Source organism: Phocoena sinus, chromosome 16 (genome assembly GCF_008692025.1).
Source record: "Phocoena sinus isolate mPhoSin1 chromosome 16, mPhoSin1.pri, whole genome shotgun sequence".
Lineage (NCBI taxonomy): Eukaryota > Metazoa > Chordata > Mammalia > Artiodactyla > Phocoenidae > Phocoena > Phocoena sinus.
Window position 1 is genome coordinate 68,733,250 of NC_045778.1, and position 116,099 is coordinate 68,849,348.

At 36.9% G+C, this 116,099-nt stretch overlaps 2 protein-coding genes across 4 annotated transcripts; one reads left to right on the forward strand and one right to left on the reverse strand.

Annotated features, from left to right (window-relative positions):
• Positions 1 to 24,664: 24,664 nt before the first annotated feature.
• Positions 24,665 to 45,661, reverse strand: DCLRE1A (DNA cross-link repair 1A). 2 transcript variants are annotated; one of them, XM_032608045.1, is made up of 10 exons: positions 45,415 to 45,661; positions 43,771 to 44,893; positions 40,170 to 41,864; positions 38,582 to 38,715; positions 37,334 to 37,452; positions 34,318 to 34,458; positions 32,431 to 32,576; positions 31,499 to 31,653; positions 26,277 to 26,418; positions 24,665 to 25,264 (listed from the first exon to the last, which is right to left on the reverse strand). In XM_032608045.1, exons 2-10 carry the CDS (start codon positions 44,234 to 44,236, stop codon positions 25,104 to 25,106), a joined length of 3,159 nt encoding a protein of 1,052 aa, XP_032463936.1. In that variant the 5' UTR covers positions 44,237 to 44,893; positions 45,415 to 45,661; the 3' UTR covers positions 24,665 to 25,103. The 2 variants fall into 2 exon arrangements, with proteins under 2 accessions (XP_032463936.1, XP_032463937.1); XM_032608046.1 differs by lacking the exon at positions 45,415 to 45,661 and adding an exon at positions 45,228 to 45,295.
• On the forward strand, positions 45,656 to 104,753 carry NHLRC2 (NHL repeat containing 2). 2 transcript variants are annotated; one of them, XM_032608047.1, is made up of 11 exons: positions 45,656 to 46,087; positions 48,992 to 49,144; positions 61,397 to 61,852; positions 64,310 to 64,431; positions 79,557 to 79,686; positions 93,492 to 93,591; positions 96,750 to 96,981; positions 97,552 to 97,674; positions 98,589 to 98,798; positions 99,801 to 100,020; positions 104,337 to 104,753. In XM_032608047.1, exons 1-11 carry the CDS (start codon positions 45,910 to 45,912, stop codon positions 104,591 to 104,593), a joined length of 2,181 nt encoding a protein of 726 aa, XP_032463938.1. In that variant the 5' UTR covers positions 45,656 to 45,909; the 3' UTR covers positions 104,594 to 104,753. The 2 variants fall into 2 exon arrangements, with proteins under 2 accessions (XP_032463938.1, XP_032463940.1); XM_032608049.1 differs by lacking the exon at positions 61,397 to 61,852 and having other exon boundaries at positions 45,873 to 46,087.
• The last annotated feature ends 11,346 nt before the right edge of the window (positions 104,754 to 116,099 follow it).

A 116,099-nucleotide genomic window follows, 5' to 3' on the forward strand; every position in this document is an offset into this window, starting at 1 on the left:
GGCCATATTTATTGGAAATCAGTGAAATTTTCAGAATCATCTTGTTAAGTAATGGTTTGTATTCCATTACATAATTTTTTTTTCCATAAAACTTGCCCTTGAGGCTAACACTGGCAATTCTCCCCCATCAGACTGAGAAAATACTCCTTAACAAGACTGTGAATTTTTTGTGTGTTTAAAAAGTTTTTTAAGCTAAGGGAAGGCCTAAAGGCCAAAAGATATCAGGTGAGTTTTTTTTGGTTGGTTTGGTTTTGGGTTTTGTTCTTTTTCCAGAAAGCTCATGCAGTTAAAGAAAAAATGCCACAGCTGTAGTTTCCCAAATGCTAGGAAGTCCAGCCGGTCAAAGTGTCAAGGCCTCACAGGTATAGGTGATGATAGATTCTGACATTCTGTCCTGACAAGATATAAAGCCTCCCAGAAATAATGAGGATCTAAAGGATAAATATGCCATGTTTTCCTTTGGGCTATTTGAGATTGGGATTGACTAGGGTGTGGAAATTCTTCCCGACCTGCAGGCCTATGGAATACTTCCTGGGAATACAGGATAAACATTTATTTATTCTAATAGATGTTCTTTGGATCATCTGTTAAATTCACTTCCAAGAAAATCAAATCCCTTTTCCAATTCATTTGTAATTTGTGAAAATATATAAGATCTGTACATGATGTGGTGTGTGTGTGTGTGTGTGTGTGTGTGTGTGTGTGTGTGTGTGTGTGTAAAGCTTGTATTAATTTCTCTTTCTGAAATTTTCAGTTTTCCTCATGACTGGACAGAAATTCAATCTCAAATAAATTGTGTTTTCAATCTGCCTGCTTATAATACTAAGAAAGCCTCTGACTTAGTCTAACATGGACTCACGTGACAAAGGAATGCTAAGCTTACAGGAACATTAATATGAAATGCAAGCCACCTCTTTCTGAATTATACATTTTTCATAACTCATTTTATTTTTAGTATTCATTTATATCATAGCTTATAATATGAAATGCAGTAAAAAAAATAAAGCTAACTTATTTTAGGCTGGATTCCTGTTTAGTCATGAGGAAAATCCTGAAAGTTTGCAGAGAAAATAATTGATTTCAATTTTTTTTAATCCATAAAAATTACCTAGAGCTGCAATGAGTTGTACCAGCGCTAAGAAATAAATTGGGGTACTGGTCTAGATATGAAAAAATCGAATGCATATTTTTCACAGTTATATTAACCTTCCTATTAACTGTACTAGGGAGATTTAATTGATTTAGCTCAGTGTTTCTCAGTCTTGGCTACAATTTAGAATTCTCTGGTGAGCTTTTGAAAATATACCAATGCATGAGCCCCTCCCCAGACCAAATTGAATCAGAATCTCTAGGGGTGAGACTTGGGCATCAGTACTCTTGAAAACATCCCATGTTGTTCTAATAAGCAGCTGAAGTTGAGGATCACTGATTTACAGAGAATCTGACCCTAGAAACATGAATGATCACATGGTCTATGGTCTAGAAGATGCCATTGCAGATCCACTACCAGCAGGTAGCAGTAGAGGGAAATAAAAAACCAGGCCAGACGCCAGCCCTGGTTAAGAAGCCTGGCCAATGTGTTACCAAACCCAGGTCCGGCTACTCGCCGCTCGAAAGCCAGTTCTCGAGAGACAAGTGTTGGTAGGAAAGGAAAGTTGCTTTATTTCGGAGGCCGGCAACTCAGGGGGTGGGGAGAGGGCGGACGCCTGTCCAAAGGCCCACTCCCCCCTCCCCCGACAATCAGGGGGCAAGAGCTTTTATAGACAGAAGGAGGGGGCTACATGCAGAAACAATACAGTCAGCTCTGACAGTTATCTTGAAATTGGTCATTGGTGGTCTGACCAGTGTCATCTCGATTGTTTCGGGCATAGTTAATCTTCAGTTCCAGGGTCAGTTTGTTTCCATTTCTTAAAGGCCAATTCTTAGAATTGTGGCAGCTTGTGTCATGGCTACAGTCTTGTCATCATGTAGTTCACTTCTTCCACCTGGTGGGGCTTTCAGTATCTATAAGACAGCTCACAGGATATGGCTCAGAATATTATCTATAGCCCTTAAGGAGGACCTAAAGGTCCTTGACTATGCTTAATGACTAAACTATTATTATTTGGTGTCCTTTGACTGTTTTCCTCTGTTTCTGCATTTCTCACTTGTCTGATTAAACTTATTCTTTGGCTAAAGTTTTTCCACGGACAAAAGGCGGGCTGAGGACATGGTGGGGCAAGGACCATATAGGGTCCTACTCTGCTTCAAATGTACATTGGGCACCAAAAGGAATCTTTAAAGACTGGAGGACTTCTTAAAAATTATTCTCAAGTTTGTGTTTTTTGACTTTTTCTGAAACTTATCTTTGGGTCTGATATTTGGGAAGTTCAACACATTAAACCAAGGCAAGATATATGAAAGCCTGGAAAATGGAATGGGAAGGAAAAGAAATCACAGATTAAAAGATGTTTCTTTCTCAAGGACTTCTTTGCTTCCAAAAAATGCAGTTATTGAGAGAAATATCTGTATCTATCTATGTCTGTATTTATGTTCTAAACATTCAAGACTTTGGAAAGAACCATGGAATCTAAAATTAAAGGTGAAGGAATCTTGACGCCATGGCAGTGTAATCTTGAGCAAATTAATCTCTATGACCCCCAGTTTCCTCATTTGAAAAATATGGCTTAGATGGAAAAACAATTGAAATGCAAACCACGTACCAAATTTTCAAATGTGCAACTGCTAATAATTATTTTCTTTAAAGTTGGCTTTTGGGTATATTGGAATTTCAAGGTCAATCCCTCAGCTACCATTTTTTGAGTGTCTCCCACATACAGAGCCCTATACTAGGGGCTTTGATCTAATGAAGGTCCTGACTCGTTACCAAGAATGGTTAAGGATACTCATCACAAAAGTAGCCATTGTTCTAAATACTTGTACATGCCTTGACTTTTTCTTAGTCTCAAACTAGCTAATAAGGAGTTAATAGTTCAATTAAAGTTACTTAAATGTGACTAAAATAGGACATTCTCTTCTCAGCAACTGGAAAGAGCGCTGGCTTCTGGAGAATAGCCGAGTTTTAAAATGTTTATATCCCCATGTCCTCCTGCCCCAAAAGGCTTAATAAAGATTCTGGTTGGAATTAAATTTACAATATGGTGACTAGACATTTCATTTTTACTGAGATGCAGTCTAATCCCCTTAGAGTATTGCATTTCATCTATGTAAATATCTACAATTCGCAGATGCCTGTCCCTACTCCAATAAATTGCAAAAGACTGTTGATGATATTTGGCCTCCCAAGAGCTCACAGATTTTTTTTACAAACTGTATCCAGTATTATTTTCAAGCTCTGCAATCAGGATTGTGAGTCTCGGCAGTCAGCCGCTTGGGCATTTCATAACACATAGCCTTGGACTGATAACTTGACTCTTGTTTGAAAGCCTTAACCCCTCAACTGCACTGTAGTTACTGAAGGGCAGGTACCAGGACTTCTGTTTCCTGTCTGTCCTTACAGTCTCCTATATGTCTCATTCACAGCAGAGAGTCAAAGATTCTCCATAATACAGAAAGTACTGGAATTGGATGGAGTATGGGAGGCCATTTGATCTAAGTCTTATCTTCAGAGTAAGGTTGAAAGACTCCAGAAAGTCAAAAGACATGCCCATGGTAACTCAGTAGCAAAATGAGAACTTGAACCTAGCACTCCTAACCCCCAGATTCACTGGATGAATTGGTAAGAAGCATTAAACATCTCATAGAAGATCTGATGGTTTGAAAGTCTGCCAGGAAAAAAAAGGAATAAAAAGTGTGGCGTCATTCTATTCCCCCAGCTCCCTCCAGGTTCCCTAAGATGGAATGACACTAGGTTACCAGTCTGAGTAGCACACATGAAAGCAGAAGTAGTGGCATTTGCAGGGATATAAGGATGTGGAACAAAAGTGGGAGGGGTCTTCTATTCCAACCTACCTCCAGGAACTTTCCCAGCTTGTGCAGACCTGGTTCTTGAAAGAGAACAAACTGATAACCAGAGCTCTAAGTAAGGACTTTTAGGACATCTGCGTATATTGGTCTGGAGTTGGATAAGTGAGATGAGTGAGACAGGGATTTGTAAATAATAAAACACTAGACAAGCAAAAAGGAGATTATTTTCTATCATTTATTTTAATCCAAAAAAGGCATGGCTTTCATTTGTACTTTCAAAATTTGGAGTCAGAAGAAAACAGTACCAAGAATGGTACAAAAGTCAATCTCATGCTCAACATCACTAATCATTAGAGAAATGCAAGTCAACACTACAATGAGGTATCACCTCACACCAGTCAGAATGGCCGTCATCAAAAAATCTACAAACGATAAATGCTGGAGAGGGTGTGGAGAAAAGGGAACCCTCTTGCACTGTTGGTGGGAATGTAAATTGATACAGCCACTATGGAGAACAGTATGGAGGTTCCTTAAAAAACTAAAAATAGAACTACCATATGACCCAGCAAGCCCACTACTGGGCATATACCCTGAGAAAACCATAATTCAAAAAGAGTCATGTACCACAATGTTCACTGCAGCTCTATTTACAATAGCCAGGACATGGAAACAACCTAAGTGTCCATCGACAGATGACTGGATAAAGAAGATGTGGCATATATATATACATATGTATATATGTATATATATATATATATATATATATATATAAAATACGGAATATTACTCAGCCATAAAAAGAAACAAAATCGAGTTATTTGTAGTGAGGTGGATGGACCTGGAGTCTGTCATACAGAGTGAAGTAAGTCAGAAAGAGTAAAACAAATACCATTTGCTAACACACATATATATGGAATCTAAAAACAAAAATGGTTCTGAAGAACCTAGGGTCAGGACAGGAATAAAGACACAGATGTAGAGAATGGACTTGAGGACACGGGGAGTGGGAAGGGTAAGCTGGGACGAAGTGAGAGAGTGGCATGGACATATATACACTACCAAACGGAAAATAGCTATTGGGAACCAGCCACATAGCACAGGGAGATCAGCTCGGTGCTTTGTGACCACCTAGAGGGGTGGGACAGGGAGGGTGGGAGGGAGACGCAAGAGGGAGGACATATGGGTATATATGTATATGTATAGCTAATTCACTTTGTTATAAAGCAGAAACTAACACACCATTGTAAAGCAATTATACTCCAATAAAGATGTTTAAAAAAACAAAAAAAAAAACAACAAAATTCAATCTCAGCTTTTACAGTGCAGAATGGCCATATTTGTTCCCTTCATCACAGAAAAGCCCCAATTACTACAAGTGAAGTTCTCTCACTATTTTCTCATTCTAAGGTACCTAGAAAGTACATATCTTTTATTGGATTCAAATCCACACATGCTAAATATTTCAAAGGCTGACAAAACACAAGAACAGAAGGACAGCTTTTTGAGTAATCCTCCTGTAATGTAATGATTTTAGGCATTCCAGCACTTGAAGTTTACAAAGTTAAATGTCAGTTTCAGCTCTGTTACTTGATTCATGACAAGAAATCAATGACACAGTTACAATTCAGCTAATAAAAAGCTACTATACTTAGAAACCCCAGTTTTTTCCAATGGACTTTTTGTTTAACAGCCCCTCCCAACTTCCCCTTCTCCTCTATAAAAGTTTCCTCTCTTTTGTTTTACTAGACTTGCATGTGGTTCACCATAATTGCATGTCCTGAACTGCAATTCTTTGCTGCTCCCGAATAAACTTGTGTTGCTGATAAAATAACTAGCTGTTTTATTGTTTGACGTTAATAATAGTCAGTAGGTAAGCAGTATTTGTCAAAACCTATAAGGATTGTATAAAAAAGAAAAACTCCCTAATTTAGCAACATAAACCTTTATAAATACATAAAAAGCAGAACTGTTTTCTATCCAATTCATCGTTCCACAAAATGTTCATTTAATCCACTCAGTGGATTACTGACCTACAAAAAACTTTAATTATTGATTGTTTTCTTCTTGGAATGTTCCATTCTTCAATCCCATTGTTTATTTAAAATGATCCTATTTTTGATAGAGTTAATTTGGTTTAAGTTTAAGTACATATAAGAATTTCTTTCTTCTACTCCTATCCATGAAAAAAAAAAGTTTAAAAGATGGGTCATTACAGAATACAAAATGGAAAGCATAGGGGCTTTTTTGGTTGGTGTTTGTTTGCTCGTGTCTTGAGTTATTCTCAGATACCAGGTTTTCAGGTGTACCTGATGTTTTATCTGACACCATGAGGTGGGTTGTCTTTCTACCCTTCTGTGGGTCATTTCTGATTATCTTCTGGAAGCCCCTGCACATTGAGTCCCCAGGAGAGAAAACCCAGAAACATGGGCTTGCATTTTGGGGATAAGCCAGCTACCTGGCCAGGCACTAGATCTCAATGTTTTTCCACCTCAAATTCATAGTACTATTCAAAGTCAGCTGCATTTCCTGGACCCACAACATGCAAACTGTGGGTAATGAGCTGTTGTGTCCACCACGAGGCAGGGAAGAATGCCTCCATCATGGAGAGGAGGCAGCCTGTGCTAGAAATTCACTGCAGTGAAGTCTGCTGAGAGATCCCTAACAAAGCCACTTCCTCATTCAAGCTTTGCTTTCAGGTGTGTCATCTTTTTCCTTGTATATAGTACTTATATTCTTAAGCCACCAGTAGATGAGCTTCCTAATTTATTTCCTTTTTGTGACTCAGGGTGCTGGTATCTTTCATGGTATCTGACTATGTATCATAGCAATGAAGCAACTGTTTTCTCTTTCAGTGTTTGTACACACACTTTTCTTTGATGTTTCAGGATGCTTAGAACTAAGCAACGCCTACATTTCTTGGCTAATGACGCAAGTGCTACAATACTGTTAAATTTTATCCTTTACAGGGAGAAAAACGGAGCTCTGAGGCCTATGGATTAAAGCAGTGATTCACGAATTTTGGGGGGCCTTAAGAATAATCTGCGTCCTTCCTCCTTAAATACAAAGGAAAAAAAACCCTGCAGATTGTAAATCCCCAGATTCCCCCTCCACCCATTGGAGATACTGATTGAGGTCCAGGAATTTGTCTTTTTTTTTTTTTTTTTAAACTAGGGCCCCAGGTAATCCTGAGAAATGCCCACAGATCATACTCTGAGAAACCCTGGAATGAAGGAGAGCTGTTTTAGCTATACTCACCCCTTTATTAAGCTGTCGTCCGAGCGATCTCTAAGCTCAGAAGGAAACCCATGAGGAGTTAGAAAGTCCTTCTGTGAGTGAACTGAACAGTCCACAGTGGGAGGTTTCTGGATACCTGGGAAGAGATAAAGGCAAATGCTTTGTTACAAAAAATGGTCTCATTTCATCATCTGGTTGCCACCTTCTTCTCCTTCCTGCTGTCCCCCTCCCCCCTCATCCTGCTTTTCCTCCTCCCTCTCCTCTTCTAGGCACTGTATTCTTTTCTCCTTTCACTATCCAACCTCCTTTTCCACCAGCTGTTGCAAAGTCTGTCAGGTGACTATTTTTAAGAAGACAGAGTAGGTAGAAAGTATCATCTGCTAGCAGAACTTACAGGTGAGACTCAGAACTTCTGAAGAGCTGAGAGGCTGCTCTCTGCAGTCTTGGCATAATTACCTTCCTTATTTTTAGGAATAAAACTGGGAATAAATTACCTTTCTTATTTTTAGGACAAATCTGATAGGTGTGTATAAAGTGGTGACGAAATTCAGTAGCACCCAGTTGCTCAGATCCTAGCAGGGGAGCATTCCTCCCCCATCCCTCTCCACACAAACACTCCCATTACCAGGAGCAGGCAAACATAGAACACAGATTCACCATATCCCACCAGATTCAGAGCCATCACACACAGGCGCTAAGACTCCGCCAGAATGAAAACCTCCAGGAGCCGATTACCAAGGTTAGTCACCAGGGTGACACAGTCTAAGAAGGAGCAGGGCTTTTGAAGTAGCCGTTGGGGAATGCAAGGGTAGCAAGGCTAATTTAAGAGGTGGCTAACACAGACAAAGCTATTTACAAGCAAGGACTTTCATTCTTTTATCGGTGAGGCAAACCAGCCGCCCTGTTAGTCGTGACACTGTAATCCGACCCCTAAAATGACAGTCGGTTAACAACATCCTCTCTCACCAAAGCCAAGAAACGGTGAAAAACTTGTCTCCAGGGACCCCTTTAGGGATAAACAGAGGGTAGTGCTTATTATCTTTTGATCCTTTAGCTGTTAGGAGGATAGGTGTTGCCAAAATGGGTGAACAATGACCAGTGGAGATTGAATCTGGTGTGTTTGTATCCATCTTACTTGTGGTTGAAAAGCTGGCTCTGGAGACTAATTGAGAGAAAAAGAGAAAGAGAGAGAGAAAGAATGGAACTTTAAAAAGCCACTCCTTTTTCCAAAAGCAAAATAGCTTGTCCTCTTGTGCTCCCACTAGGGGCCAGGCCTCTATCTTGCCTTATGGGAATTAAGCTATTTTCCATCTGAGAATCTGGCTATCTTAAGCCTATGGAGGGTATCCTGAGTATATGGAAGGGAATGGGATGCAAAATTCCCTCCTATGAGTAGGAAATGAATGAGCAGTTCTTTTTTTTTTTTTTTTGGTACGCGGGCCTCTCACTGCTGTGGCCTCTCCCGTTGCGGAGCACAGGCTCCGGACGTGCAGGCTCGGCGGCCATGGCTCACGGGCCCAGCCGCTCTGCGGCATGTGGGATCTTCCTGGACCGGGGCACGAACCCGTGTCCCCTGCATCGGCAGGCGGACTCTCAACCACTGTGCCACCAGGGAAGTCCAAATGAGCAGTTCTTACTCAGGGTCACTCAACTTCTATTCTCCCCAAAGCCACCCCAAACCTTCAAATATATCCTTCTTGTTGATGCCTCTTGGATCATCAATTTATTCTAAGTTCAGGGGAAGAGCAGATACTGCAGTATATTATTAACCAACAAAATCACCAGAGAGGTTGCATAGATCTGCCAGAACCTGTTAATGTACTGCACCACTAGGCTGAATCCGGACACTGCAGCTCTAAACTATGTCATTATTTGGCAATTGATGTAATATATAGGTCTTACCAACTGCTTGTATAACACCTTGTTTATCAAAATGAATAATCTGCATTTGTGGATTTGTTCTGCTCCTGTGTGCTCACTATCTCCTGAGAATGCAGAAGAATGAATGTGCTCTGCTTACTCATTCTTTCATTCACTTACTGACGGGCAGGTCTATTGCTATTGGCTCCTCGTCCTAGTTTAGAGTTAATACAACCGTTTTAGTTAATACCACTATAAGGGATCAATTCTTCCATTACTTTACCTTCAAGGTCCCAAATCTAAACTGAAGGAAGTTCTGCTATCTATATATTTATATATATGTATAGATATGTATATATATATAAATATACACATACATATATATTTAAATTAAATAATAAAATTAATTGATTTAAAACATTTTCTCATCTAACATATTTTAATATTATAGAATATATATGTTGTGATAAGTAGCTTGACCAAAACCATCATGTCCAAGTCCTGGAAAAGCATGAAACACTCTGAACAAAATAGCAACTGAGCTAACAGACTCATAGAATTATATAGCCATGACCTAGAGATCTATCAGCCCTCTCATTCTAGTGGAGGAAACAGACCTCATTTCAGTAATTCAGGGAAGTGAATTCATCTGCCCAAGGTCAGAAATTAGTGGCAGAATCAGGCCTAAATTATAGTCTCTGGACACTAAGCCAAAATGTTTCATTACGACACCTCTCGTGTCAGCAATATCTCTTCTCAGAGAGTCATAAATTAATTACAAGTTGTATGATGATGATACCAATGGCCTTTTTGCAGAGCTAACACCTGACTCCTTTGAGCATCATGTAATGATGTTAGTGTTCCCAGCTCATCTGGCTAATTTCACCATGTTTAATTGGAGCTAGAAAAATTTCCTTCTTCCTTTGGTTGGTGGCCGTTCCAACCAAAAAGTTTTCATCATCAAAGAGCCACGGGGAGTGAGGGTGCTTTACACATTCATGTTCATCTCTAAAAGGTACTCAAGACCTGCCATCCATCACTTTATCTGCTCCTGTTTGGGCTGCTGTGGTAGGGACCACCATTGCTGTCATGGCTTTATCTACAGGGTTTTCCAAGTGTGACGTCTAATCTCATTTCATACTCTCCCCACAAACTCCTGTCTGTATCAGTGACTGCCTGAGGTTTCTCATTCATTCAGAAAATTATTGAATAGTTTCTCAGGCCTGTATTTGCTATTGAAATTTATAGCACATATGTGGTGCCTGCCACTGAGAAGGTGCTGAGTAGTACTGGAGTAAATGTTTTGATGACAAAACAGGTGGCATACAATTAGAGACATTTTGTTTGAATACAGTACAAGCTACCGCATAATATTCTTATGTAATTTGCCAAATCACTTATTGCTTACAAGAATTATTATAAAGAGAAAATCATGAAATACAAGACAAGAAAGAGAGATTTCATGTTAAGGAGAAGCAAGAAGCATGGCTGGTTAATTACAAAGGAAAAGTAATAATATTATGGAGGTGTGCTAAAAGAGAAATAATGTCTTGAGGGAAAAAAGAAAAAGGTGGGGGAATGCTGTATTCAGGAAATATCCATGTGGGAATTCCCTGATGGTCCAGTGGTTTAGGACCCCTCACTTTCACCACAAGGGGCACAGGTTCGATCCCTGGTCAGAGAACTAAGATCCCATATGCCGCCTGATGAGACCAAAAAAAAAAGAAAAATATTCATGTGCTGAGAGTATCCTTAGTCAAGAAAATTTGGAAAAATACACAATCCAATTGTCAATCAAAAATATGACAGCAGCATAATTTGTACAGTTACAAAACCTATTATCTTTTTCTGGATCTTGAGTGTGTGTGTGTGTGTGTGTGTGTGTGTGTGCATGTGTGTGTGTATATCGTTATTCTAGGAAAGGTGAAAAAGACACATAGGAACCGTGGATGTAATCATAGAGCAGGAAGAGCCAAGCGTTCGGAGGACTGGTTTTGTAGGGCCACATTCTGACCAGCACAAAGTGCTGTCAGCTCACTGATAGTGCACTGATTACAAATGTGACCAAGTGGAAAAACCTTCCTGCTGCCAAATTAGTCACTGGAAACTTGATAAGAAAGCGACAATGTAGTAGTGGTTACAAGTTCAGAGAAGCATTAAAATTAAAAGGGGAAAACCCTAAAAAGGAGGAAAAGGTGGTAGCTCACTCCGTCAGTCTCCTTAATACAATAAAATGGTCCCCAGTCCCTATTACCTCATATATTCTAAGCTCCCCAAGTGATCATCACTCATGACCTCTTTGTTCTAAATACTACGGGCATTTTTCAGAACTGATCTTAATGTTCTATTGGCAGCATTCCTCATTTAATGCTGGTGACTCTCAAACCTATTTCTAGCCAAGATCTTCTAGCACTGGAGATCCAAATGTTCCCCAACTGCCTTTATGTCAACAGGCAACAGGAATCTGTAAGCCAACAAGTTCAAGCTACTCACTGGTCTCCCTCTCTCCACGCTGCCCCTCATGTCATTGCCCAGCGAACAGCCCATCAGTCACCCAGGTAACCTAGTCAGACTTCTGAACTCACCCTTGATTCTTTCCTCTTCTTTAGATCACAAATATTCACTGTGTCCACATGTACCAGCAACTGTTCTAGGTTGGAGGTCTAGGTTCCAGGATGGAGTAGTAAAAACCGTCCTTGACCTCACAGAGCTTATAGCTGTGAACATGCCCCACTCTCACCAATCCTGCTAACACTGTCCTGTTGTTCTTGAGGCAGCCCTCCTCTCTCTAACCCAGCCGCTGCTTTCCCACTTTAGGAATCCATCATTTCTTGCCTTGATTACGTCAACTGCTTCCTGAATCGTTTCTCTGATTCTAGGCTTGGCTTTCCAAACCATTTCCACAATTCAGGGAGAGGAAACTGCCTGAAACCAATCTTATCACGCCATCCCTGCTTAACACATTCCAGTGGCTCCTTACCGCTCTTAGATTAGGGTAAAACTCCTCAAGAAATGGCGCATTAAGTGGCCTGTAGGACACCTAGGAAGGAAGGTAACATGGTGTCTCTTCAAACCTAAAGTCTTTAAATATTCATTCGACATTGTTAATCAGGAAAAAGCTGATTCTATTAATAAAACCTGAATATCCATTTATATCTAAAGTTAGGAATTTGCCATATGCATTGACTATAACCTACCATCTTTTTTATGCATATATGCTTCATATATATACAAAAATGGATCCTGCTCTACATATTGATGTGTTATGTAACCTACTCTTTTTTTTTTTTTTTTTTTTTTTTTTGCGGTACGCGGGCCTCTCGCTGTTGTGGCCTCTCCCGTTGTGGAGCACAGGCTCCGGACACACAGGCTCAGTGGCCATGGCTCACGGGCCCAGCCGCTCCGCGGCACGTGGGATCTTCCCGGACCGGGGCACGAACCCGTGTCCCCTGCATCGGCAGGCGGACTCTCAACCACTGCGCCACCAGGGAAGCCCAATAACCTACTCTTTTTATTTTCATATTTCCATGTCATTAAACATTTTTCTACCCCTGTGATGACCACACAGTGTTTTATTGATTTGTTTATTTTTAAATTTGATCTTTCCCAAAGTGATAAATGCACGTTAAAAAATCAAATAGTATTAAAGCGTTTATAATAAAAAAACAATAGCACCCTGTGCCAACGGTCTCCCCTCCAGCTCTGGTCCCCAGAAGCGGCCATTTAAGAATATTTTAGCTAATTTAGCTAATATTTTTACTAATTGATCTCTATATTTCCAAATAATATGGGTATGACACTTTGTATTGATTGATCTATTTTGTCTTTTGACTTGCAGTGTGATGGAGTCAATAATTCAACTAATACCTTTTACTCACTACTATGTGCCAGACACTGTTCCAGGCAATGAGCAAAACAGACAAGATTATTACGTTGTGAAACTTGATTCTAGGAGAAAGCCAATTAAAAAGCAAAGAACTAAATACGACAATTTAATATACTACTATGTGCTATAAAGAAAGTAAAACAGAGTAAGAATGACTTCAGGTAAGAAGTAAACAGAGTAAGAGTAAGAATGACTTCAGGTCAAGAAATGTTCCTCCGAAATGACATTCGAGTTGAGCCTGTATTGTGAAGATCTAGAACAAGAACGGTATTAATTAGGATAAGGGTCAGGTGCATGAAACAGACCCTATAACAATGGCCTAAACAAGTGACTTTGTTTTCTTTTTCTTTTTTTTCCCTTATGTAATAGCCTGAGGGTAGGCCAGCCAGTGGTCCAGTCTCCTTCTATTTTCTTGTTCCTCATCTGTAAGGTCCAAGATATCTTCACTACATTCATGTTTCACAGAACAAGATGGAAAAAAAGAGAAGGGTGCATCTCTTCTTTATAAGGGCACAACTCAGAAATTTCCCATGTCTTATGCTCACATACTTTTGGCCAGAACTTAGTCACATAGTCACAGCTAGCTGCAAGAGAAACTTGAAATGTGTTTTCTATTCTGGACAGCCATGTGCTGAGCTAAAATTCTATTCCTGTGGGAGAAAAGAATGGGTAACAGGGACCAACTTATTCTCTGACAAAAGAACATTTTACACACAGGAAAGATCAAGGGCAAAGGCTCTGAGGAGAGCAAGACCTTGACTTGTTTAAAGAAGAGAAAGAAGGCCAGTGTCACTGAATGATGGTTCAAGAGGGGAGGGTGGGAGGCTATGGGTTCAGGGAAGCAGACAGGGACCAGACCATGTGGGAATCTTAAACCATGATAAGGAATTTCACTTTTACTCTAATTGCATTCGGAACCCACGGGAGACTTTGCAGCAGGGAACTGATTTAACCATTCTCTCTCACATCTTCCCCTTTTCCATTCCTTATTAGCATTACATCACTGACTTTGATTAAACCATTATCACTGTTAACATCAGTGTTAATTTTGCTCATTGCAGAACCAAGTAGTTTAACTGAAGTTCATTTTCCTTTCTTGTGTAGCTTTTGGTTTGCCTCATGTTAATAGTATCATTTGTTTTTCACTTACATAATTATACACATATGCACACAATTACACAGCTTCAATTCATTCCAGAGTCTCTATCATACCATCTGTCAGCTAGTCTGTCCAGTTGATCTTTTTCTGTCTTCCAGAAATTTCTTGTTTAATCTCTCAACCACTGATGGAATTATTCTTGTGAATCTATTTCTTTTTAATACCTTTACTACCATGTTAATGAATTTTTGGGAAGGAGAGGAGAAAAATAAGCATGGTCTATCTACCAATTTAATTGAAATTCCATTAATATTAATTCCATTAATATTTTAGCTTAAGAATTCTCTCCTTTTACAATAACTTTTAACAAATATACATTGAAAAGAAGACTCCCCTTTTGATACTTTTGTGAGATGTGGAAGATTCAAAAGGCTTCCAGAATGTCTCTGTCAAGTTGTTGCTTTGAATGTGTCTGAATGCCAGGAGGGGATGCTCAGGCCACACTCATCTTTCAACTCCCAACTTGGACGCTATCTCTGCCCACACCATCCTATTTCCCCTATAATGTATTCAATATTATGACTCCCTATTTACTTTGTATATTCCACAAGCCCTGTAAACGCAGGTATCTCTGTATTTTTGGTTGTTTTCGAAATGTTCTGTTTATTGCCTGAATTCTTTTTGTGGACACTTAAATGTTTCTTGGCTGTATGGATGCTGCCCACCTAGTCCTTCAGTGGAACCTTTCTCACAAGCATCTTTGATTTTTTTTAGATACAACAGCCACTCTGAGCTTTTACCTTTTATGAGTATCCCAATTGTACTCATGTTTAAAATTCATTTTAAATGCTACCTGGTCCCCCTAAGGAATCAAGCCCCTTCCTCTGCCCAGCAGAGTGTCTTACAGATAATTAGTACCCAGTAAATGTTTCCTGAATTAATGAACTAAGTCATTCAATGAGGATTTAAATGAACGTTTCCATGCTATGTATTAAAAAAATTTTCAAGCTTCTACCATTAAATATTGAGCAGCTGGAAAGGCCAGCATTGTTAATGTTAAGCACGATTCCTAGCCTAGACACAGACGTGTAGCAAAAGGATATGTAACATTTTCCTTAATTGTTTATTTGGCACAGCAAGGGTAATGTAACCAAACCCATCTGTTTCCTCTTGTCCAGGGATTTCAAATGGTGACAAAAAGAACTTTATGCTGACCTTCTCACGACTCCTGACTTAACTCACCTGTTCTTCGTCAGACACTTGTTAAAAATTTTAATACATATGAATAAATTACTAGGACACAACCTGGGGTAAGTAAAAAGTTCTTATATAAACGTCAACAGCTTAGAAACAAAAAGATAAGTTTCTTGGCTGATTATTCTCATGACGTGAATAGCTGAACTGTTTAAAACACAGTGCTTTATTATGTACTTAAAAGAACCTGGATGTTAACCAGGAATTATATAATTAGAGGATTTAAGACTAAACAGGACCCAAATAAGTTCTTTATCTCATTATCGAGCCTTCACAAAAGATCTTAAATAGCATGCTGCAATTTTATTTTATTTTATTTTATTTATTTTGTGGTACGCGGGCCTCTCACTGTTGTGGCCTCTCCTGTTGCGGAGCATAGGCTCTGGACGCGCAGGCTCAGCGGCCATGGCTCACGGGCCCAGCTGCTCCGCGGCACGTGGGATCCTCCCGGACCGGGGCACGAACCCGTGTCCCCTGCATCGGCAGGCGGACTCTCAACCACTGTGCCACCAGGGAAGCCCTTATTTTATTTATTTTTTTTAACATCTTTATTGCAGCATAATTGCTTTACAATGGTGTGTTAGTTTCCGCTTTATAACAAAGTGAATCAGCTATACATATACCTATATCTCCATATCTCCTCCCCCTTACGTCTGTCTCCCTCCTGTCCTCCCTGTCCCACCCCTCTAGGTGGTCACAAAGCACCAAGCTGATCTCCTTGTGCTATGTGGCTGCTTCCCACTAGCTAGCTATTTTACATTTGGTAGTGTATACCTGTCCATGCCACTCTCTCACTTCGTCCCAGCTTACCCTTCCCCCTCCCCATATCCTCAAGTCCATTCTCTACGTCTGCGTCTTTATTCCTGTCCTGCCCCTAGGTTCTTCAGGACCTTTTTTTTCTCTTTAGATTCCATATATGTGTTAGCATACAGTATTTGTTTTTCTCTTTCTGACTTACTTCACTCTGTATGACAGACTCTAGGCTCCATCCACCTCACTACAAATAACTCAATTTCGTTTCTTTTTATGGCTGAGTAATATTCCATAGTACATATGTGCCACATCTTCTTTATCCATTCATCTGTTGATGGACACTTAGGTTGCTTCCAAGTCCTGGCTATTGTAAATAGAGCTGCAGTGAACATTTTGGTACATGACTCTTTTTGAATTATGGTTTTCTCAGGGTATATGCCCAGTAGTGGGATTGCTGTGTCGTATGGTAATTCTATTTGTAGTTTTTTAAGGAACCTCCACACTGTTCTCCATAGTAGCTGTCTCAATTTACATTCCCACCAACAGTGCAGGAGGGTTCCCTTTTCTCCACACCCTCTCCAGCATTTATTGTTTCTAGATTTTTTGATGATGGCTATTCTGACTGGTGTGAGGTGATACTTCATTGTAGTTTTGATTTGCATTTCTCTAATGATAAGTGATGTTGAGCATCCTTTCATGTGTTTGTAGGAAATCTGTATATTTTCTTTGGAGAAATGTCTATTTAGGTCTTCTGCCCATTTTTGGATTGGTTTGTTTGCTTTTTTAATATTGAGCTGCATGAGCTGCTTGTAAATTTTGGAGATTAATCCTTTGTCAGTTGCTTCATTTGCAAATATTTTCTCCCATTCTGAGGGTTGTCTTTTCATCTTATGGTTTCCTTTGCTGTGCAAAAGCTTTGAAGTTTCATTAGGTCCCGTTTGTTTATTTTTGTTTTTATTTCCATTCCTCTAGGAGGTGGGTCAAAAACGATCTTGCTGTGATTTATGTCATAGAATGTTCTGCCTATGTTTTCCTCTGAGTCTTATAGTGTCTGGCCTTACATATAGGTCTTTAATCCATTTTGAGTTTATTTTTGTGTATGGTGTTAGGGAGTGTTCTAATTTCATTCTTTTACATGTAGCTGTCCAGTTTTCCCAGCACCACTTATTGAAGAAGCTGTCTTTTCTCCATTGCATATTCTTGCCTCCTTTATCAATGGTAAGGTGACCATATATGTGTGGTTTTATCTCTGGGCTTTCTATCCTGTTCCATTGATCTATATTTCTGTTTTTATGCCAGTACCATGCTGTCTTGATTACTGTAGCTTTGTAGTATAGTCTGAAGTCCTGGAGCCTGATTCCTCCAGCTCCGTTTTTCTTTCTCAAGATTGCTTTGGCTATTTGGGGTCTTTTGTGTTTCCGTACAAATTGTGAAATTTTTTGTTCTAGTTCTGTGAAAAATGCCATTGGTAGTTTGATAGCGATTGCATTGAATCTGTAGATTGCTTTCGGTAGTATAGTCATTTTCACAATGTTGATTCTTCCAATGCAAGAACATGGTATATCTCTCCATCTGTTTGTATCATCTTTAATTTCTTTCATCAGTGTCTTATAATTTTCTGCATACGGGTCTTTTGTCTCCTTACGTAGGTTTATTCCTAGGTATTTTATTCTTTTTGCTGCAGTGGTAAATGGGAGTGTTTCCTTAATTTCTCTTTCAGATTTTTCACCATTAGTGTATAGGAATGCAAGAGATTTCTGTGCATTAATTTTGTATCCTGCTATTTTACCAAATTCATTGATTAGCTCTAGTAGTTTTCTGGTAGCATCTTTAGGATTCTCTATGTATAGTATCATGTCATCTGCAAACAGTGACAGCTTTACTTCTTTTCCGATTTGGATTCCTTTTCTTTTTCTTCTCTGATTGCTGTGGCTAAAACTTCCAAAACTATGTTGAATAGTAGTAGTGAGAGTGGACAACCTTGTCTTGTTCCTGATCTTAGAGGAAATGGTTTCAGTTTTCCACCATTGAGAATGATGTTGGCTGTGGGTTTGTCATATATGGCCTTTATTATGTTGAGGTAAGTTCCCTCTATGCCTACTTTCTGGAGGGTTTTTATCATAAATGGATGTTGAATTTTGTCAAAAGCTTTTTCTGCATCTATTGAGATGATCATATGGTTTTTCTCCTTCAGTTTGTTAATATGGTGTATCACATTGATTGATTTGTGTATATTGAAGAATCCTTGCATTCCTGGGATAAACCCCACTTGATCATGGTGTGTGATCCTTTTAATGTGCTGTTGGATTCTGTTTGCTAGTATTTTGTTGAGGATTTTTGCATCTATGTTCATCAGTGAAATTGGCCTGTAGTTTTCTTTCTTTGTGACATCCTTGTCTGGTTTTGGTATCAGGGTGATGGTGGCCTCTTAGAATGAGTTTGGGAGTGTTCCTCCCTCTGCTATATTTTGGAAGAGTTTGAGAAGGATAGGTGTTAGCTCTTCTCTAAATGTTTGACAGAATTCGCCTGTGAAGCCATCTGGTCCTGGCCTTTTTTGTTAGAAGATGTTTAATCACAGTTTCAATTTCAGTGCTTGTGATTGGTCTGTTTATATTTTCTATTTCTTCCTGGTTCATTCTCAGAAGGTTGTGCTTTTCTTAGAATTTGTCCATTTCTTCCAGGTGTCCATTTTATTGGCATATAGTTGCTTGTAGTAATCTCTCATGATACTTTGTATTTCCACAGTGTCAGTTGTTCATGCTGCAATTTTAACGTTTAAAAACCGGATAAAGATTTACATTTATATATTCACATCAACACTGTTGACCATTTTTATAAATTGCATTGATTATTCAAGTCAGCTGCTGTTATCGACCGTAATATTTTAAAACTTCCTATCTGAAGTCTTCCTTTCCAACTTATAATTATGAAGATCATTTTGCTTCCTTTCTGCAATCTGAGGCACTAAATCTGTGTTACCTGCATTGCATATAACCACTTCATATCTGCAATGCTGTTATGCATTTAAATTTATCTTATTATTGATAATTCAAATAATTCTCATCAGACCAAAATTATACACCTGTCATTATTAATCATCTTCTAGCAAATCAAGGCCACAATCTATAAAAACTGACTGTTTTACTTAGGCTTAAGTAATACATTTTAGAACAATCATTTAATTGAGCTTTCTGTACAGTGCAATCTTTCAAGACAGAGTTAGTGGAAAAATGCTCAACATCATTAGTCATTAGGGAAATGCAAATAAAAACCACAACCAGATACCACTTCATATCCAACAGGATGGTTGTAATCAAAAAGGCAGATAATAACAAGTGTTGGTGAGGATGTGGACAGGTTGGAATCCTCATACATTGCTGGTGAAAATGTAAAATGGTGAAGCACTTTGGAAAACAATTTGGAGTTCCTCATAAAGTTTAAACCGAGTTGCCATATGACCCGGCAATTCCACTTCTAGGTACATACCCAAGAGAAATGAAAATATATGTTCACATAAAAATTTGTACAAAATGTTAACAGCAGTATTATCCACAAGAGCCAAAAAGTGGATAACCCACATATCCACTAGCTGATGAATGGACAAAGTGGGTATTTTCAAACACTGGAATATTATTTAGCCATAAAAAAGGAATGGAATACTTACATTGATACATGCTACAATATGGATGAACCTTGAAAACATTGTCAAAAAAGCCAATAACAAAAGACCATGTACTAGATTCCATTTAAATGAAATGTCCAGAATAGGTAAATCTATAGGGACAGGAAGATTTGTTGTTGCCCAGGACGAGGGGGTGGGTGGTAGTCAGCTGGGTGGGGGGGAGGAGAGGAGATGCCTGGGGAGTAACTACTAATGAGCATAGTATTTCTTTGGGGGTGATAAAAATAATCTAAAACTGATTGTGGCGATGGTTGCACAACTCCATAAGTGTACCAAAACCCAACGAATTGCACACTTTAAATAGGTAAGTGATGTGGTGGTATGTGAATTATAACTCAATTAAAGCTATTTAAAAAAAAAAAAGAAAACCAAAACATAACAAAACAGAGTTTAGCACTCTTTCCATGGATAAAAGACACTAATAAAAAAACCTGACTGATTTAGCAAAACAAGAGTATTTGGCCTTTATTCCCCTTCCAGACACTGTTGCTTTTGGTTCACTTACAATTTTATCTGCTTATCCCACGTGATACCTAATCAGAGCTCAGAGCCTCAGCAGGAAGTCCACAACAGTTCTTTCAAACAAACTTAAAAAAAAAAAAAACAGTTTAATAACATTATCTAATAGTGTATTAAAGCATTGCTTTGAGCATTGCTTTATGATCTTAAGCTCCTTGCTTTCCATTTTGAAACAGCAGAAGGGCTTATACAGGTTAATGTAATTTGTCTTTACGAAATTTCCTCTTTCATTGAAAAAAAGTCTATCATATTTAGGACAAATAGTGTTCTTAGGTGTTTTAAATCCCTATGTAATCTACAATAGCTTTAAACCACAAAATGTAGTCCCAAACAGAACAGCAGCACTTATATAAACCAAGTTTGATCTAAATTAAATGAACTTCTTAAAGACCAGTTCAATTGATCACTCATGAATTGTTTACATGCGGTTTTGTTTCTTAACTAGTTTCACGTGTATCCTATTTCATCAACTAGCTCATACAACTCCAACCTACCCCAAACTTTCCTTTCTCAAGATCTAAAACCACACTAATTTATCTCTTAACTATCTTACATATATTAGCTTTTTTCCAGCCCCCTATGGAAATGCTAAGCTCCTCAAAGGCAAGGATTTTGTGTTAAATGTCAACACCTCGGATATTCCATAATTATCGCGTTTCTCAAGGTTCAAGGCTTAGCCCAGTTCTCCTGTCAAGCTGTGTATATTCATATATGTATAAGTGTGTATATATCAATATCTCTCACTTTTACTTCATTTCCAACACATAGGTATATGTTGGCTGCCCCCAGATCTTCAAAAACTCTCAATATTCTTCAGAATAACCTCTAAGCTCCTTAGTACGGTTATCAGAGGTGTGTGCCATCTTCCTCCACCCATTCCTTCTAGTCTGAGCTCCACACGCCAACGCACGAATTGCTCAAAGCTCCTCTTGAACAATTTACACTGTCACAGCTCCAGGACTTGGCTGTCTCTTAGATTTCTCTCCAGTCTATGAAAGGTCTGTTAACCCTTAGATTTCTCTCCAGCCTATGAAAGGTCTGTTAACTCTTAGATTTCTCTCCAGCCTATGAAAGGTCTGTTAATGTTTTAAGGACTGTGTAAAAAGGCATCTTCTCTATGGACTCTCCCTTATCAGAATTAATTTCTCCCTTTGAAGTGTTTGGTATTATACCACTTGTCACGGTGCCTAGGGACATGTCTTTCGCTCCTAATACTACTTTTCTGACATTTGAGACTATTTTATTTATGTGTGAATCCCTGAACAAAGAACATGTTTATACCCCCTTCACCTTATGCAGAATAATCAGTCAATAAATCCTTGTTAGATTGAATTACTCTTAATTTCCACACAACACCAAGAATAGTGTGGGGCACACAGCAGTTACTCAGCAGATAGAATAAGTTCTAAGAGAGAGGATTCAAATACTCAGTGACTGATTTTAGTGACAATTAAACTAAAGTGATAGATCTTGACAAAAAATAAAACTTTATTCTCTAAATTGTTCCTACACTGAAGTCATGGACATTTTAATATACCCGAACAATCAACTGAGTAGTTTCAATACATTTTTATTTTTAGTGGTTCTTCTGGAATCACACTATTTTCACCTGAGGAAAACATGTAAAAGAATTTTGGAAGTCAGATTCTTAGAACATAGATGGATTTTTCACTGTTTATTCAAGATTCATTCAAGCATTTACCATCTGTTAGAACTGTCTCTGAACCAGACCACATACTGAAAAAGGTACTAGATCATAAGATGAGTAAGATATGAGCCCTGCCCTGAAAGTGTTTACAATACCCCAGCGGAAGGATCTCAAAGGAATCTGGGTTTTGGTGCTGGTATAATTAGCTCTATATCGATGAATCTGGAAATTCTTGAAAATGTACTCTCCTAAATTCAGATTACAATATTTATGTTTCAATGTATATTAAAAACAAAGCTCTAACGATATTCTATTTAGAAAACCACTTTGGATTCACCAAAATAGCAAAGAAACATAATTAGGTGCTACGAATCAGGACCTGGAACTAGGCTGAGGCAAGAGAGATTTCCTAGAATAGCGTTTAAGGAGACACTCACTCTCAGGGTCATGCAAGCGCAGGGTCAGCCTTAAAAAGGATTTTTACCTTTTGCCTCTTTAAATTTTACATTCTAGGCATCTCTCCTGCCTCACCCTAGTTCTGGCCTGGCTATGACTGTTTAAGAAAAGAATAATTTTGTGTTATACTTGGTGTTGTATAATTGGTCCACTCCATAACAAGTGTTTCATAAGATATTTCTGGCTTACCAAAAATAGAACAGTGAAATCATGGGGGATTGAGTTCCTAAGCAAAGCGAGTATGCCTACTTTCTGGAGAAGGGGTAGATACTAAGGGAAAGTTAAAATATAATTAGCATACAAAATGATTACCAAGTTAAAAGCTTCCAACTATTCAGATTAGAAGGAATTCTCATACCTAGACCATTCTATTAACTATAACCATTAGCTTATGATTTTGCTGATTTCAGATAACTTCTTATTTGGAATTTTTCTAAGATCAATACCAAATGAACTGAATGAACAGCAATAAAACAACCAGAAAAGTTACAAGGCAATATCAATAGTCTTTCAAGACAGATAATTTTGGGTATTAGTACTTGGAGTTCCCTAGTCTAGTATAGATAGTTATTCAGGACCAAATAAGGAAATTCTAAATGCATTTGGTTCACAAGAATATAACTCAATAACTGAAGAAAGCAATAATTTAGTTTTTCTGAAAACCAGTTTCATATTTAGGTACATTAATAAATACAGGGTAAATGATAAATAACTTAGAAATAAAAGGCATTGACATCAAGTGGAAAAGGTTTTCCTATTAAATCAATGTCATGAGAACTTGAAAACATCCTGTCAAGTGTCGGTGCATCTGGTAATTCAGTGTTTAGATAAGAGTGTAAAGGAGCTTTCTGAAAAGTTCCGAATACATGTAATGTATAGTAAAGCATTTTCCCCTTTGTTGGCTTAATTCTATTTCTTCTTATCTACACATGGTAAGGATGTTCAAGAGCTGCCATCCATTTATTTTGGGTTGATGGTAGATTTTTTTCTTCTTTTGTTTTGCTTTAAAATTGAACATTTTTACCTACCAAAGTGTTAGGTCATTGGAACTAAGAATTTCACATACAGTTCTCAACAGAGCCTTGAAAAGTTCAGTTGTTGCGACTCATTTGTAAAATAAATCCCATATTTGGGATGGTCCCTAAATGAGGGTTTGCATATTCTGCAATAATAACAGCAAAACAAATCATTTCCAAGCTGCCATAATGGTGCTAATTGTGTAGAAAGATGTTTTTGTGTTCGAAAATAAGACGGCTGAGGCTGCTTTTAAATAACATGCCTGGATTTCCAAAGCAAAACATTCAAAATCATGAAAAATCTTTTTACCAATGAAAAATGACAATTCTAGGAAAAAACTATTACTCAAAAAAAAAAAAAAAAGACCTTAAATGACTTGGCTATCTCCTCTATGTTAAAAATATCTGTATTTGTAGACTACATGCAATTTTTCTAGTTATAACTCTTAATTAATGATTTATAAAAAGTTTAAAACACCAAGCCCAAAGAAGTCAAAATATTTTAAATATGTAATTGAAATCAACTCAGAACATAGTTACACTGGATTTATTACTACTGGGCCCCAAATGCTTTTCCTTCCCTAAACATGATTCCCTACTAACACCACCATAACAAAGCAAAATCCAAGTTTATGAAAATAAAGTTCATGGAGAGTACTATTCTTCTGGTGACCGAAATCATCACAGAAAATAATTTTCCATTAAAACATTAAGGAATCCCTAAATTAATTTCATTAGAGGCAATAGAAGAATACACATATATACACATGCATACTTTCATTATGCTAGCCATTTTCTTATTTAAACCCCATAAAACCATTTTTAACATGTATTGCCCCAAATTTTCATTTTGGATCAGTTAATCTCTGTTGGAGAGATCAAGACTCATAAATAAATTATATAATCTCCTTTAAAAAAAAAATTGCGGGTTTCCCTGGTGGCGCAGTGGTTAAGGGTCCGCCTGCTGATGCAGGGGACGCGGGTTCGTGCCCCGGTCCGGGAAGATCCCACATGCCGCAGAGCGGCTGGGCCCATGAGCCTTGGCCGCTGAGCCTGCGTGCCCAGAGCCTGTGCTCCGCAACTGGAGAGGCCACAACAGTGAGAGGCCCGTGTACCACAAAAACAAAAACAAACAAACAAAGAATTGCAATCTAAACTTTTACTTATCTGATGTCTTGAGTAAACAATTCAGATAAACATTATTCATGCAAACTTTTCTCCATCATTTACTGGGTAGTTTTCTAGTCTCTTTGAGTCATCTTTTTCAGAGTCAAATTTTGACTTACTGTCACTGAAATTTTATGATTGCATAAATGTCAGTTATAAATCCTAAAAACCAAACGACACTATGGCAAATTTAAGATCAATTTTTTATTTAAGTATACATATCATAGAAAAGCTTTATCTCATAAAAATATGCCCCATATTAAATAATTTTAAAGATACGTAATTACTTACATATAATGCTTTCAACCTAGTTTATTATCATGAATCCTTTGGTCCCCAAACCTGCCTATGTTTACGCTCCTACTGTTGGATGTGGAATACAACAGCCCCACAGGGAGGGGCAAGAAACAAGGGTACTAGGCAGACCAGTCTCAATTATCACTGATGATGCTGAGCGGCCCTGCACTGTGAACACGTTATTCAAACGTAAATGAGAAAATAAGCTGTATGAGTGACCTTCATGAGGTTTTTCACATAAAGTGAAATACCATATCACTGAAGATTTAACTACTAACAAGCTGGGCCGAAGTTACTTAACTACTTCTGAGTCCTCTGAGGTAACATCAATATCCAGCTTCCAACTTCCACTCTTCAAAATATTTCTCCATTGTGCGCCTGGATCTCAAGGTGCCAACATTCACGGTAGGTATGATTTTCTGCGGCTTCAGCCATTGAACAAAACGTTTCATCTCTAGGTAGCTGCTGTGTTCACTATAAGGAATCCCTGCAACACGAAAGACAGTGCCTACTAAAAATCAAACTAATAAAGAAAACTGCACAAGCCCAAAATAAAATAAAAGAGAAAAGGAAAGCATTCCAGAGTATTTTTGCCAAAAATTCCTTGGTGCTTTTTTTCTGATAACAAAATCTGCTAGTATCTTTTACAAATAATAAATATTAAAATGATACAAAAACTTTTGAACATTAAAAAATTCTATTACTTTGCTATGTAGACACTTAATAATATGCATTTCTACAGATTCTTATTTATAAGTAGGCTTTTCTTTTTAAACAATTCTTCCCTTTAAGCACTTTGCCCAGCTATTGATTTCAGGAAAATTCTGGAAGAAATATGAGTAAAATTTAAAGAGTAACCAGCAGAAGACTCTTGATTTCCACAGCAAGTAAGCAGATTCCATCCCCAAGCTTTGTACACATAAAAAGGAAAAAAAAAAAATTAAGTACTAAAAATCTCTTCATCTTCTTTACTGAAGATCAAATACCTCAGAGAAAGAGGGAGAAAGGGTCCTGTTTTGAGTAAACTAGGATCCAAAAATGTTTCCATCAGCCATTATTGTAATAAGCCAATCTCTGAGGACAGTGGTAAACATCCTCCAAAGATGAAAAAATTAAAGCCAAGTCTGTATCTCTTGCTGTCATCACATCTAATCCACTGTCTTCCTGTTCTCGGTGTCGCAGCGTCATTTAAACTTCCAGGACACGATGGCACTACCCACCCCTCCTTTCAAGTAGTTCTACGATCTCCCCTACATGTCACTGATCACACATATAGACTGATCTGTATTAGTCAATGTCTATTTACTACAGTCATACTCCTTTATATGCACTTACAACATACTAAAGATACAGGTGTAGAGCATGAGGAATGATTTGAACCTGTTAAATTATTACAGACTCTTTGGTGCCTCTTTTTCCTTGGATCTTAGTTTTACTGCTTTTAAAAAAAAAGTAAGGTAATTACAAACATTAAGAGTAAAAAAACTGAATAATTATACCATATATTGAAATGTTCCCTTTGGTCTGGGGAATAATACCCGCCATACTAGTTAACTTGTTAGAATGCGTCCATCCTGTAGGTCGAAAAGCCAAAATCTGATCATATTTCCCACCACACTTCTTCAAATGATTCTGTAAACCCTGTTAAATAAAAACAGGATATTTATTTAATGGTCAGTGAAGATGGTTTATATGGAATAAAACAGAATGATTAAAATGTTACATTGGCACAGTCACCGAGTTTTCACTTGGTGAACATTAACTTGGAAAACCTAGTGCTGTGCTCCCCCAAAAAATAAAATCACCGAAAAAAAAATCTTTTCCCCTTTACTTACCTAAGTTAAACAAGTTTAAGTACAGTCTGAGAAAAATAAGATGAGGCAACTTTAAAGATAAGTAATCATGTGTTTTAAAATTACAATTCAGATAGCTACCCAAAACAAACAAAACAAACACCTCTCCAAACCCTACAATTATTAGGATATTAGAGATACTAGCATCTAATACTATCCTTATGAGAGATACTGATATTAACACTGGTAAACATCAATCCAAACATATCCTCATACATATACACCAGTAGAGGTCTGACAGATGGATAAAATATGGAAATAACTTTATAATGGCATTATACTCAACTCAGACGTACATTTTAAGATGCATAGTATCTAGTGTTCCCTTTTCAAGTGTTTACTCCTTTTCACCCTTTATGCATGAACTAGAATAATTTCAAATCTTTTCACAGTGCTATGATCAGAAGTAATATGCTAATAAGTCTTGAGGTCAACATTAGTGAGGTCATCATTAGTGAGGACATTAGGTAAGATTCTCAGAAAATCAATGACAAAGGTTCAACCTTTGCAAGATAAGAGAAATCCAGATAAATATAACAATGACAAGAGGGATACAAAAAAACTCTAATACTTTTCGGGCTAAAGATTCAACCCAGAGTGTCAAAGGCTTAGTGTAAATTTATAATAAAATTTTAATTTTATTTAAAATAATAAAAAACCTAAAGTGTATATAGTATCATCTTGGATTTCTAGAAGTCTTCTTTAACCATACATACTCTACTGAATTTTTAAAAGATGCTGGTAGGAAGTTCTGAAGAAATGATAAAGACAAATTCACTCATCCATCTATTCATTCGTTCAATAAATATCTGTTCCAGTATTAACACCAGGTGCTGATGTCAGAGTGGTGAGACACAGCCTTCACCTTTTGGAAGTTTACAGCCTAAGGGGAAGGCATCAATAAACACCACCTTCTGAGTCTTTTTTTTTTTTTTTTTTAATGGAAACCATCTGCCCTTTCCTAACTTTTTAAGACTCTCATCATCTATTATACCATCAGCACCTAGGAACTTACAGATTGATCTCTTCAGAAAGGACTCATTTTTTAGTATAAATTTCTAGAAATGGAAATAGTTGAGGATTTACCCTCTTTTCCATTATTATCCAAGTGGATGAAGAGTGCCAATTTCTCTGAATCTCAGCACAGGAATATTACCTTTTTTAAAAGTACACCAATTTGGTAGAAGACAAACACATCATTTTTTTTTTAATTTTTCTTTTTGATTACTATTTAAAGGTTGAACAGTTTACTGTGTCTATCAGACATTAAGATTTCACTTGACAAATTAATAATAACGCTTTGATTTCTCTTTTGCATCAAATAATGATCTTTTATTAATTTGTATACCTACCATTAAACAGTCATATTTCTTACCAACTACTACCCCCCCAAAAAAAGTTTAAGTTATATAGCTATATAACTAAGTTTTCATTACCATATCCCTGGCCCTGCAAATTTTCAGATTTTTGTCTTACTTAGTCTAAGATCTATTGTAATACTATTTGCTTAATTACTAATCCCTCTCTCTTCCTGTCCTCACAAAGAAAAGGAAATAATAGGAAACAGGTTTAGGAGCAATTAAACACATAATATCATAAACTGAGAGTCCAGCTATCAATGCAGGTCATCAAACGTATCCATTCTTATTTGCCTCTGTTAAAACACTCGGGAGAACCCACTCAGAAGTAATTTCATGCTTTTCATGAGACAAATTAGAGTTACCATGAAAACATCATTAATTCGTGCCACAAACAAAAACATAGGATATTATCATATAAGCCAAACACACAGAGGACTGCTGACAGCCACTGGTCTTTCATTAACCACAACTGCAGAACTACTATCATGAGGAATTTTATTATCATTTAGTCAACATAACGTCCCTGATCTATGACTTGTCTCTCTGTTTACTGGTAACCAGTTTGTGATTAAAATGCATTCAGTAGATGCCCCTAAAGTTATTTTTTCAGTATGCAAATAATCATCTATAACATTACTGTCATAATGTTTTACCACATCCCATGAATCAGGTTTAAATCAGAGGTGATAGTAAACTATATACTTACGTATATGAACTTGGGATGTTGAACTAGGTAGCACGAATGGTTTCATTTATAGGGTTTCTAAGTCTTTCAAGCCTGCCTTAGAAACCCTGACAATTGTATCAGGTTTACATTTTCACAAAAAAGTCATTAGCTCTGATACAATAAAACTATTTTTGGCTGGTAAGAAAAACTGGCTTTAAGTACTAACTAAAATATAGTCTTACGGTAACTGGCAGCTTCTGCTCCGTCTGTGTTCTGAAGATATGAAATTGTAAAAAATGTCATCAATATCTGGCCACTTGCATGGAGGAAGGGGAAGGGCTACTAAACAATACCAACAACTTATGACAAATAATGGACGTAATACAGGCAATGATTTCAGATATTCTTTTGTTTTTTGTCTTCAAAGCAGGTAACTGCCAGGTTTTTGGGTGTTTTTTAAGCATACAGTTCAGTGGTTGTTGGTATAGCCACCAAGTTGTATGACCATCACCACTATCTAATTCTAGAACATTTCACCACCCCTCCATAACACCGTACCCATTAGCAGTCACTCCCCATTCCCTCTCCCTGAAGCCCTGGAAACCACTAACCTACTGACTTCTTCAGATTTACCTATTCTGGATGTTTCACATAAATGGAATCACACAATATGTGGCCTTTTGTGTCTGGCTTCTTTCACTTGGCAGGGTCTCAATGCTCATTCATATAGTAGCATGTAGCAGTAATTCGTTCCTTTTTACAGCTGAAGAATATTTCTATTTTATGTATATATAACATTTTGTTTATCCATCCATCATTTGATGGACATCTGAGTTGTTTCCAGGTTTTTTGCTATTATGTATAATGCTGCTGTGAACATTTGTGTAGAAGTGGACACATGTTTTCAATTCTCCTAGGCATATACCTAGGACTGGAATCGCTGGTCATATAGTCACTCCATGTTAACAAACTGCTTTCTAAAGCAGCTGCACCACTTAAAAATCTCATTAGCAAGGCATGAGGGTTCCAGTTTCTCCATATCCTCACCAACAACTGGCACTGTCTTTCTTAGCACACTCCTTGTGAGTGTAAAGTGGTGTCTCACTGTGGTTTTGATCTGCAGTTCCCTGATGGCTAACAGTGTTGATCCTCTTTTTATGTGCTCCTTGGCCATCTGCACACCTTCTCATTCATTCCGTAGCCCTCTGCTGTCACTGGCTTTCTCCAACATCATTTCACTGAAACAGTTCCTGTGCAGGTCATTTTTTCCTTATATGACCTCTCCACAGCATATGGCACTTTTAAACACTATTCTTGAAAAGGTCTAGTCCCTTCATTTCCATAATATTCTGACTTCCCCACCCCTTTTGTCCCCCTAAATGGATAATTTGTCCAAATGAAACTAAGTTAGCAGGAAATAAGGCTGTATTGCATGAAGTAATCTTTATAAAAATTATAAAAATATGCTATACTCTCCGCAGGATATCAGTGTTCATTTTATAATTAACTAACATCCTCATTAGCCTCCATTAAACTGGATGTCTCTCAAATTTAACATATGTTTGCAAAGCTGGCTTAAACACCAGTGGACAACACTATGACCTGATTATCCTAGACATTTTTATGAATTATATACTCATGAAAATAGGCCATAAAATTTTTACCATAATCTCATGAAAAGAGTAGTTACACCAGTGAGAATTTCCTTACTCAAGGGATAGAACTAAAATCCTAATTTTCTTTACACAATGTGTTATTATTTATAAGACAGATACAGTAATCAACACCTAAGCTATTTCAAAAAGCTCCATAAAAGCTATTTCATAAACATTATAGCAAAATTAAAAACATATTTTTTGGTGTACATTATGTTCTGAATTACTTTTTTTTTTTTTAAGAAGATGTTGGGGGTAGGAGTTTATTAATTAATTTATTTATTTTTGCTGTGTTGGGTCTTCGTTTCTGTGTGAGAGCTTTCTCTAGTTGTGGCAAGTGGGGGCCACTCTTCATCGTGGTGCGTGGGCCTCTCACTATCACGGCCTCTCTTGTTGCAGAACACAGGCTCCAGACGTGCAGGCTCAGTAGTTGTGGCTCACGGGCCTAGTTGCTCCGTGGCATGTGGGATCCTCCCAGACCGGGGCTCGGACCCGTGTTCCCTGCATTAGCAGGCAGATTCTCAACCACTGCGCCACCAGGGAAGCCCTGAATTACTTTTAATACATAGGTTTGATGTATTCCATTGCAAGGTGTCAAAACGTTAGTAAATGGAACGAATCTTAGAATCTGAATAAATCTGACAAATGAGCCCCCATAAATCACAGGGAGGTCATGTCATATGTATCTTAATTTATATCTCAGAACCAGCACTAGAATTTTCTCTTTCACTTCTACTGTTTCATTTAATCCTCACAAGTATATTTTCAACGTATACTAATGTTATAGTGGCTTAATATTATACAGAATAGACCTGAAGAAAAGTAAGAACTCCCTAGAATTCTCCACTCATTTCCCTACTCATCCAGGAAGAATGGAGAACAATCTCAGAATGTTTGAATGACCAGAGAGCTGCACACTTTTCTATTTTTGTTTCTTCCTTTATGACAGTTCTCTAGTTCTCAAACTCCTGGTGGGCATATGAGTTACTCTGTACAGCTGCACACACACACAAACTTAAAACATTTAAAATTCCACTTAAAAGATTTTCTAGGGCAAAGTTTACTTTGACTCCACTGTAACTGAATTCCTCTACGTTAAATGCAAGTAAAATGGGATTCTAGTTTACAATCATCAGATTGCCTTTTCTAGTTCATCCTAAGAAGACATGTCTCTTGAATGCTTACCTTAAAATTAATTTGCATCATTGGGAGAAGGTGAACCAGCGAATTGCACATGTCTGTAGTGATGAGGGAATTAATTTCTGGTATATTGAAGCACTGCAGTGTATTATATTTTTCTTTGGACATGCCCACTTTTGAACCTAAAACATCAGCAATGGCTAAAGGAAAAGTTTAAAAAGAGTAAAATTACAGCTCATGAAAAAAAATAAAATTACAACTCAACTTTAAAATAAGAATTTACCAAATTAAAAGAAATTCAAAACATTCACACTTTTGCCATAATATCTCAAAAAGGCTGAACAGGTTTGTCAGTTAACTATGTGGAATAAATTGTGAGAAAGCCAAGAATCTATTTTTAAAGATCTAGTATTTAAAAATTGCATAAGATATATGGAAAGAGTTAGAGGGAGGGAAAAAACAAAATTTGGAGGAGTTAAAACCTTAGCTTTATCATTTCACGTCTTAATGTTTGACATTATGGGACCACAGTTAAGAAGAAACGGAAGTACTTTGCAAAATAGTACAATACTATGTAGACAAACTACAGTTACATATCCAAAAATCATTTAGGAACAAAAACTAAAACTGGTCTCTAAAATAATTAATTGATGGTTATCATCAAAGAATGCAGTGAAAGACCTATGCACTAGTCATCTTTCAAAGTTTACTAAAATACTAATGTAGCATGGACTTTTGCTCTATAAACATTTTGTAGATATGAAGGCTACCGTAAACATACTTATCAAATGTTTCCATTAAGTTCAGGCTTTCAAAATTTAAATGAATCAAACTCTATCAAAGAGTTTCAACCTCAAAGGTAATATTGAACTGTTTCAGGAAATAAATATCAACTGAAAGAACAGAGCCTGAAAGGGCTTTATGCAGAAAGAATCTGATCTTTAGAATACAGTAAATTAGCTACAGCTACCACCCACCTAGGAAGACTTTCTCTTTTCCAATAGCATAAGTGCCACAGACAACAAGAGCACATGGGTTTAGAGTTACAGTCTCAAAGGCAGTGTTGATGGCAAACTGGATAACCTCTTGCTGAGATGGAAAAGAGTATTCTGGGCTGCAATATCTGTAATATGGAAATATGGTACTTATTAAAAGAACAACAAGAAAGTCATAGCATTAAGTTGGATGCTATTTTAGAAAACAAGCTTTAGCAAAATTACATACAACAGCAGTATAGTACATTAACGCCACCGCAGTTATCTCACCAGTGCCTGTGGTTAAAATATTTGTTACCAGCTATTGATTATTTATGATGGAACTATACATTTCAATATACCTTTTTAATTATATTTCTTTTATAACCCTCAAATAAAGAAACTGCATTTTTTTTCCTTCAAGAATATTTCTAGGTAGCTCTTTTAGCTATGAATTATAAGCCTTAATATCTTTTTTTTTAACCCCAATCCCTATCAAAGGAAATATGATTTATAGAGATTATCTTTTAGGACTAGAGAATTCTGATTTAGTTTTTAAAATTACATATATATATATATATATATATTTTTTTTTTTTTTTTTTTGCGGTACGCGGGCCTCTCACTGCTGTGGCCTCTTCTGCTGTGGAGCACAGGCTCCGGACGCGCAGGCTCGGCGGCCACAGCTCACGGGCCCAGCCGCTCCGCAGCATGTGGGATCTTCCCGGACTGGGGCACAAACCCATGTCCCCTACATTGGCAGGCGGACTCTCAACCACTGCACCACCAGGGAAGCCCAAAAAATATATATATATTTTAAGATAATGAAACTGAACATGAATTTGGTGAAGTAGCATTAAATCAAACAGTTAATATTCATCTGGTTGTTATTTTCTTTTAGGAGATATAGGAATATATATAGTATTATGGGACTACAGCAGATCCAGTTGGGTCTACTTCAATACAATGAAAAATTGTATTGAAAAATTAACACTAATGAAAAATTAACACTATTAGTTATAGATATTTGAGATGAAAATTAAGCACTTTTTCACGAAAAATCTCATAAAGTATACACATTAAAGAAATATTTTTCCAATTTTCAAAATTGTTTTTGCTGTTCAGCCATAATTCTTATTATTAAGAAAAGACTGAGTCCTTTCTCCTATAAATACTCACAAAGAAATCCAGAATTGTATGTAGAATTAAGTAACAAAGTTTAAAAAAAATTATTTTCTTAGTTCACCTAGTATTTAGGTGAATGGAAGAATTAACTATAGTATTAGAAAACTGGTTGTGGAAAGACCATCTCTTACTAAGATATGCCATCCAAACTCACTTCTTCTTAAAACAGGTTGAAATGGTTAACATAATTTCTGACCAATTGATGAGGTATTTTAATATATAAAAGAAGATAATAGCTTATACCATTATGTAGCACTTAGGAATTCAAGGTTGCCACTTATAGATTACCTTTTGGAGAAAGGAACAAAGTAAGTTTGAATATTCAGACAGAATCTCATTCTCTGTTTTTTTCTTCACAATCATGCTTAATAGTTACACAGACACTTTGAAAGGATAACTTTAAAGGGCGTTTTCCTAAAGTTTGCTCCCAAATTTTTCATCCTTGTTTCAGTAACAAGGTTTTTACATAAACCATATTTTCAAAAGGATATTACAAAAAAAATTGAGCTGGAGTCAGTTAAGCCATGCAATCCAAAATTTGTTCTTAAGTATATATTTTTTCAAATAGCATCCACCTAATACTTAAAATGATAATTGACAGTAAGCCATCATTTTGATTACCTAAGCAAAAGTTCAAATTATTCATAACATGCAGGGCAAATGCTGTTGGTGGAAAAAAGAAGTACACAAACAAAGTTTCTCTTACGTTGTATCTAAGTAAAGCGTGTGGACTTTCTGGCCTGCAAGAAGAGAACGTTCCATGGTGGGATCTGCTCTGAAGTCTCCAGTGTGTAGTATGACATAACCATTAGGAAGATAAAAAAGGATCATGACAGCACCTGGACAGCTGAACACAAACATTTCAAAGGAATATTCTTAATACAGGCAAAGCATCTAAAGAAAGAGTGTTCATTTCAATATCAACAAGTTAATATACTTTATTAGCTGACCACAATGACATAGCATCGCACTACAAAGGTATGTAGCATTTTCACTTAAGGAAGTTTATGTCACACACACAAAAAAAATGGTGTGCAGGAAAGGGTTAATTCAGCAGGCCAGTGTTGTGCAAACTCCACAGGTCCCCAAGAAAGGCCTGTCCTTAGGAATAGTCATTGGCTGGCCCCTGGGAGATAAGTTTAGAGTCCTTGAAATATTCTGCCTGCTAAGATTGTTTTGTATGCCTGACACATTGGGCCATGTGTTACTAGTTTGATAAGATATTTTATGTTAACAGTGTGATCTATGGTGAATATCTGTCTTTGCTCTAGGGGACTGGCGTCTAAGTACCCCAGGTCAATCAGCATGGGCGTTGCATGTGTACATGATTGACCCTCAATAAAACCCCTGGATACCAAGGTTCAACTGAGCTTCCCTGGTTGGCCACACCTCCTATGTGTTGTTACACACTGTTGCTGGGAGAATTAAGCACATCTGTGCCACTCCACTAGAAGAGGACACCTTGAAAATTGCACCTGGTTTCTCCTGGATTTGCCTCCATTTTCCCTTTGCTGATTTTAATCTGTATCCATTCACTGTGATAAGCTGTAACCACAAATAAAACAGCTTTTCTGTGTCCTGTGAGTCCATCTGGTGAACCATTGAGCCTCAAGGTGGTCTCGGGGACCCCTGACACAATAGGGTTTGGAAATTACTGCCGAAACACAGAGAATTTTCATTTTAAATTCTAGGAAAACACAGGAAATAATTACAATTGTAATTAAAAACTTCCCCTTATCTCCCTGACTCCCAAATTCAGGCCCTGATGACTTCACTAGAGATTTTCCACTAAACTCTTAGGGAAGAAATAATAATAATTACTACATGACACCTTTTAGAAAATAGAGGAAGGAATATTTCATGAGACCAGTATTACTCTGATATCAAAATAAGACAAAAGTGTAGTTAAAAAAAAAACCCTATAGACCAATATACTTTTTAAAACAGGCACAAAATTCCTTAACAAAATAGTAGCATATCAAATCCAGCTATATATTTTGAAAAAGGGTAATACATGAAGACCAAGTGGGGTTTATCTCAGTAATGCAAGGCTGGTTTAAGTCCATCTTTGTCATTTACCCCATTAACATTATAGAGGACAAAAGTTGTATTATCACCTCAACAGATGCCAAAGAAACATTTGACAAAGTTCAACACCCATTCACGATTACAAACTCCCAGCAGAATAGGAATAGAAGGGATTTTCCTCAACCTGATAAAAGGCATCTATGAAAACCCTACTGCAAACATCATACTTAACGGAGAAAGACTGAAAGCGTTCCCCTTAAGATCGAGAACACGGCAATATGTCTGCTTACATCACTCCTATTCAACACTGTATTGAAGGCATAATCCCGTACAATAAATAAGAGAAAAAATATCATTCTAAATGTAAAGAAGTAAAACGAAAGCATCTTTATTTGTGGATGACATACGTAGAAAATTTTCAAGAATCTACAAAAAACCTACAACAACTAATGAGCAAGCTTAGCAAGGTCTCAGGATACAAGATCAATAAACGAAAATCAGTTGTCCAACAAGAAGTGAATGGAAAAAATAATTGTATTGTGTCCACACAATAGACAGTATTCGGTAAGTAAAAGGAACACACAACAGCATGAATGAATCTCAAAAACATGAGGAGTGACAGAAGCCAGATACAAAACAGAAGATACTATATGATTTCATTTAGATGAATCCCTAGTAAAGACAAATCTAATCCATAGTCATAGAAAACACATCAATGGTTTCCTGGGTCAGAGTCGGGGTTCGGGATTGACTGGGTAGGAACACAAGGAAAACTTTTGTGGTGGGGAATATTTTCCATATTTTTATTGTGGTGGGAATTACATGGGTGTTTATTTTTGTCAAAATTCAGCAAAGATTTAAAATGGGTCCATTTTATTTATGTAAATTGTCCCTCAATAAAGTTGACCAAAAAAAAAAAAAATCAGAACCTGAGTTATCATAATTGGTGATTAAATAAATAAGCAGCAGCGAAGTTAGCAGACAAAAACTTATAGGCAACCTGAAAAAATAACAAGCCTGGATTTTAGGAAACCTAGGTTTAGTCTTAATTTTAATTCTCTAGGCATCTATGATCTCTAAGGTACATAAGGCTAACATTCTATGGAAATTACAAAGATGCATAGCTGACTGACAGTTACATTTTGGCAATGTGAATCCTGACAGTACTTTACATTTAAAAAAATGAGGGAAAAAGAAAACCAATTTCCAAGAAAAAAATCTTCCAAGACTTTAGTATCAAAAACCTAAAGAATTTCTTAAAGGAAAAAAAAAAAAACCTCTAGAATCTGAATGGAGTACCAGCTGTTAATTTGTACCAGCTGTTAATTTATGTAAGTGATATTAAAGAAAATGGCAAAAGGTTATCTCTTAAAGAACAGCAGCAATATGTTAAAAGATTAAAAAAAATAAGATGGAGTCTCATGTAAAGCATAGTAATTTAAACTGCATTAAAAAATGGGTTAGAGAACACTTAGAGAACTCTCTATGTTTAATTTTTGATCCTGTAATTGGGTACATTTTTTTTAAAAAGGAGAAACACACTTTACTTAACTGTTTCTTATCTTACTTAACTAAGACATTTATGAAATATCAAGCATAATAGTTCCAATAAAAAGTTCTTAAATAACCATGCAATGTGTTTTCCTTTTGAATATTTAAAAATAGGGTATTACTAAGGTAACTTTAATACTTACTGATTGGCATCTAGCAGAACAACCTTGACACCATTCACTATACATTCAGTGTCTGTTGGCAATGGATGGATGTATTGTTCTTGCACGTGAAGTTTGCTCTTCAACAGATTGCCAGTTATCTGCAAAACAGGATGTGCTTATTGCTGATACATTAAAACATTAAATATGTCTTTTATTTCGTATCTAGTTTAGAACCCAAACATCTTAATAATCTCCTGGTTCTCCCACTTATACTCGTGTAAACCCTCCAGAATGCCAGGAAGAACTTTCTAAAATGACTGTGTCACAGCTCTGCTTAAACATGGTCACTGATTCTCCCTCACCTGTAAAAAGTCCATCATCCCCATCACGTCATACAAAACCCTTCATGATCTGGCTCCTACCCATTTCTGTGGATTTATCTCCTGTTATTCCCTATCTTGTCTTTACTGATTCTGAATTATCTGAAGTTCCTGGAATGGGCATACTTCTTAGGTGTCTGTGCCTTTACACAAACTCTTCTCTACCTGGAAGGCTCTCTCCTCTTTCCTCTACCTTGCTCTGAAATGAGACAGACCTGCGTTCAAATTCTGGCTCTGCCATTACTAGCTCTGTGACTTGGGGCATGCCACTTAACCTCTCCAAACCTCAGTTGCTTCATTAATAAAAAGAAGATAATTCAAGAATGCTTGAGGATAAAATCAAATTCTAGCCAAAGCCCTTAGTAGTACACATTTAAAATGCTCACCTTTTAATAATTATTTCAAGATATCTCTTTCACCGTGAAACTTTTTCTAACTTTAGCCTAGGATACAGTAAAGCCCCGCTTCTCCCTACTTTTAGGCATTCTGTTCACTTTTCTATTACAATACAGATCCCATTGCGGTACTGTTTGTGAATGTGTAGCCTGAAAGCTCCCTGAAGTTAGGTATTTTGCCTTGACTGTCTTTTTAGGCATTCAGTAAATATTTACTGAATGAAACTTACATGTTTCAGTACATCATGTAAATATTTTCACAATGCTGAATGTTTTCACAAAAAACAATATCAATATTTATTGTTTCCACATAACAAAGCATAATTTTAAAAATCTATTGTAACTATTGACAATAACTCATTTACTTTTAGAATCTCAATGTGGAGTCTGTTTTTTCATATATTTTCTAGAAGAATGATAGATCTTACAATCTTAATTGCCTTTTTTTTAACCAGACTGGTTAGAAATTTGCTGCATTCTACAAATTCAGGATTTAGAATACTAAAACTTACCTCACTACAATAAACAGGAAACGTGAAGTTTTTAGACAATCCAGCATAATGATCAGAATGAAAATGTGTGAGAAAATAGGCCGTGCAACCTTCAACCAATCCATACCGAAAGGCATCGACTGTAAAGCCAGTTCCTACAATGAAAACACCAACACAGCTGCTTGAGCGATAGCTAACTAAGTAAAAGCAACCCAATTTGCTTATATAGCAAACCCTCTGACACCTTTACATCTCATTTCCAACTTAACTTTACATTTTAATTTAAAAATCTACACCACATAAATTCAGCAAAAGGTGATACTAGAGACGAAAATGAGTCTTATAAGTTTCCATTAAATATCCCAGTATAGGCTTTTTAATGAATAACTGTACAAAAAAAATTAAAAATACTAAGCTACAAATGAGTTACCTTTTTGTTTTGCTGAATGTTTTCACAATACTTACTGGGCACCTAAAATCCTTTACTTCTGCGAAACAGCAAAAGGAGAATGCTACCTTTCTTTTAAAACATGAATTCTCAATGGGGGTGATATTGGTATGCTCCTAAGGGGCAAAAATGGTTGATGACCCAAATAATCTAATGGCCCTCCAAAGGGCCACAGTACAATAACACAGAAACAGGGTATCTGTAGTATTTGAATTTCATTGTGGGAGGTGGGGAGGAGGAAGGGAAACAAACAAACAAACAAAAAGCCTAAACAGGCTCCTTAGAGGAGCAATAATGAAAAAAAAAATAAAAAACATTGAGCTGTTCTGAAATTTGTTCATGAGAAAAAACAAGTGCGCTGGCTGTGATATGCAGGTAAATAAACATACCTCCACAATTCTACGGAGGCCTATCCACACATGGCCCACTAATTCTGGGCTCACTTAAAATACAGAAGATTAATCAAAATAATTATTAAAAACAGAACTGGTACTATGATGTACATAAATGCTTTTCTTTACATAAATATTTTGAACAAATTATACTGAATAGATTTAGAATATCAAAAAAGCATATTAAAAATTTTTCTGAAACCAAGTATATTTGGGCAGTTTTATATTCTTTTCAGAAGGGTACCTGTTTTCTTCAATAATAAAATTCATTTTACAACACATTTTTCTACTAACTCATCTATGAAGACATGAGAAATTATAAGAACATGAAAAGACTGAGAAACTAAGTTATGATATGGTTTAAAAATGTTTAGCATTTATTATGACCTGTATAACCTGTGACATTTTCCTTCTTCGAAGCTATTTAGTACTTGCATTTTTCTTAAGTGCTTAGAGACTGTTATTATGGTTACTTACAGAGAGCCTTTCCTCCTTCTGTGTTAAGCTGATCTATATGAATCTTTGTCAGATCTGTAATATCTATCTAAATAGTATAGTACCTTATATATAAAATATGTTTAATAAAAGTTTGCTGAATTGAATGGAGTAAAAAAGATTAAATAGGAAAAAAGTCTGTTACAGGTCAATGAGGTATAAAAAGTAAACACACAAAAAAATTGTTTCACACACACATAACATGGGCAATGAACATGTAATACAAAAAAGTTGCATCTTCGTAGATATAGTAAGCCTTGATATGTCAACTTACCAGGTATTTTCTTATAGAATGGACATGTCCTTTTCCTTAATTCTGCTGCATTCGATGACTCTGGGATTTTCGTGTTCCCTCTCTGCAGCCTGCCATGAGCTGATTTTACGAAGACTCTGTCTTTACTTAACTTGACTGTTCCAGGTTCTGTCTTGTTACGGTGACCTGAACTCTTCTGATGTACTCCTTCCTGCAATGAATCTGACTTTTTAAGTCTCTTTCTTTGATGCTGTGACCTCTTACGAGAAAGTTCCACAGAGGGCTGACTCTCACTTAAATTATTTGCTTCTAATTCTAAATCACTTAAAGATTTTTCTGTTTTCCTCTTGCGCTGCCGGGACCTCTTTCCATTAGGACTTACAACTGTATTTAAGTTCATCCCTTCTAATGCACTTTCCACCAGCAATTTCTCTTCTTTTCTTTTGGGCGGTAGTCCAAAATACACACCTATATCCATTTGCTTCATTACCTTAGTAGAACGTTGTGATGCATTACACTTAGGGCCAGGTAGCAATATTTTCAAAGACTTAGCAGCAGTAGGTGTACTAGAAAATACCGCTGTATTTAAAGCTGTAACTTTACTGTCCAGCATACCATCTAATGCCTTTCTGCAGAAACATGCTGAGTTCGTATTGTGCTTAGCATTGAAATTCTTACTTGATAATTCTCTAGTTTTACTTTGGGTTGGTTGGAAAGAATGACACCCTCCTCCCTGGCTTTCAAAAGGTTTTGACATTTTACTCTTAAGTAAGGGAAGAGAAATTTGACTGTAAACAGCTGATTCTTCAATTACCTGTTTCTCTTTATTTGATTGAGATGAGTGAAATTCTGGCTCATCAGGTTTTGCTTTAGTGGCTTGGTAACTAGGAGAAGTAAACCGCTCTGCTAATGCAGGTGGAAACAATATAAAATCATCAGTATATGCTGGATCATCACGTAAAATAATACTCTTATTTTGGAAAGTAAGTTGAGACGAATCATTTAGAGTGTTGCATTTATACGATTTTTCATCGTATTTATCCTGAGTTAAGAAGCTATCCACTTCGGGGCAGCTCTCCTCCTGGTCCTTCAGTAAAGGGTCATGGAGTTTTTTAGACAAAGTGGAGCTATTTTCATCTTCTAAGCTGCCATCTTTAGAGCTTTCTGTAAAAAATAGTTCCTGTTGTGAATCATCCAGCTTTTCATCTGTATCATAAGTTTCTTCATCACTTTGAAGTGGAGAATAGGAGATTTCACAGTTGCTAAAGTCATTTTCTGGCAATGTCAAATTTATGTGTTCTGGGCTGTTTTGACTGTCTAATTCTTCAGCAAGAGGCAAACCAAATCCTACCAGTTTGTCATTATTAACAAGCTCTGTAAATTGTGGGACTTGTTGGGAAGTTTGGATATTTGTCGAAGAGGAAACCTTTTTATCAGTTTCAGTTGGAGACTGAGATTTTCTTAGACATTGTGTCACTAACAAGGGATCAGTTGAAACATTTTTTTTAAAGTTATTTGTTTGTTTCTGATATGAAGACCATCTTTCCTTAAGGCTACAAAGAAAGCCTGAATTAGTCTCACCGAAACTCCCACCTGACTCATGGGATGGATCGCTGAAAGGACTATTACTAGCCCTGCTTTGAGCTAGCAGGTGATGAGTGTATCTCTTGTAATGAGAAGGAATTGTTGAGGAACACTGAAGAGCATCAGGACACTCTGAAAATTTTAATAAAGAAAAAATTATTACCAGATCAAAGCACAGACTAAGCTTTGACAGTATTAGCACTATAAATTAACATGTAAGTGGAAAGTCATCAGTCCAACTTTGAGGCCTTAGGACAATAGCTATCATTATATAAACAAAAAATCACACAATATCAGTAATCCAGTATGGTTTTGCAAGGTGCTAGTTATTATTTTTAAATCAATATATTCTTTTAAATTTCTTTTCAAATACTCTTCCCCCCCCCAGCAAAATCTAAGACTAACACCTTTTTCTCCCCACTAAAAACTTTCACAAATATGAGCTCCTCCAAAATGCATGTCATGCTTGCACTAGGTATTTCTGAAGCAGGTGCTACAAATTGATCCCATCAGTTTCACTCCGTCACTATTGCTCAAGCAATAAAGAGTAGAGAAGGCTGGTATGTCTCTCACAGACTAAAAGTTCTACCTCAATTTTTGTCTTATCAGGTAACACATACGTATGACAGTTGCAGTACCAAATTAGGTTCCGTTATTTAATATTCACACTGTATATAAAACAGTAATAGCAATCTTAATTACAGCTGTTCATACCCTAAACATTTTAGGTTCTGTTCTAAGATTTGAAATTCAGTTTGATAAACTGGTTAATAATAAGGCTTTAATAATCTGGAAACTATTCCCTGTCATACCTTTATGACTGAGAAACAGTCTGTAAAGCGTCTTGGCATACCCCACCCCTTGTATGTTCATTTTCAGGCCCATCAAAAAATGATCCACCCCCACAAAAAGAAGATGTCACATTAAACTGGAGACTTCATTGCTTAAAAATTAAGTTAAAACCACCTCATAAAAGTATATGTTATAGAATAAAATTCAATTCAAGAAGAATCCACCTGAGATTATCCGTTCAAAGGAGTTTAATCAGTGAAAAAACCAAGAGAAAAACTCTTTGAGGTGGCTTCACCTATAAGATATTTCACCCTGACTGCTCACCATGGGATTCCAGCTGCCATTTCTGACTTTCAAGCCACTGAAAAACAAATTACTAGCATTTGATGAGGCTTTCTCGGTTGTATAAGGCTAGTGCCAATTTTTTTTAAGTTATTTTGCATCTTCATGCAGTACTTTAAAATGAGAACTAGAAGTTAATAATAAAACGTATTCTGAATCATAGTTAACACGAAAGCCATACTGAATATTATTTTGATTCCTTGAGATTTAAAAATTTATGTATGGTATATATAACTTTTAAATAATCAAATCATCAATAACCATCCATTCTCCATATACTACAAGTAGGATTTTCTACATATTAAACATGATATTTATTATATAGTTTAAATGATAACAGAAACAGTATTACTTCAGTTCTCATTTGGCACAATTTTATTTATTAGAATCTTAATAACCAAACACTCCTTCCTAGTTCTTCTTTCTGTCCATTAGCACGATGACCCCAACACAGCCGTATTTAGAAGGCTGGACTACATTCATGATTCTCTAAAAGTCTGTTTCATAAAAGATAACAAAATGGGCAAGTTGTTTAGCTTTTAAGAACCCTCATCTATCAGATGTCAATACCACCTACCTTATGCAGGTGAAAATATCTACCATAATATGTGCTCAATTAACATTTATGAAAAATCACAGATTTTTAGGGACTCATGAAATAGTAAAATGCATTTATATTGTTTTCAAGTTTGCAACTTGAATTGACTGTTATCTTTTTACCCTTCACAAGAAGCGTAACAATGCATTACCTTGTTTCCTTCTGCGGTTAAGTCATTTATACTTTGAGTATCTCATCTCATTTTTGGTTTACTGCTTACCTGGCTTGTTTCACTGGACTGATATGTCTGGCCTAACGCAGGTCTTTTTGACTATTTAGAGTCCACTATCTTTTTTGGAATCTTACCTGTTTCGGAGACTGGTATGGAATCCAAACACTCAAAAACATGCCATCGAGGTGTCTGACCTAGCAAGGAGGAAAAAGGCATCTGGCAGTTTGGACAGTACCCATCATAAACCGGTCGTATCTTTGGAGACACGTGTTTGTTTTTGTGAGTCCTACAGTGCTTTCCTGGAGTGGCCTCCCTGTCTTGACACTGCTGAACACCGTCTCCACAACTAGAGTTCTGACTGGAAGCGACAGAAGTCTGACTGTCTGTTTCTCCAAGGCACGTTTCGGGGGCCTTAACCTTCTTTTTACCTTCTACAGTTCTTTTTCTATTTCTGTTTCGTTTTGACTGGTATTGTCCATCTGTTGCTTTCTCAACAGATTTTGGAATATTCTCAGAGCAATTATTTGGATGTACTGGTTTGGGTTTTCTTTTGGATTTGTATTCCCAGATGTCTTGTTCCAGAAAAGCATCCTCTAACATGGCAAAATGATTTTGATCATTAAAGAAGCACTAATCTTAAGTAAATTGAGGGTCTATGTCTTGTTTCAAAATTTTTTAATGGAATTATTTTGCTCAGGAAAAAGAAGTAACAGAAAACCCACCAACTTGATGGGAATCTAAAGCTCTGATAATGATTATATTGGCAAACTACAAACCTTATACATGAGAACACCTGCTGTTTCATTTATAGCACAATAAAATTAACATCTGAGTTTTCCATTGTGTGTATTTCGTTCAGGTATCTTGGCTTTTTCCAGGACTTGATTCATAAAAAGTAGTATCAGTAATACTTTGAACACTAAACCCCAATGGGAAGTATAGGTTTAACAGTTTAATCTTAGAAGGAGCTTCGTAAAATTGTTATAAAGCTCCTGTCAGCTCTCTTTCAACTGGACAATTGTCCAAATAATTCACAAACCCAACCACAGTCCCTGGGCAACTGGCTCAGCAGGTGTTGCAAACACTTAATGGCTACTTCAGTTTGCTAGTAACACTAGTCACACCATAATCAAATGTGTGTGATTGGCAAAAAAAAAAAAAAACAAAAACGCGCCCTTATCCGTGACTGGTGGATATTCGACAACTTCAGTTTCCTGGGTCAATCCAGTATCTTCCTCCAGCGGTAATGAACAAACACTGCACAATGAACAAACAAAATTCAAGTATGTGAAGTTGTGCTTGCACTGAGGCCACCCACACTGCTATCTCCAGACCCCAGAGGTGGTCTGCCTGAAGGTGATCAGCTCTCTCTCCCGCAGCCTCAAAACCAAGCTTCACCTGCCTGATGCCTCCCACCGGCTCGACCGCCTCTTTGGGCATTAAAGGCTGCAAGGCCAGCAGAGTAGGCCCTCATCCCCTCCAGGGAAGGGAGCGAGGGAGCTGCCAGCCCAGCTCGCTCCACAAAAGCCACCAGTGCTCTCCACTTCTGAAGACAGAGGCCGGGCCCTCAGGGATCCCCGCGGTCGCCCACCTGCCACCCTCGCGCCTCGGGAGTAGCTCCAGCTGCGTCCGCTCCCATCGTGCCCCCTCCCCCTGCTTGGCTGACAATCTATTCGCACCCGCACTTTCAGCACTGCAGGGTAACAAAATGCTGCGTTTGCATATAAGCCAAGGCCATGGGCTAGTCGCTCACAACTTTAAAAAGCCTACTCCTTTACCTTTAGTGCCGTGGCGGAACAGCTTCGCGCTCCCAATGCTGTGTCGAATCGGCTGATCCTGGTCTAAACGTGAGACTTTAAAAAGAAAAAGAGTTAGGGCCCTTTTAAATCCTACGGATTTATTTTGTTTTGTTTTAGTTCTAAAACCTGCTAATTTCCAAAGTGAAGGGTGGGGAATTGTTCTCTTGGAGCTTCTAGAACGCTGGCCCAGAAGCCTTTTCCATGTTGAATCTGGCGCTCTGAATGTCCAGGCTCAGCTGCGGCGAGAAGATTTAGAAGGGGCGGGGTAGGTTGGGACGGTAGTTTAATTACGTGCCTGGGAATTGCGTCAATTTGTACTTTAGCATTTGAAAAAAGTGCTGTGAACGTGGAGTGGCGCTGGTGGAGAGTGAAGCGAATGTGCGGTTTTGAAACCAGAAGACCGTAAGTTCCTCTCCCTCCAAACGAGACCGTCCCGCGGGCTCTGCGGCCGCCCCTGGACCGTCCGGAGAGAACATGGCGGCGCCCGGAGCCCGGAGCTGCAGCCTCTCGGGCCTGCTCCCGGCTCAGACCTCGCTGGAGTACGCTCTGCTCGACGCCGTCACCCAGGAGGAGAAGGACAGCCTGGTCTACCAGTATCTGCAGAAGGTGGACGGCTGGGAGCAGGACTTGTCAGTGCCCGAGTTTCCGGAAGGTGAGGGGCTGGCTTCGGGGTGGGGACCCCTCCCGGAACCTCCCCTTCCTCGGGGACGGCGCCCTCCCCTGAAGCGGTGGGCGAGGCGTGGTTCTGCGGCCGCGCCGGGCAGAGGCGCTTCGCCCAGCCGAGCCTCTGTCCCCAGGCGGCGGCGGCGGCGGCGGAGGAGGAGGACCGGGGGTTTGTGGAGGGCGGGCACATGTATCTTTGTCTCTGTTTCCTCCCTATCTGCCCGGGCCGTGTGTTAACTCAATAGACTTTCCCTGACTGTTTCGTGACCCCTGTTGACAGTGATTCCAGTGTCCGTGCCCATTCAGTCTGGTTGCCCAGCATCGTCATCATCTTTGTGCATCATCCTAGCTTCCATTTATTGATCACTTCTTATGGGCCACACACAGCCCTAAACACAAGGGTATTATCTTATTTGATCCTCTCTGCGAACCATTTGAGGTGCTCTTCTTAGCCCTATTTTCTAGTTGGGAAACTGAGGCCCGGGGACAGGGAGGTTAAGTCGTCTGCCGAGGGCCTCACAACTGAGAACGGCTAGAGTTGGATTATACAGACACCCCTCCCCCCCCGTACTGCATCGGCTGGTTTCTTAACTGTGTCACACTCCTCCGTTCAAAGTCGTGAACCTTGTAATTTTAATAAATCTGAATCAATTATGGCCAGTTTCCAGGTTTGAATCCTGGCTCTGAATGTTTGGAGCACGACGGAACTGATAGTCCCAGCAGTGCTGTTGGTGAAGCTCATCTTGCTATGATAAATGAAACCGAACTTTACCTTCTTTGGTTGGGACTGGCATTGTTTTGACTGGTGGTGTTGGCGTGCCTCCTGGCATGACACTGAAACCACATGTATAGTTAATTGGTTCGATGCGGCAGGGTTCAGTATCTCATGGGAGGTCTATTGGAACCTTGCCTCTGACGACAGCCTCGTCTTTCGAAGCCTTTTGCTCTCGCCTTCATACGTGCTTACTTTATCTGTTATTAATCCTATACTGGACTTGAATTATTGTGGAATTCTATCAAAAGAATTGGGTGCATTAGTGCTTATTCCATCAAAGAAACTTTAAAAGTTTATATACATGAATGTGTATTTTTTTTTAAAAGTCTGTAAGAAGTTAGTTATATATCGTACCCTGTCGTAAAACGGGCATGCTAGCAGCTAGGATTTGGGCCAGTGTTTTTATTTTCTTGTTTGTATCTACGATGAGTGTATTTCATTACTATAAGATTTGATCTTTGTGACTCATACATAATACAACAAAATATTCAGGTTTCATATTTGACACAAATTTTCTGCTGGACCTGATTATTGAGAACAGAATACTAGATGTGAGTTTTTTCTTGGTTTCTTTATCAGTTATTGTAATCAGGAAGTCATAAACATAACTCAAAAACACTGTGCTTTGTTAATTTCTTCAAAGAAACATGTTTTATGAGAAGCTGTGTGGTATAATGGATGGATTCAGACAGATCCAGAATTAAATCCCAGTTATTTCATTTGTCAGTTGCATGATTTTAAGCAAGTTAGTTGACTTTGCCAAGGCTTACTTTTCTCACTTATAAAATGGAAGCAATTATTTACCTTTCAGGTTTATTATGCAGACTATATAGTATATCTAAAGGTCTTACTTCATAAGGTAGCTCAGTAAATGTCATTGTTAGCAGCTTTTAAAGTTATATTCATTGTTATTATTGTTATTATAAAGTGAATTATTAAGTCTGGTAAGCACCTAGCACAATAAGTGACATGTAATTATACTTTCCCTGCCTCTCCAATCTAAGTCACTTGACTATTTACAGAAAATAAATTTGAGACAAATTCATAAATATTTTAAAATTAGGATTTGAAATATACATAATTAGTTTGAAGTTTTATAGGGTCACTTGATCTGGCATACTATTAAAACTTTATCAAAATGGATATTTAAGACCTCACTGTACCCTAAACCTCACTAGGTGTGACTAATTGGCAGAAATATTAGTTTGATTTGCAGACTTTTTTTTTTAGAATTTTAATTGAGTAACTTCAGTTGCTGTTATTAGTTGTTAGCTGTTATTATTCATTTGTTCCATCCAGCTTTGGCTTTCAGTTTGTATAAAATATTTCCAAATACCTGCTTCAAGTTATAATTAATACTTTTAGTATCTGCATTTATTTACTTATAAGCAACAAACTCATTATCTTTGTTTCCTTAAATTGGTTAAACAGAGATGCTGTACTTTTAATCTACTTTTGTGTAACAAAATTTTTCTTCATAGTGCATAGTTAAAATTGTAAATCATGGTCAAGTAATTATAAATTCTAATTTACACAAGCACAGATTAATGAGATTCCTTTTTTCTTTGGAGGGAAGGGAACATGCTCTTCTTCAATATTAATGTTGCTTCCATGAAATCTATAATAATAGCAGTGTGTTTTGCTTAACTTTGCATTTAAAATATTTTGTATTTAAGGTCTCATTCAAATCCAGAGCATTTCAGCTCTTTTATGAAATTGGCTTAGGTATTTTGTATGTTTATCCTTATATTTTAACACTGTTTTTTGATATTTATTCTTAAGGTTGACCTTCATTCTCAGTAGCCCATTTGTACCTAATATGTACTTAAGTCCTTTTAATATTTGATATTTCCTCTTATTTTTACCTAAATATGTTAATCTTACTTCCTTTCACACACAGACTAATCTACCATTTCTGAAAGAATTTAGTAGCTTTTTCTTACTATATTTGCAGACTGTCTCATAGTAGTAGCTTTCCCATCTTCTTCCTCCCCACTCCCTTCCTGCCCTGCCAGTCCCTTCCTTAGAAATAATAATTGTTCACATTTTAATAGAAAGTTTTAAGTAAATTATCTTGATCATTTCCTTTAATCGTTTTTTATTTTGTGTAAATTTCAGGACTAGAATGGCTGAACACAGAAGAATCTATTTCTGTCTACAAGGATCTGTGTGGAAAAGTGGTCGTCCTTGATTTCTTCACCTACTGCTGCATAAACTGTATTCACCTGTTGCCTGATCTTCATGCATTAGAGCACACATACTCTGATAAAGGTATCTGCCCTTTAATTGGTTTCTAACAGTCTGTCCTGGCATAGTCACTGGAAGAGTAGCTGACTCATTTTGCTCATAGGAGAATGAAACATTTGGCAAGACTTCAATGATTCTAAAGTAATTTCTAATCTATGAATTAAGGACTCCATGTACCTTTTCGTGAAGAGTTAAGCTTAGTGATAATGGTTTGCCTTCCTAAAGAACCAGCATTTAGTCTGTGGTCTTTTCTTTAAAGATAGGACATAGTTTACTTTTTTCATGATCAAGTATTTTAAAAAGGTCATTTTATATACGTGGACTTACCTAAATTTGTTCTATGAAGAAAAGAAAAAATGAAATGTGTGACTAATTTTATATTCTTGCTGTGATAAAAAGGTTTAAAGTTCTTATTAGGAAATATGAATAAGCTTCCTTTAATTTCAAATGACATAAACTACTACCTGTGCTAATATTTTGGAAGGCAAAATATTATAACAGATACTTTTTCTTTGACCCTGCTTTATTTAAAAACTATTTATAAAGGTTAATGTTTTCCAAAGCACACCAGGAAATCCTTTTTTATGGTATTACAAATTCTGAAAATGTAAGAGGTTATACTTAGTATTTTCTTTAGAACTTTGACATTTTTTCAGATTTTTTTCTTGTTTACTTCTTTCTAAAAAGAGAGCATATGGGATAAATGAAACTAATTAAAGGTTCCATTTAATTAGGCTTAAATTAATTGAAGCTGTCCTCTTGGCAGTGACTAAAAAGAAGAGGGGGTTACTGATCTTGTGAGAGTAAAGATGAGAATAGAGTATACATGTACAAAAATGAAGGATTTCTTGAAACTTAGTTTAAAAAAAGGAGTGTTGGATATAACCTTCAGTGCAGGTGAAACTTCAGATGCTTTTAAATTGTAACAGACTGTATCTTGGAATTGCCTATCGATGAGATTTACCAAGAACTCAAATATTCCCAATAGCTAAACCATGTTTTCAAAAATTCATCTATATTTAAGAAACATGAGTATTTCATTATCTCCTAGGTTTTGGATACTTGTGTGTCTTGTTCAAGTCCATGTAATAAATACATTTATTGAGTATTATGTGCAGGGTACTCTAACTGCTGGGGAAATATGTAACAAAGTTGAATTAAGGCATTATGGAACATGGGGAAAGGACTAACTCACTTTGCCTAGAAGCTTTGGAAAATATTTCTCAAGAGAAGGAGACAATTAAGCTGGAACTTGAAAAATGAGCAGGAGTGCAGCTGAAAATGAAAATGGGGCAGGAGGGACACTCCTGGCTGAGGAAGTGACAGGTAAACAAGGAGGGAAGCACAGAAGAGTAGGTTTGGAGAGTGGTAAATAGTTTAGTGTCGCAAGGTTATAGGGGCCCCTGGGAAGAGTTAAAGGGGAGGAAGGCAGATTAGGTTCAGACTTGCATTACGAAGGGCTTTGTATAACGTTCTTAATAGTTAATGGACTTTTTCATCCACTGAAAGTACAGAGATGTTTAAGGTTGTTTTTGATTTACTTGTTTAAGAGGAGGATGACAGTACGATTTGTGTTTCAGAATGGCACTTACAGACTGGGTTAAAAATCCCAAAGTTAACCATTTCCTACTTAAGATCACCCCTAATGGACTGTTTAACTTAATTGGTTAACCCCATACCTGAAGCAAATTCAGTGGCTTCTTAGAATGGATCCTTAACAATCTCTTTACCAGTTTACTGAAAATATTTTTATAACACATTGTGACAAAAAATGATAACTATTTTTATATATAAATACACTTCTGAAAAGTAAGATACTTTGTAAGTGGTTTCAACATGGTAATTTCAAAGAAACATTACTTCATTATTATGCTGCTGTATGAAAATGCTGGTAACTTAGAAATAAAAGATTTTTGTATTGCTTAGAAGATAAGTTCAGTTCATATTCACAAAAGCAGGCATACCTAGAGATTATCATATGAAAGTTCAGTAGGCTGTCACTAAATTTGCTTTCTTGCTGCTGTCTTTTTTATTTTTATTGGAGTATAGTTGATTTACAGTGTTGTGTTAGTTTCAGGTGTACAGCAAAGTGAATGAGTTATATATATGTATATATCCATTCTTTTTCAGATTCTTTTCTCATATAGGTTATTACAGAATATTGAGTAGAGTTCCCTGTGCTATGCAGTAGTTCCTTGTTAGTTATCTATTTTATGTATAGTAGTATGTATATGTTAATTCCAATCTCCTAATTTATCATGATGCCGTGTCTTACTTCATTACTATCTGATGTTTCTGAATTTATCTTCAGCAATGCTGTTTATGTTCTTGAAGAGACATTAAGCAGACTGTTTTTATTCCATGAAATATTCAGTTCATTTTATCAGTAAGCTGGAAATGCTCAGCTGAGTGAGGAAGTGCATTTTAATTCAAAAACACTCTGAAAGAAGCCCACTTTAATACTCAGCCTCCTTCCTCTGTAAACAGCTTTTAAAGTCTAGTGTGTAATGGTGACCAGTATCACTTTCACAATAGCGTAAAAGAAATTATAAATGCCAAAGATCTAAAGCAAAAGTAAAAAGATACTTAATAGTAATGAATGGTTCTGGTTTCTCCTTGAGGGTTTCTAATTTCTTTTACCTGTTTATGCTGGATGCATTAATGATATATAATACCCAAATTTAGCACAATGGCTATCATCTAAGGAAAAGCACTTGTTTTTGTTTTTGTTTTTTGCTGTATGCGGGCCTCTCACTGTTGTGGCCCCTCCTGTTGCGGAGCACAGGCTCCGGACGCGCAGGCTCAGAGGCCATGGCTCACGGGCCCAGCCGCTCCGCGGCATGTGGGATCTTCCCGGACCGGGGCACGAACCCGTGTCTCCTGCATAGGCAGGCGGACTCTCAACCGCCGCTCCACCAGAGAAGCCCTGAAAAGCACTTGTTTTATAAGAAAACATCTAGTAGGAAAACTTGGCATATTTTAAAATGTGTTTGCTAGGTGAATGTTAATATAATTAAATCAGACTTTAAAAACCTAAATGCCATAACACTGCTGAGTAAACGCTGGTGTTCTCGTTATGTGGTATATGCTGTTTTTCACTTTATTAAAAAGTAGAAGAATGTATTTCTAATTTATAGGGAAACTAAACCTTTTAATGGGTCAATATACAGTTTTACTCTGTGTCAGAGTTCCCAAAACCACCCCCAGGTCAATAATTCTTTAGGAGGACTCACAGGGTTCAGCATGTAGCTGTACTCATGGCTATAATTTATTACAACAAAAGGACAAAAAGCAGAATCAGCCAAGGGAAAAAACGCCTGGGGCTGAATCCAGGGGAGACCAGGAGCAAGCCGAATCCTCTCTTGGTGGAGTCGCCTAAGAGGTGCTTAATTTCCCCCAGCAAAGAGTTGTTACAGCGAGTTTGGATGTTGCCAACCAGGGAAGCTCACTAGAGACAGCACCCAGCACTTTAGGCCTTGTGAGCTACTCTCATCAGTTCTGGGAATGATGGGAACGCTTCCCAAATACAGGCAAAGACCAGCACTGTAAGCAGGTCTTTGAAAGAATAGTAGTGGGGCCTGTTATGTTAACTCTTTTTTGTACACACTTCACACTTTCTTTCTGCAGCACCCCATATACTGATTATTCTTTGTTCTTAAATAAAGTATGATGAAAATATTGGCTGATTTATGGCAAACTTTCAGAGTGTTTAATGTAAACACAGGGAAATGTCAGTTTTTGAAATTAAAAAAAAATTCACATATGCTTCTGGTCTCTGCTTTAATTTAGTGTTTGGGTGATTTTGATTTTTTTTTTTTTTTTTTTTTGTGGTACGCGGGCCCCTCCCTGTTGTGGCCTCTCCCGTTGCGGAGCACAGGCTCCGGACGCACAGGCTCAGCGGCCATGGCTCATGGGCCCAGCCCCTCCGCGGCATGTGGGATCTTCCCGGACCGGGGCACGAACCCATGTCCCCTGCATCGGCGGGCGGACTCTCAACCACTGCATCACCAGGGAAGCCCCCGATTTTTTTTACTTCATGTTTCCATCTCTCCACATCCTTCTTCCCTTCCCTCCCCTCGGGGTGTTCTAGCCTCCGTGACCTGCCTTCATCTTTTCTTGCCTAGTAAAGTCGTGCTCGTCTTTTAGATCTCTAAATGCCTCAACTTACAGGTTTTGTAACGTCTAAAACTCCTTAAATATTTTTAGTTTTTGCATTGAACTAAGTTATTATACTGCCTGTGATTAAACTATACTGTTTGCTATATACTATATATAAATATGTTATATACTACTATGCATAATTGTATTTATATGTCTACACGTTTCTGAAAAATAAGACCTTTGTAGTTAGTTCCCTGACTAGGGATCGAACCCATGCTCCCTGCAGTGGAAACACGGAGTCCTAACCCCTGGACTGCCAGGGAATTCCCTGAAGTTTCTTAAATGATTTAAAGAAGTTATTTTATTACTAATATTTTAGAAGCAGCTGTTCTTTTTATTTGGTTTTACCTTTTCTCTTTCCCTTTCTTTTTCCCCTCCCTCTGGTCTCTCTCTCTTCCTTTTCTTCTTTCCATGTTTTATTTTAAATGTAGTAGTTTTGATCCATGTGTTGGCAAAAGATCCATAAAGGGAAGACTCTTTTACATCTTGTTTTTTATTCTGTATGATTAATAGAACAAGCAAAATATTTTAAGAAAAATTTCTGTACACTTTAAGGTTGTTGACACTGAAAACATGAGATGCATAGATATTTGGCAGTTGTCCTTGTATGTAGATCAATATAGATATTATATTTAGACAATGTGATGTGGTCTATATATTGTACAAATATGTTTCTTCAGTATTTATGTCCTGTCCATTCATTTCCTATTATGTATGAGACACTATGCTGGTAAATAATAAAATAGTGTATGATCCCTAAATAATTAATAGGAATTACAGTCTAACAAGGGGAAAACATACAATCAAATAACCACACAAATATTTTTATAATTTCTGATTAGTGCTAAGAAGGAAAATTACAGGACTTCCCTGGTGGCGCAGTGGTTGAGAGTCCGCCTGCCAATGCAGGGGACACGGGTTCGTGCCCCGGTTCGGGAAGATCCCACATGCCGCAGAGCGGCTGGGCCCGTGAGCCATGGCCGCTGAGCCTGCGTGTCCGGAGCCTGTGCTCCACAACGGGAGAAGCCACAGCAGTGAGAGGCCCGCGTACCGCAAAAAAAAAGAAAAAAAAAAGAAGAAGGAAAATTACAGACTGCTATGAAAACGAATAATGAGGTTTACTCCAATCTGGAAGAATTAAAGAAAGCTTTTTTAAGAGTAAAAATTGAGCTGAGATCTAAAAGACAGGTACGACTTTGCTAGGTGAGAAGGTTCCAGGCAGAGAGACACTATGTGTCAAGGCTTTAAAGCAAGAGGAATAATGATATTCTGGACGAACTAAGAAAGTCCTGGTCGCTACAGTACCCTGAGGGAGGGGAAGAAGAGTGGAAAAAGATGCTGGAGACGTGAGATGTGGTTTTTGCATGTGGTTTTCCATTGGGAGAGCCTAGGAAAGATTTTCTGCCAGAGGGTGATGTGATCAGATTTGTGTTTTTTAAAGATCAGTTCATCTCCTGGGTGGGCAGCTAATTAGTGGACAAGAAATGGATTGGTGACAAGGCTATCATGCTCCCTGTGAGATATGATAATAGCTTAGCCCGTTATAGATGTTAAGATCAATAGGACTCAGTCATGGATTAACTATGGGTGATGAGAGAGGGCTGGTTGGTTATTACAGAGATATCCTAGGTAGGTTTCTGGCTTGTATAATTGGAAAGACGGTGGTGCCATTTGGTGACAGGAAACGCTGTAGAAAGGACGTTTAGAGGGAAAGTTCGTGAGTTTAGTTTGAAGTATCTTTGAGACTTGCACTTCATTCTCCATCTGACTTCCATTGCTTTTAAGAAAAAGATCTCAATCCTTATTATGACTTACGAGACTGACCCTATCTGTATGTTTATTCTTGTTTTGTCCCATGCTCCCCTTTGTTCTCTGTGTTTAGTCACTTACCTTCTTCAGTCTCTGTTTTGTCCCACTTTTCAATGTGTTGTTTTCTCTCCCTGAAATCTCCTCTGTTGCTCTCTTCACATAGTTAACATCTTCTCATCATTTAGATCTCACCTCAGTCATCACTTTTTCAAAGAAGTGTTGGGATATATTGACCAAAGGAAAAAAATACATTTTTTGAAGTAATAAGATATATATTGTGTATATATATTATATATATAAAATATATTTGGACTCAACTCATGGTTTCTTTTTTAATTTATTATAAATCATCAATCATTTGTTTTGATTTTCAAATTTTCTGTATTTGACTAATGGGATCCCCTTCAAGCTATCACTTGTGTCCTTCTGACATGTCCTTATCATTCTCTGAGCACTTCTTTACTTGTCACAACAAAATATTTCCGGGTTCATCTTGTACTTTCCCAGCCGCATCTCTGAATCAGCCACTTCTCCGAGGAGCTCTCATTCCTTTTAGGATTGAACATTGGGAATGGTTTTGAGAAACCACGATCTGGGTACTAGGCGTGTTTGTTGCTACTGGGGTGTCTTTGCTTCCAGTCCCTCTCAACTAATTTAAAAATTACTTAAACTAGTCCCTCTCACCCACCATGAGGTTATGTTATTCATTTGAAATATAGCTAGATTCATTTGTTTCTGTTTGTACTTTTAGGCCCCCTTTCTCCATTTCTGTTGATTTTGTTTTCGAGTATGCAAAATTATAACATGGTCTGAAAGTCAGGACTGTACAGAAAGTATAGATCCATCCACCCATCTCTTCTGCCTGTTCCTACATTCTCATTCTTTCTGTCCCATTCTTTTTCTTTTTTAAAATTTCTTCTTTTTTTAACATAAAAACTGACATACTATTGACATTTTTGTGCACTTCACTTTTATCATGTGACATTTTTCCTGGTAGTCACTCCATATCAGTTTATAAAGAACTTCCTGGTTATTTTTAGTAGCTGCATAGTACTTGAGTGTGTGTATGTGTATACCATAATTTATTCAGCCACTCTCCTATCCTATGTATTGGCCCTTACTTTGTTTCTAATATTTAACAAACAGTGAGTAATCTTGCGGATACATTTTTGTACTGCTGGTAGTATATCTTAAGGGTAGATTCCTAGAAATGGGATTGCTTGGTCAAAGTTAAATGTATATACAATTTTGTTAGATGTTGCCATGTTCCGTACCAGGAGGACTGCACCAGTTTGCATTCCTTTTTTTTTTTTTGGCCGCACCACACAGCTTTTGGGATCTTAGTTCCCCGACCAGGGATCAAACCTGGGCCCCCTGCAGTGGAAGTGCAGAGTCCTAACCACTGGACTGCCAGGGAATTCCCTCAGTTTGCATTCTTACTAACAGTGTATGGTGTCTCTTTCCCCGTTGCTGCTCCAGTAAAATGTGTTGACGTATTTTTACATTTTTACTGGTTTAGTATATGAGAAATGGTATCTCGGTGTAGTTTTAAATTGCATTTTAGAGTGGAGTTGAACAAGTCTTTTCATGTTTATGGCTATTTATTGTAAATGGGGTTTTGTTTACCATTATATCCTCCAAAACTGGGTATTATGTAGGTATATAAAGTCCATTGATTTCTGTGTGTTAATTTTATATTCCACAACTTCCTGAATCTTTTATTATTTGGGTTAGTTTTGTAATTGATTCTCTGGAGTTTCCCTAACATGCTATCATATTGTCTGCAAAGAAAATTTCCAATTCTTACGCCTATAACTGATTTCTCTTGTCTGATTTTGTTGTCTGCTATCACCCTTCCTACTCATTGTTAAATAGTAGTGGAAGCAGTGGACATCTCTGCCTTGTTCCTTATCTTACTGGAAAACTTCTAGTTCTCCATTAAGTTAGAGGCTGGTTTTAGGACTCAGTTATATTTATTTACTCAATTAACAAATCATCAGAGTACAAAATTACTTTAAATTATATCTCAATAAACCTGATGTTAAAAATAAAAATCTATCTCTGCTACTTCTGGGTTTGGAGGAGAATGGTGGCTACCTAATTTTGAATCTCCCCATGTCCCTTTCCCTCGCTCCCCAAACATAAAAACAACAGGGAGAGTAAATAGAACCACACTTGATCCTACGTTCAGCAATACTAGGAGACAGAGACTATCATAGCCTTCAGATTACCTGTAAGTTGTGAAATAAACTTACTTCCATTAAAGATCCTGCTGCTACTAGCCAGCAGGTGCTGAGAACAGAAATGGGGGAGGCTTAAAAGACTCCATGAAAAAAAGAAAGCGGTTCAGAGGACTTAGGCAAAGCACAAACAGAGTAATCCCCTTACCTGCAGAAAGAGAAACTCCAACACTAAGTGCAAAATACTGAACACAGGTTTGGATATACTAGAACATAGTACTAGCTCTTGAAAGAGTGTGGGACTGGGAACAGAAGCCTCAGAGAAGCATCGCTTCTGGAAGAGAATCAGATATGTAGAGGTGTGTGTAGTTTCCCTTGGAGATAGTCTCCTGAAGGGAACGAAGAAGATAAGAGGGAAAAGTTAAGGATGCTGCAGAAACAAAAGAATATACACATCAACTCCTTCTTCCAATGGCGCGATCTGAAAAGAGACTGCACAGGAAAGGGGGACTGTCAGAAGAGGGCACTCTCAAACTAGGAGCTCTGTCCAAAAACTGATTAGGATTATCACATCCATATGAAACTGTAAAAAGCTGAAAATGTGATTCAAAGTTGAAATGCTGATGAAAATTCTCACTTAATCAAAAAGTTGACAGAAACTATAACACAGTCCTCCATACTGAATGACATATCCTCTAAAAGTATTTAGGAATAATGAAAAAGCTTGAATCAGAAATTTAAAAACTAAAAACAGAAATGGACGTGCCCCCCCACCCCCGCAAAACAAAGGAAGAAATGAGTGTTGATTGAACCAGAAAAGAAATAGAAGAAAAAAGTTCGAATAATATTAGAGATAAAGACTAAATTACAGGGTGTCCAAGGGATAATAAATTCATGTAAAAATGTTATAAAGGGCATTGAGCTAAAGCAGGGATATAAAAACAGACTTAGAGACTGAAAATGAGCTTAAAAAAAAAAGTAGTAAAAAGGGTTAGAGAGGAAATGATTGAATTGGAAGACGAGGAGGAGAGGTCCAACATAGACTACTTTGGAGACTGGAGAAGAAAATCAAAACAACTGACCAGAACTAATATCTAAAATTAGAATCCAAGAAGACATTCCAGAAATAAAAGGAACCCTAAATCTACATATTGAAAGGGCCTACTAGATACCAGGGAAAATACCCAGAACAGCCTAAGAAGTATCCTAGTAAAGCTATTACACTTTAAATATGTTTTAAAAAAATCCTCAGGGCCTCTAGGAAAAGATGACTTTGAAAGACATGTAAATTAGACTGGACAGACTTTTCACAAATAACATACAAAGCAAGGTAACAGTGAAGCAGCGTTTCTAAGAATCTTAAGGAAGTACAAACCAAGGATTTTATATCTAAGCAGCTGCCTTTCAAGAATCAATCAAGGTTATAAGAAGTTTTTTTTAATTTGTTTTAATAAATTTATTTACTTTTGGCTGTGTCGGGTCTTCGTTGCTGCGAGCAGGCTTTCTCTAGTTGCCGCAAGCGGTGGCTTCTCTTGTTGCGGAGCATGGGCTGTAGGCGCTCACGCTTCAGTAGTTGTGGCACGTGGGCTCAGTAGGTGTGGCTCGCGGGCTGTAGAGCGCAGGCTCAGTAGTTGTGGTGCACGAGCTTAGTTGCTCTGCGGCATGTGGGATCCTTGCGGACCACGGCTCGAACCCGTGTCCCCTGCATTGGCAGGCAGATTCTTAACCGTTGTGCCACCAGGGAAGTCCTAGAAAGACGGTTCTGAATGTCCAAGAACTCAGAGAATACTGTGCCCATGTGCCCTTTCTGGTGAATCTACTTGAGGGAGATTCTAACCAGGTATGACTAAGGAAACTCCAAACAGATGAATGAAGACTTCATACATGTATTTGTAGAGCTGTGACCAACGAGGATGAGGTGTTTTGGTGAATCAGTCAGAGTTTGATCAGGGGAGAAGGAGTAAGGAGAAATAATAAGGATTTGTTAAAGGCACTTGACTATGTAGTTGTGGGAGCTGGTTAACTAGTCTACATGTATATAGCTGTTGCTTCTGTGTCTGATGCCTCAATTTGAAGTCAGAAGTTCAGGCAGTTGAAAAGGAAAGATGGATAAGAAGTAGGGGAGATCAAGGGTAAACTACAACCTGCACGCATGAACTGGAACCCGTAAGGATGAACTGGAACCTATGTAAGCTTCCAATTTAAATAATGAGGTGACCAGAAAAATAAGTTTGTACCCCTCATCAGGAGCTAAAAACTTGCCTGGCCCAGGAGTTGCAAAAGCTGAGGGAGGAGATCTGGCAGGAGCTGGTGCAGCTGCCTGGGCCCAGCTGCTACCCCACAACCACTGAGGTGAGCCAGTAGATGAGCTACAGAGTGTGTAAACTGCAGTAGCACCTGGTGCCCTGCACCAGTCTTCCAACAAGAGAGGATATGGCTGCTGCTGCCCTTAACACCTTCCAGTTCTCTCACATAATATCTTGTGGTCCAGGATAACCCAGAGCTAGGCAGGGAATAGAATACTGGAAAACAATTCCAACTTAGCTAAATTGATAAATCCATCGCCCCAGAGTAGAAGAATAATATAAAATCATATATTCAGACAAAATTAGAAAGAATGCAACTAAAGAAAGATGGAAAGAAAAAGGAGAGAGGGGAAACAGAAGACTATTGATTATTGTATAGGTAATAAGTGGTAAAGGATGCCATTTAAAAATGATAGGTCAGATAGCAAAAGGTTATAAAAAATGGGGATTAATACTTTTATAATATTAAAAGTATTAATAGAAAATAACCACTGGAACAAAAATAGAAAACTTTTTTTTTTAAGAAAACTTTTAAAATAGAAATAAGTTGCTTCCTTTATTGCTTGGTACATGGATATTCCTAATCGTTTTATCTTTGTTGTGAATGCTTTTCACATTAAAACATTTCTTCCTTTGCCCTGTTTAATGCTTTGGGGCTTGAAATCTACCTTGTCGGGTAGATCCTACCTACCAGGATCACACCCTTATGTTCCTGTCGCTTTCACTTGCCCACATATCTTTGTGCATATCTTTATTTTTAGCTTTTCTGATCCAAATCATTTTAGTAGGTGAGTTAAACCCATTCACATTTATTTATAAGTAGTGTTATGTATAGTTATTGTGTTATTTTGTGTATTAGGTTTTATTTGCTGTTTCTCAACATGATGTGCTTTTTTGCTATTTTACTTTACTGATTTCTTTTGATATGTAGGAAGTGTTGTATTTCTCCTTTATTGGTTATCTTTGTACTTATAACTTTAAAAAATAATAATAATGAACATTTGTTGAAGTTTTACAGTAAACTAGGTACTATGCTAAATGTCTTATACAGATTTATCTTTTTAAATCCTCAAAACTGACCTATGAGGCAATTCCTGTTATTTTCCCATTTTACAAATAAGAAAACTGATGCACAGAGAGATTAAGTAACATGCCTGAGGTTAACATGTTACTTGGTAATCAATGCTGAGTTTTTCTCTGAATCCAGCCTAACACTTCATACTTTTTTTTTCTATATTATTTTCTTGATATACTGTATTGATTAGATAGAAGAAATATGTTGTTTTTAGTTTTTAGTTTTCAGCAGGTCTGCTGTCTACAACAAGGTTTGTTCTAAGAACTGTACAATAGGAATTTTAAATAAAGACCTTATGGAAACATCTTGCTTATATTCATTATGTTAATCTATAATAGAGTTAGGTCAGAAAAATTTAAGAGGATAATGTGATAATAAATACCAACAAAAAGCAATCATAGTCACTGTGAATTTCAAAGGGGATTAAAACAGGTGGAAAAAAGTTATAAAATTTCAACATCTTCTAAGAGAATATTATTTTAAAGCTTTATCTAGATAAAGGACACAGGGTTTTAAACTTAAAATAGCTGCATGGTTTTGATCATATGTGTTTGAATTTAGATTTAAATGTTAATTTTTTATTCATGAGTGTAAACGCAGTTGAAGATAATAATTTAGTTCTGTGTTTCCTCTTTTTTAATCTCTGACTGTTTATATTTATTTATGACCCAAAACCTAATATGTGGATGGTGATACTCAAACTTTAAAACTTCATAATGTTCAACGTATAACTTTTCCCGTTTAGATGGTCTTCTGATTGTTGGTGTTCACTCGGCTAAGTTTCCAAATGAAAAAGTCCTGGATAACGTTAAGAGTGCTATTCTTCGATACAACATCACCCACCCTGTGCTTAATGATGCAGATGCCAGCCTTTGGCAAGAACTAGAAGTTTCCTGCTGGCCAACTCTGATCATACTTGGACCCCGTGGAAACATGTTGTTTTCTTTGATTGGAGAAGGACATAGAGAGAAATTATTTTTATATACTTCAATAGCTTTAAAATATTACAAAGACAGGGGACAGATCAGAGATAATAAAATTGGAATAAAACTCTATAAAGATTCTTTGCCACCTTCACCATTGCTGTTTCCTGGCAAAGTAACAGTAGACCATGTTTCTAATAGATTGGTAATAGCAGACACTGGACATCATAGAATTTTGGTCGTCTGGAGGAATGGACAAATTCAGTACAGCATTGGAGGTAAAGTTTGCTAATTATGTTATATAATGTATTTTACATTATACATGTAAAAAACTAGTTCAAGGAAATGCATTAAAATTGAAATTTATAAATAAGAACTAATTGTAGAAGGGCAATATACACTGATTTTAACTTCATCAGAAATTATTTTGTTAATTGTGTCTGAATTAATCTCTTCTCACTCCCTCAAAAACAAACAAAACTACCCAAAAAAACTCCATTAAGACCAAAAGGAGGAAATCTTTTGTGTAATTTTCAAGTATATTCATATATCCCATCTTGTTTTTTCAAAAAACTGCCACAGTATTGTATCTTATGAAAGTATTATATACATTTTAGATTTCGGGCATTTTAAATGGAAGTATTTCACTTTCCATCAAAATATAGCCATATATATATATTTATTTATTTGTTTATGGCTGCGTTGGGTCTTTGTTGCTGCGTGCGGGCTTTCTCTAGTTGCAGCGAGTGGGGGCTACTCTTCGTTGCGGTGCACAGGCTTCTCATTGTGGTGGCTTCTCTTGTTGCAGAGCACGGGCTCTAGGCAAGCGGGCTTCAGTAATTGTGGCACGCGGGCTGAGTAGTTGTGGCTTGCGGGCTCTAGAGTGCAGGTTCAGTAGTTGTGGCACACGGGCTTAGTTGCTCTCCGGCATGTGGGAGCTTCCCGGACCAGGGCTCGAACCCGTGTCCCCTGCATTGGCAGGCGGATTCTTAACCACTGCGCCACCAGGGAAGTCCCTAGCCATATGTTTTTTAAGACCACAGCAATACCCTAGGAAGTTGAGTCTTAGATTATGAAATAACCTAGGATTTGTATATTATTATACTTTTCTCTCCTTCCATAAGAACTTAAGCATACTTCTGAATCCATTCCATTTGGTTGTAGTGAAATAAAAGTATCATACAGGCATAGATCATTTTCTTTCATATCTCCCTGGTCTTGATCTAAAAAGGGCTCTTATTGACATATAATTAATAAAATCTGTTAAGTACATTATTAATCCTGCTCACCAGGCTGGACTGACATCTGACAACATAATTAGTCAAAGAGAAAAGTAATTCATCTCTTTGCAATCCTACTTTGGTCACACATGCAGTGTTAGTACATAAAGTAGGGATATCAACATTCCTGATGCAAATAAACTAATAAATAAACTAGAAAATAAACTAATTGTTTCCTAAGTCCTGGGGCTATTCTTAGTATGCCAAGGTATCATTCCCTTAGCTCTTGAATTCATTTGTTTCTTATTTGTTGTTTCTGTTAGAGTATGTGTGTGTTCTATATTGTTTATTTTGCTTGGGCAACTTGGTATTTTGGTTAATAACAGGAAGTTATGACAGTTGTTACTCAAAAAGCATCTGTTATAGCAAATTACATTTAAATGGTTAAAAGTTTTTAATAGATTTCTAAAATTTTCTAGTTTAGATGGATATTCTCCTTTGTTAAACAGAGGAACCAGCAGCAAGCTACCTTTTCCAAATATGTTTCTAGGAATATTGTTATCTTGTGATAAATTTATAGTTATTCTACAGTTTTTTAAAAAGAATTCCGTGGTCAGATACACTCAGGAAATACTGGTTAGATGTGCTTTAAAAGATTTTTGGTGGTGGTGGTGTCACTGTACTCGGATCTTGTACTCTGCCTAACGTATCTCATGAATATGTGAGAGGAGGTTATAGTATACAGTATTTTCCAATCTGAAGTGATCACAGTACTCTCCCTTTTTTTTCCCAGTGAACTCTCATCACCAGCAGTAATAAATAGTATTATTAATAATAGTAATAATAGCAAACAAAAATATGCCTGGCATTATTCTAAGCACTTTACCTGTATTAATTTTTTTAGTCCTCACAGTGCTATGAGTTAGGTATATTATTAATTCCATTTTACAAAAGAGAAACTGAGACACACAGAACTTGCCCAGATCATCAGCTAGGAAGAGCTAGGGTTTAAACGAAGTCTGTTAACTTGGGATTCATGGGCTATTAAGAAATGCTTGAATGATCCTCATGATTTAGGAACCCCTTGAAATTCCTGTGACATTTTATGGGCATGTGTATTTTTGTAAGGAAAGGGTTCGTAATTTTCAGTTGTAATCAAAGGAGTTTATCTTCCAAAATTGTTAAAAATCATTCATCTAGATTGTAAAAGATTTAAGTTATTTTTTAATTCTTTCTAGTCTAGATAATAGGTAATTCAGATGCTTTTTGAAGTAATTTCTTCTGCTATATACTACTAAAGTGTACTAATAACCATTATCTAGTAAGCCCTGTCATTAGCAAAACTTATACTCTTGAGAAAAATAGGTATCTTGGGGTACAGTTTAGTTTTTAGGTAGAAGTATCAAGTTATTTATATTAAAATCCCAGCTTTAAATACAAATTTTATTTTTTCGGTGTTAATTTGAGATAACTTTAAGTGGAAAAATTTTGTCTTACAGCTATCTTGTCTTGTAGGACCCAACCCTGGAAGAAAAGATGGAATGTTTTCAGAGTCAACTTTTAACTCACCACAAGGTGTAGCCATAATGGATAATATCATATATGTGGCAGATACAGAAAACCACCTTATAAGAAAGGTAATTTTCCATTTTAAATAAAGTTTTAATCCTTCTAATCAGAAAAACTTTATTTACTTGCTACATAAATATTTTAAGTGAGAGGGTGTTGCTTAAATACTTCAGATCATCCTCATTCAGTTTTTTTCAGAGGTTTCTTGCTTTAACTTTATTCTTAGACAAACCCATCAAACCGTTTTTTAATCCTTTATTTTAAAGTCATGTGCCTAATCACCCAAAAGCTCCTCATTTTGAGGTATTTTCCTAACTACTATTTATAAAGAGATGCTTTGTCCTTTTTCAGTTAAATTTTCTCAAACTTAGAAAAAAAAAACATACCACTCCTGCATCCCTTCAGCTCTTATGCTTTGTCTGGGAATATTTATCTGTCAGTTAGTCTTAAAATTTATTTTATCTCATTATAAAAGTAATATATGGTCTTGTTTTTAAAAAAATGAATTAATACATAAAGGTAACAAAAGTCTCCTAATCATCTATTCAAGCTCTCCAGGGGTAACCAACCATTGTTAAAATTTGTGTCTTCAGAACTTTTCTACTCACGTATGAATAATTTTATATTGAAAGGACTGTCTCTAGAGAATCTTCTTTAAACAAATGGAATCATAATGTACATACATAATTCCTACATTCTTTTTTTAACTTTTTTTTTTCCATGTTAGTCATATGACTATGACTGCACAGTATTACCTAGTTATTTTAAACATTTCTTATTGATGAGTATTCTGACTGTAATCTGTTGGTCTTTAAGTTGTTATTTCTGTTTGGAAAATAAGTAAGTTCATCTAACCCATTCCGTCTGAACATATATGTACTACATATTGTACCTAAGTACATTTAGGTACTTCCTTGCTTTTCTCGCTATTTCTCTCTCTTGATATTTTTGCCCATTTATATTATAAAAATTATCAACTAATATATATATAATAGGAAAAAACATATGTAGAACATTTAATAATAACCACTGTAATGTAAATCTCCACGGGGGCATGACATTTGTTTTCTTTACTACTGAAATCCTAAGCACCTAAAATAGTGCCTGGCCCACAGTAGGTGTTTATTAGATATTTGTTGAATTAATTTATAAGCAAATAACATCTGTTGAATGAAGCATTTTCTAAAGTGTGAATTCCTCTTAATATGAAAAGATGTTACATGAAAAAAGGATTTTGTGGATTTATAAATTAAAGCTGACTTTTTTTTTTTTTTTTTGCGGTACGTGGGCCTCTCACTGTTGTGGCCTCTCCCGTTGTGGAGCACAGGCTCCGGACGCACAGGCTCAGCAGCCATGGCTCACAGGCCTAGCCGCTCCGCAGCACGTGGGATCTTCCCGGACTGGGGCACAGACCCGCGTCCCCTGCGTTGGCAGGCAGACGCTCAACCACTGCGCCACCAGGGAAGCCCTTAAAGCAGACTTATTTTTTGAAAGTCTTGCTAATATATTTTAATATGCTAATATATTGTGAATACACTAGTGGGGGGATATGTGTGTGGTATTTCTAAACTTATTTGACCAAGGAGCCCTTTTTAGGCAGAACTTTTCATAGGACGAATTGCTTAATGTTGTATACTCTAGGAAGAGTGCTTTTATGTTACTAACTCCTTAGAGGTCAGTATTTCCTTATCATTATCTTTTGGGGGTTCTATGCTTCTAAAATTCATCATAGTGTCATAGATATCTAACAGGATATTGAAGTAGTAATATATGTAGCCCACAACATACAGGGAGTACTTGTCCTTTTTTGATTTTATGTTATTTCTCTTGCTTTAGGACTTAGGGAGTTTTGGAGTATTGACTGCATTTCAAATACTTTTTAAGTAGCATAATCATGATAACAAATATAGGTTACTCGAGGTCATTTTTATGACTTAGTTTAGTGTCTGCAAAAATGGAAATGAGAGAATTATGATTTCTTCCTTTTGTTTTAAAAAAAACAAAAGTTTTAAAAGTATAAAAATATTTATTGTATTTTACATTTGTTTAAGATCTCATTTGCAGAGGGTTGATCACAGTCCTACATTCACAGCTCGTGAACATCATCGTTCCATGCCGACCTGTCTCTTGTTAGAATAACTTATTTATTAATTTGTAAATTCCTCTTCATCTCCATTCCCATTTCCCCTGCCATTCCCTGTACCTAAGTACTCCTATAGACAGCCTTTCTGATATGTTTGATTCACATTTTCTTATTTATCTGTGACCTTGTAAAACATGTAGTATTTTGTGTGTGGGTTTTTTTTTTTTGGTGTGTGTGTGTTTATAACAACTTTATTGTGATATATTTTACATAGTACAAAGGTCACCCATTTCATGAATATAATTCAGGAATTTTTAGTAAATTTAACAAGTTGTGTAACCATCACCATAAATCATTTTTAGAACATTTTCATCCTCCTAGTAAGAACCCTCATGCCCAATTACAGTTAATCCCCGTTCCCACCCCCAGCCCTAATCTACTTTTTGTCTCTGTAAATTTGCCTCTTTGAACATTTCATATAAACAGAATCATACAGTATATGGTCTTATGTGTCTGGCTTCTTTCATTCTGTGTAATGTTTTTGAGGTTCATTGATGATGTAACATGTCAGTAATTAATTCCTTTGTATTGCTGGATAGCATTCTGTTGCATGTATAAACCACATTTTATTTGTTTAACAGTTGGTGGGCATTTAAGGTGTTTTCCAATTTTTGGCTATTTATAAATAATTCACATATAAGTTTTGTGTGGACATACATTTTTATTTCTCATGGGTAAGTCTGTAAATACTGGAAGTGTTGATTCATATGGTTTATATTTTGTGTTTAACTTTTTGAGAACGTGCTAAACCACAGTGGTTGCATCATTTTGCATATCTACCTGCAATATATGTGGGTTCCAGTTTCTCCATATCTTCACCATTACTTACCATTTTCCATTTTCTTTTTTTTTCTTTTTTTCATTTTCCATTTTTAAACTTCTAGGCATTCTACTAGATGTGAAGTGGCCTATCATTGTGGTTTGGAATATGTGTTTCTCTAATGAGGAATGATGTTGAGCATCTTTTCCTACGTATATGGACCATTTGTTTATCATCTTTTGAGAAGTGTCTATTCAGATTCATTGACAATTTTTTATTGGGTTTTTGTGTTTTTTATTATTGAGTTGTAAGAGTTCTTTATATATTCTAGATGCAAATTCCTTATCAGATATATGATTTTCAATACTTTCTCACATTCTGTGAGTTGTCTTTGTTATATATATACAAAAGTCAATTGCTTTTTTTTTTAACATCTTTGTTGGAGTATAATTGCTTTACAATGGTGTGTTAGTTTCTGCTTTATAACAAAGTGAATCAGTTATACATATGTTCCCATATCTCTTCCCTCTTGCATCTCCCTCCCTCCCACCCTCCCTATCCCACCCCTCTAGGTGGCCACAAGGCACCAAGTTGATCTCCCTGTGCTATGCGGCTGCTTCCCACTAGCTATCTATTTTACGTTTGGTAGTGTATATATGTCCATGCCACTCTCTCACTTTGTCACAGCTCCCCCTCCCCCTCCCCATAGCCTCAAGTCCATTCTCTAGTAGGTCTGTGTCTTTATTCCTGTCTTACCCCCATATTCATGACATTTTTTTTTTTTTTTAGATTCCATATATATGTGGTACCATACGGTGTTTGTCTTTCTCTTTCTGACTTACTTCACTCTGTATGACAGATTCTAGGTCCATCCACCTCACTACAAATAACTCAATTTCGTTTCTTTTTATGGCTGAGTAATATTCCATTGTATATATGTGCCACATCTTTATCTATTCATCGGATGATGGACACTTAGGTTGCTTCCATCTCCTGGCTATTATAAATAGAGCTGCAGTGAACATTTTGGTACATGACTCTTTTTGAATTATGGTTTTGTCGGGGTATATGCCCAGTAGTGGGATTGCTGGGTCATAGGGTAATTCTATTTGTAGTTTTTTAAGGACCCTCCACACTGTTCTCCCTAGTGGCTGTATCAATTTACATTCCCACCAACAGTGCAAGAGGGTTCCCTTTTCTCTACACCCTCTCCAGCATTTATTGTTTCCAAATTTTTTGATGATGGCCATTCTGACTGGTGTGAGATGATATCTCATTGTAGTTTTGATTTGCATTTCTCTAATGATTAATGATGTTGAGCATTCTTTCATGTGTTTGTTGGCACTCTGTATATCTTCTTTGGAGAAATGTCTGTTTAGGTCTTCTGCCCATTTTTGGATTGGGTTGTTTGTTTTTTTGATATTGAGCTGCATGAGCTGCTTGTAAATTTTGGAGATTAATCCTTTGTCAGTTGCTTCATTTGCAAATATTTTCTCCCATTCTGAGGGTTGTCTTTCGGTCTTGTTTATGGTTTCGTTTGCTGTGCAAAAGCTTTGAAGTTTCATTAGGTTCCATTTGTTTATTTTTGTTTTTATTTCCATTTCTCTAGGAGGTGGGTCAAAAAGGATCTTGCTGTGATTTATGTCATAGAATGTTCTGCCTATGTTTTCCTCTAAGAGTTTGATAGTTTCTGGCCTTACATTTAGGTCTTTAATCCATTTTGAGCTTATTTTTGTGTATGGTGTTAGGGAGTGTTCTAATCTCATACTTTGACATGTACCTGTCTAGTTTTCCCAGCACCACTTATTGAAGAGGCTGTCCTTTCTCCACTGTACAATCCTGCTTCCTTTGTCAAAGATAAGGTGACCATATGTGCGTGGGTTAATCTCTGGGCTTTCTATCCTGTTCCATTGATCTATATTTCTATTTTTGTGCCAGTACCATACTGTCTCGATTACTGTAGCTTTGTAGTATAGTCTGAAGTCAAGGAGCCTTATTCCTCCAGCTCCGTTTTTCTTTCTCAAGTTTGCTTTGACTATTCGGGGTCTTTTGTGTCTCCATACAAATTTTAAGATTTTTTGTTCTAGTTCTGTGAAAAATGCCAGTGGTAGATTGATAGGGATTGCATTGAATCTGTAGATTGCTTTGGGTAGTAGAGTCATTTTCACAATGTTGATTCTTCAATCCAAGAACATGGTATATCTCTCCATCTGTTTGTATCATCTTTAATTTCTTTCATCAGTGTCTTATAATTTTCTGCATAGAGGTCTTTTGTCTCCTTACGTAGGTTTATTCCTAGATAATTTATTCTTTTTGTTGCAGTGGTAAATAGGATTGTTTTCTTTATTTCAGTTTCAGATATTTCATCATTGGTGTATAGGAACGCAAGAGATTTCTGTGCATTAATTTTGTATTCTGCTACTTTACCAAATTCATTGATTAGCTCTAGTAGTTTTCTGGTAGCGTCTTTAGGATTCTCTATGTATAGTATCATGTCATCTGAAAACAGTGACAGCTTTACGTCTTCTTTTCCGATTTGAATTCCTTTTATTTCCTTTTCTTCTCTGATTGCTGTGTCTAAAACTTCCAAAACTATGTTGAATAAGTATGGTGAGAGTGGGCAACCTTGTCTTGTTCCTGATCTTAGTGGAAATGCTTTCAGTTTTTCACCATTGAGGAAGATGTTGGCTGTGGGTTTGTCATATATGGCCTTTATTATGTTGAGGTAAGTTCCCTCTATGCCTACTTTCTGGAGGGTTTTTATCATAAATGGGTGTTGAATTTTGTCGAAAGCTTTCTCTGCATCTATTGAGGTGACCATATGGTTTTTCTCCTTCAATTTGTTAATGTGTATCACATTGATTGATTTGCGTATATTGAAGAATCCTTGCATTCCTGGAATAAACCCCACTTAATCATGGTTTATGATCCTCTTAATGTGCTGTTGGATTCTGTTTGCTAGTATTCTGTTGAGGATTTTTGCATCTATGTCATCAGTGATATTAGCCTGTAGTTTTCTTTCTTTGTGACATCCTTGTCTGGTTTTGGTATCAGGGTGATGGTGGCCTCGTAGAATGAGTTTGGGAGTGTTCCTCCCTCTGCTGTATTTTGGAAGAGTTTGAGAAGGATAGGTGTTAGCTCTTCTCTAAATGTTTGACAGAATTCACCTGTGAAGCCATCTGGTCCTGGGCTTTTGTTTGTTGGAATATTTTTAATGACAGTTTCAATTTCAGTGCTTGTGATTGGTCTGTTCATATTTTCTATTTCTTCCTGATTCAGTCTTGGCAGGTTTTATATTTCTAAGAATTTGTCCATTTCTTCCAGGTTGTCCATTTTATTGGCATAGAGTTGCTTGTAGTAGTCTCTTAGGCTGCTTTGTATTTCTGTGGTGTCTGTTGTAACTTCTCCTTTTGCATTTCTAGTTTTATTGTTTTGAGTCCTCTCCGTCTTTTTCTTGATGAGTCTGGCTAATGGTTTATCAATTTTGTTTATCTTCTCAAAGAACCAGCTTTTAGTTTTATTGATCTTTGCTATTGTTTTCTTTCTTTCTATTTCATTTATTTCTGCTCTGATCTTTATGACTTCTTTCCTTCTGCTAACTGTGTTTTGTTTGTTCTTCTTTCTCTAGTTCCTTTAGGTGTACGGTTAGACTGTTTACTTGAGATTTTTCTTGTTTCTTGAGGTAGGCTTTATAGCTATAAACTTCCCTCTTATAACTGCTTTTGCTGCATCCCATAGGTTTTGGATCATCGTGTTTTCATTGTCATTTGTCTCTAGGTATTTTTTGATTTCCTCTTTGATTTCTTCAGTGATCTCTTGGTTGTTTAGTAACGTATTGTTTAGCCTCCATGTGTTTGTGTTTTTTACGTTTTTTTCCCTGTAATTCATTTCTCATCTCATAGTGTTTTGGTCAGAAAAGATGCTTGATACGATTTCAATTTTCCTAAATTTACTGAGGCTTGATTTGTGACCCAAGATGTGATCTATCCTGGAGAATGTTCCATGCGCACTTGAGAAGAAAGTGTAATCTGCTGTTTTTGGATGGAATATCCTATAAATATCAATTAAATCTGTCTGGTCTATTGTGTCATTTAAAGCTTCTGTTTCCTTATTTATTTTCATTTTGGATGATCTGTCCATTGGTTTAAGTGAGGTGTTAAAGTCCCCCACTACTATTGTGTTACTGTCAATTTCCTCTTTTATAGCTGTTAGCAGTTGCCTTATGTATTGAGGTGCTCCTATGTTGGGTACGTATATATTTATAATTGTTATATCTTCTTCTTGGATTGATCCCTTGATCATTATGTAGTGTCCTTCCTTGTCTCTTGTAACATTCTCTATTTTAAAGTCTATTTTATGTGGTATGAGTATAGCTACTTCAGCTTTCTTTTGATTTCCATTTGCATGGAATATCTTTTTCCATCCTCTCACTTTCAGTCTGTATGTGTCCCTAGGTCTGAAGTGGGTCTCTTGTAAACAGCATATATATGGGTCTTGTTTTGGTATCCATTCAGCAAGCCTGTGTCTTTTTGTTGGAGCATTTAATCCATTCACGTTTAAGGTAATTATCGATATGTATGTTCCTATGACCATTTTCTTAATTGTTTTGAGTTTGTTTTTGTAGATCCTTTTTTTCTCTTGTGTTTCCCACTTAGAGAAATTCCTTTAGCATTTGTTGTAGAGTTGGTTTGGTGGTGCTGAATTCTCTTAGCTTTTGCTTGTCTGTAAAGTTTTTGATTTCTCCATCGAGTCTGAATGAGATCCTTGCTGGGTAGAGTAATCTTGGTTGTAGGTTCTTCCCTTTCATCACTGTAAGTATATCATGCCACTTCCTTCTGGCTTGTAGAGTTTCTGCTGAGAAATCAGCTGTTAACCTTTTGGGAGTTCCCCTGTATGTTATTTTTTGTTTTTCCCTTGCTGCTTTCAGTAATTTTTCTTTGTCTTTAATTTTTGCTAATTTGATTACTATGTGTCTCGGCATGTTTATCCTGCATGGGACTGGCTGCGCTTCCTGGACTTGGGTGGCTATTTCCTTTCCCATGTTAGGGAAGTTTTCGACTATAATCTCTTCAGATATTTTCTCCGGTCCTTTGCCTCTCTCTTCTCCTTCTGGGACACTTATAATGCGAATGTTGTTGTGTTTAATGTTGTCCCAGAGGTCGCTTAGGCTGTCTTCATTTCTTTTCATTCTTTTTTCTTTATTCTGTTCTGCAGCAGTGAATTACACCATTCTGTCTTCCAGGTCACTTATCCGTTCTTCTGCCTCAGTTATTCTGCTATTGATTCCTCCTAGTGTAGTTTTCATTTCAGTTATTGTATTGTTCATCTCTGTTTGTTTGTTCTTTAATTCTTCTAGGTCTTTATTAAACATTTCTTGCATCTTCTCAGTCTTTGCCTTCATTCTTTTTCCAAGGTCCTGGATCATATTCACTATCGTTATTCTGAATTCTTTTTCTGGAAGGTTGCCTATCTCCACTTCATTTAGTTGTTTTTGGGGGGTTTTATCTTGTTCCTTCATCTGGTACATAGCCCTCTACCTTTTCATCTTGTCTGTCTTTCTGTGAACGTGGTTTTTGTTCCACAGGCTCCAGGATTGTAGTTCTTCTTGCTTCTGCTCTCTGCCCTCTGATGTAGGAGGCTACCTAAGAGGCTTGTGTAAGTTTCCTGATGGGAAGGACTGGTGGTAGGTAGAGCTGGCTGTTGCTCTGGTGGGCAGAGCTCAGTAAAACTTTAATCTGCTTGACTGTTGATTGGTGGGGCTGGGTTCTCTCCCCGTTGGTTGTTTGGCCTGAGGCAACCCAACACTGGAGCCTACCTGGGCTCTTTGGTGGGGCTAATGACACTCTGGGAGGGCTCTCGCTAAGGAGTACTTCCCAGAACCTCCACTGCCAGTGTCCCCGTCCCCACGGTGAGCCACAGCTCCCCCCACCCCTCACTGCCTCTGCAGGAGACCCTCCAACAGTAGCAAGTAGGTCTGGTTCAGTTTCCCCTGGGGTTACTGCTCCTTCACCTGGGTCCCGATGCGCACACTACTTTGTGTGTGCCCTCCAAGAGTGGAATCTCTGTTTCCCCCAGTCCTGTCGAAGTCCTGCAATCAATTCCCACAAGGCTTCAACGTCTGATTCTCTAGGAATTCCTCCTCCCGTTGCTGGACCCCCAGGTTGGGAAGCCTGACTTGGGGCTCAGAACCTTCACTCCAGTGGGTGGACTTCTGTGTTATAAGTGTTCTCCAGTCTGTGAGTCACCCACCCAGCAGTTATGGGGTTTGATTTTACTGTGATTGCGTCCCTCCTACCATCTCATTGTGGCCTCTCCTTTGTCTTTGGATGTGGGGTATCTATTTTGGTTAGTTCCAGTGTCTTCCTGTCAATGATTGTCCAGCAGCTAGTTGTGGTTCTGGTGTTCTTGCAAGAGGGAGTGAGAGCACGTCCTTCTACTCTGCCATCTTGGTTCCTCCCTCCTCCTCTTTTCACTTTCTTAATCATGTCTTTTGATGCACAGAAGTTTTATATTTTGATGATTCCCAATTTATCTATTTATTTCTTTCATTGCTTATATTTTTTTGTGTCGTGTAAGAATCCACTGCCAAATCCAAGGTCACGAAGATTTATTCCTATGTTTTCTTCTAAGATTTTTATAGTTATGGCTCTCACAGTTAGGTCTTAGATCCATTTTTAGTTGATTTTTGCATATGGTATGAAGTAAGGGTCCAACTTCATTCTTTTACATGTGGATATCCAGTTATCCCAGAACCATTTATGGAAGAGACTATTATTTCACCATTGAATAGTCTTGGCAACCTTTTGAAAATTATTAATACATGCATGGGTTTATTTCTGGACTTTCAAGTCTATTCCATTGATCTATGTATCTGTCCTTATGCCAGTACCACACTGTTTTGATTGCTATAACTTTTAATAAGTTGTGAAATCAGAAAGTATGAATCCTCCTACTTACTTCTTTTTCAATATTGTTTTGACTGTTCTGAATCCCTTGCAATTCCATATGAATTTTAGGATCAACTTATCCATTTCTGCAAAAACTTCTGTTTCTTTCTCATGTACGTAAATTATATTTTTTGAAGGAACAAATGACAGTTTTATCTTTTCCCTTCTTATTTTTATACTTCCCATTTCCTTTTATTATATTGCTTTTAAGCATTACAGCCATAGTGGGTGTCTTGTCATGCTCGTAGTCTTAAATGGAACTCTTGTAAACTTTCTCCACAAGTTTAATATTTTCCATAGCTTTGGGAAATAAAATATTTATGAAGTTAAGAAACTTTATTCCTTGTTACTAAGAATTATTGTATGATTTTATTAAATGCGTTTTCTACATTTATGGAAATAATTGTATATTTTTTTGCCCTTAGTATTATGATGTGATGAATTACATTAATAGATATTTTTGATGTTGAACCATCTTTTTAATCCTGGTATAAACCTTACCTAATCATGAATTTTTTAAAAAGTCAAATTGGATTTGATTATCCAAAATTATATTTAATATTTTAAAATTAAATGGCTCTATATTTTCTTGTACTGTTCTCACCAGATTTGGGAATCAAGGTCACACTAACCTCATCAAATGAGCTGGTTTTCATTCTTTTTCTGTTTTTTGGAATAATTTGTCTAACATAGGAATTAATGGTTTTGAATATTTATTAAAACTCCCTTGTAACATCACCCGGGCCCAGGGCTTCTTCCAAGAGGATTTTTTAAACTATCCTCAGTTTCTGTGATACATTTCTTAAATCAAGATCTATTTCAAGGCCCATCTGTAGCTGCCTATGGTATTTTTGCAGATTATATTTTGCAGATTTTGAATTCAGTAAAAATATAAATAAAGTTACACTGATGAATATTCTTTACGATTTCAGGATATTATAGAGCAGCTACTAAAAAAAATGCAAGAGGATTTCACCAGAATAAATCTGGTGATAAATGTAATTCACCATAGTAACAGAATAAAAGATGATGCTCCACTAGATTCAGAAAAACATTGGAAAACATTTAAAACCTAATCATGTTAAAATTAGTAAACTTCAAATGGAAATGAATGTCCTCAATATGATAAAATCAGGCCATCTGCAAAAAGCCTACAGCTACACTTAATGCAAAGTATTGAATACTTTCCCTTCAAGAGGGGGGAAAAGGCAGGGATCCCCACTCTTACCATGCCTATTAAACATTGTACTGGAAGTACTAGCCATTATAATAAGGCAAGAAAGAGAAATAAAAGATATAGAGGATGAGAAGAAAGAAGAATAACTCTATTTGTCAGTGACATGACATGTACATAGAAAATTCTAAGTAATCTATACAAAGTTACTTGAACTAATAAGTGAATTTAGAAAGGTTGCAAAATACAAAATCAGTATATAAAGATCAACTATATTTTTATTTTATTTATTTTATTTTTATTTGTTTTATATTTATTATATACTAGTAATAGTCAACTGGAAATGGAATTTTAAAATTCTATTTACTTAGCAACCAAAATAAAATACTTAGAATAAGTTTTTAGAAGTATATACAAGCCCTGTATACTTCAAACTATAAAAATTGCTGACAAAAATTAATATTGGATTGAAAAACTCAGTATTAAAATTCAGTTTGCTCTAAATTGATCTATAGATTCAGTGCCGTCCCAATTAAAACGCCATCAGGCTTTTTTGGTAGATATTAACAAACGGGTTCCAAAATTTATGTGGAAATGCAAGCAAAGGATTATTATATCTAAAACAATATTGAAAAAGAACAAAGTTGAAAGATTTACACTACCTGATTTCAAGATTTGCTATAATGCTATGCTATATACTCATGCTGTACTATGTATAATCAAGACAATGTCATACTTTCATAAGGATAGATATATAGATCAGTAAAAAAGAATGCAGCACCTAGAAGTAACCTTACACCTGTGCAGTTACTTGATTTTCTTTTTTTTTTTTTTTACAAGAAGCTCTAAGGTAATAGCTTGGAATTTTGGTGATGTGGGTTTGGGAGAAAAGTGAAAAAAAATGAATTTCAGTCTATGGGTGTCAGTATTCATGGGAGTCATCTTAAGAAATGTGCACTTACTGAAAGAGAACTCCATACTAGGATTTCTTTTCCTTGAGGTATATGTTAATGAATCACCTGGATAAGTGGTAATCAGAATATTGCTTCTAAAATACTATTTCTATAGAGCATGACTATCAATTAGTTAACTGAAAACTCCTTTTTTTCACACACACACACACACACACACACACACACTGTATTTTATTTTTACAAGAGATAAATAAACTGACACCAAGCATTGTAAATGGATGACCACAAGAAAAGCAACAATGATTGCAATTACCAAACACGAAACACACTCATACTATGTCATAATATTGACATTCAGTCCAGTAATTCTCCACTGTAACGGCTCCTTTACTTTGCAGAGAAAATTGATTTGTATATTTTTTCCTCTGAGTCCTTGTGGGATTTTTTCTTCTTTTTATTCAAACAGAAAGTCACAAAAATTATAATCATCCTCATCAGTTCACTCAGTCCCATGTAATTAATTTTTTCATCTTGATCTTTTGTTAGCACTTTTATGAATTCATCAGTTTTCCATTGGAGTTCTGAAAATGCTTATTCATTCAGTTCAGCAGTATAGTCAGTTACCAAAAACCTATACTTTTCAGTCTTTTCCATGAATTCCTTGAAGATGAAACCCTTTTCTAGGAACATTTTTGCAAAAGCATCAGAGTACACCCAGAACTGTCTGTAAATGACAAAAGACTTAAAAATGACCACGGTTAAAGATTTGATGAAAGATGATAATGCAATTGACAAGGAAATTTAGTTATTTCTGAGATATACATTTTAAAGTAATAACTAGAATTATGACTTATAACATTATACCAGAACATATAAGATTTTTAGAAATTTCATGTAATGTCTGAAACATATTAACATATTTCCATACAAATAACCCAAAGTAAGTTTAGTATTAGTTGTTTTTTGTTTGTTTTTTTGTACTGCAGGTTCTTATCAGGCATCAATTGTATACACATCAGTGTATACATGTCACTTGATTTTCTAAAAAGCATGAAATCAATCGGGAGAAAGGAAAGTCATTTCTGTACATTGTGCTTGAACAACTAAATACCAACATGGGGAAAAAATAAATATGACACCTACTTCACACACCATATACAAACATCAATTCAAGATGCATCACAGACCTAAATGTAAATGCTAAAACTATGAAGCTTTTACAAGAAAACATGAGAATATCCTTGTGACTTGCATGTAGGCAAAGGTTTCTCAAAGACGGGACACAGAAATAATCATAAAAGAAAAAAACTATAAATTCAAATTTATCTAAATGTAAAACTTCTATTAAACTTCACTGTTAAAGTGAAAAGCCACAGGCTGTCAGAAAATAGTCACAAAAATTCACAAAAACACATCTATGTAGGGGATTAGTATCCATGAAATATAAAGGCTTCTACAACTGAAAAATGAGAAGGCAAACCAATGAAAAATGAGCCAAAGATTTGAATATTTTTCAAAAGAAGATATAAGAATGACCACAAGCACATAGAAAAGTGATCAACATCACGAGCTGAGAAGGAAATGTACGTTCAAACCACAATGAAATACCACTGTATATCCAGTATAATGGTTAAAATGAAAAAGACTGACAATACCATAGGCTGGCAAGGATGTGGAGCAGTTTGAACTCTCATACATCATTGGTGGGAATAGAAAATGATAGAGCACTGGAGAAAAACCTTTTGGGAGTTTTTTTTGGGGAGATTTTTAATCAAACTAATCATATACTTTCCCTATAACATAGCAGTTACAGTCCTCTGTGTATACCCAAGAGAAGTGAAAGCATGTCCACAAAAAGGCTTATACAAGAATATTAATAGCAACTCTATTTGAAGGCCCCCAAACTGGAAATAGCCCAGCTGTCTGTCAGTAAGAAAATATATAAATGAACTGTGATGTATTCCTTATATGGAATACTGCTCAGCAATAAAAAGGAACATGAATAAATCTCAAACATGTTAAATGAAAGAAGCCTCACACAAAAGAGTTCATTACTGTATGACTCCATTTATCTGAGATCCTAGAAGAGTTACAACTAATCTGTGATGGAAATAAAAAATTAACACTGTTTGCCACTGGGGTCAAGAATGACTGGAAGGAGGTATGAGGGAACTTTCTGGAGTGAAGGTAACATTCTGTATATAAGTTGGGGCCACACAGGTTTATGCATTTTTGAGAATTTATCAGGTGATAGACTTAAGATTTGTGCATTTCGTTGTAAGTTTTGCCTCAAAAAAGGAAAAAGGAGATCTGAAAAAATATGGAACTCTAGTTAATGACAAGCCTACTGAAATATTTAGGGACAGTGTACTAATGTTTATGATTTACTTTGAAATGCATCAGAAAATGTAAATGAAGGATTGATAGCTGGATGAGATATGTGGTAAAGCAAGTCAGTGAACTGTTGATATATGGATGTTTGGTGCAATATTCTTTCAGCTTTCTCTTTGTTTGAAAATTTTCATGATAAAATGTTGAAAGTGTCTCAGGAGATGAAACCAGAGCATCTTTTTTCAGTAGAATGCATTGATTTTTTGGTTTATGAAGCAGAGGCTATGTAACATAGTAGAGCTAGAACTGGTTCAAATCCAAGATCCTTGACTTACTAGCTGTGGGATCTTGGGATCTTACTGAATGATCTGTGCCTCAGTTTCCTCTAAAGTAATCAAAATCACAGTCATAGGGTTATTAAGATGGGTGGATGGATGGATGGATGATACTTGGATTAGTTCTTACCATATATTAAGCTCCATATGTGTCAATTACTAGCCAAGCATAATTGAAATACATACATTTAATTTAAGAAGCAAGTGTTTTCCTTGATTCTGCTTTAAATTTTCAAATTTCACCTTCTTTTAAAATATTTTATAGTTGAGATGAGATCAACAGCAGTTCTGGTAAAGGCATGATGAGGGAGGGGAGTAAGAGGAAAGTGGGGGAATGGACGGATGAAGAAATGAAAAGGACTGAGTTTTATGCATTTCAATAACAAGGTCACCATGTACTTGATTAGCCTTTTTTTTAAGCTTTTTTTTTTTTTAAGTATGTTGCACATGGGTTTTTTTTTACACACTAAAAACCACTCAGTTTTATTAACATATAATAAGTTCACACATACTGTAAATAAAGTACATGTTTTCTGTATGTTCTACGGGAAATAGATGCATTGCATAAAACCTGTATTAATGTCTATAGATTGACCTAGAAGCTGAGATGGTGAGCACTGTAGCTGGCATTGGAATTCAAGGTACAGATAAAGAAGGTGGAGCTAAAGGAGAAGAGCAGCCCATTAGTTCTCCTTGGGATATAGTTTTTGGAAGGTCAGGTATGTAAACTTTTGATATTAAATATAAGTAAATTTTGCTAAGTAAAAGTTTTAAGATATTATGGGAACATTCATTTTTGACTAATTCTTTTACTAGTTATTTTATGCTTTTATACCAATGACTTGGGATTTGTTAATTGCATAAAAACAAAGCCAGCAGTAATATAGAGAAGATAGAGTAAATATATCATTATATATTACATGTAACATTACATACCTATTGTATTTTATACACAAGATAGGGTATGTATTTCTCTAATGTTAAAGAATTTCATCTTAGTTGCAGCTTCCAATTAACATAGTTCTGAATATTCTGAAATTGGACAGACTATAGTTTCAGAATTTCAAAAGATTATTCACACACTATACTGTTTAACAATGTCCTTTTTATTTACTGTCATATAAAAAATCAAGAAATGACAGAGGGTGTTTTTAGATTATCAATAAAATTTTAATTTAATTATTATAGCTTCTTTTGAGTAGTTAAAAAAACGTTACCTATATACAATGGAATATTACTCAGCCATAAAAAAGAATGAAATCTTGCCATTTGTGACAACATGAATGGGCCTAGAGGGTGAGAAAGACAAATACTGTATAATTTCACTTATATGTGGAATCTAAAAACAAATGAGCAAACATAACAAAACAGAAAGAGAGTCATAGATACAACAAACAAGGAAGGGGATGGTGGGGATGAGTGAAATAGGTGAGGAGAATTGAGGTACAAATTTCCAGTTAAAAAAGAAATGAGTCACAGGAATGCAGTGTACAACATGAGGAATATAGTCAATAATAATACAATATCTTTGGTAACTAGACTTACGGTGATCATTTTGCAATGTATAGAAATATCAAATCACTACATTGTGTACCAGGAGCTATCATAGAGTTGTAGTCGATTATACTTCAAAAAATAAACAAACGTATAGAAAAAGAGATCAGATTTGTGGTCACCAGAGGCAGGGGTGGGGGATTTGGATGAAGGTGGTCAAAAAGTACAAAATTCCAGTTATAAGATACATAAGAAGTAGGGCTATAATGTACAACATGATTAATACAACTAACAGTGCTGTATGTGTATATGAAAGTTGTTAAGATGAGTAAATCCTAAGAGTTCTCATCATAAGGAAAAAAATTTTTTCTTTTTTAATCTATATGAGGTGATGGATATTCACTAAACTTAATGTAATTATTTCATGATGTATGTAAGTCAAATCATTATGTTGTACATCTTAAACTTATACAGTGCTGTATATGTCAATTATATAAATAAAACTGGAAGAAAACGTTAAGATTAAAAAATAAAACTTAATTTAAAAAGTAAAAACTTTATCCTACTGAATTACTTAGAAAATTGAAAATGAGATTTGCCTTATTTTTACAATCTTTGTTACCTATATATTACTTGACGAAAAGATAATCCAGCAGCGCTAGTACTCTTATTTTTCACTGGCCCTCAGCGTTGCTGACATGGTTATCTACGTGTTTAAAACCAGAGTAATGAAGAAAGAAATTTAGTAGAATATATTGAAAATGGAACTTGGAGCTAAATGGTTTGTATGATTTTAATATATTTATAGAGTGACTTAAGCACCATCTTAGTTGGATGATTTTACATTTGAGATAATTTTTTTATGATGCCAGTTTGGTTATAATTCAAAGACCTTAATTTTTTCATTGTGATTAACTTTTTATAAAGCTTTTAATATTTATAAAGTAACTGAATGAACTTCTGGTACTACCTGCACTTAATATATGTAACTTAGGTATTTTGCATAAGTTATTTTTGAAAATTCCATTTTTGGAATTTGGTGCCCTAATAATGATGAGTTGTTTTAGTGGCTCACAGTGGGGAGGGGTTGAGAAGGTAGAGGGAGCAGTGTGTCTCAAGAGCAGCCAATAAGGAGATATATTATATGTAGAGATTTTTAAAACAATAAGAAAACCAACTACACCTCGATCTTCTTTTTATCACCATGCACCAGCAATTCTAAATAATTTCAGGGTTAAAAATACTCATCCCCATCAGGACTTAACCGGACTTGCCTCCCTGCTTTTGGTACACACCTGAGCTATTTGAACATAATCTTATAGATGGAAAAACAGTCTGAAATATATCTGTTAGTAAAATATAGTCAAAGTGGATGAGAACTGTTATTTTGGTATGTTATTACCTTCCCTCAAGGAAAATAAGAATTCTCTTAATATGTAAGCCCCAGTGATTTATAGTTAATAGTCCATATAGCAATTCAGTTATTGATATTTATGTTTTACATCTTACAGCGTGTATTTACTGTCTGTCAGTAATTGCCACAGTAAAGCTTCATAAGAAATCATCCCCAAACTCATATAAACCTAAACCTTTATTTCTCACTTACATACAGGGTTGGGGTTCAGTTGATCAAGGCTGAGCCTGGGCTTGGTTCCAGACTGTTGTTTGGGTCCAGATCTGCTCCATTTGTTTCTCCTTTTTCTTGAGCCAGTAGCTGACTGAGGTATATTCTTTTGGCAAAAGGCAGGAGCACAGGAGAGTAAGCCCAGTTACACACATTTAAAGCCTTTGCTCATGTCATATCTGCTTACCTACTGTCATTAAAGCAAGTCACATAACTAAGCTCAAAGTTATGGGGCAGGGATATGCACTTTGCCTACAGTGAGGCAATGGCAAGGGTGTGGTTGTATTATTACCACAGAGGAATAGACTTGAGACCAGTAATTCACTCTGTTACATATTTCAGAATTTATATTGCTTAAAAACAGGGTGTACTTTACCGGATGCTTTACTAAGTTGGATTTATTTAATAAAGTACTTACATATTTTTATAGGCTAAAAATTTTTCAGTCATACTTTATGGCATGGAATTTCTGGTTGTTTATCTCATATTGAGAGTGTACCCAAATTGCTTTCCAAGAAAAATATTGGCCCTGTTGACAAGTACTCCCTCAGCTTCCAACTGGAGTGATGTGCTGAGGCTTGTGTCTTTATTAAGCTCAGCTTTTAGAAAAGGAAGTGAATCCTACCTTAGCTCAATAGATCATTAAAAGCATATGGTTCCACATTTAACTTACAGTTTAAATTAGCTTCACTCCAGGTACTTGGCAAGAGGAGTAATCTTGAATGCACTTAAATAAGCTCAACACCTTTCAAAATGCTAAGAGAAAATGGTTTTCAAGTACTGTATGAAGGACCTATAATCACAATGACTACAAGAGTTTTTAACCTTGAGTTATATACTCAAGGCATTCATGGTTAGATTTTGCGAAGTACTTAAATTTCCCAGAAATTCTATTTAAGGTTTGGGGGAGTTGGTCAGATTCTCATCAGTTTCGAAGTGGTGTGTTACCCCAAAACATTTTAAGAGCCACTGCTTTAAATCACTCTGAAGTCTAATCCTGGATTAATGCATTATTGTCAGAGTATGGGGAAACTGGATCATAGAATAGTTGCTCTCCTTACAATTGTTTTTACTTAACTGTATTTTGACATCATGTCATTCATTTAAAAATATATTAACACATCAACATATCTTACATTCATTTATATATGTATATGTTTCATATTATATATTTCATCAAACCACAGTCCTGTGGGACTTCTGAACTGTTTTTACTATAAGGGTTTGCTGCTAATTTCAGTTATTATCTTATAAATAACCTCTCTGATTATCTACTAGAGAATTTTTCTGTGTTATAGATAATTATGTTTTTTTCTAAGTATCAAGTTTGTTTTTAAGCTCCTGGATAATTTGAATATCATAACTGATTGTGTTTGCATTGTTATATTGATTCCTAGGAAACTTAGAGACAGATTTGTCTCTAGCAAAGTGTAACGGAAACATGACATTCATTTTTTTCTTTAACATCTTTATTGGGGTATAATTGCTTTACAATGGTGTGTTAGTTTCTGCTTTATAACAAAGTGAATCAGTCATACATATACATATGTTCCCATATCTCTTCCCTCTTGCAGCTCCCTCCCTCCCACCCTCCCTATCCCACCCCTCCAGGTGGTCACAAAGCACCGAGCTGATCTCCCTGTGCTATGCGGCTGCTTCCCACTAGCTATCTACCTTACGTTTGGTAGTGTATATATGTCCATGCCTCTCTCTCGCTTTGTCACAGCTTACCCTTCCCCCTCCCCATATCCTCAAGTCCGTTCTTCAGTAGGTCTGTGTCTTTATTCCTGTCTTACCCCTAGGTTCTTCATGACATTTTTAACCCTTAAATTCCATATATATGTGTTAGCATACGGTATTTGTCTTTCTCTTTCTGACTTACTTCACTCTGTATGACAGACTCTAGGTCTATCCACCTCATTACAAATAGCTCAATTTTGTTTCTTTTTATGGCTGAGTAATATTCCATTGTATATATGTGCCACATCTTCTTTATCCTTTCATCTGATGATGGGCACTTAGGTTGTTTCCATCTCCGGGCTGACATTCATTTTTTAATATTACTTGGCTGCATCTTTCTTTTCTACTCTATTTACCTATTGTTTCAATTTTCTTATTTTAAATTTATTTATCTTACTAGGGTTTATTTCCTTGTAAACTACCTGAATACTTTGTGAAATAAAAGTAGAAGTAAATAAATCCAGTAGAATAATTTATTTTTATTTATTTATTTTTTGCTGTATGCAGGCCTCTCACTGCTGTGGCCTCTCCCGCTGCGGAGCACAGGCTCCGGACGCGCAGGCTCAGCGGCCATGGCTCACGGGCCCAGCCGCTCCGTGGCATGTGGGATCTTCCCAGACCGGGGCACGAACCCATGTCCCCTGCATCGGCAGGCGGACTCTCAACCACTGTGCCACCAGGGAAGCCCCAGTAGAATAATTTACTGAACTGATTGGGTATGATAATTGATCCATGTGGAAAAAAAAATCTGTTAATCATAAAACTAAAAATGCTTTAAGAACTATAAATGTACATTTATAGAATGTACTTTTTTTTTTTTTTTTTGCAGTATGTGGGCCTCTCACTGCTGTGGCCTCTCCTGTTGTGGAGCATAGGCTCCGGACACGCAGGCTCAGCGGCCATGGCTCACGGGCCCAGCCGCTCCACAGCATGTGGGATCCTCCCAGACTGGGGCACGAACCCCTGTCCCCTGCATCAGCAGGCGGACTCTCAACCACTGCGCCACCAGGGAAGCCCTATAGAATGTACATTTTTAACCAGTCTTTTGATGTTTAAGTGTGTCTTTTCTGACAGTCTTATACCAATCACAGTGTATTGTTTTGGTTTCCTTAAACTGTGATGAGTTTTTAAAACACCTGCAAAGAAAACAGGGCTGAAATTTTTAAAACCTATTCTTTCCAATTGTCTTTCCACATCTTATTCACTAACAATTTGACTTTGCTACTTGGCTTTATTGTCTTTCCAAAGTATTAACTTTGTTTTCAGAGGAAAAACTTCCTTCCAATTCATTCATATTGAATTGGTTTGAATATATTTAAATTATGTAATTGTAAAACTGGTTTAAGCAGATGTGGGATTAAATGCAACTTGAAGGGGACTGTGGTTAAGAAAAATTGTTCTTGTAAGCACTTAAATTTTTTAATACTTTAAGAATTATATAGAATATTTCTGAAATTCTACCATAGTTAGGAATATGAGAAAGGATGGAATTATCAGAAGGGAAACATGAAAAATAGATAGGGTATTGTGGTATCATCATATATTAAGCTGTTCTGCAGTGCAAACAATGGACCACAGCTACACCTGACAGCATGGAGAAGTATCAGGAAATCTGTTGAGTGGAGAAAGCACCTTTTATAGAATGTTCAGTAGCAAGCAAGACTGACTATACATTGAGAGATCCATTCAGACATGGTAAAATTTTAAAATCAAAGAAGATAATGAAAAACACAAATTTTTAGACTGGTAGTTCCTTCTGGGAAGAGGAGGAGGATATGCTCACAGAGGGATGCAGGAAGTTTTCACATAATCTTCCCTTTTCTTGAGCTGGTGTTGTGCACATGGATGTTTAGTTATTATTTAACCTTTATGTAGAACAGTTATCCATTCATATGCATATTTAAGTAAAAATTAAACCTTAAAAGGAAAGAAAATAGATCATATAAAGAGAGTGAAAAATAACAAAGACAATATGCAGTTGAATATATACCCCACCAAGAGACTCAGATAATGAACAGCGTACACTTCAAAAAGAGATTAGGGAAAGGGACTTGAAATACCTCTGATTATTTTAAATATATATGTAATATGTAAATGTGTGTGTGTTTGTATTTTTAATAGTACCTGAATATTTAACCTAATTATGCCATTACAGTGATAAAAGCATGGAAATAATTCACATACATTGATTTTTACAAAAAATCACTTTATAAAAGTTATTTTCATCTTTGTCCATTTTTGATTATCACTCTAAATATGGTCAAAACTTTATAATGCACTAAAAATAATTAAAAAGAACTCCAATAAATTCATTTTTTCACCAGAAACATTGCCATGTTTCTAAAATGCATACCAAGTCTGTGCTGTCTCCACTCATGCCCTACAATAACCTGAGAATTTCTTTTATCGTAAAGGTCAGAACCCCTGCTAGTCTCTAAGTACTTCAGACTTCACCTGATTTTAAATCATTTACAGAAAAGATAGTGTGCCCAAATGCCATTAACCTTCCTTGGCCCTTTAATCAGCATTTCCCTAGATAGAAATTTAGTTGTACTTATTTGACCTTTAATGATTGAAATCCAACTATTTAGTATGCTAGTCTGGTAATCTACAGCTTAGATAATATGTTTCTCTGACTTCCATTAGTATGCTCTAAATAAAATACATTTATCCTCTTATCGGATAATACAAAATTTTTTTGAGGAATAAATTTTATATAATGTGACTAGTGTGTTTTTATTTTAACAAAATAAAAACAGTAGTAGTATTTTTATATCTGAATAACTATTATCGCACTGACTTGGTGTTTATAAGCGTTTTTTTTCAGTTCGAATGATGAGGTAATAATTTACAGAAAGTAACATTTACCCTTAATAGGTGTAAGTTCTATTATGAAGAATCTTTATAACCATTGCTACAATCAAGATATAGAATATTTCCATCACCCCAAAAAGTTCTCTTATGACTCTGTTCAGTCCTCCCTCCCTCACCCTCTACCACCCACTCTACCCACTCCACCCACTGGCAACAATGATTCCTTGTTCCTCTGTATAGTTTTGTATGTCTGGTTTCTTTCAGTTACCATAATCTTCTGCGATCCATCCATGTTCTTGCATGTATCAGTAGTTCTTTTTTATTGCTGAGTAGTATTCCATTGTACAGCTGTACCACAATTTGTTTATTAACTCACCAGTTGGTAAGCGTTTCAGCTGTCTCTGGTTTATGGCAATTATGATTAAAGCCTCTATAAACGTTTGTGTGCAGGTTTTTATGTGGACGTATATTTTCTCTTGGGCAAATGCTTAGGAATGAAATTGCTAGATCATATGATAAGTGTATGTGTAATTTTGTAAGAAACTGCCAGACTGTTTCCCAACGTTGCTGATTTCTTAAAAATCCCGTGTCTGGCTGGAGTAATTTTGCTTTTGCGTGTAGAACTAACTTTAACATTTCTTGCAGCACTTGTCTGCTGACAGTGATTTCTCTTGGCCCTTTCTTTGGAGGGGGAGGGTCTGAAAAAGTAATTAGCATTCATTTTTGAAAGCTATTTTTACTCCATAAAGAAGTCTGGATTGGCGCTTTTTTTTTTTTTTTGATATTTTAAAGATGTCATTCCACTGTGTTATAGCTTACATAGTATAAACGAGAAGTCTGATTTAATTCTTTTCCTAGTTCCTTAGTATAAACAATGTGTTTTTTCCTCTGGCTGCCTTGGAGATTTTCTCTTTGGCTTTCAGCAGTTTCATTGATACATCGAGGAGTCACCTGCTCAGGATTCTTGATGTCCTTCGTTATTTGGAAAAATTCTCAACCATTATCTTCTCAAATAGTTTTTCTGCTCCTTTCTCTTCTTTCTGGGATTTCAGTTACTCGTATGTTAGATTCTAATATTATATTCAACAACTTTTACATATTATGGTTTTGGGTTTTTTTTAATGTTCACCCTTTATTCTCTTTGTGTTTCAGTGTGCATAATTTCTGTTGATTTAGCTTTAGGGTCATTGAATTTTTCCTCAGCTGTGTCTAGTCAACTGATGAGCTTGTTGAAGGAATTTTTAATTTCTGACATTATTCTTTTTCTAACAGTATTTCCATTTTAATATTTGTTAGAGATTTCATCTATCTGCTCAAATTCCCCATCTATTTAGGTATGTTGGCCATCTTTTTCTCTAGATTCTTTACCATAGTAAGCATAGTGATTTCAAAGTCTATGTCATAGATCTAAATTTCAGGTCAGCTCTGAGTCTGTTTCTGTTGATCGCTTTGTCTCTTGAAAATGTTTTTTTATTTGTTTTTTTATTTTGTTTTGCTTACATTTATGTGCGTCTTCTCATTTTTTTGTTAAATTCCAGTCATGCGTGGAACTATGGAGGCTGAGATCAATAGTATTTGTCATTATTATGGGAGGTCGAGTCAATTTAGTCAGAAGCTGGCCTGGATCTGGATTTTATTATTGCTGTGAGTTCTGTCAAGTCACCATGGCTTTCACAGTCCTCTAGCAGTGGGCTGTTGCCTAAGCCTGCGGGGCTAGATGCTAAAGACTTTTTCTTAGTGTTAGTACTCCACCGTCAGCTTTCAGTCAGCCAGCACAGATCCCCGAGGGATAGACTGCTGCTGTCTTTCTGTACTAGGTTGCACTGGGGCTAAGGGAGAGTTCTCTGTTGTTCTGGTGAGCCTCAGTCTTAGGGAGGCACTGTGTACCTGGGCCTCCATGAAACAAGGTGGAGAGCTTAGAGCTTTTTCAGTGATTCTGTTCCTTCTCTCTCTGGCAGCTTAACTCTCTCTTACATTTGTGAGTGGTTTTGAAGCGTTTCCTGCTTCTCTCCCAGCAGTGGGAAATCTCTACTTGGTGTCTGGGGTCTTTGGCCAAAGACATTTCCTTGCCCCTCCACCAGAGAGTTTTTTTTTTTTTCCTCTCCCCCTCCTCCAGTTATAATTAATCTTTTCCTGTGCCCTGGCAGTGACAGACTTTGTTGCTTTTTCCTAGTGGATTAAGGCTTTGCTTTACAGGGGAGATTTAGAAGCTGTGCAGAAAAAACCATTTACACTAATGGATGATTTCACAGATGCCATTAAGAGGGTTCTAGTCAGTGGGATCTATTTTGATCATAGTTGCTTAAAATAACACAGAATTTGTAAAAGCTGAACTGCAGGTAATTTTTATATTCATATTTCATTTGCTGATTTTGTTCCTGTTTTCTGAAACTATTTCACTAATCCTTCTTGATAATTGATAATTATGAGGCATTTTGCCTTTAAAAATACTTAACTCCCAAAACCTTTTTAGCTATTGGCATTGTCCTTTTTCTATTTTTAATTTGTGACTGCTGTAAGTCAGTGATTCTAAGGACACTCTTTTTTTTTTTTAATAAATTTATTTTATTTATTTATTTTTGGCTGCATTGGGTCCTCGTTGCTGCACGGAGTCTTTCTCTAGTTGTGTCGAGCGGGGGTTACTCTTCGTTGCGGTACAGGGTCTTCTTATTGTGGTGGCTTCTCTTGTTGCAGAGAACGGGCTCTAGGCACATGGGCTTCAGTAGTTGTGGCTCACGGGCTTAGTCGCTCCACAGCATGTGGGATCTTCCTGAACCTGGGATCGAACCCATGTCCCCTGCATTGGCAGGCGGATTCTTAACCACTGCGCCACCAGGGAAGTCCCAAGTGCACTCTTAATTTAAGGTTGAAATGTTCATGATTGCCACATTCTTGTTAGAATGAACTAATACCCATACTTGGTGATACCACTATATACTTTTTTTTTTAAATAAATTTATTTTTATTTTTTGCTGTGTTGGGTCTTCATTTCTGTGCGAGGGCTTTCTCTAGTTGCAGCGAGCGGGGGCCACTCTTCATCGCGTTGCACGGGCCTCTCTTGTTGTGGAGCACAGGTTCCAGGCGCGCAGGCTCAGTAGTTGTGGCTCACGGGCCCAGTTGCTCCACGGCATGTGGGATCTTCCCAGACCAGGGCTTGAACCCGTGTCCCCTGCATTGGCAGGCAGATTCTCAACCACTGTGCCACCAGGGAAGCCCCTACTTTTTTTGCAGTACGCGGGCCTCTCACTGTTGTGGCCTCTCCCGTTGCAGAGCACAGGCTCTGGACGCGCAGGCTCAGCGGCCATGGCTCACGGGCCCAGCCACTCCGCGGCATGTGGGATCTTCCCGGACCGGGGCACGAACCCGTGTCCCCTGCATCGGCAGGCAGACTCTCAACCACTGCACCACCAGGGAAGCCCCCTACTTTTTTTTTTTTTTTTAAAGCTGAGGTGAAAGTCAAGAGACTTCTTCCCAACAGGATGGAAATTTTATTTTTTATTTTATTTTATTTTACTTATTTATTTTTGGTTGTGTTGGGTCTTCGTTGCTGTGCACAGGCTTTCTCTAGTTGCGGCAAGCGAGGGCTATTCTTTGTTGTGGTGTGCGGGCTTCTCATTGTGGTGGCTTCTCTTGTTGCAGAGCACAGGCTGTAGGCGCACAGGCTTCCGTAGTTGTGGCATGCGGGCTCTAGAGCGCAGGCTCAGTAGTTGTGGTGCACAGGCTTAGTTGTTCCATGGCATGTGGGATCTTCCAGGACTAGGGATTGAACCCATGTCCCCTGCATTGGCAGGAGGATTCTTAACCACTGCACCACCAGAGAAGTCCCACAACTATATACTTTAGATTTAAAAATCCAGGATGAACAGTATAAACATGATTATTAGTTTGATAGACATTATAAATGCCAGACTACACCCCCCCCATTTTTTTAAACTCCCATTTTATTTACAAGAACAAACTCTTCAGCCCTCACTGAAATGGTTAGGTGGGTAAAGACTTCTTGAGTGGCAGTTTAGCAAGGAAGTGATGAGCCTGGACTCTGGGGCCAGACCACTTGGGTTCTAATTAGTTTCACATCTTAGTAGTTGTGTGACTTTGGACAAGTTACTCAGCCTCTTGATGCCTCAGTTTCCTCATCTAAATGGGAGATACTAATAGTATCTACCTCAAATGTTTATTGTGAGAATTATGAGAATTAATATATGGAAAGCACCCAGAACAGTGCCTGGCACATAGAAAGTACTATATAAGTGTCCGTTGTTATTGTTGTTTGCTATAAGATTCTCATTATGAAAATCTCAAGATGTTGATAAGCTGAACCAAACCAAAAATGGAAAGGCAAGGGACTGGAAAAAATCCTTGAAAGAGATTATTTGGCCACAGCCTATTCCAGAGGCTACAAGAAGAGAAGGGCAGAAGGAGTGACCTAGCCACAAATACTGGAGTATAAAGCCTTGGTTACATTTGATCAGATCTCAATTTCTGATCACACATTAAAGTGCACTTGGGTAATTGAATCCAAAGCTAAGTCCATGGAGCAGGGGTGGAAGGGAGGGAGAAGAGAACGGGCCAAGCAGAGTGTTGGCCAGAAGAGCACAGGCTCACTTCTGTAGTTCCTTCGTTCTGATCAGAGCACTAATAATCTGGAATTGGACTCACTAATGGATTATTATTCCAGGTTCAGCTGTGTGAATACCAACAAATTATTTAACCCCTTTGAATTTCAATTTCTTTATAAAATGGAGATGATAATAACTAGACTTGCTAATGTTGTTAAAGGAAATAATCCATATAAAGCGCTTATTATTAGCTCAGTGCCTTAAACAGGAAATGTTCCGAATGGTTTTCATTTTCACCACCATGCCCCTCGTCATTATCATCCTCATCAACTGGTATGTAGAATCATAAATTCCTGAATCCCGACCTGGCACAGCCTCTGCTTCTACACTATTTCTCATACCTCCAGCTTCTAAAGGAAATAAGTACACAGAGACCAAGACCAAACAGATGCTCACACTAATATTACGATGAAGCTCTGGCCTCATAGGTAGACCCTAGTTGAACTAGCCTGGCCTGTTTGGAGAAGTAGATAATGGAGACCTGATTTGGTCTTTCACTCCTGTATATACCAACACAGCTCTTCTTTGGCAAAGTAGAGAGGCTTTAAACCCATGTCATCTTCTAATGATTATAGTTTTACTTCCAATCTTTATGCTTTTTGCTTCTTTTTCTTGTATGAATTAGGACCTTCATATGATGCTAAATAAGTGTTCATAGCAGATCTCCTTGTCTCATTTCTGTTCTCAGGGGGAATGTCTTAGTTCGGGCTGCCATAACAAAATGCCACAGACTGGGTGGCTTAAACAACAGAATTTTATTTTCTCACAGTTCTGGAGGCTAGAAGTCCAAGGTCAAGGTGCCAGCATGATTGGTTTCTGGTGAGAGCTCTCTTCTGGCCTATAGATGGTCACCTTCAACCTTTGTCTTCACATGGCAGGGGCAAAATAAAATAAAAGAATATAATAATGAAAAGTTTTTGATCTAGTTCTAAAGTGATTAAGCAGAGACTTGAGTCCCCAGAATATATGGATGCACTGTCACTTTTAATTTATGTTTATTAAAAATATTTGACTATGAAAAATTAAATGGAAATAAACTACTTTCCTTTAGATTTCATATGATAGCAATTAACACAGCAAAAGAGGCAGCATGTTAAATAGATTTTCTTGTTGGACTTCCTGGGTTCAGATTCCAGTTCCTTCATTTACTAGCTCTGTGATCCTGGCAAGTTAGCTAACCTGTCTAAGCCTCAGTTTCTTTTGTAAAGGGCCTGTAAGAAGGGCTTTTTGAGAAGATTTAAGTGATAATCTCTGTAAAGTGCTTGGCACATAGCAACCACAGTTTATTGACTGTCAACATTTTTGTTAAACAAAATTTAAATTAAATAAACAAAATTTAATTTTGTTAAATTAAAAGACACTTGAAAGTAATTCAAGTTAAGGAAGAAAAATTCCTTCTGGACGCAACTACTTGAAGTTAAAGAAAGTACAAATAAAATAGCCTTTCCGATATATTTATTTTAGCATGTGTCTGACCAAATTATTTTAGTGAAAATGTCTCAACTACATGTAAAAGTAGCTTCAGAATACAGCTTAATTAAATATTTTGAAAATAGAATTTGAGAAACAGAGCCCTGTCACATTGTAATAAGTTGTAATATCAGTCTTAAAAAAAGAGAAAATTATTAATTTTAGAAAACAGCTATATTGTAATATAGTGTACTCTTAGGTTTATTACATGTCAATCATATCTTTTTGAAAAAGGTTCACAACAATTAAACAGTAGATTTTTAAAGAGCAGCAGTGATGTGAGTCTTAAGTCTAAAAGCTAATACTGGGGTAGAAAAATATATTTCTTAAACTATTAAAACATACAGTCCTTTCATGAGAAATTGTTCAAAGAACTATTCCTATATTCCTAAAGCATGTAATTTAGGTACTTGAGTGCCAGAGTTTCTTTGGAGCGTGTGTGTCAACGCATTTCTTCTGTTACATAAAGTAAGAAATCAGATGTTTAAAAACATTGTGCCCAGAGATGCAGAGGGACATTTTGCTATTAAGAATACTTCGGATTTCTGTGAATGTAAATTTATAAGTCTAAAGAAGTAAACTTTTCACGAGGAAAATGGAAAAATTTCCAAAATGACTTAAAACGTTGCAAATATTTTTACTTTCTTCTATCAGATGATTTATAAACATACTACTGTCTTCCCTTAATTTAAATTTCTGAAAGATTGGGAATGTTTGTATTAACCAGATATATCTGTAGTAATTACTGTTTATTTTCATAAAGGTCCAGAGGTCCAAAGAGACGACATTCTGTGGATAGCCATGGCAGGGACTCATCAGATATGGGCATTCCTGCTGGACTATGGCAGATTACCAAAGAAAAAGTAAGTGGTAACTTTGGTAACATCTCTCTTCGGGTAAGCGTGGCGTTCACAGAACTCCTTTTCCCGAAGTTTCCATCCTCGTAACTCTCACTGTACTGGTCAGGATGTGCTGGGCTGTGCTCCCATAACCAGCAGCCCAGGTCCCCGGTGGCTTAGGACGAGGTCTGTTTGCTGGGGGAGCACTACTCTGCCCCCCAGGCTGATGCAGCAGCCACCGTCTGGAGCTCTGCCAGCTGTCCTGGCAGAGAGAGACAGAGCTGGGGAGTTGCTCACTGGCTCTGAAAACTCCTCAGAAGTGACACACATCACTTGTACTCGTCAGCCCAAGTAAGGCTCGTGACCACACCCAACTTTGGGGAGCTTGGGAAGAGCGGTCCCCCCGAGCATCCACAAGGAGAACTGGGAGCATCTTTCATTTTAATGCGCATTTCTAATATCCCTGATCATTAATTCAGATATTTGAAGACTGCATAGCAGACTAGTTAATAGCTCAGGTTTTGTAGTCAGGCCTGAGATTGAGTCCTGGCTTTGCCACTTATTATCTACATGAGCTTGGGAGAGTCACTTTAACTTTCTAAGCCTCAGTTTCCTTATTTATATCTACCTCATAGGCTTGTTTTGAGAATTAATGTGTGTGAAAGGCTCAGCCTGGTGCCTGGCGTGTACAGTAAATGTTGGTAGCATTGCTGCCACTGTTAGGGGTATAAAGCTGGAAAAGTAGTGTCTCTACAAATTTTCTTGTATTTTTTTCTATAGAGCCTTTCCTATTCTCCCTAACACCCCAGCCTTCCCCTTCCCTGCCCTCCCCTCCCATCTCTCCCTTCTTCCCCTCTCCCTCCCTCTCACCCCTCTCTCTCTCTCACCTTCTGTTTTTGGTTGCACTTACTTGTTTACATAACTGTTTTCTCCTAGTAGACTGCCTCTTAAAGGAAAGGACCCTTTTGCATTCACTTTTGTGTCCCCTGTACCTAGCACAGTATCTGACACATGATAGGAGCTCAGTAAGGGTCTGCAGAAGAAATAAGTGAATGAAAGTCATAGACCATAAAGACTGTCAAACCACCCTAGAAAGCAAGTGTCGGTCACCTCAGTTACCTTTATCAGTAGAAAGGGGCAGTCATATAGATAATCCAAAATATCAGATATTCTAAAGAGTGTATGTGTGTGTGTTGCTTTGTACGATGTTTTGCAACATTTAATCATTCATCTAACAAATATTTATTAAGCAAACTAGGCACTGTGCTTGGCCGTAGGGATGAAGTGATATGTTTACTATATTAAGAATAAAATGAAAAGATGTGGTTACTGTCCTCAGCAGGTTTTCAGAGGAAGAATCAGATCAGCAAAAACAAACAAAAAATAGTTGGGAAGTACAGGCGCTGTGTGCAAAAGGAATCACTGCAGTAGTCCTTTAAATGGAAGTTGTCCCTTACCTAAATAAGAGGAACACCTGATATAAATAAGATCTGAGGTATCAAGGAAGGCTTCCTGGAAGATGGTACTAAACTAAAACCTGATAGAGAGTAGAAAGGAGTTCAGAAGAGTAGAGGTTTTCCAGGCAAGAAATGACCCTAGTGATGTCAGTAGCAGCCAGATCATGAAGTGCCTTGTGAGTCTTTTTTTAGAGATTTGAAAGTTATTCTGCATATACCTTTATAGGAAGTTTTAAGCTGGGAAGTGACATAAGATTTGTGTTTTTGAAAGGACACTGGCAGCATTTGGAGCGTGACAGTACTGGAGACAGAGATACAAGTGAGGAGGCGATTGCTGTTATCCAGGCCAGAGCTGATAGTAGCCCAAACAGCGACAGGACCGATAACATAAGATGAGGAAAAAAGTAGTAGCAGAGATGACCAGAATATGCTGTTGTAAGCGATGACTGTTTTGGACCTAGATGGTCAAGAGTGGACTAAATTTCCACATAAGTAGAGTTGTCACTTGTTTGCAATAGTAAAGTGTCCATTTGGATCACATTGACCTGTATTATAATTTTAAGGACCCTTTATCGTTATTTGTTACTGATCTTCAAGTGGTAATAGCTCCTGAGCTTTTAGAAGTTACCGTTTCTCCCCACTCTTTCTACCTTTAATAAAGGCAACTCCTTTTTAAAATCGTTGTAACTCCTTTATTTGTTTGGCATATTGGTTATTACATGTATTCCTCTGAGTAGGTTATTTTTACGAGTTCCTTGAATAAATGGCTGTATTTATACATTTTGTGTCCCTTTGCCTCCACTCCTGGCTCCCTACCAAAGTTAGCATTGGGATCATATCAACTAGTAAATGATATGATGGTCATTTTAGACTTTTGCATGTTGTGCCCTATTAGGAAAAGATATACATATAGTCTCTCGTTATTTTGCATCTGAAGTCAGCTTCTTCCCTCCCCTCAACCCAGGACGTTACCATGTCTTCCTTACAGTTCCTCTGACATAAACTTAGAAGCCAAGGTATAAAACTTTCTCTGCATTACAAAAGGAATCATTACGATAGTCCTTTAAATAGAAATTTCCCTACTGTATATAAGAAATGGATTTGTACAATCAATTAGTTAAAGCAGTGTAATCATATTATTATCTTAAAATGAGTACCTGGCTATCTTTCACAAATTATTCTTTTAATTCTTTTTTCTAGTCTCTACTTATATACAAGGAAATAAAACATTTTTAATGAAAATTTAAGCTTTACGCTAGCAAGAGCTAGAAAAGGTTACCTAGATCTTTTTAATTCCCTTTCAGAACCTAATGTTGCATGAAGCTAAGAAGAGGTCAGGAAGTAAAGGTGGGATCTAGCTGTACCTACCTCTCATCACTTGGAGGAAAAAAAAAAAAAACTATCCCATCAATGATATGATCTTTATTCTTATATTTCTAACTTTGTCAGTGATTTCCTGTCTTGCCATTGAGAATAGTTTCACTTTTGTGTATGTCAAAAATTTAAAAAGGTAGGAAGGTCTCTACACAGTGGATAAATAAGTTAATGATTAGAAACGACAGTGAAAGGTGATCTGCACAATTTAGGCCAAGATCACTGGATTTTTTTTTTTTTTTTTTTGTATATAATGCTGTCACCATTGATTTCATCATTTACATTCATTTGTTTAATGAAATTGGACACAGTATAACAATGTTGACTTCACTATGAATTTGTCTTTTTTAGTGAGTTAAAAAAAGGAACCTGCCTTCGGTTTGCTGGAAGTGGAAATGAAGAGAATCGAAATAACTCATATCCTCACAAAGCCGGTTTCGCCCAACCTTCAGGTCTTTCTCTGGCCTCAGAGGATCCCTGGAGCTGCCTGTTTGTAGCAGATAGTGAGAGCAGTACAGTGAGAACCGTCTCGCTGAAAGATGGAGCGGTGAAGCACCTCGTGGGAGGAGAGAGAGATCCTATGGTAATGAGAAGCACCCTCGTGTGGTGTGCCTGCTTAACAAGCTTGTGACTTTCTGAATTGTGAAGAGTTAATAAAGTTTAGGAAGGAGAAAGTTCTTGGCTTATCCATGTTAAAATGGAAGTCAAACCAAAGGAAATGTGAGTATGAAGAAATACAAGTAACAAAACCACCGAAGAAAATAAAATGACTCGACTTGATTATATATAAATGTCAAAGTTTCAGGAGAAAAGGAAGGATAAAATATTGATTACCAAGCAAGGGGAAAACGTAGATTAGATATTTGGCAGTAGGGTGGAAAGAGCACCAGATCAGTAGACTTGACCTGTTCCTGATCAGCTGTGTGATTTTTGTGAATAAAATTCCTAAGCATCACAAATTAATTCAAGTTCAGAATTCTATCATTTTTTTCTAATTTCAGTCAAATGCCCAACCCTATTTATATGAAATCAGACTTCTTCCCCTTTAAGTAGCATATACAGCTATCTTAATTTTCACTTTATACCCTAACAAAGCACTGTAAAAAATTTTAATACATGCTGTTTCTTTCTTTTTTAAAAAAAAAAATAAAAGAATTTATTTGCTTTTGGTGATGTTGATGGAGTAGGAATCAATGCAAAGCTTCAACACCCACTTGGAGTAACTTGGGACAAGAAAAGGAATTTAGTTTACGTGGCAGACTCTTACAATCACAAGGTGAGTCTTGAAAGAATTATATAATACCCTGCTTTTCACTTGCAGTATTTAAAATGCTGAAAGATCTGTGAGCCTCCTACAATTACCGCTAAAATATAGCGAGGAATGACAGTTTTGGACAACTGTACATAAGCCTTTCTGTTCTTTTCTTGGTCCTTTCTTGCAGAGAGGATGTGATGGTACTCTGAGCTGGGGGGAAAGGACTGAACAAATTCCCAATGACTAGCCAAAACTTGTGAATTGCAAGCCATTAAAGCTGCTTAGTAAGGTTGAGTAAATGAGGACAAGGCCGGTAGCAGGGAAATTAACACGTCAAGTAACCAATGAACATTTTTGAGCCTTTGCACGGTTGCCACGCCTGTTAGCAAGTAATTCGTAATTCCGTTTTCATCAGCATTTCCATTTTTTTTTGTCTCTACTGCATTCTTACTGTGCATTTTTCCTTTTTATAAAATCAGTGGAACCCAAATGTTAATATTTTTGTGATGAGAGACTGAATTTAATGTAATTGAAACACAGCAAGGAGTCATTAACGATAGTAGCCAAATCCTCAGCCAGTGTTAGATATTCATGAGAAGAAAGTCAGTGCCACTCTGTCCCATTGTGAGGGGAAAGAAGAACATTAAAAATTTTTTTTAATTCCATAAATAATTTTATCAAAGATTGCTTCTAGAAGACAGGATGTAACTGGGGATTTTATAGGCTTAGCCCTCAGAATGAAATATCTCCCCTTAGACTGTAATTTGAATGTTTGGCTTTTTAAGAAAATATGGAAATGTCTGTTCCTTTTCTGAGATTTATTAAGAATTCTAATGTCAATCAGGAATTCTCTGGCTTGCTTAATATGATACTTTTCCTTACTACAAATGTGCAGTTGAGCTTCAGATATATAAATTTTTGTTCTATCTTCTTAGATTAAAGTTGTGGATCCAAAAACAAAAAACTGTACAACATTAGCGGGAACTGGAGATGCAAGTAATGTTATCGGTTCCAATTTTACCGACTCAACTTTTAATGAACCAGGAGGCTTGTGTATTGGAGAGAATGGTTGGTTATTATATGTGGCAGACACCAATAACCATCAAATTAAAGTGATGGATTTAGAAACAAAAACAGTTTCTGTGGTAAGTAATCTTTAAGTGAAAGGGCATCATTTTAAGAAAGATTCTAAGATCCTCAGCAACAACAGGCACTTTTGGTTAGGCCATCTCTGGTGGTGAAAGTGAAACGTGGGTAGAGTAGTGAGTGGGTGCCTATTCCAAGGATATCCTGTTATTTTTAAAATAAAAATTCCATTTGTGCCAAGAGTGTTTGAGAAAGATTCTAGAAGTTGGAGAGAATTTGATGAACTTTCAGAAAAGGAAAAAAAAAAGGACTCATCTATTTTTAAATGTATGGACATACTGATACACTACACATACAAACTATGTGGGTTGGGTTGTTTAATCTTGGGTGTTTTTTTTTTTTTAATGATCCTCTGACTAGTGGGTAATCTTTGTTTCCTGTGGTGAATCCATTACCAAATAATCTTTAAAGGAAGCTCTAGGAGCCACATTTCTCAAGACTTAAGAATAAGATTGGAAGAAACTTAAGTAAGTTCTAATTTTAAAGATATGGACATGGTCTCTAATACAAGTTACCCCTTTATATATCACATTTGCCTGGAAAAATGCAAGTTTTTTTTCTAAAATTCTAGGAATTTCCAAGATGTGTTTTAAAATAAAAACACAGATTCCCATCATAAGTGTCATTTCTCTTGACATAGATCTCTGATATAAGATGAATGACATCTTATAGTTGGCAATGAAAATTATAAGAGGGTGTATATTATATCCACTACATTTAAATTGATAGTTTTATATTTCCTGCTATCTATAAACATATCGGACAGTTAATTCAGTTTCATTCATAAATGTTGGCAGTTTTTTGGCCAGGATGAAATATTTTTCTGAACCTACAAAATAATCATGAGGAAATTTAAACAACTTCTGATTCAGAAGAGAAGGGCAATTAAGTTTCCTTGACACAGAATCTCATGTTTGTACTGAAGTCTGAAAATAAGCTCTGTCAGTCTATAATACTATAAAGTACTTGTGCTTTAAAAAACAGATTTTCTTGTTTTCTAGCTCCCAGTCTTCAGATCTGAAAGTGCTATGGTGGACGGCTCATTCCCAGCAGAAAAACAGAAGACCTTACCCAGACTACCTAAATCTGCTCCAGGCATTAGACTTTCCCCGGTGGCTGCATCTCCAGGGCAAACTCTTCAGTTCAAGCTAAGATTAGACCTCCCATCAGGAACAAAGCTAACTGAAGGAGCACCCAGTTGCTGGTTTCTATCAGCTGAAGGTATGACAATAATCTTGCAAATGCAAATCTTTCATAAATTCTTGAGACTTGATCTAGTAATTTTTCTCACTTGTGATAGGTTTACAGTTGGGCAGGATTTGAGGAAGGTCTTGTAAAACAAAGATCCAGACTGAACCCCACTTTAGCAGTTTTCTTTAGCCTATGAGATTCTTTTACTAAATAACAGTGTAACTCACCTGAAGTTAATCATAATTGCCGCCATTTGCTATCAAGCAAATTCATTACATGAGACAGACTCGTGTGGTCTTAGAATGTTAGGCCCTTGAATATTAGGGCTGAGAGGCACCAAAGGACACCATCTGTTTTAAGACTCTTATTTTATAAGTGAGGAGACTAGGGGCTCAAAGAGATAAAGTGATTTGCTGAAGGGCATATATTGAATTAGGTCAGAAGATGGAATTTGAACCCAGCTCTGCTGGCTCTTAGTGTAGTGTCTTTTCCATTGTGCTACTCCATCTCAAACTAGCTCTAGGGTTATTAGTCCTAAAAACGAAGTTAGTTTTTTAAAGACATAAAATTCAAAGCCACCAGTTATGCATTGGGATGTTACAAAAGTTTCCAAACCTCACTCTCGGTTTCTGTACTTAACTCACCATGGTTTGTGAACCAGCACCGGTCCACAGACTATACTTTGGTGACCCTGTTCTAGAGCACTGCAGCATAAAGAGATCAAGGAGGGAGGTAGGGACCCACATGGAAGACTGAAGAGTGAATAGCAAGTAGAAGCAAAACCAAGAGGGAGGGTAGTTTCCTGGAGTAGGTGTTTTACGGAGCGTGATCAGCTGTGTTGAGCGCGATTGATAGATCAGGTGAAATAAGGACTAAGAATTGATCGTTGATTCAATGTTACAGTTAATTGATGTCTTCCACCAGGGCCGTTTCAGAGTGATGGAGGAGGTGCCTGATTAGAGCAGGTTAAAAAAGAATTGAAGGAGAGGAACTGGAGAAAGTTAAACATAGATAGCTCTTAGAGGAGCTGAGCTAAAAAGATAAGGGAAAAGAGAGCAGTTGCCCTCAGGGGAAAATGGAGTTGAGAGAGCAGTGTGTTTGTTATATTGATGGCAAAGATCAGTAGAGGAAAGGACTGATGGTATGTGTTGCGGGGTATCCTAAAGGATAGGAGGATAGGAGAGGTGGCAGGCTGGCCTTTGCCAGGAATGTGGACCTCATTTCCACGGTAAGGAGGGAGGGCCCAGTGTGCGACTCAGAGATCTAGATGGGTAACTGTGAAGTGGATGCTTGTGGAAGCACTCTTCTGCATGCTTCTGTTTTCTTAATTATTGGGAAGCACAGCCATCAGCTGAGAGTGGGAGAGGGGGAGGGGGAGGTTTTGGCGGTTTGAAAAAAGAAGAGGGTCAGGAAGGTGGGAGGGTGACTGCATGAGGGAAATACAGTGTGACTGCTGACCGGCCGGGAGGCTGTGTTTGAGGCTGGCTGTCATGAATTGAAAGTTAGGCTAGTCCACGTGGAGGCTGTTTGTCTTCAGCCAAGGTGAGGCACGAGGGAGCAGAAGTGTAGGTATTGGCTGCGCAGTTTAATCAGCAGGTGTCTGGGGTCCTGACCCAGTATTGATTACGATCACCACCGTACCGCTAAATCTCACGGATTCTCTTCTAAAGAATTAAATTGATTTTTCCCTTGAGTTTGATTTTTTTTAATATATTCTTGCTTTTAACTGAATTAACTTGACACAAACTCTAATTCAGTTCCTTGGTGGTTTTATTATTATCTTTCACTTTTCCAGATAGCGTCTGTCAAACGCTTTAGAGCTCTCAATTGCTGTTCATTTTATTTCAGTAGTATCATTAGGACTTGACTTACCAGTTATTAAGCCTGAAGCTGTGTTTTCTCCTCTAGGGATTCCAAAGGTAGAATTTGAGCCCCATTAACTTTCTTGCGACAAGAATGCCAAAGCCATTGCTTAAAAGTATGCCATTCAAGTAGAAGAAAAAACATTGTTGGAGGAGGATGTGTAATTAAGTACAGATGAATTACTATGATTAGAGTCCAGGCAGAGCCTTTGTCCTCAGTCACTAATTTGTGATCTTTTAATCTCAGAACATTTCCTGTTTGAGTCTGTTCTCCAAAGTATTCAGTTACTGTAAATTATGTAAAGATTTGGGTGTGTGTTTGAATCACAGTGTGAACTTACTTCATGAACTTATAAGTAATCAGTGTACTGCTTGTCTTCTAGCAGTGCTTTCCAACATCTCTAAGAGAGTAGGCAACAATTTGAAAGTGAACAGTAGTAAGTTCCGGTCCCTAGTGATCTTGCTGTGTCCTAGCCTCCCGTGCTCTTTCATAGGTTCTCACTCAGTTTTGAATTTGCTGCCTGACTCCTCCTGTCTCAGGCCCTCTCACACACTTTTCTTTTGTACGTTACCCAGGTCCGGGCTTTATGCCTTCTTACCTTGGTACCTTCTCAGAGCAGCAGCTACTGTCCTGCAACTGCCCGCTTGGTATCCACACCAGGAGAACAGAGAGATCTGCCGGAAGGAACTGCTGAGTTAGAGTTTGCTGGCTCTGGAGTGACTGACTGAGCCTGTGGGGAGATCACCCCCATCTACTCCCCACAAAGGAGAGGGCTGAGCCATGCAGTACTAGAGGAGGATGTTTGGGCAGAAGAGAACTCAAACCCTGGCCATTCATTCCACAGTCCTCTGTAGGTTCAGAGCAAGTCCTCAACTGCCAGTTTAACTGTCCTGCCTGTGTCCATTAGTCTGAAAGCATTGCATCATTTGGAGATAACTGCTTTAACCGCACACAGAAAAATTAAAAACAGAGTATTTTTTTAATAGGATACTGGTAAATTAACATGTTTATTTTAACTCTAATACACAAGTTAATTAGTATCAAGTTATTGGAGTACAAAACATGGATAGTATTAAAGGAAAGTGAAGTGATCTAAAGAGAAAAATTCTTAGCTATTTTTAGCCATCTATTTTAGATACATGTGATGTGTCCAAAAATTATCTAGAGAAACACTGTTTTATTTCTAGAATTGGACATTAAGATAGTGTAATTTACTATTTTCCTGTTTTTATTTAACATATAAGAAGTTCCCCCACTAGCCTGCTATCTAACAAAATCAAACATTAAAATAAAACATATTCTTCAGTCCAGAAGCAAGCAAAAAGGCCAGAGAATTTTAAAAGAATTGTTTAAAAGCTCTGCACTTAACTCTTTAGATTCTCAACCTTTCACATTCTCCTTACTCTTATTTGATATATGTATCTCAGATTTAATTTTTCAATCAACAGAATATTAGGAGCAATAAACTAAAGGAGAGATAAAGAGGACCAGTAGAGGCAGGTGCTCTAGTCTGTTGACTCATCCTGAGGTCAAAAGAGAGAAAAGCTAAAAAGTAGACATGGAATTTCATCACTACTCAGTAGATGGTCCACTTTTTGTACAGATGGCCCCGAGTCGTTAAGTCGTTAGGTTACGTTCAATGTGTTCTATTTAAGATGGCAGGAAAGCAGGTCCTGCATTTCCCAAATGATGGCTCTTAATTAGCTAATGCTGAGTGTCAGCCTAAGTATGCACTTCCTCAATATGACGCATATGTTCCTTCTGAGAGAAGGCACTGGGTGAATAAAAACATTTTAAAAACTTTAATACTAGAAGACTTAATGATTTTTAGTGGGTTTTTAGACTTTTGTTACATAGATAATCTATGTATTTAAGTCTCAGGAGTTTTATGTGTTAAAATGAGGTAGACAAAATCTATTCATTTTCTACATTGAGTCCCTTGGAATAATGTATTCAGTGTTACTTGTTTCTTAAAAAAATCAATGGCTTTTTAAAATTACCACCTTTGGATATTCAGTAGTTCATCATCTTGAAAGTCACTGCAGTTGTACATACATTTGTATTCCCTGGATTATTTTGTAGTTTGCATATTATATTTCTAGACACTTATATGGTAAAAATGATCTATTTTCTGAAGTGTCCTATGTTTATTTCTAGAACTTATTAATAGTTTTCATTTAAAATTCCATAATCACATTTTAAATCTATAACCATATTGGCAGTATTCATCTGGATTTCAGTAGAAATAACTTTATTATTTATTTTACAGTGTTCAAAGGAAGAATTTTAATTTGACATCAAGATGATTAGACGAGGAACTTCTTCTATCTTATTTTGTATCCTCCACACAGAGCACAATGCCTGGCACTTAGAGGCTTTCAGTAAATCTTTGTTGATTGAACGAATCTAGTGTTCGTAAGGTTTGTCCACTTTCCTACTTGACTTCTCATGCAGTCTTAATAATTTACCTGTTTATTTTCTAGGCAATGAATGGCTTCTTCAAGGACAGATACCATCTGGAGAGATAGAGAGCATTTCCAGTCAACCAACAATCTCACTGCAGATCCCTGGGGATTGTTTATCACTCGAAGCCGTTCTCTCTATCAGCGTATTTCTCTATTACTGTAGTGCAGACAGCAGTGCCTGTATGATGAAGGGAATTTTGTTCAGTCAGCCTTTACAAATAACCGATACACAGCAAGGCTACATACCTCCAGTAGAACTCAAGTATATATTTTAGCAAGCTGCCTAGCATCCCAGTGCCTCCTGTTCTCCATCCCCACCATTACTGTGTAATTTATGAAAAGAAACTTTATTTCTGCCTCTGGGTACCCAGAAACCCATCGTTGAGTTCTAGCAACTGATACTAAAATAAAGCTATGCTCCTTATTTATTTATTATAGACAAATTCCTTCCTTCTCACTGTGTACCAGCTAAGTCATTGACCGTGATTTGAACCATGATCCTGTAATCTGTGCTGCTATTTGGCACAAGACTTAAGTCCACATTATAGGACAGAATATTATCATGGGATAATTTGCAGTGAATACTGATAACAATAATGATACAATTTTTTTTTTTTTTTTGCGGTACGTGGGCCTCTCACTGTTGTGGCCTCTCCCATTGCGGAGCACAGGCTCCGGACGCGCAGGGTCAGCGGCCATGGCTCACGGGCCCAGCCGCTCCGCGGCATGTGGGATCTTCCCGGACCGGGGCTCGAACCCGCGTCCCCTGCCTCGGCAGGTGGACTCTCAACCCCTGCGCCCCCAGGGCAGCCCCGATACCAAATATTCTAACTAATCAGGCAGCACATCTGAATGTGTAAATTGCACAATAACTAGACAGTTAAGATCCAGTCCACATATAAGGATGCCTGCCATTCAAGGTGCAAGTTCTGTTTTAGGCCCCCAAACACGTCTTTTCATCACAGTAGCAGCTTAAAGAGTACCTAGGTGGTAAAAATGTTTTGTTCTCTTCTGCGATTTTCTCATTTGAGATATATTTATTCAGTCTTTTAAATTATTTGCTATTTTAACATACCATTATTAATGGTATGTTAAATATTCTGTATGTTTCTATATACAGAAAATATATTTCTATATTTCTAAAAGTTAGAGTCTCTAAGGACATACAGGCTCACTCCTTTAACTTTTTTTTGAATGAACAGTCTTACCAAATAACGGATGAATCCACAGAAATGTTATGCCTTTCAAGGAGAAAGGGACTTTGGGACACATTACTGTCTGTGATACCACTTAAAGAACTGTGACACTGAATCTGATGCAAATGGGTATGTATGTTGTCTTAGAAGTTTACACTTCAGTTGAAGCGTTAAATGCAGATGTTGTTGGGTTTGGGGGTTTTTTTGGTTCCCATATTCAGAATTTAAATTATGATCATTTATTGTGATGTTTTTAAAAATTACTGTCAAGCCTTCAAAGTGAAAATTTCAATGTGAAGCACTTTCATGCTATTAATATGTATAGTATATCTTAATATATTACTTTAAAATATTAAGGCTGAAACATACAGTGATTTGATGACACAGTCACCAGAAGATATTGAAAGGTTTTTTTAATCATAATTTCTCTTTATAACTATTTTAGAAGCCTCTGCTTGTTTTTACTAAAACTGATTCAACATGTTTGTGGTTTAATCAACTTACAAGATTTTTAAAAACAGGAGAATCATATTTATTCAGTAAATATTTATAGACGATATAGCATAATATGCCTTCTCCCTTCAAAACCAGTGCTCAATTTGAAGTGTAATTTTTAAGCATGATCATCTGCCCATATCTTTACATTTTTTTGAACTATAGTTTTGAACGTACTATTCACTTCTTTTATTCAAGTTACCTAAATCTGAAGGAAATGCATAGATCATGACTTCCATTTAATTTGTAGCCTGCTAAAGATATTTTTAAAGAGAAGTATTATAAATGTAAAGTTAAAAGGAATTCTGTTTAAAATTATATATAAGTACCACATAAACCTTTTCTCTCCATAAAAAAATATGTTCTGTAATAAAAGGATATATAACATTAATTTGCTCTTTTATGGAGAATAGGCCATGGTAATTTTTTAATCTCATTTTATTATTATAGTTCTCACTTCCAGTTGGACAGGATAGTTTGGCTTAATTTTTTCCTATTTAAGGACAATAATTTCACTCTCTGAAAGACGTATATACAGTTTTAAATTGTTAATTCAGGAATGCCTGATAACTATTTTTTCAGTATTATACACAAATATACACACAGTATGTATTTTCATGTATTTTCATACTAAAATCCAAAAATATTTCTTGTTCACTTTATCTAGACAGAGTTTTCTGTTAGTATTAAGCTTATGCTCTTCTTGAACATTCTTATTCTTAGCCAGCCACTAGTCTGCATTGTTTTCTACATGCAAAATATTATTTATATGGATTGGTATGATTTTTTGTAAATCATATTAAGCAATATAAATAGGTTCCTAGAATTTATGACTAACATAAATCTCTTACATAAGAGGAAGCACTAGAAAGTCTATTTTTTTTACAATTTTTTTTTTTTTTTTTTTTTTTTTTTTTGCGGTATGCGGGCCTCTCACTGTTGTGGCCTCTCCCATTGCGGAGCACAGGCTCCGGACGCGCAGGCCCAGCGGCCATGGTTCACGGGCCCAGCCACTCCGTGGCATGCAGGATCCTCCCGGACCGGGGCACGAACCGGTATCCCCTGCATCGGCAGGCGGACTCTCAACCACTGCGCCACCAGGGAAGCCCTAGAAAGTCTATTTTTAAAAACTTTGTGATTCCTGACTTTGTTTTCTATAAAGATTTCTGCATATTTTTTAATCTACGCGTGAGGAAAAGCAAAAGTTATGTTCAGTGATAGTTTAAAAAAAGATTTGTGTTAGTCACTGTAATCAAAGTGCCGGTAATGTGGCATTACATACACTTAGACATGATACCTGGGATCTTTGCCCTAAATTATTCTGCTGCTTTGTCACCATTTTTTCTGCCACTCGTTACAATATCATTTCACAAATGGTAGAATTTTCTTTTCTGAATTTGTACTCAGGATTGATAGCTCTGAAAAGAATTTTGCTTATCTTGAAAATGCTGTCTGAAGCAAATATTTAACCTCTTCACAAGGGGAAGCTTTACACAGTTTAATCACCCATAAGTGTAACTTTGGTAAAGTTCAATGACTAAACAATTTTCTCCTTAACTGTTCTAATAATATATTTAGCTATAGTGTTATCAGGCCTGCAGAAAGCTATAAATCTTAAAACAGCCAAAAAAAGCTTAGTATATGTAGATGAGTGTGTATATATATATATATATGTGTGTGTGTATGTATGTATGTGTATATATACTTATGCAGATACAAAGATCAACTCAATTTCTCACATGGCCAATATACTTTGGAGCTAGTACCACTGAAATAAGTTATTCTCTGCTTGTTTTTCCATAGTTGGAAAATTTGCGAAGACATTAATAATACATACCTCTGTAATATAATTTTCTGCTTACCCGACATTTAGCATTAGTTTATAGCTGCCAATTAAAAACAGTCTAGCCATTATATTTGGCATCGTGTTTAAGAACAGTCATCAGAAACTAAATTTCATAGCTCACGAGTTGCATAAAAATATATATGCAGAGGGACTGTGTCAGTGGCGGACTATGAATGGTGGACTTGTGAATATTTTTGTTTTCTACTTTTCCGTAATTTTTTTTTAATTGAGCAAATGGGTTATTTAAAAAAAAAAAAAGCCCCCACCTGGGAATGTGCTTTAAAGATTTAAAATGAACTGAACAGTAAGGACTTGTTCTATAATAGCTTTTCTAACGTCACTTTTATTACCAAAGATCAGAACACAGTTTAGAGCTCTTTGATCTACCACTTCTCTTAAGTATGTGATCTGGTGGAGACAGAAATGATTATGGCTTTTTCTGCTGGAGTTTTTATTGTGTGATGTAGCATAGCGTTTATGAGCACAGACTTTGCAGTCGCTTGGATTCTGCCCTATAAACTGGGGTTGCTATACCTGCCTTATGGAGTTGCTGTAAGGACTCAATGAAATAGTGTTTGTATAGCAGTTAGTAAATAATGAAACTGCTAGTTATTGGCTTAGTTAATAATAATGATAATAACTTATGTCTATAAACACATGGCTTCACATTTTCTTTACAACCACAGTTTCTAAAGGAAACGAATTTCTCTATCAACTGTTTGGTATTTAATACTCTCCATAGAGTTGGAATTCAAGAAGAGAAAGTTTTATAATAAACATATTACTATTTTATAAACGTTGTTATAAAGAAACACCTACAGTTTTGTTTTTTTAAGACCTGGAACTGAGTAATAAACTTCCTTAGAGGGTCCAGACATACCCTAAACCACATTCCTGGAACATACTCTGACGGTGCTTTCCTAAATCTTCCAAGTGCCTTCATGCATTTTGCCTCATTTGAGCTTCCGAATAACCTTATGAATCAGACAGGTAGATCTTATGTCCATTTTACAGATGAGGAAGCAGCTTTAGAATGCTGGCAGCGCGTCTCGAGATCAGCGCTCCCCGAGTAACGGCTGATGCTGGAGTGGTGCCTGGTGCAGTCAGTTGCTCAGCCAGTTTTGTTGAATGACTAAGGGTGACTAGTGAGTGATGGACCTTTTATTTGAACACAGATCTCCTAATTCCTAGCTGTACTACATGTAGAGTGAAAACAGACTGGGATTAAGAGTACTTTTGTGAATGCTTTCTTAAGCCTTTGGCAGTACTTAAAGTAATAATAGCTAAATTTATTCAGTGCTTACTATGTGCCTGACACTTTTCTAAGTGCTTTCTGTGTATTAACTGATTTAATCCTCACAACCACCTTATGAGGGAGGTACTATTTTTCCTTATTTCCCTGACGAAGAAACTGGGACATAAAGAAGCTATAAGCAGTTACACCAGTGTAATGGAGATCACACACTTAGGACTGGCCGAGCACGGGTGCGTCTACTCAGCTACCGTGCTGTGATGCCTGCCTCTCAATTTTTTTTTTTTTTTAAGCATAAATCTTCATAGTTATATATAGTAACTAATCAACACAAAGAACCCCCAAAATCCTAGTGGTGATTGAAATGTAAAGTAAATCCGTTTAATCTTACTAGCTTTGGGGACTTTTCATTATACATAGTTATCCTTCAGGGTTTGGAACAGTCTGTATAATTGTTTTTCCCAGAAGATTTTATGTACCATTCTTTCTTAAATTCAGATATTATCTAGTTTTTCTTAGCAGATGGATGTATTAAAGAATTAAATAGCTTTTCAGTTCTAGTTCCAAAAGTGCTATTTTAATTAGTCTTCAGAAGGTAATTGTAAGACCTTCTCACAGAATTCTTAGCACAGGACTCTCTCAAACCCTTAAAAGCTTATTCATATTTAAGAAAATACCGTTTTAGTAACCAAAGTGAGCCCTAGAAACGTAATATTTGGCCAGTCTGTTAACACAAAGTCATCTGCCTGCTTGATTCGTAAATAGCACTGAAGTACGTAGGCCTCACCCCACCCCGCAAGACTCAGATATTTGCAGTTTATTATAGTAAAGTTTTCACCAGGTCAACCTATCATTCCAGCTTTAGGTACTGTTAAAAGGTATGAAGTAAAATGCTACATACCATTGATTACGATTCATGGTCATCTAAATACAAGAATGCAGATGTTTTTCATTTAAATCGTTTGCTAATTTAAATATTATAATCTGTTAACATCGTTATAAAACTCCACTTCTGAAACCCTTAAAGAAATGTACATCGACTTGAAAAGGTAATGATAGCGTCATACTTTAGAATTCACTGTTAATCACCAAGGTTTCCTCCTCTTCCGACTCCTGTGGCACATGGTTTTTTTTAAATGAATTCACGCTAACCACAAGTCATGATTTTGTCCTGAATAATTAAAAGTTTGCTTTCTTTCCCCCCATTTCCTTGCAATAGGGTAATAGAAAGCATGGCGTTAAGAGGTAGAGCCTGGACTGATCTCCTGTGTGTGTTCTGTGACCAGCAGACCTTGGCCCTTTCACGTATTTAATTAGACTGCAGGTCAGCCTGGCTGCTTCGGGCCGAGGCTGCCGGTCTGACCGCAGCCTGGGAAAAGCAGAACGGGAGGCAGCGTGGTCAGCTTCTCTGACTGCATCCCCTCCATTTCTTAGTGTGCTGATTTGGTTTAGTGTTTTTCAAAGGTTGGAGTTGGAAAATGCGAACCCTAGATACTTGTGGAATGTTTGTCCGGCTACAGTTATTCCTTGTTTGGTGTGTCCCTCTTCCTCACTGGCATGTTGCTCTCAAGTGGACCGAAGGACATTTTGTTCTGTTGAAAGCCCCACGACCAAAAGGAAAGAATCGCAAGTATTTCCAAATCTACTTCCCAGCCTATACCAACAACCATATACTAAGAAGCACTAAACAAGCACAGCGGAGCGCCTAACAGCCATATACTCAAAAGTATTTCTGTAACATGTCAGGGCACGGTATGAATTCCTTCCTCTTTAAGCGGCAACTTGCAGACCTGGTGTTTTTCAGTAATACAGAATTAAGCAAGAGTGTCAGATTTTTTTATGAGTTAGATGGACAAGCAGAATTTACTACCTTTTGCTTTTAATATACTTGGTTACATTTGCAGTAAAATGAAATGAGACCTCATAATACTGAGGGGGAAAAAATTAGCCCTCAGATTTGAATAGAACCAGTTTAAACAGTATTTTTTATTCTTTATCTAGTGTACTATGCTCATGAAAAGTATGTGTTAAGGTATATAGGGCAAAACAGTTGATAAATTATGGTAACGAAGGGTAAAAATAGACACGTTCCTTTCTGAAAATGAAGAAGGGCTCAGCCTTGGAGCTGCCTTCCATTTTTAGATGTTGTAGTCATTATTCTTAATCCCACCAGCAATATATTCATTCTGTGAGCACGTGCAGGATGGCTACCTGTTGTGTTCGTTACACCGTTCAGACACTAACAAGTGCGTGTTTGTACGGAGTTGGAATGTGTTTTCCCCGAGTGCCTCTGAGGTTCATCATCCAAATTTACCTGTAAAAACACACGACCACTTCCTCTCCACACCTTAGGTTTCACGCTTTGGAAAACAATAGTATAGTAGTTTCTATAGAAGTTTCAGTGAGGAACTATATGGTTCCAGAATAACAGATGCAGTAGATTGGTTTTGCTGTGGTAAATTTTTCTTCTAAAATTCCTAATACGTCAGTTTCCAAAGGAGGAGAACAGTACCCGACATGACTTTAGAAGTAATTTCTCTCTACTTGGAGGTGTATGTTTCTAATTATGTTATACATAGGTTAATATTTTTTTAAAGTTTGAAATGTTCACTGTTAGGGTACATCGAGAGCCAGTTTAGAAGTGTTTTAACTGCTGTCATTACTTCACGTGTGGATTATGGACAAATCAATATATCACACACATACACATATACACACATCACTCAAATTGTAACATTTCATAAATTTGTCAGATTTAAACTCAGACCTGTGTATAAACTTGTGATTTTATTTTTGAGAATAGAGTTGGTCTGCTGTGCTAACTTCATCTCTGTCATTCCAAGGGTTTGATTATATCTATTTTTTCTTCAAAATAATGAAAGCAATGAAAATCCAATTTACAGGGTCATCTATTGATATTTCTAGACATGGTCAAGTTCTAAAAGAATTTACTTGGTCTGCATTTTTAAGCATTTCATGTAGAGTAATATATTTTTATACAACACTGTTTCTACGTTTATTTCAAGTCTATTTTCAGTGACTTTTTCAAGTGCATGTGTTAACAGAAGATGGTTGGAATGAGTACACAGTGGCCTTCGTTACCAACTCAAAAGAAGTGTATAATATGTGTGATTATAGAAAACAAGAATCTGTTGATACTGTACACTGAAACCTAATGCCGCTTTTCTAAAGCTTTGTACATTACTTTCAGGAAATAGATTAAATATTTTCCCTCTAAAGCCATGTTTCTCTCTTCTGTGCTGTTTTAAGTATATCATGAGATGAGATAATTTTACTGCTTAGAACCCTGTAAGTCATGATACTCTTTCTATAGCATTTTAAACAACTGAAAATATTTTAGGAATATATAGGTAAAATTCTGTCAAAAAGGAGAAACAAGGAAATGATAACTACCAGATTAAGACTGGTAGGTAGTTTGGGTGGGAGGCAGGGAGATGAGGGTGACCATTAGATGCGAGTTGTATCGACAGCCTAGCTTGTGTGTTAAGTGACTCAGGAGTTTTTACTGAGAGAGAGAAAACCAAGGGTTATGGATAATACAATTTGTACACCTGCATTCCATTAAAAAACAAAAGGCAATGAGGCTGGCACAAACTTGCTGAGCTGGGTGGGGGTCAGGAGGATGGGGACAATGTCAGAGGGTAGGCAGCAGCCACATTTTGAGCGATTTGCATTCTGAGTTTTCGAAGTTCAGCTAGAAGCCCCTAAGGAATGTTAAACAGGGAGTCATGTGATCTAGTTTATGTTTTTGAAGATCACTGTGGCTGCTATGTGAAAAATGGATTATGAGGAATGGGGCCAGGAGAGAGGAAGCAGTTAGGAAGCTATTAACCCAGGCAATAAAGAGTGGATTATGAATTGGGTTAGTATGGGAGAAGTGGATAGAACTTGACACATTGTAGTAGAGGTAAGCCCAATAGGATTTGCTGATAGATCTGACTTTTTGCCCGTGAAATTGGCAAAATTTAAGAAGTCTTGGTGAGGGCACATGGAAATGTGCACTTTTGTAATGGTTTAAAGGAATATAAATTATACATCTTTTTCAAGGGCTGTTTGGCAAATATCTATCAAAATTTTAAATGCATAAATGTCTTGACCCAGTAGTTGTACTTAACAGAAATCGATTCGTTCAAGTACTTGCATATGTGCACAAAAGTGTGTCAGCAATTGTAATAGTGAAAAACTGGAAACAACCTAAATGTCCATCAACAGAATTAATGTAAATATCCTCTTTTATTTTTTTAACTATATAATCAAAAAAGACAAGCAATGTTGGTAAGGATGTGGAGAAAAGGGAGCCCTTGTGCACTGTTAGTGGGAATGCATTAAAATTGGCGCAGCCATTATGTAAAACAGTATGGAGGTTCCTAAAAAAATTAAAATAGACCTACCATATGACCTAGTAATTCCACTTCTCTTGTGTATATTCCACTTGTGTATATACACACACGTATATACACAAAATAGTCATAAAAAAGGAAATCTTGCCATTTGCATCAACATGGATGGACCTTGAGGACATTATGATAAGCAAAATAAGTCAGACAGACAAATACCGTATTATCTCACTTTCATGTGCATCTAAGAACAAACAAAAACCCAAACAAACAAACCAAAAAACTGAGCTTATAGATACAGAGAACAGACTGGTGGCTGGGAAGTGAGGGATAGGTGAAATGGGTGAAGGGGGTCAAAAGGTACCAACTTCTAGTTAAAAAAAAATAAAACTAGTTCTATACAGGTGCATATTTGTTTACACGTGCACACACACACACAAATGACATAGACAATCTTTGTACAGTAATGCAATATAAAAATGACCATGCAGGGACTTCCCTGGTGGCACAGCAGATAAGACTGTGTTCCCAATGTAGGGGGCCCGGGTTTGATTCCTGGTCAGGGAACTAGATCCCACATGCATGCCACAACTAAGAGTTCGCATACCACAACTAAGGAGCCCGTGTGCTGCAACTAAGACCCCACACAACCAAATTTTTTTTTAAAAAAGACCATTCATGTAAGCTGAAACTGCAAAGCAATCTTAATTATCAATGGGAGAAAGTATTATTTTCCATGACCTTTAAAAAATTAAAATATTAAAAACTCTTAGTGTTATAAATGTATGGGAAATTTTTAAAAATAAAGCTAATATTTAGCACACTGTAATTTAAAACATTACAAACATTGAGAGTTTAAGTTTTCATTTCTTTGTTAAGAAAACTTATCAAGAGTATTTGAACATTGTTTGCTTTCTTCCCATCATAAATTTATGAGAGCAAGTACCTTTCCTCTGCCCTGGCAAATTGTCACACTCCTTTCTAAGTCTGGATGAGCTACCAACATTTTAATTTTTGTGCTTTCAGTACTGTGCTATATTCTCCAAGAGTTCCTTTAATGTGAAGTGTTTTTTTTTTTTGCCAGTGTCACTTCCTCTGAGACATCATCATTCTTTTCATCACAGCCACTTTCCTCATTTATGTTAATAAGTTCGCTCAGTTTCTCTGGTTGTGTACCTAGAGTCCATCAAACATTCCCATGGGCAGCTGTTTCCTCTGTAACTCTATTTACGTTCCATTCAAATTTCACTTCCAGTGTTTTCACTTTTCATTTCTTTGCTGTACCTTTTGTCTTTTAAGCCAATTCCCTCTTTCGATTTTCCACTTTTGTAAAATGTCACATGGCTCTATCACTAGAAAACAGTAAGGCAACACAACTGCATGATTTGCTATCTGCATGAACTAAACGTGAACAATGACTAGTCACTAACAGACTTTGAAAGTGACATTAGTCATGGTCATGGGACACATCCGTTATTACATAGTGATTTGTGGACTGAAGAGCTGGCAGTGAGGTTTGTACATAGGTAACTACAGTTAATATACTGTGATAACTGAAACTGGAGTTGTGTTGTTGGGGAACTGGCATTAAACTATACTCACTGAAACTGTGCACATCAGAATTGTTCAAAGCAAGGGCTGCCTGCATATACAGAGAGAAACAAGAAATAGCTAATTGGAAGGACACAACAAATTCCTAATAACTATATAGAGTTAAATACAGAGCATAGGGAAAGACTAGTATTTATTGACCTGATATATTTTTGTATTGTTTGAACTTCTGCAAATTAATATTTCTAACTTTTTGGAGCAAATTGGAGTGGGAAAAAGATTACTTCTGTTTCCCACAATTGCACTGCTAGCTTTGTGGGTGGCCTGGTAAGGGTAACCAGAGGGTAATGAGAAGTAATATGAGAAAGAAAATGTTTGTTTGGGGGTAGGAGTGAGGAAAGCCTGTGATGGTTATCTTAGAACATGCAAAGAGAATTCATGTAAAATGAGAGGGAATTTGTCACACAGCATATAGTGTCATGTCTAAAACACCAATTTGTTCCAGCTGACCTGACACTGTCACTTAATAACAGAATGGCCTTGAGCAAGTTACTTCACCTCCAACATTGTTTCTTCATCTAGCTGGATATTAATACCTCACAGAATTATTTTTTGATAATATTAGAAAAGCATTTAGCCCAGTGACTAACAACCAGTCCATGCTCCAAACATTGAGTCATTCATGCCACAGAGAGCACCGAGTTCTCTGCCCATGAATGTCTTCAAATAGAGGCTATAAGATAGTTGGATCAAGTATTTATCACAGTGGGTGGGAAATGAAACCAGATGACCTCAAGTTCTGAATCATTCTAAGATTCTGTGATTTGGAATATATATGGAAAAATCTTTTTGTTTAGTTTTACTTCAAAATAATAATTTGTTATTTATGCCTTAGGACTTTATAACATTTTCTAGAATGAAACACACACTATAGACCAATTCAAATGTCAATATGTTTATAAAGATACACAGATTTTTTAATAGGACCCAGAAAATAATTTAAAACACTTTTAGGTAACCAAATGTAACTTTGTTATTATAATTTTGTGCAAATCCAATCTCTACCTAATGCAATTGCCGTTT

What these genes read in the sequence shown, in the direction of transcription:
- DCLRE1A (XM_032608045.1), bottom strand. Translation starts at nt 44,236, where the DNA reads ATGTTAGAGGATGCTTTTCTGGAACAAGACATCTGGGAATACAAATCC. An exon ending in CATACCAGTCTCCGAAACAG is followed by an intron (nt 41,865 to 43,770) that starts GTAAGATTCCAA and finishes TAAAATTTTCAG; the next exon opens with AGTGTCCTGATGCTCTTCAG. An exon ending in ACGCTTTACTTAGATACAAC is followed by an intron (nt 32,577 to 34,317) that starts GTAAGAGAAACT and finishes TCCATATTACAG; the next exon opens with ATATTGCAGCCCAGAATACT.
- NHLRC2 (XM_032608047.1), top strand. Translation starts at nt 45,910, where the DNA reads ATGGCGGCGCCCGGAGCCCGGAGCTGCAGCCTCTCGGGCCTGCTCCCG. An exon ending in CAGACTCTTACAATCACAAG is followed by an intron (nt 97,675 to 98,588) that starts GTGAGTCTTGAA and finishes CTATCTTCTTAG; the next exon opens with ATTAAAGTTGTGGATCCAAA. An exon ending in CTGGTTTCTATCAGCTGAAG is followed by an intron (nt 100,021 to 104,336) that starts GTATGACAATAA and finishes TTTATTTTCTAG; the next exon opens with GCAATGAATGGCTTCTTCAA.